We start from the raw sequence: 144,179 nt of genomic DNA, 5'->3' as shown, positions 1-144,179 counted from the left end.
GGGGTAAGGTTGGGACATGGTATAGAGCCTCTCCACGGACCTCTATTTGGAGGTGCATTTTCGGCCCTCACATGGAATCAGTATTTTCTCTTACAACAAGGACCCAGTCATGAAGGCTGCTCCTGACACGGGCTACAATGGACTCTCTGTACTGCTCACCTAGAGTCTCCATCTGCCACATAGGCATGAACGATAATGACTGACATTTACTCGGAGGTTGCTGTAATGCACTGTAAAACACTATTCTTTAGCACAGGTGAACCCCCTGAGAAAGGGGATCTAGCCCTCTCCAAATGCGACACGATAAGCAAACTGCTGTAGTTGTATCATGATGCTAGTCTACCTGTGATTTAGTTGTTATATGATACAGGGTTTTTCCCAAGAAAAGAGGCCATCGTTGTTAAGCGTCATTGAGATTGTACTTGGGGAAGCCCTGAATTGTATGTCTAGGAGCCAATTGCCAGAACAGGATTTTCATGTATAGTAGCCTATATGCCTAATGTATAGCAATAATCCTTTTTTACAAAGGCTATCAGAAGTAGGCTGATCTCAACACAAATAAATGTCTCCGTTATTTGGAGAAGTTGTTTTCAGTATCAGAGAAGCAGATGAAGATTAAGAAGAAGAGAACCCATCTCCAGCATCGTACTGAGTGCAGAGGAGAACGGCAGCAGTCTCAGTGGGCTTGTTGAACCAATCTGCTCGGGCCATTTAGTCTCTCCCCTTGAGGAAGAAAAGCATTAACACTGCTCTGTCTTCCTGCATGCTGCTCTGCTATGGGATTATGCCACCCAACCCTATTTTACAAAGGGGATCAATTCACTCCATCCTTCATACTGGCAAGTGTACTGGCATACTGGCAAGTCTTCTATCCAAACACCTGAAACAGAAATAAACAGTGAAAGGACTGCTGCTAGTCAATTGTTTTATTTGACTTGCAGTGTTACTAAGGTGAGTGGAATAGTGGTGAGAGTGGCTGTCCTGGCTGAGTCATACCAAAGACTGTACAAATGGGACCTGATGGGTCTCTAAGGAGCTAGATTGGAGGTATAGCGCTGTGATCGACTAGCGTCCTGTCCAGGTGGTGTACTTCAAGCTGCCTCATGTTACAGTAGATAGACTCATATTAGCCATTCTGGTTGGCACAAGCTAAGGCTCTTGCGAGGCTACTGACTTACATACCTGGTACCTAAGCTTCAAAGGAGGTTGTTTTTGGCCTTGAGCTGCTAAATCTTACCTCATAGTGCATTGTCAAATTGAGTGATGTAGCCTATACACCTCTCTCTCTCTCTCAGCATGTCAAGGCAATGGCTAGGCACAGTTCAGACACAAACCAACATGCCCAAGTTGTCTTAGTTGAGTAAAATCTGAGTTTTACTCACATTGTGAGTGAAACGAATCAAAGTATTGATGGTGTCTGGCAAACACTGAAAATGTAGAGAATAGGAGTAGCTTAAATATAAACAGTGTCACTGGGAGATTGTTTAAGTCCTTGTTTGGAATGCCTGGAAGAAAGACACAGCTCTTTAACAGCAGTAATAGGGAGGTACTCTCTCTGTGCAGCAATCACATCGTTGCCCTCCAAACGCTCCCAAAATTTAACCAAATCTCACACGTTGATAGCCGGGTGCAATCATGGTTTTCAGAAATCACAATCTTGTCTAAACATGGTCACTGTAATTGCATAGTCACCAGGATTGTTTTAATGATTGTGCATAGTCACCAGGAGTCACCAGGATTGTTCTTTCACTCTTAAAGGGGTTGTTAGAACTACCTCTATGCTGCAGGGACTACATTATTTCAACCAGCGTAGTGTTATCATGGTGCTGCAGCGTCTCTGTTGGTGTGCAGCTGTCTCTAGGGCCTTTGACCTCTCAGCCTGTAGGTGAAAGATGTTGGGGTCAAGGATCAAGGCTTCCACTTCGTGTTGGTTGGTTCACTACCTCCAGCGTCAGACTGCTGCCTGTCTCTGTATTGCCCAGACCTGCTCTGCCATGTCTGGGCTGTGTCATCCCAGCAATGCCCCCCTCGTTGCCTCCAGCACCAGCGCCAGGGCTCACTTCCACCTTCCACCACAAGCCCCGTGTTGTGATTGAGTGTGCTGCCAAAAAGCAAATGGACAGAAAAATTATTATTTACAAAAAAAAGAGACCTTCACTTCTGCAGGTGTATGGTTAGATAAGACACGTTTCAGCTTGCCCTGTGTGTTTTTTCCTCTTCACTTCCAGGTGACTATTTGCCCCTAGTCTTCCCTGTTTTTAATCGGCATCAAATTCTACCTCCCGCTGCAGTGAACAATTGTCATTACATAAATGTCAGCGTGAGATTTAAAAAGTGTTAGAATACCCCGCAGGAATAAGGTTTATTGTGTCATCATTACCCAACATGTCTTTAATGTAACACAGTATGCTGTATACAATGAAGTGTATGACAGTGTATCACCTGCCTTCCATGTGGAGCCACAAGCCTACCTGGCTTGGTCAGGCATTCTGCCAGTCAGATAATGGCTGGTTGCACTCTGAGGCACCCTCATATTACCCCTAGATCTGTAATCAACAATTAGTGGCAAAGAGAAACTTTTGATCAGAACCGAGTTTTAATAAAGAAAGAGAAGTAGGTGCTTGTTTATTCCGCTTTTTCCCTCCAACTGTTTTCTGCCTGAGGCGGATCCAATAACATTGGTGCTCATTTTGATAACCTGTAGATACAGTCAATCAATCGGTCAATTGTTATTTTAATTTTTGTACCTCAACAGTTGTCATAATGTGCTTTACATTAACCTGGCCTAGACCGCAAACAGCAAGCAGGAGCACAGTGTCTCTCTGAAATGTATTCAACTGTCTGCGTAATTATAGTACTTCCATACATGTTTCTCTCATTCCCTTCAGTATATCCCTCCTAAAATGAAGCTCCTGTTGGCTCTGACTGACTGACTCTTGTACAGTGAAGGGAGATTTAAAAATATGTGACCGATCGTTATTTTAAAGTTCAGGCTTCTTGTTCTGCTGTTACCTCAAGAAAGACAAGCTTATGCTGAAAGAGAACACATGAAGGTTCCAATACAGTAACGACGCAAAAATCTGTTCATTTGTATTTTTTTATTTTATCTATACTGATTGCTGTAACAGAGAATAGTCAATAGGAAAGTAACTATTTCGTCAAGATGGATCGGTCATCCCATTCCTCAGCTCCTCACTCCAGGAAAGAGAAACTTCACTGAAATCTACATCAACTGTGATGTCATCTGTTTTCAGCCCTGTAGCAGGAGAAAAGTGGAATTGTAGGTTACTCTACTCTCAAAGTTCATGAAATATGTGAGCGTCAAGCCTCTGCATGTCCAACTCCTGTCCACATTAGATATCATTTACAAAGAGGTCCAGCTTCAAACTGTCAAATACAGTGTCTGGAAGTTAACTTTTCACCCAAGATGATGGCAATATTTATTTTGACAGTACAGAGAAATATGTTTAAGTTAACATGTTCTCCACTTCTAACCAATCTGTAACGGCTTTCTATAGGTGAAGGAGAGTCGGACCAAAATGCGGCGTGGCTATTGAGATTCATGTTTAACGAAAAAAACACACTAAACACAAACACTACAAAAACAATAAACGTAACGAAAACCGAAACAGCCTAGTACTGGTGCAAACTAGTACACGACAGACATAAGGACAGGAAAAGGAACAAAAGGACAATCACCCACGAAACACTCAAAGAATATGGCTGCCTAAATATGGTTCCCAATCAGAGACAACGATAAACACCTGCCTCTGATTGAGAACCACTTCAGACAGCCACAGACTAATCTAGAACACCCCACTAAGCTACAATCCCGATACCTATGAAAAAACCCCAAGACAAAACACACCACATACAAAAACCCATGCCACACCCTGGCCTGACCAAATAGATAAAGAAAACACAAAATACTAAGTCCAGGGCGTGACACAATCCTTTTAAAACAAAACAGTTCTGCTTTTGGGACATGATGTGGCCTATAGGTAATAGATGTCAGAAAAGCCCTGTCACCGATACTTAAATATTCCAGAATATGTTCTAGATAAGCATGGTTATGGGAAGTTGTGTAAAGCTGGGAACTGGTGTAAAGAATAATTTAGTGAGTTGAATGGTCTGCTTATGTGGAGTCCTTTTTTACTGATACCATCTCATGGTATGGTGATGCATTTAGTATGCATGACGTTGGAGGGTTTTGGTTGTTTTAACAGCAGATATTTTTCTCTTTTTGAACTTGTTGAGTTCCCTGCCGAGCGTCTGTAAATGTTAGCAGATTGACGGCAGAGCTGACTAGACAAGGTTTACCATAGAGATCTAATATATCTGCTCAGAAAAGGAGGGGTGAAAAGGGAATCCAATGAGGGTCCAGTCCGTGTATAATCTAATGGGAAAGGGTAGAGAGGGGTTACATTAACATTTCATTTGAAGAAAACAGTCCATGTCACCCAACACAACCCAGGAGTCATATGCCTTGACCCCTGTCAAGTGTTGGAGGAGACCCCTGTTGTGGTCCAGATGTATGGTTCCAGGGCCTAGCATTTTGTGGACCTGCTGCACCTCTCAGGAGGCCCGTATTCTACCTATCAACAGTAAATTGAGACCCCATGGTGTATGAATTGATACACAAAACAACTGCATATTCAAACTTTACGTTTTTCAATTTAAATTATTATAAAAAATATATTGCATCCAATAGAATGTTATATATATGGGGGATACAACCATCCCAGCTTTGCAGATTGTTCTGCAAAGAGACAGAATCTTTCAATCATATGTTTTGGTACTGGTTCAGAAATGGCTGATGAATTGCAACATTTAAATCAAATCAAATTTATTTGTCACATACACATGGTTAGCAGATGTTAATGCGAGTGTAGCGAAATGCTTGTGCTTCTAGTTCCGACAATGCAGTAATAACCAACAAGTAATCTAACTAACAATTCCTAAACTACTGTCTTATACACAGTGTAAGGGGATAAAGAATATGTACATAAGGATATATGAATGAGTGATGGTACAGAGCAGCATAGGCTTCCAGTTGAAGCTCGCATCCGCTACAAGACCATGGTGCTTGCCTACGGAGCTGTGAGGGGAACGGCACCGCAGTACCTCCAGGCTCTGATCAGGCCCTACACCCAAACAAGGGCACTGCGTTCATCCACCTCTGGCCTGCTCGCCTCCCTACCACTGAGGAAGTACAGTTCCCGCTCAGCCCAGTCAAAACTGTTCGCTGCTCTGGCCCCCCAATGGTGGAACAAACTCCCTCACGACGCCAGGACAGCGGAGTCAATCACCACCTTCCGGAGACACCTGAAACCCCACCTCTTCAAGGAATACCTAGGATAGGATAAGTAATCCTTCTCACCCCCCCCCTCCCCCTTAATGATTTAGATGCACTATTGTAAAGTGGCTGTTCCACTGGATGTCAGAAGGTGAATTCACCAATTTGTAAGTCGCTCTGGATAAGAGCGTCTGCTAAATGACTTAAATGTTAAATGTAGGCAAGATACAGTAGATGGTATCGAGTACTGTATATACATATGAGATGAGTATGTAAACAAAGTGGCATAGTTAAAGTGGCTAGTGATACATGTATTACATAAGGATGCAGTCGATGATATAGAGTACAGTATATACGTATGCATATGAGAAGAATAATGTAGGGTAAGTAACATTATATAAGGTAGCATTGTTTAAAGTGGCTAGTAATATATTTACATCATTTCCCATCAATTCCCATTATTAAAGTGGCTGGAGTTGAGTCAGTGTCAGTGTGTTGGCAGCAGCCACTCAATGTTAGTGGTGGCTGTTTAACAGTCTGATGGCCTTGAGATAGAAGCTGTTTTTCAGTCTCTCGGTCCCAGCTTTGATGCACCTGTACTGACCTCGCCTTCTGGATGATAGCGGGGTGAACAGGCAGTGGCTCGGGTGGTTGATGTCCTTGATGATCTTTATGGCCTTCCTGTAACATCGGGTGGTGTAGGTGTCCTGGAGGGCAGGTAGTTTGCCCCCGGTGATGCGTTGTGCAGACCTCACTACCCTCTGGAGAGCCTTACGGTTGAGGGCGGAGCAGTTGCCGTACCAGGCGGTGATACAGCCCGCCAGGATGCTCTCGATTGTGCATCTGTAGAAGTTTGTGAGTGCTTTTGGTGACAAGCCGAATTTCTTCAGCCTCCTGAGGTTGAAGAGGCGCTGCTGCGCCTTCTTCACGATGCTGTCTGTGTGAGTGGACCAATTCAGTTTGTCTGTGATGTGTATGCCAAGGAACTTAAAACTTGCTACTCTCTCCACTACTGTTCCATCGATGTGGATAGGAGGGTGTTCCCTCTGCTGTTTCCTGAAGTCCACAATCATCTCCTTAGTTTTGTTGACGTTGAGTGTGAGGTTATTTTCCTGACACCACACTCCGAGGGCCCTCACCTCCTCCCTGTAGGCCGTCTCGTCGTTGTTGGTAATCAAGCCTATCACTGTTGTGTCGTCCGCAAACTTGATGATTGAGTTGGAGGCGTGCGTGGCCATGCGGTCGTGGGTGAACAGGGAGTACAGGAGAGGGCTCAGAACGCACCCTTGTGGGACCCCAGTGTTGAGGATCAGCGGGGAGGAGATGTTGTTACCTACCCTCACCACCTGGGGGCGGCCCGTCAGGAAGTCCAGTACCCAGTTGCACAGGGCGGGGTCGAGACCCAGGGTCTCGAGCTTGATGACGAGCTTGGAGGGTACTATGGTGTTGAATGCCGAGCTGTAGTCGATGAACAGCATTCTCACATAGGTATTCCTCTTGTCCAGATGGGTTAGGGCAGTGTGCAGTGTGGTTGAGATTGCATCGTCTGTGGACCTATTTGGGCGGTAAGCAAATTGGAGTGAGTCTAGGGTGTCAGGTAGGGTGGAGGTGATATGGTCCTTGACTAGTCTCTCAAAGCACTTCATGATGACGGAAGTGAGTGCTACGGGGCAGTAGTCGTTTAGCTCAGTTACCTTAGCTTTCTTGGGAACAGGAACAATGGTGGCCCTCTTGAAGCATGTGGGAACAGCAGACTGGGATAGGGATTGATTGAATATGTCCGTAAACACACCAGCCAGCTGGTCTGCGCATGCTCTGAGGGCGCGGCTGGGGATGCCGTCTGGGCCTGCAGCCTTGCGAGGGTTAACACGTTTAAATGTTTTACTCACCTCGGCTGCAGTGAAGGAGAGACCGCATGTTTCCGTTGCAGGCCGTGTCAGTGGCACTGTATTGTCCTCAAAGAGGGCAAAAAAGTTATTTAGTCTGACTGGGAGCAAGACATCCTGGTCCGTGACTGGGCTGGATTTCTTCCTGTAGTCCGTGATTGACTGTAGACCCTGCCACATGCCTCTTGTGTCTGAGCCGTTGAATTGAGATTCTACTTTGTCTCTGTACTGACGCTTAGCTTGTTTGATAGCCTTACGGAGGGAATAGCTGCACTGTTTGTATTCAGTCATGTTACCAGACACCTTGCCCTGATTGAAAGCAGTGGTTCGCGCTTTCAGTTTCACGCGAATGCTGCCATCAGTCCACGGTTTCTGGTTAGGGAATGTTTTAATTGTTGCTATGGGAACGACATCTTCAACGCACGTTTTAATGAACTCGCACACCGAATCAGCGTATTCGTCAATGTTGTTATCTGACGCAATACGAAACATGTCCCAGTCCACGTGATGGAAGCAGTCTTGGAGTGTGGAGTCAGCTTGGTCGGACCAGCGTTGGACAGACCTCAGCGTGGGAGCTTCTTTTTTAAATTTTTGTTTGTAGGCAGGTATCAGCAAAATGGAGTCGGGGTCAGCTTTTCCGAAAGGGGGGCGGGGCAGGGCCTTATATGCGTTGCGGAAGTTAGAGTAACAGTGATCCAAGGTTTTTCCACCCCTGGTTGCGCAATCGATATGCTGATAAAATTTAGGGAGTCTTGTTTTCAGATTAGCCTTGTTAAAATCCCCAGTAACAATGAATGCAGCCTCCGGATAAATGGTTTCCAGTTTGCAAAGAGTTAAATAAAGTTCGTTCAGAGCCATCGATGTATCTGCTTGGGGGGGGATATATACGGCTGTGATTATAATCGAAGAGAATTCTCTTGGTAGATAATGCGGTCTACATTTGATTGTGAGGAATTCTAAATCAGGTGAACAGAAGGATTTGAGTTCCTGTATGTTTCTTTCATCGCACCATGCCTCGTTAGCCATAAGGCATACACCCCCACCCCTCTTCTTAACAGAAAGGTGTTTGTTTCTGTCGGCGCGATGCGTGGAGAAACCCGTTGGCTGCACCGCTTCGGATAGCGTCTCTCCAGTGAGCCATGTTTCCGTGAAGCACAGAACGTTACAGTCTCTGATGTCCCTCTGGAATGCTACCCTTGCTCGGATTTCATCAACCTTGTTGTCAAGAGACTGGACATTGGCAAGAAGAATGCTAGGAAGTGGGGCACGATGTGCCCGTCTCCGTAGTCTGACCAGAAGACCGCCTCGTTTCCCTCTTTTTCGGAGTCGTTTTTGGGTCGCTGCATGCGATCCATTCCGTTGTCCTGTTTGTAAGGCAGAACACAGGATCCGCGTCGCGAAAAACATGTTCTTGGTCGTACTGATGGTGAGTTGACGCTGATCTTATATACAGGAGTTCTTCTCGACTGTATGTAATGAAACCTAAGATGACCTAGGGTACTAATGTAAGAAATAACACGTAAAAAAACAAAAAACTGCATAGTTTCCTAGGAACTCGAAGCGAGGCGGCCATCTCTGTCGGCGCCAGAAGTAACAAGTGCCCTGCCGGAAGTAACATTTACCTGGAATTAAATCTGCAAATAGCACAGCTGGGTGATCTGAAAAGTCATAGTCAATTGATCAATATTATATAATAATACTCTTAGCAAAATTGTTCATCTTAAATTTACAATCTGTTGAAACAATCTGGTCAACCGTAAGTGCTGTTATTGTAAAGTGGAAACATCTAGGAGCAACAACGGTTCAGCTGTGAAGTGGTAGGCCACACAAGCTCACAGAATGTGCTGAAGTGCATAGTGTGTCAAAATCATCTGTCCTCGGTTGCACCACTCACTACCGAGTTCCAAACTGCCTCTGGAAGCAATGTCAGAACAAGAACTGTTCTGTTTCAGCATGGCAATGCCCCTATGCACATTGCGAGGTCCATACAGAAATGGTTTGTCGAGATCGGTGTGGAAGAACTTTACTGGCCTGCACAGAGCCCTGACCTCAATCCCATCGAGCACCTTTGGGATGAATTGGAATGCCGACTGTGAGTCAGGCCTAATCGCCCAACATCAGTGCCCTTCCTCACTAATGCTCTTGTGGCTGAATGGAAGTCCCTGCAGCAATGTTCCAACATCTAGTGGAAAGCCTTCCCAGAAGAGTGGAGGATGATGTAGCAGCAAAGGGGGACCAACTCCATATTAATGCCCATGATTTTGGAATGAGATGTTTGATGAGCAGGTTTCCACATACTTTTGGTCATGTACTGTATATAAATAGATATGTGTTATTGGTCGGGGACCCCCTAGAGGCCTAGGGCCCTAGGCAACCGCCTATGTCACTTATGACTGTGGCCGGCTCTGTATGGCTCCATGGTTCCATATGATCACCACATATCTCTGGGAGGGGCCCAGTATTAGACAGAGATAATTGGTACTTGAGAAAGGGCAGCATGGCTTTAACCAGTGGATTGGGCGAGGTGGAAAAAATAAACATCAAAAGCGTCTGCAAGCGAGAAGACAGGGCAGAGAGTACTGCAGCCAAAGCAGGATTACCAGTACTTTAGCTGAAATAGAAATGTGTGTGGAAGCATATACATTATGGTTTCTCTGAAGAAATGAGAGCGCTTACTTGCTAAAGGGGGTTTGGACAGGGCTGAAAGCAATGGGTGTTCCCATATGCACTTAAACGAAACAACACAAAAATACTAGCGATACAGAGGTGACCAAAAAACAATTACATCATTCTTCTGTGTGTAAATTCCTTCCCAATCAAGTGATTCTTCGTTTGAAACGTCATTAAAATTAATGGGGTCTTGTGGTCTACCACAAACAAGACATATGACTAAGTCGACCCTTACATATTTCAAAAGTGTGAAAAAAGGGAGAAGGGGCACCTCCCAGCCCCCAGGATGTGTTTTAATTTACAAAGGGGTTTGGTACGCTAGCTAGCTGCAAGAAGGGAAGGCCGACCTAAGCTGGGGGGAATGTCAGCATTCCTATTCACAGTTGTTTAATCCCCACTCTAGGAGAAGAACCAAGAGAGAAGAACCAAGAGCTAGGTCCAGTGCAGTGATACTGCTGAGACAACCAATTCATGAATCTAGATCATCCAGATCATCCTCTTTTGTAGGCCCGCAGATCATACAGTAGTTATAGGGTTGTCAAAGTCATTTCTATAAGGGAATCAGCTTTTGTCAAATTAATGTCAAAAACAGATTTTTGTTGTTGTTGTTGTTACATTTTCGTTAACCCTAACCCTTTTAATAACCTTAACCTAATTATCATAATCTGCTACTTTAATTATCCTAACCTGCTTTGTAAGTTCTCCTAACCTGCTACAGAAAGTAAAATCTGACAAAAGCTTTATCCCATCTAGTCAAAACCGGTTGTCGGGGGAGCCCCTTAAGAAACATGCATAAAAAAAAATCCAGTGTGCATACCTCTCACTCACACCCTATCATTTTGATTCAATGTCTTAACAGACACCCCTACCGTGTCCAGAAACCCAGCGTTATAGACTGACATCCATATACAAAATCTAATCAAATCAAATTGTATTGGTCGCAAACACATTTTTAGCAGATGTTTAGCAGATAGAATATGTAATATATCAGAAGAATACGTGGGGTAGAATAGTATATGTACAGCAATAGTTGAATAGGATGGCCTTGACTAGATTAAAGTATATACTGTACATATGAAGTGGGTAAAACAGTATGTAAACATTATTAATGTGACCGGTGTTCCATGACTACATAGATAGGGCAGCACCCTCTACAGTGTATGGTAGAGTAAGCGGGTGGTAGCCGGCTAGTGATAGTGAATAAAGTTCAGGGCACAGTACTGGGTGGAGTCTGGCCTAGTGGTAACTATTTAACAGTTTGATGGCCTTGAGATAGAAGCTGTCTCTCAGTCCCAGCTTTGATGCACCTGTACTGACCTCGTCATTGATGATCTTCTTGGCCTTCCTGTGACACCGGGTGCTGTAGATGTCTTGGAGGGCAGGCAGTGTGCCCCAGGTGATACGTTGGGCAGAACGCACCACCCTATGGAGAGCCCTGCAGACTTTGCAGTTCTCCACTGCGGCCCGACCCTGCTGCTGGTATTCTAGTGCAGCTCCATAGACATGCAGCACTGCGTGCTGGTACAGGATGTACAGGAGGGGTTCATTAGGAGGAGGGAGGTATGAAAGAAGCCTCTGTTGGTAGAGGAGAGGGCCGGGGTGGTAGAGGAAGAACGATGGGGTGGGAGAGGGTCAGAGTGGGAGAGGTGTGGGAGAAGAAGAATGATGAGAAGGACAGTAAAAGGAGAGGCACAGTAAGAGGAGAGGGACGGGAGAGGAAGAGCAATGGGATAGGAAAGGGACAGGGAGGGAGAGGAGGAACAATGGGATAGGAAAGGGACAGGGAGGGAGAGGAGGAACAATGGGGTAGGAGAGGGACAGGGAGGGAGAGGAAGAACAATGGGGTAGGAGAGGGACAGGGAGGGAGAGGAGGAACAATGGCCTAAATAAGTGGTCTGATTCCAGTGAGAAATGCCCATCTCTTCCCTGGTCACTGTAAAAAATGAAGTGCTTTCAACGTTGTTAAAAAGATTAGTTACCCCGCTAAAATAAGTTTAGTTGTTTGACTTGTGTGTTTTCAAGCAAAAGACTGCAACTGTTAATCTATGAAATCTTCACCATTATTGGTTGTGTAATGTCTGGCCCGTCATCCACAGAACACATTCATTAGAACGTGCTGTATGCATGCGTGAGGTTGAACCATCCAGGACATTTATATCAGGTGCTGTTAGAGGAAGGCCCGGAAAATTGCCAAAGACTTCAGCATCCCAAGCAGTGGAATGTTCTCCGGCAAGCGGTACCGAAGCATAGGGTCTCGGACCAACAGGCTCCAAGAGAGCTTCTATCCCCGACCCATAAGACTGATGAATAGTTCATCAAATTTCTACCCGGACTATTTGCACACTCACAGGACTCTACCCACACACTCACACACACTTACACTGACACACACACACACACACATTATGCACACACACAGACACGTGTACTGACATCACACATGTACCCTCACACACCCACAAATGTACACATACACTCATCCTATTATATCTATCCTGATGTCTAGTCACTCTACTCTAACCCTGCACATTGATATTGTACTGGTACTCCCTATAGAGTGCCTTGCGAAAGTATTCGGCCCCCTTGAACTTTGCGACCTTTTGCCACATTTCAGGCTTCAAACATAAAGATATAAAACTGTATTTTTTTGTGAAGAATCAACAACAAGTGGGACACAATCATGAAGTGGAATGTCATTTATTGGATATTTCAAACTTTTTTAACAAATCAAAAACTGAAAAATTGGGCGTGCAAAATTATTCAGCCCCCTTAAGTTAATGCTTTGTAGAGCCACCTTTTGCTGCTATTACAGCTGTAAGTCGCTTGGGGTATGTCTCTGTCAGTTTTGCACATCGAGAGACTGAAATTTTTTCCCATTCCTCCCTGCAAAACAGCTTGAGCTCAGTGAGGTTGGATGGAGAGCATTTGTGAACAGCAGTTTTCAGTTCTTTCCACAGATTCTCGATTGGATTCAGGTCTGGACTTTGACTTGGCCATTCTAACACCTGGATATGTTTATTTTTGAACCATTCCATTGTAGATTTTGCTTTATGTTTTGGATCATTGTCTTGTTGGAAGATAAATCTCCGTCCCAGTCTCAGGTCTTTTGCAGACTCCATCAGGTTTTCTTCCAGAATGGTCCTGTATTTGGCTCCATCCATCTTCCCATCAATTTTAACCATCTTCCCTGTCCCTGCTGAAGAAAAGCAGGCCCAAACCATGATGCTGCCACCACCATGTTTGACAGTGGGGATGGTGTGTTCAGGGTGATGAGCTGTGTTCAGGGTGATGAGCTGTGTTGCTTTTACGCCAAACATAACGTTTTGCATTGTTGACAAAAAGTTCCATTTTGGTTTCATATGACCAGAGCACCTTCTTCCACATGTTTGGTGTGTCTCCCAGGTGGCTTGTGGCAAACTTTAAATGACACTTTTTATGGATATCTTTAAGAAATGGCTTTATTCTTGCCACTCGTCTATAAAGGCCAGATTTGTGCAATATACGACTGATTGTTGTCCTATGGACAGAGTCTCCCACCTCAGCTGTAGATCTCTGCAGTTCATCCAGAGTGATCATGGGCCTCTTGGCTGATCAGTCTTCTCCTTGTATGAGCTGAAAGTTTAGAGGGACGGCCAGGTCTTGGTAGATTTGCAGTGGTCTGATACTCCTTCCATTTCAATATTATCGCTTGCACAGTGCTCCTTGGGATGTTTAAAGCTTGGGAAATCTTTTTGTATCCAAATCCGGCTTTAAACTTCTTCACAACAGTATCTCGGACCTGCCTGGTGTGTTCCTTGTTCTTCATGATGCTCTCTGCGCTTTTAACGTACCTCTGAGACTATCACAGTGCAGGTGCATTTATACGGAGACTTGATTACACACAGGTGGATTGTATTTATCATCATTAGTCATTTAGGTCAACATTGGATCATTCAGAGATCCTCACTGAACTTCTGGAGAGAGTTTGCTACACTGAAAGTAAAGGGGCTGAATAATTTTGCACGCCCAATTTTTCAGTTTTTGATTTGTTAAAAAAGTTTGAAATATCCAATAAATGTCGTTCCACTTCATGATTGTGTCCCACTTGTTGTTGATTCTTCACAAAAAAATACAGTTTAAATCTTTATGTTTGAAGCCTGAAATGTGGCAAAAGGTCGCAAAGTTCAAGGGGGCCGAATACTTTCGCAAGGCACTGTATATAGCTTCATTCTTATTTTAACTGTATTGTTGGGAAAGAGCTTGTAAGTAAGCATTTCACTGTATGATTTACTGGACCTGTTGTATTCGGAGTATTTAACAAATATTTAATTTGATTTGGTATACTTATTTCCAATACTTCAGAAATAGTTTATTGGGAGTCTCTCAATAAATTATGGCAATCTCTACAAATATCATCTAAATTATAGGTGAAATAAATCTGGTTCTGTTTATTTTTGTGTTTCTTTAAGTTACTCTTAAAAAGCTGTGTGTTTCTGGTAAGACATAAATATAGAAGCACAAGCGTTGTCCAGATGGGAATACAATGGGTGGTCCACGTCTGTTTACTGAGGAAGTGATTCAAATAAACAGTGAGAGACAAGCAGACTTCAGCCGACTCTCATCAGCTGGGATGTGTAAAACGGTACATTAGGTTTTGTTTTAAAGGGTTTGTTCACCTCTCCTTCTAAGTGCTTAATGTTTCAACCATTACACATTCATCACAAGCCAAGGGGATCAAAAAAAAAGTAAAGTCAAAATAAACAAACAAAAGTATGTTTGAATGACACTGAGGGGCAACTGTTTACGTCTGTATGCACGCATTCAAACGCACACACGTGCACACACACCAACGCACACACACATACACATATGTAAATAGTGCCACACATGCAGTCAAATATATCCTGTTGGCCTTGCTGTTTAGAGTTTTGTTGTCTGTTGTTTTTGATTTGTTCTTTTCTGTTTTATTTCATTTTTCTCATCAGAGGGTGTCAGATGGTTGAGGGGCAGCTCTCGGGGAACTGTGGGGGGGATCCTGGATGGTTGGTGGCCTGGTGGTTGGGAGCTTGGGGTGGTGGCCGATAGGTCACTGGTTCGGGTCCCCGTTTTCACTTGGTGGGAGATCTGTCGACATGCCCTTGGACGGGGCGCTTGACCCTGGTTGCTTCTGTGGGTCGCTCTGAATGGGAGTCTGCTAGATGACTGCAGGTAGATTGTATGTTTTAACACTCAATAATAATAAAAATGTAAAAAGTGATTATGTAAAACAATATGAAATAATACAGTGTGTATGTGTGTGTGTGTGTGTGTGCGTGCATGTGTGCGTGTGTGCGTGCTTCTATGGTAACTTAAGCTAGCTATAACCTTCCTCAATTAAAAGCTCAATCGCTTGAGTTTTCAATACATAAAAGTGCTGATTCACCAGCGACTGCCCATTGCAGTTCCAATCATTTGTAGATCTTCCCATTGCTGTTCCATTTCCACTGCAGGGTGATACCAATGGGTCTATTGAAGTAAGACCACACCCATGCTGTGGTTGCTTGGCATACCTTCCAGTGACGGTATCATATATCAACTACTATGGGGTCTTGACAGATGGAGCCTCCACTGCTCTGTCAGCTAGTTTGGGAGTGTATTAGTTCCACCTACCCCACCCCTCCAATGTCCACCCTCTGCCCAGACCAGACCACCCACCTACAACTCACAGTGGGTCATCTATCCAGCCACCCTCCCGGGGTGCTCCCTGTTTTCCTCACCGTCAAACCCTGTGGTCAGTAGTAGCCCATCTGGGATCATTTTGCAGTGACCTCTGTATGCCCAACGACCAACTCACCACCCCTTTTTGGCTCCCTGGTGGTCCCATGAGCTCTATGACGACAACTGGACCAGGTTGAGTTGAGGAAATTATGGCAACCAACCTCAGTCCAGCCACGTATACACACACACACACACACACACACACACACACACACACACACACACACACACACACACACACACACACACACACCTTCTGTGCTGCTGACAAACAACCTTTACCATGGAAACTCAGGGCTGTATTTAGTAATGCAGTATATATGTAGCTGTATGGCTTCTTCATCTGGTTTTAGTAGGTAGGGACCAGCCTGCATACCAAATCTCCTGCAAACCCCAGCTTCACTTTTTTTCTTGTTGGTTATTGCAGTTCCGCCCTAACCGGGTGGTGCGACCTGACAGCTCTACCTCAAGCTCCACTTCTATTGGCTGAGGGCTTATGAAACCTTTAGGTTTTAGAGTGTTTTAACTGTTTCGTGGAGTGAGGGAAATTGGTGAGGCAGTATGGTTATCACCCACCCTCCACAGTAATAGTTCTGATAGACTGTTTAAACACCCATTGACTCTACATGAACCTGAATGAATGATATTTGACCATATCATTTACTTTGAGAACTGGTATTCCCCCTGCTTGGCCATTTGATGTTTATGAGGACTTGAAATTGGGCACCCCGTCTCTTTACAAGGCAGAGGCCAACTAAGCCTGGAACCAAAGAGCGTCATTTTAAGACCAAGGTGAAACAGCCAGAGGAATCCCCTTTTTCTCCAAGATGGACTGGCTCATCAAATATGCCTTATAACTGGAAGAAAAAGTAAACTGAATATGAAATTCACCCCAACTTCACATATTGTTACGAAACTGACATTATTCCCTCAGAATGCACGTCATATCACCTTTGAATTCAAATATATACATCACTTTTATACAGGACTGTCACAGACAGAGACAGTAGTATTTCAGAAGCGAGAGTCTCTCATTGTAGATCTTATAAAGTCCAGGATGGTATTTGTGTCTAGTGTGGCCATCCCATCCCATCGCAGTAGATGCCCCCGGCATTGATGTGCTCAGACAGAATGACATTCCTGTCTAAGGCATTGCGGCATGTGCTGCATGCCTGACACTAGATGCTCTTCCCAGTTTCAAACATCTGCTCCCCTCCCCTCTCTCCTCACACACAGACCCTGTCTTCATCCATTTTCCATATTTAGTGCACCAGAGGCTTCTGGTTAACAGTAGTGGACTATATAATGAATAGAGTGTGAGTTGGGACACAGTCTCTGGCTTCCATACGAGTCTGCTTCAGATTAGAACACACATGCTGAACAGCACAGTGGGCGCCCATCTTTGAAGTAGAGAGGTTGACATTGTGGAAGTGCTGTATGTAGCTACAGTACTGTTTTAAGATCAAAATGACTTTCGTATTATATTTATTATATAGAGGGAGAGAGCCCACAAGTGTTCAGGAATGATGAAAGAGTTTGAACCACATTGTTATTTAGGCTACCAATTAGTACCCAATTCCTAAAAGAACAATTAAGGGTGGAGCTCAATCTATGATGCACTTGCATGTTTCGATAAAAGGATTGAAAAGAAAAAATAATCTTAAAGGAAATATGAACTTTGGTCAGCCAAACCCAAGACCGATGTGGTCGTGCCAAGCTTTCTTTCTCTCAGCTCCTAGTGTCTCTAATCCATGTCTTTATGTTGACTAACAGGAATTCAGTTTAGAGTGTCTGTATTGGCAAGACAATAAAACCAATGTGGCTGGAAGGCTTTTTACATGACAAACACCAGTTGTATGCATCCATCCCTCTGTTTTCCCAGTTCAAAATATTATACAGACGTGTGTCATAATTGTGTGTATTTACTTATATAAAGTTAGCAGCACTCCCTTCTCTGACTCAAATTTTAGACAATTGCATGTTATAAGCCTATATGTGCAGTCTCAAAATGGATGTAGGCTTTAACCAAATGCCCAGTCTGGTGTTTAGCATGGTAGACCACAATGAAACTACAAGGTAGTCAGTGGCAGATTAAACTCAGTGACATTTCACCTTGTAGAAATCTCCTGAAGAGTCATAGAACCCTTAAACACTTCTGAAACCTGCCGTTGAGAATATTAACACTGCTGTTTTCTTTTTAGTGAAATATAGATATTAAAACATATGTTTCAGCAGTGAATATGAAGGAAAATACAAGTAACAGACAGACAGACAGTGTAGCTGAAGTTGAACTGAATTCCCCTCCCTGTATTCAGGCCACTGTGTGTCTGTTAGAGAAAGAGCCCTTTATGCTCCTTGGAGCCTCAGCCCAGCCGTGTGTGTTTAAACACTGACGGACAGTGGCGGGTGGCTAGCTTGAGTGTGCCTGTGAAAAGCGCTTCTCTTACGATACCACACCAGGTCAAACATACACACGTTGAATAAAAAGAGCCATTCTCGGCTTAATGAGCTTTTTAACCGATGCTGTGCAACCAACCAACTTAGTCTCCAACTGGCAGAATTCACCATCAAACTATGTACTCTTCAAAAGGCTAGGTAGATACCAGTGTTATGGCCGCTGTTCGCTAATTTGTTGCCAGGAAATGTTTGGAACATGGTGCCACAGTTGAAGTCAATTATCTTTCAATTCAGAAAGTAAACTGAAATTCTGATTCCAATTCTAATTTTCCTCACTGTCAATTGGTGCTGTTGTCATTAGTCCTAGTAGGGTCCGTTTTAAGCAGTGACAGTGACTCTGCTCTTCCAGGTTATAAAAAACAAAAGTTTTGACTGAGTTCAAAGGTGAAAGTGTCAACAGCCCTAAAATATAGCTGTCCTCCCTACTATAAGGGGGAATATATTTGAACTCCCTTGTTTTCTCTCCCTGGTGATATTCATATCTAATGGAGCATTTGAGTAAAAGTTACATTCTATTTAGGTAAATAATTCTAGGGTTTGTATGCTTTATATGTGATTTGTAATTCACTTTCAGTCTTGGGTAGGTTACGTTCTAAATGTAATCTGCTACAGTTACTAGTTACCTGTCCAAAATTGTAATTAGTAACGTAATTGAAGGATTATCCAAACTCAGTAAAGTAATCTGATTGGTTTCAGTTACTTTTTGATTTATTTCCCTTTAAGAGGCATTAGAAGAAGACAAAAAGGATCCATCAAACACATTTGGTGTGTCAGCATTGAGGTCTCTAAAGTGTGGTTAGAATGCTCAGATGGAACAAACTGATTACAATATTTTTGCTGGTAACATAACTGATTACTGTTAGATTTTTGTAATCAGATTACATGTAATTTATACAGTCACTTCCGGTGTAACAGGAAACAAAGCATGTTCGGATCCACGATATATTGTTTATAAAGTTCTGCAGTGAGCCGCTTTATTTAAAGTGTGACCGTAATTTTTTTTTTATATATATATGTGCAGGAACATGTGTGTATATTAATAATACTTCAGAGTTAGGAGACAAAGTGAAATATTTGCTTAAGGGCATCGGTATACTCTATTTGTTTAAAGACTTGGATGAAGACCTGAGCAACCATATATCTTCTTGAAAATGTTCCAATGTCTACATTTTGAACATCATTTCGACTGAAACACTTAAAAACATACCAGGTGGATCCTAAAATTATGCTTTTTTCTCTCCTGATTTTCGCAGACAGACAGAGAGAGAGCGACACAGACTGACAGAGAGAGAGCGACACAGACCGACAGAGAGAGAGCGACACAGACCAACAGAGAGAGAGAGACACATACCGACAGAGAAAGAGAGACACAGAACGACAGAGAGAGAGAGAGACACAGAGAGAGAGACACAGAGAGAGAGACACAGAGAGAGAGAGCGACAGAGAGAGAGAGAGACACAGACCGACAGAGAGAGAGAGACACAGAGAGAGAGAGACACAGAGAGAGAGAGACACAGAGAGAGAGAGAGAGAGACACAGAGAGAGAGAGACACAGAGAGACACAGAGAGAGAGAGAGAGAGAGAGAGAGAGAGAGACACAGACCGACAGAGAGAGAGAGACACAGACCGACAGAGAGAGAGAGACACAGACAGACAGACAGACAGACAGACAGACAGACAGACAGACAGACAGACAGACAGACAGACAGACAGACTTCTTATGTATCGTTTCCGTATACTAATTTTAGCATAATTATACTGTAGTTGTGTCATAAATTGGCAGGCAGTTTGCATGCTAAATCACATGGCAGACATTATAAACCTGAATTACGTTTTTGTAGTATTGTTTTTATATACAGAGGACAACTTTTTTTCAAGTAGCGGTGCTTAAGATCTTACTGTGTGCATGTAAATACAACAAACTCAAAATAAGACAGTACCAAAATACAGCCACCATCAAAACTTCAGATCACAGGGATCATATAAAATCTATGCAGGGTTGGGGAGTAACGGATTACATGTCATCCGTCACATGTAAGGTATTACAAAAACAGTAACTGTAATCCATTACGTTACTTTACAAGCAAAAATACTGTAATCCGATTAGATACTTTTGAAAAACTAGATGATTACTTCAAGGATTACTTTTAAATTCAGAAAGCATGTTTGCGAAAAATCTTTGACACTTCTGTTTTCAATGACATTCAAATCAGCAATGAAAAAAGGCGCAAATTTAAATTTGTTCCTCCTGAGCGAGCCTGACCATAAATCAGAGACCACTATGATGACACACCAAATGTGTTTGATGGACCGAGGGAGAAGAGCCGAACTACAGTCCAAGCTATGTACTCCACTGGTGCAACTGCCGTCGGCATCAAAAGATTATTCAAATTGAATAAACGCTTGGCGGTAAGAATGACAGCAGTGGTGTACTCTTATTATTGATATATACGTAGCGCAATAATGTGAATCACACTGCTGCTCTCTCATTTAGTTATTTGCACCTTATAGTTGTTGTGGATGGCTGTTCACAAATCTAAATGTATATTTGAACTCAATAATGGTTGAATTCAAGAAGTTTAAGCTGCCTATCAATTATTGTTTTTGAAACCAGTGGACAGCCAGTGGTAATCCAAAAGTTACGTTACTGATTACAATTGTGGACAGGTAACTAGTAACTGTAACAGATTACATTTAGAAAGTACCCAACCAATAATCTGTGTTTATTTTAATGTGAAATACTGTATACTAATATAATAAAAAGCTGTGTGTCCTATAACCTTGTAATAACATCTGGCAAGGTACCAACAACCCCACTAAATGATACAATGTAAACCATTACTATACATACAGGAATTACATACGACCATAGAGACAATCACATTAATAGCCTTTTATTCTATGGTATTTTACCTGGTCTAGAGGTCCATAGGGAGATAGACAGGCCCACTACCACATGTTTGGTGTGACAGGGGCAGTAGGTCCCATAGTCGAAACACTTGAGTAAAATAAAAACAGGGAATCTGTTTAAATCCAAAACTCACATTCCTGTGGAAAAGCTGCTTTGTTTTCTGTGTCATTCATAATATTCAGCCATAAATAGACCATATGTGACCAACTAGGTCATGAACACCAAGTCAAATGGATTTGCTTTGTTGATAATCTCCAGTCCAACTGGACTTTTAAAATATGTGTCATTCACATCCAACATGGTGAATACCCAAATCATAACCCAATTTCACAACCTTTTATCCAATGTATCAGGTTATTTTCCATAGTTTTCCTTGTTTTGATAGGCCCAAGTAGAGAGGTTGTAAATGGTTTGTAGATGTTCAATAACATTTCAACTAACTATCTACTAGCCCTAGACTTAACCCTTTCCCTATAACCCTTATTCTAAACCTAACCATAACCTTAGCAAGCAGTTGCTTATCAACAGATATTTTGTTGATAGTATGACCATCTATACGGGATTATCCAGATAAAGTGTGACTCCATTATTTCCCTTGTTCTATCTTTAAGAAGGAAACAAGCAAGACAGTGCCACATGTGTCTAATATTGATCTATGGAAAAGTTGGTTATTCTAAAAGTGTCACGGTCATCATAAAGAGGAGAACAAGGCGCAGCGTGGTATGCGAACATAACTCTTTAATAAAGAGAGAACACTGAACAGAACTAAACTAAACGAACCATGAAGCAATATGGCTAGTGCAGAACAGGCAACTAAACATAGAATAACAACCCACCAACTATCCAAGGAATATGGCTACCTAAATATGGTCCCCAATCAGAGACAACGATAAACAGCTGCCTCTAATTGAGAACCATTCTAGGTAACCATAGACATAAAAACACCTAGACTAGGCAAACCCTATAAACATACAAAATCCCATAGACAATGCAAAAACCACCCTTGTCACACCCTGACCTAACCAAATAACAAAGAAAACACAGATAACTAAGGTCAGGGCGTGACAGTACTGGAGACCAGGAGCGCTGAGCCGACACCCTCCTTCCTGGCTGGAGGCCCGTTCTAGCACGGCCAATGCGAGGAGCTGGAATAGAGCACACCGGGCTAGAATAGCGCACTGGAGACACCACATAACACGGTGCTTGACCAGTTACACGCTCCCCACAGTAAGCACGAGTAGGCTCAGGTCTCCAACCTGACTCATGCAATCTCCTTGTGTGACCCCCAAAAAAAACATTGGGGCTGCCTCTCAGGCTTCCGTGCTAGCCGTGTACCTTCATATCGTCGCTGTTCCTCTTCCTTATTTCTCTTCGTAGTATCGCTGTTCCGCTTTCGCTGCCTCTAACTCCTCCTTAGGACGGCGAATACTCCCCCGGCTGTGTCCAGGGTCCTGCTCCATCTAATATCTCCTCCCAGGTCCATTTCCCCATTAAGCGCTGTTCCTCCTTTTCACGATGCTTGGTCCTCGTTTGGTGGGTTATTCTGTCACGTTCGGCATAATGAGGAGACCAAGGCGCAGCGTGAATAGATTCTTCTTTTATTTAACGAAGAACACTTAAACAAACGTGACACTATAAACAACTAGTGCTGACATGCAACTACACATTGACAATAACCCACAAAACCAAAATGGTAAAATGGCAACCTAAATAGGATCCCCAATCAGAGACACCGATAAACAGCTGCCTCTGATTGGGAACCAATTCAGGCCACCATAGACCTACATTTACCTAGACAAACCAAAACCCCATAGATATACAAAAACGCTAGACAAGACGAAACCCCACATACCACCCTCGTCACACCCTGACCTAACCAAAATAATAAAGAAAACAAAGATAACTAAGGTCAGGGCATGACAATAAGCCAATGGTAAAATGGTTGATAGCCTTGCATTATTCAATACACCAAACAATCACTTGCATGAATCCTCCAACTGTGCTACCCAGTTCCATGCTATTGGCTTCATCCAATAATGGCCCCCTATTCCCTACATAGACGCCCATTGGGCTCTGGGCAAAAGTCCACTAAATAGGGAATAGGGGGCCATTTGGGATGCATGCATTGTCTCAGGCCTGTGGTCTCTGAACTGTGGAGAAGCATGATGTTCTGGGCAGCTCTCCCTGTACTGGCTGGACACCAATCCATCACAAGACCATTACCCAGATCTGTGTCTGTCTGTCTGTGAAGAGGCCTGACAGTCCATCTGATACTACTTGGCTAGGATATTGGCTAGTCTCAGGATCAACCCAAAGACTATGTGTCTATGTTCTAATGGCACTGTATTCCTTACGGGCCCTGGTAGAAAGTAGTGCACTAAATCAAATCAAATCAAATTTTATTTGTCACATACACATGGTTAGCAGATGTTAATGCGAGTGTAGCGAAATGCTTGTGCTTCTAGTTCTGACAATGCAGTAATAACCAACAAGTAATCTAACTAACAATTCCAAAACTACTGTCTTATACACACAAGTGTAAGGGGATAAAGAATATGTACATAAATATATATGAATGAGTGATGGTACAGAGCAGCATAGGCAAGATACAGTAGATGGTATCGAGTACAGTATATACATATGAGATGAATGTGTAAACAAAGTGGCATAGTTAAAGTGGCTGGTGATAAATGTATTACATAAAGATGCAGTAGATGATATAGAGTACAGTATATACGTATACATATGAGATTAATAATGTAGGGTATGTAAACATTATATTAGGTAGCATTGTTTAAAGTGGCTAATGAAATATTTTACATCATTTCCCAAAGTGGCTGGATTTGAGTCAGTGTGTTGGCAGCAGCCACTCAATGTTAGTGGTGGCTGTTTAACAGTCTGATGGCCTTGAGATAGAAGCTGTTTTTCAGTCTCTCGGTCCCAGCTTTGATGCACCTGTACTGACCTCGCCTTCTGGATGATAGCAGGGTGAACAGGCAGTGGCTCGGGTGGTTGTTGTCCTTGATGATCTTTATGGCCTTCCTGTAACATCGGGTGGTGTAGGTGTCCTGGAGGGCAGGTAGTTTGCCCCCGATGATGCGTTGTGCAGACCTCACTACCCTCTGGAGAGCCTTACGGTTGTGGGCGGAGCAGTTGCCGTACCAGGCGCTGATACAGCCTGCCAGGATGCTCTCGATTGTGCATCTGTAGAAGTTTGTGAGTGCTTTTGGTGACAAGCCAAATTTCTTCAGCCCCCTGAGGTTGAAGAGGCGCTGCAGCGCCTTCTTTACAATGCTATCTGTGTGGGAGGACAAATTCAGTTTGTTTGTGATGTGTATGCCGAGGAACTTAAAACTTACTACCCTCTCCACTACTGTTCCATCGATGTGGATAGGGGGGTGTTCCCTCTGCTGTTTCCTGAAGTCCACAATCATCTCCTTAGTTTTGTTGACGTTGAGTGTGAGGTTATTTTCCTGACACCACACTCCGAGGGCCCTCACCTCCTCCCTGTAGGTCGTCTCGTCGTTGTTGGTAATCAAGCCTACCACTGTTGTGTCGTCCGCAAACTTGATGATTGAGTTAGAGGCGTGTGTGGCCACGCAGTCGTGGCTGAACAGGGAGTACAGGAGAGGGCTCAGAACGCACCCTTGTGGGGCCCCAGTGTTGAGGATCAGCGGGGTGGAGATGTTGTTGCCTACCCTCACCACCTGGGGGCGGCCCATCAGGAAGTCCAGTACCCAGTTGCACAGGGCGGGGTCGAGACCCAGGGTCTCGAGCTTGATGATGAGCTTGGAGGGTACTATGGTGTTAAATGCCGAGCTGTAGTCGATGAACAGCATTCTCACATAGGTATTCCTCTTGTCCAGATGGGTGAGGGCAGTGTGCAGTAAGCAAATTGAAGTGGGTCTAGGGTGTCAGGTAGAGTGGATGTGATTATGGTCCTTGACTAGTCTCTCAAAGCACTTCATGATGACGGAAGTGAGTGCTACAGGGCGGTAGTCGTTTAGCTCAGTTACCGTAGCTTTCTTGGGAACAGGAACAATGGTGGCCCTCTTGAAGCATGTGGGAACAGCAGACTGGGATAGGGATTGATTGAATATGTCCGTAAACACACCAGCCAGCTGGTCTGCGCATGCTCTGAGGGCGCGGCTGGGGATGCCGTCTGGGCCTGCAGCCTTGCGAGGGTTAACACGTTTAAATGTTTTACTCACCTCGGCTGCAGTGAAGGAGAGTCCGCATGTTTTCATTGCAGGCCGTGTCAGTGGCACTGTATTGTCCTCAAAGCGGGCAAAAAAGTTATTTAGTCTGCCTGGGAGCAAGACATCCTGGTCCACTATACAGGGGATATGGTGCCATTTAGGATGCAGCTGTGTATCTCAGGATAGACAACACAAGCATGTTGACAGATGTGATCTGGTCTGGGTCCTTGTCTTACTGTTTTGAGGCCAGCCAAAAAGGCATGTGTGTGGGTATACACACACCCTGCTTCCGACTGGCCAGACTTGTTAATAGGCACCTGTCCATGATAGAGTGTGCCTGGTTGCATCAGATCTTATGGAGTCAATGGAGAATAGACAATATTGACCAGACAAGACCTAAAAAGTAGCATTCTGTCAGAGGACATTTCCCTTGCTCATCCTGAGACTGTGGCTATGCATTTGTGAGGAGTGGGGCTGGAGGTAGGAGGTAGAGGCATATGGAGTTGGGCTGGAGTGAGGCTGGGGGTATAAGTTGGGCTGGAGTGAGGCCGGGTGTAGGGGGTATACGTTGGGCTGGAGTGAGGCTGGGGGTATAAGTTGGGCTGGAGTGAGGCCGGGTGTAGGGGGTATAAGTTGGGCTGGAGTGAGGCTGGGGGTATAAGTTGGGCTGGAGTGAGGCTGGGGGTATAAGTTGGGCTGGAGTGAGGCCGGGTGTAGGGGGTATAAGTTGGGCTGGAGTGAGGCTGGGGGTATAAGTTGGGCTGGAGTGAGGCTGGGGGTATAAGTTGGGCTGGAGTGAGGCTGGGGGTAGGGGATAGGTAACCTGCCTGTGCCCTTCCTGTGAGGTCATGTGAGCAGCTGGCCAACTGGATCAGATGAAAGGTCTCAGCGGGGGGTGTCAGGTGAGAAGCAACACTATCTGACAGCTCTCTCTCTCTCTTTCTCCCTCTCTGTCTCTCTCTCTCTCTTTCTCTGTCTCTCTCTTTCTTTCATTCACTCGCTCTCTCTCTTTCTCTTTCTAACTCACTAGCTCTCCCCCCCCTCTCTCTGTCTCTCTCCCTCTCTCTCTCCCTTGCTCTCTCGATGTCTCTGTCTCTCTCTTTCTACCTCTCCCTCAGTCAGCTATAATTGACCAGCCCAGTAGGATTTCTGGAACTCTCCTGAAAAGAGAAAAGTCTGATATTTCTGGAGGATATGATTCAGTCTGTCAAGGTTTTACATGGAGAACAAGAGTGAAAAGGAATCAATGACATGCATTGCTCATGCATGATGTGATGCTTTAATGACAAATCAACTGTAAATTTCGGTGTTCCTCAAGGTTCCGTTTTAGGACCGCTGTTGTTTTCACTATATATTTTACCTCTTGGGGATGTTATTCGAAAACATAATGTTAACTTTCACTGCTATGCGGATGATACACAGCTGTACATTTCAATGAAACATGGTGAAGCCCCAAAATTGCCCTCGCTAGAAGCATGTGTTTCAGACATAAGGAAGTGGATGGCAGCAAACTTTCTACTTTTAAACTCGGATAAAACAGAGATGCTTGTTCTAGGTCCCAAGAAACAAAGAGATCTTCTGTTGAATCTGACAATTAATCTTAATGGTTGTACAGTCATCTCAAATAAAACTGTGAAGGACCTCGGCGTTACTCTGGACCCTGATCTCTCTTTTGAAGAACATATCAAGACCATTTCAAGGACAGCTTTTTCCATCTACGTAACATTGCAAAAATCAGAAACTTTCTGTCCAAAAATGATGCAGAAAAATTAATCCATGCTTTTGTCACTTCTAGGTTAGACTACTGCAATGCTCTACTTTCCGGCTACCCGGATAAAGCACTAAATAAACTTCAGTTAGTGCTAAATACGGCTGCTAGAATCCTGACTAGAACCAAAAAATTTGATCATATTACTCCAGTGCTAGCCTCCCTACACTGGCTTCCTGTCAAAGCAAGGGCTGATTTCAAGGTTTTACTGCTAACCTACAAAGCATTGCATGGGCTTGCTCCTACCTATCTCTCTGATTTGGTCCTGCCGTACATACCTACACGTACGCTACGGTCACAAGACGCAGGCCTCCTAATTGTCCCTAGAATTTCTAAGCAAACAGCTGGAGGCAGGGCTTTCTCCTATAGAGCTCCATTTTTATGGAACGGTCTGCCTACCCATGTCAGAGACGCAAACTCGGTCTCAACCTTTAAGTCTTTACTGAAGACTCATCTCTTCAGTGGGTCATATGATTGAGTGTAGTCTGGCCCAGGAGTGGGAAGGTGAACGGAAAGGCTCTGGAGCAACGAACCACCCTTGCTGTCTCTGCCTGGCCGGTTCCCCTCTTTCCACTGGGATTCTCTGCCTCTAACCCTATTACAGGGGCTGAGTCACTGGCTTGCTGGGGCTCTCTCATGCCGTCCCTGAGGGGGTGCGTCACCTGAGTGGGTTGATTCACTGATGTGGTCATCCTGTCTGGGTTGGCGCCCCCCTTGGGTTGTGCCGTGGCGGAGATCTTTGCGGGCTATACTCAGCTTTGTCTCAGGATGGTAAGTTGGTGGTTGAAGATATCCCTCCAGTGGTGTGGGGGCTGTGCTTTGGCATAGTGGGTGGGGTTATATCCTTCCTGTTTGGCCCTGTCCGGGGTGTCCTCGGGTGGGGCCACAGTGTCTCCTGACCCCTCCTGTCTCAGCCTTCAGTATTTATGCTGCAGTAGTTTATGTGTCGGGGGCTGGGGTCAGTTTGTTATATCTGGAGTACTTCTCCTGTCCAATTCGGTGTCCTGTGTGAATCTAAGTGTGCGTTCTCTAATTCTCTCCTTCTCTCTCTCGGAGGACCTGAGCCCTAGGACCATGCCCCAGGACTACCTGACATGATGACTCCTTGCTGTCCCCAGTCCACCTGGCCGTGCTGCTGCTCCAGTTTCAACTGAACCGCGGCCCTAGGACCATGCCCCAGGACTACTTGACATGATGACTCCTTGCTGTCCCCAGTCCACCTGGCCGTGCTGCTGCTCCAGTTTCAACTGTTCTGCCTTATTATTATTCGACCATGCTGGTCATTTATGAACATTTGAACATCTTGGCCATGTTCTGTTATAATCTCTACCCGGCACAGCCAGAAGAGGACTGGCCACCCCACATAGCCTGGTTCCTCTCTAGGTTTCTTCCTAGGTTTTGGCTTTTCTAGGGAGTTTTTCCTAGCCACCGTGCTTCTACACCTGCATTGCTTGCTGTTTGGGGTTTTAGGCTGGGTTTCTGTACAGCACTTTGAGATATCAGCTGATGTACGAAGGGCTATATAAATAAATTTGATTTGATTTGATTTGATTAATCCACAGAAAATATGTAATAATATAATAAAGTGAGGTGGCAACCAGTGGGTTGCTTGTATCAAATCCTGTGGCAGCCCCCCACACCTCTCAACAAAACGGTATATGCAAGTGTATATACATGTGTCTTTCTGAGGGGTTGGGTTAATAAAGTGATCTCAATCTTAAAATATGAAATATGACTTTGTTTGCTCTAATAATCTAATATTTTCTCCTATGTGAACAAAACCAACACTAACGGCAGCAGGTGACCAGAGCAGAACAATATTCTATGTGGGACAGGGCAGACAGTCCACAAGACACTGTCCAACACTGAGAATTGCTCACATGCCTAATTCTCTCTCACTCCAATGGCATTCCGTTAATTCCCGGGACATTTCCAGAAAGTCGAAGCCGGTTTTTTTTTTTATCTTACTATTTATTTAAAAAATATATATACGTGGACGAGCGCTCAGGGAAGAATTCACATCAGCTTTGCAAAACTGATGGGTGGATCCCAATGAGAATTTCTAGCCCCGTGATTTGCTAATCGGGGGCTTTTCCCCTTGTCATTTCGCTGCAACCGGGGGTTTGGTTTGTGGTGCTTTGCCCAGCCCTCCTGTCGGTGTGGCTCCTAGGGTATCGAGTGCTCTCTGGGAGTTTTGATTAAAGCCCAAATACCTTCAGTCAGAAGGCTGGGCACTGGAAAAGAAGACCGTACAAGGGGCCTGAAGTGGCTGAAAGAAGAGGCTAAACACTTACTTATGGCTGTTTAGTGTAATTATCCATCACATTTGGGATTGTGGAAGGGAAGTCATTTAAAATCAGTTGAAGTCGCCCAAGTTTTGTTCACTTTTGTGGGCGCCGACCATGGAGATGCAAAGGTGGTCCACAAGGTGGAAAACGAAAAGGTGGATTATGGATTCCACTGTAACCGCATTCATCACTTTAACCCTGGTTCTGCAGGCTACACATGTCAGAGCAGGTAAGAATACTTTTAGGATCCAAAAAAAAGTGCGTGTAAAAGTACTGGAGAGTAGGGACTGTCATTCAACCGCGGCAGGAAACATGGGTCTGGTCAGAAAACATGATGGAGAGATCAGGGAAAACAAAAGGGTCGGGTTTTGGCAACTGTATTTTCAATGAGCAACGCAACTAGATGTGAGAGGAAAGGTAGGAAAGAGATTGACCCTATATGATTCAGTCAAACGATCTGTAGATGTATAGCTACCAATTAACTCAAGGCAAGTTACAATTGAACCAAAGTGCCCCTCCTCACAAAGTAAAGCGAATCACATATTTTATTGAACATTTAAGTTAAAAGATATTGACCCAAATATACGTTGCATACTATTGACATTGGTTCCAAATAGATGTAGTTATCACTATGTCAAGTGTTTCAAAGGGTTATGACGATTTTTGTTATTTTACATTTATTGAAATGCATTGTAGCTAATATACCCTCTACTTGTTTTTCCACGACAGTTTTATGCATGATTAAATAGCTTTTATATCCACCATAAAGTTGAAACCGTTATCTCATATCGCACAATTATTATGCACAATGTTTATTTGGTGCACATGCTTTTCTTTTCAGGTACTTCGCTTAGTTTCGTTGCGAAGGAGCCATTAAATAATTTGTCTAGCACCCCATTTAGAGACAGCTTTAGAGATTTATGCTGAAAAAAAAAATCGTTAGAATTAGTGGTCCGTTAGGTGTGTGTGGAATTCCGCACGGCTTGAGATTGCAGCCTCACAGTTTGTTAAATAATTATGCAGCCAGAGGAGAGGTGTCTGTCAATTTTATTCATGGCTCCGGGGCACGGGAAATTTCAAGACCTAAATCCGGAGTAGGCTATCCGAATCTCTCGAAAGCACCCGGTATCAATTAATATAGTCCTTATTAGTTATTGTCAATGGTCACATTACTGTTTTATAATACATTAAAACAGTAATGGTCCATGTAGATCCGTTATACTGCGCACATTATAGCCAAGGTGTTGAATTTTATTTCATCTGGACCCAGTTTTTCAATAATTATCTATGTGGATTTCGCCTATCATATAGGATTAAATGCATAGAAAGAATGAATAGAATGGATGAATCATTGACTTGAATGGGGACCCCCATTCTATTCATTATATTTCTATGCATTTAATCCTACCTGATAGGCGAAATCCAGATTCGTAACTTTTGAAAAACTGGGCCCTGATTTCCATACATTTTACCAGACACTCTTTGACTTACAGGAGCAATTAGGGTTAAGTGCCTTATTCAAGAGCACATCAACAGACTTTTCACCTTGTAGGCTTGGGGATTCAAACCAGCAATCTTTTGGTTACTGGCCCAACCGCTACTCTACCTGCCTCTCTTGTCCCCCTGTAGCCTAGACAATGCATCTATTTCTGAAAGTGTGGTCATTGCAAGCTGGAATCCATTTTTAACAATGAAATGATATTGAATATTGGCATGGATTAATCAGTGACATTGGGGAGTTGTGCAGTGTGGCAGACCCTTGAGACTCATCCACTGGGGAAGAGTGTGTCATGGCTATATTTTCATTAGTAATAAGGAGATTGTTCATTATTTAAGTAGACTTTATTCATTCGCATTTTTACCTGGCACTGCAAATTTACTGGCATTATTTCGGGTCATGGTGTATGGTGGCCCAGGAGCGGACTGGCCAAATGGTATTTCAAATACCAGATGGGCTGGTCTATTTGCAGCCCAGTGGGCCGGCCTGTCTAACTTCAGATTTTTGCGCAGAATTATCATTATCTGGCTAATAATGGGAGCCTTTCAGGAAAAAAATGGGCTGTTGTGTTAGAAATGCCTGAGACGATTTTTGGTCCCAGTCTGCCCCTGTGCTGTCCGTGCCCGTGGACTTTCTGATAGATTCAGAGTGGTCAAGCAGCACATCACTGACTTGCCAAAAGGAGGACCCTTTCTCCACACTGCCCTAGTCCGCACTGAAGACCAGCGAGAGACTGGAGGGGCTTGTGCAACTTCGTGGCCAACATTTCCCCCTGAATTTTGCACTTGCATGTTTGGTTTGGGGAGACAAGGCCGTGTTGTCTGAGCTCGGAGCGGTGCGCACTCCCTCCATGGTGGGAATGTTTCCAGTCTAAGTGCTGTGCAGTTATTTGATGATGGTTCTCGTTGCACTTCCCTATTATTTTAGAGGCTTCAAAGGGCCGGCCAATAGTATATAGGCCAGCAGCATACAGTCCAGTCTTACTCCCATAGTGGGGGGTGAGTGAGTCACTGACTCTAGGTCTTCAACATCATAGACCTCTTTATAATTAAACGACTTCTCTAGGATACATGCGTCTTTCTTTTACTTAGGCTACACACTTTATTATAGCCTTATGCTATTGTAGATATTTCATTAAGAGGGATTTATCAGACTGAATCTAAACCGTTGATGACATTGGTCTTTTTCATTCTTATGGCTCTTCTTACATGCATTCTGATGATTGTACTTCTGGGAACAGTCAATGTATTATATTTGTTCATGTATATGCGTCGCCCCCATTCAGTCTTTCAATATTTGCTAATGGCCGTCCAGAGCAGAACAAGGCCTACACAGAACTCGTCATTGTTGAAACCCATATAATTCGCTATTTACTATTCACTTCCATCAATTTTTCTGTCCTATAGCCTACTGTATATACAGTATGTGTTTTATGTCTTTGTGAGTTTCTCTGCTGGTGTTTATGGAGCATTAGGCTGTTTCTGAAGGGTGCCTTCTCTGAGCTAGCAGTGTACAGACACGTTTTCACAGCCCCTGGGGCATGGGCTCCTCTCTGGTGCATTCCTGCAGACAAACAGAACCCTCAAAACCCACTCTACTCTACTCTACCCTGATCTCTGCCCTCAGAAACACATCTCTCTCTTTCAATTCAATTCAAAAGGCTTTATTCTCTCTCTCTCTCTCTCTCTCTGAAGGGTAAGGAAACATGGACAATCAGGTCTAAAGTGAAGGGGACTTTTGTTCTATTTGTTGTAGGTAGTTTCAAGCCGACTGTCTCCTCCATGACTAGTTTAATTTACATTGGCCTGTTGGGGATATTGATGGGGATTATTTATGTCGTTCATCAAAATCACTCCCCCTTTACCTCAAGATGGTGATTTTGATTTTACATGATTACATGTTGTTTGGACTGTATAAGCCATGCCTTGTAATTAGGCAATATATTTAGACTTGTGGGGGTATTTTTGAAGTAGAAGTCCGCAAGGTGATATTCAGCTTTGATATTTATGCAGTGGAATTAAAAGAGTTAAAGAGAGCAGAACAAACACACACTTTGACACATGGATCGTTTTCAGTGAATTTTCCTTGGTATGACACACCAGCATAAAGCAGTGTTGTTTGAACCTGGAGTATGGAAGTCCAATAGGGGAGAGAGTAGGGGTAGAGGGAGAGAGGGAGAGCGAGAGAGGAGAGGGAGAGCGAGAGAGTAGGAGTAGAGGGAGAGATGTTCTGTCTGAATACATTATTTGAGTCTCAGGGAGCAGCAGGTGAAAAGGTATTCTCTTTTTACCAGCCAATTTCACCTCCCAATAACAACAAAGTCTTGAACATAATATATCCTTCTTACATGCTCCTCATATCTGACTGATGATCTGGCATGTTTTGTGATGAGAAAAGACCTGAAGAGCACATTTTTTGGCCTCTGTTCCCAGAACTATGTTTTAGTCTTTGTAGAACTGCCAGAAACACACTGTTGTCTTGTCTATACATCTGCATGAATATCCATGTGTTAACTTGACAAGTGAGGTAACATAAAAACCTGCAACCCATGTATATTTTATGCTAATGTTGCCTAGCTCTTTTCCCCCCCCAACCTCATCAATTTGCACACCGTAGGTCTCACAGGAGGTTGGTGGCACCTTAATTGGGGAGGACGGGTCGTGGTAATGGCTGGAGCGGAATAGGTGCAGTAGTATCAAATACATTCCGTTCCAGACATTATTATGGGCTGTCCTCTCCTCAGCAGCCTCCACTGGTAGATCTTTTTGAACAGCCAATAACTGAGCAACAGTGGAGGCCCCTGTTTGTGGATACTATGAGTTGGCCCTTTTCCCCTTCGGATTATGTAGGGCCCCTTTCCTTCCCGTGCCACCCAGGGATTTGGACTGGGAGATATGTGTCTTTATTTGCACAGCGGCCATGAGCAAACTCACACCAGCTCATCAGATGGGTGGTTTTAGAGACTTCACACACTCATTTGGTGTTTTAATGGATTCGGGTGTATTGACGTTTTTTTGGCACCTGGGTGAGGGGGTCGCCCACTGGCCAAATTACCACCCATCTGGAATAGATGAGGCATTGAGACAGTTAGAGCTGACTGAGAGAGAGAGAGAGGTGCTCTCTTGGAATAAAACTCACTCACAAAGAGCTCTTCAGTTCAGTTAGAAAAGCCTTGTAGCTTCCTTGGGTACCTTTCACAGTATACAAAATGACCACGTGGTCTTGGAGATGATATCCCTATCACCTTCTCTCTCAGAGTAACATTATATTCTTCTGAGATTCTTTTCAACTTCGTCTATAGTTTTTTGTTCCATTTTGAGTCCATTTTGAGTAGCTAAGTTTGTCTCTGTCTTTCCCCCTGGGTGAGTGATTCATTCAGTCATATATAGGGGCTATAGCCTTGGTGTGATGGAGGGGGAGTCGGGGTATGGTTGGTTCAATGGGCAGGCAGACTGGTCAACACAAAGAAGGTTTCCTTTGGGACACAGAATAATAGATGTGACAGACCTTTGCTTTTGAGAGATTTAAGGGGGTCATGAGTGTGTTCTCAGCCTGGGGAATGTGCTGCTGGTGTATATATGTGTGTGTGTGTGTGTGTGTGTGTGTGTGTGTGTGTGTGTGTGTGTGTGTGTGTGTGTGTGTGTGTGTGTGTGTGTGTGTGTGTGTGTGTGTGTGTGTGTGTGTGTGTGGTACTCTGCCTCTGCAGACTCTCTCAGACATCGTTTATTTTTCTTGTATTTTTCAACCCAGGCCTCAAAGCATAGATGAAGGAGAGTGGTTGCTGTTTAATTTAATGCTAGACTTTTTGGAGAAGTCGTTTTTTGGTGTATAAGAATAGCTGAGACACATGTTTTAATCACGGTAGCTATCTGTCCTATATGAGACAAGAGACCCAGATAGGAACCTCCTATGGGTGGGTGCACTAATCATTTAGCATGGGAATGGGAAAGATACAGGTATGACATATGGCAGCTTCTCCCTGACACCTGTCAGTCATTCATTAAGCACTGACACTCTCACACCCCGACTAAAAACAAACCGATTAGATTGTCACTAATGGTGATGTTGATGACCCAATGAGATAAATGCAGAAACAACATCTCATGCTGTGAAATATACAACACGATAACAGTCATAGTGAATATATTAAAGCAGGTCATGCGTTTAGTTTGAGGTGGGAAACCAATACATTGTGGATTTAGTTAGAACAGCTAGTTTTGGCTCAGTACTTATGTATATACTGTATGTACTGTATATATCATCTAGTTAGTACTGAAGACATCCTTTTATGCAATGGAAATTGCTTCACGTTGAAACAGGGACAGGATTCTCCATATGCTCCATTGAGCAGTATGAAGCATGTCATTATAGTTTGCTTGTCCCTTGTGGAGCTGGAATGTCTGCCTGAGTGTGTCCAGAGGAAAATATACATTTTTATAAGATCTCCTTGCATGAAGCAGCTAAAGAAACGTATGAATGATCTGATTGGCGCGTGCCAAAGCAAACAGTGGTTTTAGACCAGCCACAGAAGGCCTAGCTGATGCCTTTCGACAGCAAGGGCTGGTTCTGAACCGTGTAAAAACAGATGAAGGTTCAAGCCCCTTAACAATCCGGTAGTGTATTGCCTGTGTAATGTGTATATTATTCTATAGCACAGTCTGAAACAAGTCTCAGTTTCAATTCCTCACTCACGATTTTGAGTCTAGACCGATTTTTTTTGTTCTCTCTTAGCAGTCTACTGTTTTCTATGCTATACCAACACTCAATTTTGAACTCTTGGGAACAACGTGCTACCTCCCAGTCTCCCAGCCCTATCACGGAGCTGATGTTAACACTGAGAAGGTGTTTTGATAAACAGTATGATCACCACCCCAGCTTTCCCATGGGTCTGTCTCACTGGGGTGTCGGATCAAACACAGGTTCCTTTATGTAAAGAGCATCAGATTGGAGGGTATGGGAAACCCAGAGTGCAGGCTCTGACTGTGACCCTTATCAAAGTATACCTACATCCACAACGTTGTGTTATAAGATTGGCCGGCCGTGGGAGCATTGTTTATTATGCTGCTAGTGGTCATTCTGCTTTGGGATGGAGATACTTCCTGTCATATGGTCCCGTACAGTGTTAGCTGGGCATGCAGATCACACAGATGTGTCACAATGGGCTCCTGTTTTTTTTTTGGGGGGGGGGGTGTATAACCTGTGTGTTGCCCACTGGACACACACTGGTTGAATCAACGTTTTTTTCCACATAATGTCAGCAAAATTATGCTGAACCAACGTGGACTAAAGTTGAATTGACATCTGTGCCCAGTGGGTGATTTCTTCTATGGTTTATGCTGCATCTGACATATTGTCCAATGCTTCTGTCTATGTTCAATTATTTGATTTATTTCCTCATTAGTTTATCACCAGAAATGGATATTCAGTAGATAGATATGGTGTCTTGATTAAAGAGTGAGCTATTCTGTAGCACTTTATTTGATGAGTCAGCTTACACATGGTTCGTTGGATTGAAATGTGCTTTCTATAGAAGGCTATAAGACCAGGTTCATGAATGAAACAGTAGTTTGGTATGACGTGACACATGCATTTTATGTAAGTGCAATAGATGATGGTTGCTTGACATTCTTACTGTTGAAACGGAGTGCTGTGCCATCTAGATTCACGTGCCCTCTGAAGTTCTTCTCAGATTATGTACCATGTTGCATCTGCTCTCTCTTTCCAACAGCTGAACCGGTGGACGTGCTAAAAGTATTAGATTTTCACAATTCCCCCGAAGGAGTTCGGAAAACATCAGGATTTTGCACAAACCGAAGAGCGTCTAAGCCGGACACAGCCTACAGAGTTGGAAAACTGGCCCAAATCAGTGCTCCCACCAACCAGTTATTCCCAGGTAAGACGAACCCATTCCCTCTATCCCCCCTGTCTCTCTCTGTCCTGCCCCACATCCTGGCTGTGCAGAGCGGAGGGAGTGGTGTTTAAATGTGTCTTTTGCTGGTCCTGCCAAGGCTTTTGACAGGGGATGCCATCCCTGATCTGATTATACGACAGTGCTGTATTTCTCCCCCAGAGTGTTTGTAATACACCAACCCCAGAGAGAGAGAGAGAGAGAGAGAATCTGTCTGAGAGAACTAGCTCGGCTAACTACAGCACAATGCACGTTCTTTTGCAGTCTGAGGCACAGTAGAGTTGGTGTACTGTACTTTGCCTGCTTCTGTTTGGTTAATAAGATTTAGAGACCATTGATCACATTTCTATGGCTCGACAGGGCTGGAGTGAACCGTTTCAACAGTTGTGACTCATGTAAAGTTGTATGCATTAAGTCAGGTAGTGAAGCTCCTACAAACAGATCAGCAAAAACATACACCACTGAATGGATTAACATGACAAGGGAAGACACATGTCAAGCTTTCAGTCGTGCCTACAGGACAGGGTCGTGCGGAATGAAGAATATGGACTCAATGGAAGACGTGTAAAAAGTGATCAACTATTATTATGAGTCTTGATTATACTCCAGAGGTGTTTCAGCTGTTTTATGAGAGACAGTAAGATGTTTTCTATGACTCATTCATAGATCTGTTGAGTTGAAGTAACTTTATGTCCTCTTAAAGTTTTGTAGGATATTGATTGTTATGACGTTTTTTTTCCCTCTTTGGAAAAACGTATAAAATCGCTAATGGATCATTTTTGTCTAATAAACTATGGAAAAATGTGTCAATAAATCCATTTTAATGTGCAGGCATTGGTTGCCTTCCAATTTGGCTCTTCCCGAAAGGAAATGTTACGCTAAAGACCTGGGATCTTTCATATTCATTATCATTGTCCTCGGAAACTTATAGAATTGTCCACAAGCCTGGAAATGTACATGAATAAAGTAGTAGATAATTAGCTCATGTCTATTTGGATGCTTGAAGTATTGTAAACCTGGGATAGTCATATTAGAACAAATGAGACCTTACACTAAACAACATAAAAGCAATGTGTATTTATTAGAAACTGTATACATTTATGTGAGAATGTAGAGGGAAACTGAATCCAAAAGTCCTCACCTCTGATTTCCTTTTTGTCTAAATCAATAAAGATCTCACGACGGAGTCAGTCACATAGTGTGTTCCTGTGTATGTATATCCTGATCTAACCAGCGTTCTGTCCATTGTGTAGGGGGTGTCTTACTGTATCTCTGCATGTCTAACCCAAACCTGTGTGTTCTGTAGGGGGTGTGTTCCCTGAAGACTTCTCCATCCTGACCACCCTCAGGCCCAAGGCCGGCCTCCAGTCCTTCCTGCTGTCTGTTTACAGTGAGCAGGGCGTGCAGCAGCTGGGGGTGGAGGTGGGACGCTCACCTGTCTTCCTGTATGAGGACCAGAGTGGCAAGCCCGCCCCTGAGGACTACCCCCTGTTCCGCTCTCTCAACCTGGCCGACGGAAAGTAAGTAAAGCCTGATCTACCACTACTGCTGCTGGTTTGTCTCACAGAGACCAGGGAGAGGGAGGTAGGGGAGGGGTGGTAGGGAGGAAGAGAGACCATCGCTGCTCACAGAGACTAGAGGGAAGGGATGAAAACAGAGCTTAGTTAAGCTGGTGCATGTCTCTCCACTCTGACTCTGTCCATACTCAAACCTGGTGCATGTCTCTCCACTCTGACTCTGTCCATACTCAAACCTGGTGCATGTCTCTCCACTCTGACTCTGTCCATACTCAAACCTGGTGCACGTCTCTCCACTCTGACTCTGTCCATACTCAAACCTGGTGCATGTCTCTCCACTCTGACTCTGTCCATACTCAAACCTGGTGCATGTCTCTCCACTCTGACTCTGTCCATACTCAAACCTGGTGCATGTCTCTCCACTCTGACTCTGTCCATACTCAAACCTGGTGCACGTCTCTCCACTCTGACTCTGTCCATACTCAAACATTGGTGCATGTCTCTCCACTCTGACTCTGTACATACTCAAACCTGGTGCATGTCTCTCCACTCTGACTCTGTCCATACTCAAACCTGGTGCACGTCGCTCCACTCTGACTCTGTCCATACTCAAACATTGGTGCATGCTCAGAGTGCCTTGGCAATCTTTTTGGTGTATGTGATTTGTCTTACTAGTCATCATTGGTTCTCTGTTAACACTGCAAGACAAAATATTGTGGTCTTTGAATGCCTTTCAGTCATGCTCAACTTGACGTGGCTAGTACTGCTGGGATGTTTGTTAGGGGGCGTGTAATATATAAAGACAAGGTACAGCCACGGCCTGTATGATAATCCTAATCATACTTACTTGCTGCCATGTCCTCTGTATTCACTAAGAAGCAGAACACTTCTTCACCTCATCTCACCACAGGTACCCATCACAGGATTAGGTCTGAAATGGTCTGTCCCAGGGGTTGGGGTTAGATCCTGGGCTGCAGCACGGGGGATATGAAGGGTTAGGGGGGTCCTGGGTAGTAACAGAAGTACAAGGGGATACGAGGGTCAGAGACAGTGGATTAGTTGGGCGCGGAAGTGACTACCATGGGAACTCTGACCACAGCCATGAGAGGAAAATGGAGGAGAGGTTGGAGGAGGGATGTTATCCTTACATTATTAACCTCCTGGATTACCTCATCCAATCAGATTCCGTGCAGAGAGTCTCTTAGTTTCCGTCAGTGGATGCCTGATTATCCGCTCGGGGTTTGGAAATCCCGGAATTCTCCCTGAGAGCTGTAGCTTAGTGTACATGAGCCGGTGGCGAAACACGGGAGAACAAACAAACAGAGGAGACGCTGAGAAAACGCTCTGTTTTTTTATCTTAACAAATAGTTGTATTATGTCTCTCTGTGTTGTTTTCCTAAGCAGCCAAATGATTTTTTATTTTTTACAGACTAATTTGTTTTCCTGGGCTTCAAAGAAGCCGTAACCCGGTCAGTGGACATTTGTGGTCTAGATAGATATTAGAATGGGATCTTCCACTTAAAGTGTAATGTCATGTTTAGATACATCAAAGGTCCTTAGTTTCATGTGAGAAAATCTTTTTGTTGTTGTTAGATTTTTGTAAAATGTTACGTCTAACACCACAGTGTAAGAGTAGAGACCATGCTGCCATTCTAACACCACAGAGTAAGAGTAGAGACCATGCTGCCATTCTAACACCACAGAGTAAGAGTAGAGACCATGTTGCCATTCTAACACCACAGAGTAAGAGTAGAGACCATGCTGCCATTCTAACACCACAGAGTAAGAGTAGAGACCATGCTGCCATTCTAACACCACAGAGTAAGAATAGAGACCATGCTGCCATTCTAACACCACAGAGTAAGAGTAGAGACCATGCTGCCATTCTAACACCACAGAGTAAGAGTAGAGACCATGCTGCCATTCTAACACTACAGAGTAAGAGTAGAGCCCATGCTGCCATTCTAACAGAACAGAGTAAGAGTAGAGACCATGCTGCCATTCTAACAACACAGAGTAAGAATAGAGACCATGCTGCCATTCTAACAGAACAGAGTAAGAGTAGAGACTATGCTGCCATTCTAACCCCACAGAGTAAGAGTAGAGACCATGCTGCCATTCTATCACCACAGAGTAAGAGTAGAAACCATGCTGCCATTCTAACACCACAGAGTAAGAGTAGAGACCGTGCTGCCATTCTACCAGAACAGAGTAAGAGTAGAGACCATGCTGCCATTCTAACACCACAGAGTAAGAATAGAAACCATGCTGCCATTCTAACACTACAGAGTAAGAGTAGAGCCCATGCTGCCATTCTAACAGAACAGAGTAAGAGTAGAGACCATGCTGCCATTCTAACAGCACAGAGTAAGAATAGAGACCATGCTGCCATTCTAACAGAACAGAGTAAGAGTAGAGACTATGCTGCCATTCTAACCCCACAGAGTAAGAGTAGAGACCATGCTGCCATTCTATCACCACAGAGTAAGAGTAGAAACCATGCTGCCATTCTAACACCACAGAGTAAGAGTAGAGACCGTGCTGCCATTCTACCAGAACAGAGTAAGAGTAGAGACCATGCTGCCATTCTAACACCACAGAGTAAGAATAGAGACCATGCTGCAATTCTAACAGAACAGAGTAAAAGTAGAGACTGAAGAGCAATGGACTCTGTGCAGGATCTTAGCACTTAAGGACTTGGATGAAGTCCAACACAAGGCCTTTTCCAAATCACTGACTAGGCTGTAACTACTTCTGCCTATCTGCCCGGCCAGCCCCCTTCAGTTAATGTATCGTTATAGACATATACTGTAAATGTGTACTTAAACAGTGGCAAAATGATAGTATTGCTGTAGTGTCATTCAAAGGAAAGACATTCTAACATTCCCAAGGTATCATCTGAAGCAACTGTCAGATGAGAAAGTGGATTTCCTTTATAATTGTTGCCAAAATCAAACATGTACATAATGGCTGATGAACTAAATGCTTGGGTTGCTATCATAACGAGAGGTATACAGTAAAATAGTTGTCATCCAAGGGCAGACATATTGATCAGTATTGCTGACTGACTGGTTCTTGAAGCGCCTTGGCTTGGCTTTTGGTCAGTGGGATCTGATCAGTTCCGGCCCTCCTCCTCATCTCCTCCTCCTCCTGCTATCTCCTCCTCTTCCTCCTTCGGACAATGTTTTGACTGTGCACCTTCTGCTCCCTCTTGCTCTTTCCTGACACACACTTTCCACAATGTTCAGCACGTCTGTCATGTTGAGTAACCCAGAAGGAGGATTAAGTTTGGAGTTTAATGAGTATAATCCCGTGTTAAACAGGGCCAGAGTGTGGGGGCAAAAATGTGCTCCGCTGCCTGGCCTGGCTGCATGGCCTGGCTGCCTGGCCTGGCTGCATGGCCTGGCTGCATGGCCTGGCTGCCTGGCCTGGCTGCCTGGCCTGGCTGCATGGCCTGGCTGCATGGCCTGGCTGCATGGCCTGGCTGCATGGCCTGGCTGCATGGCCTGGCTGCATGGCCTGAGCTGGAATGTAATAGCCCAAGTGCTGCCGGTGGCAAACTGTCCTGAAGGGGGCTTTGGGAGGTGTTGGGCTTACGCGTGACCACCCCAGTTAACCCTTTGTATGTGTCTCAAATGGCACCCTTTCCCCTATAAGGTGCACTACTTTAGACTATGGAACCTGGTAAATAGTAGTCCACTACAGCATATAGGGAATAGGGTTCCATTTGAGACACAACCCATGGTCTGTCTGTTTGTGGAGGTTTTTGCAAACAACTGGTTGACTTGGTGAGCTCAACGTTCAGGGTAGGTTTTTGCAGAGGTCTAATCTGAACATCTCTCACCACATATCTTGTTTCTGTTGTTCCCTCTAACAGGTGGCATCGTGTGGCCATCAGTGTGGAGAAGAAGACGGTCACCATCATCGTGGACTGTAAACAGAAGATCACCAAACCCCTCCTCAGGAGTGACCGTGCCTCTATTAACACCAACGGGATCACTGTGTTCGGAACCAGGATCCTTGACGAGGAAGTCTTTCAGGTAAACACATGATGTTGGATATAAGGCTGTACTGTACATTCTGATTGGTTGGTGTAACATGGGTCGTATTCATTACTGCACACCGTAGCATGCCACAACTAAATGTTTTGCAACACAAAATGTGAGTTTCTTATTAGACAAGTTCAGGTAGTCCCTCCCCATTTCAATCTGCTTTCTTCAATTTGATTTCTTGTGAATACGACCATGCGGATGTATGTTACAGTGTACACTGGGCCATGATATATTTGAGAGAGATCCAACTCTCTTTGTCCTTATTGACTCAAGCTTTGGAGACAAACAGAATCATTGGTGTCCATGTACCATATAATCAGTTAATTGTTGTTGATATTTCACCACATTGCAAAATCAGAGAGGAAGATACTCCGCATGTGTGTGTCTTGATTACTCTTTGAACGGGTCTTGAAGGAGAGACAAGCATGCAGGAGGTTGCGTGATATACATTCATTATTGCACCAAGGGTGTTCATGTTTTAACTTAAAATAAAAAAGCATGCATTGAAAGTTGAAGGTCTTTTAAATGATGCGGGGGCTTTAAAATCCAACCAACGTAACAACGACTAATGTTGGTAGCCCGTTGATTTAGAATGCAAGAAACATTTCAAACATCATGTTTGATTGTACAGTACATCAAACAACGACAACCATTAACAGATGCTTTAATCTAAAACGATTGACAGTACAAAACGTGTCCGTGATCAAACACGGTTGTTTCTTTATGACTTTGGAGGAACAGCGTCTGTATAGAATACATTGTGCTAATCAGCCACAGCTTTCCTCTGTCATGTGTAGTGAGCTCCCCGCTCTTGCTGCTCTGCTGTGTGAGAAAAGGAGCGTGGAGTGCTCGCCTCCTTGACCATGTGTGTGCGTGTGTCCCAAATGGCACCCTATTCCCTATGTAGTGCACTACTTTTCACCTGGGCCCTGGTCAAAAGAAGTGCACGATATAGGGAATAGGGTGGCATTTTGGTACACTTTGTATTGTTACTCTCCTTTGATGTAACCTGGAGGAACCTGGAGGAATGTGGTGGTAATTAGACCAGTCTGCTCAATGTCTGTCTGCCTTATGTGGGCTCAGGAATACTGTACATTCAACACTGTTAGACACCTTACAAAGGACCAAGACAGATATTTCTACTAGCAGAAGGAGACATTGGATGTCATTTAGCTTCATGATGATCATAACACAAAGGCCAGTTCCAGATGAACAGCAGTCTGTCTATGGCTTCAGTCATTAGACATACAACTAAATATACAAAGTACACCCCTTCAAATTATTGGATTTGTATACTTCAGCCAGACCCGTTGCTGACAGGTGTATAAAATCGAGTACACAGCCATGCAATCTCCTTAGATGAACATTGGCAGTAGACTGGCCTTACTGAAGAGCTCAGTTACTTTCAACATGGCACCATCATACGATGCCACCTTTTCAACAAGTCAGTTTGTCATATTTCTGCTCTGTTAGCGCTGCATCGTAAAAAATCGTCTGTCCTTGGTTGCAACACTCACTACAGAGTTACAAACTGCCTCTGAAATCAACTTCAGCACAAGAACTGTTCGTCACACAAGCCTAAGATCACCATGTGCAGTGCGAAGCGTCGGCTGGAGTGATGTAAAGCTCGCCACCTCTGGAGCAGTGGAAACACATCCTCCCGAGTGATGAATCACGCTTCACCATTTGGCATTCTGACTGATGAATCTGGGTTTGGTGGAAGCCAGGAGATCGCTACCTCCACCAATGCATAGTGCTAACTGTAAAGTTTGGTGGATGAGAAATAATGGTCTGGGGCTGTTTTCATGGTTTGAGCTAGGCGCCTTAGTTCCAGTGAAGGGAAGACCTAATCTCCCAATATCAGTGGCCGACCTCGCTAATGCTCTTGTGGCTGTCCCCGCAGCAATGTTCCATCATCTAGTGGAAAGCCTACCCAGAAGAGTGGAGGCTGTTATAGCATCAAAGGGGGAAACAACTCCATATTAATACCCTTGATTTTGGAATGAGATGTTCGACGAGCAGGTGTCCACATACTTTTGGTCATGTAGTGTAAGTAGCCTCATATTAAACCTCTGGTAGGCTACTAGGCTACATTCTCATCTACATTGAAGCGTCTTCTATAGCTTGCAATTAAATATCTAACCCTACTGTTTGACAGAGTGCAACTTCAGGGGTGATGGGTTCACTGAACACACAACACTGGACTGTAGGAATGTTTGGTTGTCTACTGCAGGTGCTTTTCATTTGGAGGGAACTTCAAATGGGCGCTGAAGCTGTGAGGGAAATGTTGTTGCTTAGTAAAGCGTAGTAAACTGTTTTTGGTGGTTAAAAGAGTGTTTTATGTTTTAGTTTGTTGTTTTTTTGGCTAGAAAAGAGAAATCTGAACACTATGTTGAGTTTACGTAACTTTATGTTTCCTGAAATAACTTCAATTGTGGAAGTTTTAGCGGTATGGCATGACATTGACTCACGCTAGTTAAGGTGATTATTGTTAGAATGTTTTAGTGTTTCTCTGACTTCATCACGTCTCCCTTTAGTGATGTGTGTGTCATCTCTGTCCGGGTCCCTACAGTTCAGGCAGAGTTGGACGGTATTGGATCAGAGTGAGTTAGGATGTAAATAATGCCTGACAATGGGCTGATTGTCACGTGAGATAAATTGAAACACTGTGGGGGGGGGGGGGGGGGGGTAAAGGTCACCCCTGTGGTGTGAATGCAGAAGACAGGGCTGTGTTTGCCTGTGAGAGAGTGTGTTTGTTTATGGGGGGCTGGGTGGTTGTGGATTGACTCCTCATCATTCTCTGGCCCTGCCTAACCCTGGCTGTGGGCTGATCGATTCTGCTGCTGGCTCTAACCATAACCCTAATAACGCTGGCTGTGGGCTGATCGATTCTGCTGCTGACTCTAACCATAACCCTAATAACCCTGGCTGTGGGCTGATCGATTCTGCTGCTGGCTCTAACCATAACCCTAATAACGCTGGCTGTGGGCTGATCGATTCTGCTGCTGACTCTAACCATAACCCTAATAACCCTGGCTGTGGGCTGATCGATTCTGCTGCTGGCTCTAACCATAACCCTAATAACCCTGGCTGTGGGCTGATCGACTCTGCTGCTGACTCTAACCATAACCCTAATAACCCTGGCTGTGGGCTGATCGATTCTGCTGCTGGCTCTAACCATAACCCTAATAACGCTGGCTGTGGGCTGATCGACTCTGCTGCTGACTCTAACCATAACCCTAATAACCCTGGCTGTGGGCTGATCGATTCTAGTGCTGGCTTTAACCATAACCCTGACTGCTGCTGGCTTTAACCATAACCCTGACTGCTGCTGGCTTTAACCATAACCCTAATAACCCTGGCTGTGGGCTGATCGACTCTTCTGCTGGCTCTAACCATAACCCTAATAACCCTGGCTGTGGGCTGATCGATTCTAGTGCTGGCTTTAACCATAACCCTGACTGCTGCTGGCTTTAACCATAACCCTGACTGCTGCTGGCTTTAACCATAACCCTGACTGCTGCTGGCTTTAACCATAACCCTGACTGCTGCTGGCTTTAACCATAACCCTAATAACCCTGGCTGTGGGCTGATCGACTCTGCTGCTGGCTCTAACCATAACCCTAATAACCCTGGCTGTGGGCTGATCGACTCTGCTGCTGGCTCTAACCATAACCCTAATAACCCTGACTGTGGGCTGATCGACTCTGCTGCTGGCTCTAACCCTAACCCTAATAACCCTGACTGTGGGCTGACTGCTGCTGGCTCTAACCCTAACCTAACCCTGACTGTGGGCTGACTGCTGCTGGCTCTAACCCTAACCTAACCCTGACTGTGGGCTGACTGCTGCTGGCTCTAACCCTAACCTAACCCTGACTGTGGGCTGATCGACTCTGCTGCTGGCTCTAACCCTAACCCTAATAACCCTGGCTGTGGGCTGATCGACTCTGCTGCTGGCTCTAACCCTAACCCTAATAACCCTGGCTGTGGGCTGATCGACTCTGCTGCTGACTCTAACCATAACCCTAATAACCCTGGCTGTGGGCTGATCGACTCTGCTGCTGGCTCTAACCATAACCCTGACTGCTGCTGGCTTTAACCATAACCCTAATAACCCTGGCTGTGGGCTGATCGACTCTGCTGCTGGCTCTAACCCTAACCCTAATAACCCTGACTGTGGGCTGACTGCTGCTGGCTCTAACCATAACCTAACCCTGACTGTGGGCTGACTCGGCTGCTGCTACTGGCTCTTGAAAGCCATTTCACATAGTGCCGTGTCATCACCCCGGTGATTTGGTGTGTGGTGCGGTGTGGAGGGAGCCTCAGTGGTCACGTTGTTGCATTGTGTGTTGAAATGTGGCTTGCTGTGTGATTATCGTAGTGTCGCCTAGTATATGAACTGTTTTTAGGGTGCTGATATTAACTTTGATAGAGTAATAGCAAAGTGTGGTCATAGCACATTTGCTGTTCATTTTACATGTGGTGTGAGTGTATCCCAGTTGCATTGCAGTTCACACTAAACTATTCCATTTGTTTCATGTTTTCAATAGACCATAACTACAGTATCAGCTTGAAATCTTTCATTCAGCCCAACATGAACAGCATTGAAAGTCCCTCTGCCTTTATTTTCCCTGTCAGTTTTGATGAGATGTATTAGCTGGCCCGGAAGCCGGCAGCTGTATGAAATATAGTGGTTCCGATGACAAGTTGCCCAGTGGAATGGCTCAGGATGAGACCCATAAGACCAAGGTAACAGAGTCTGGAACAGAACTTCTATCTGTAGTCTATGCGTAGTAATCACCTAGCTTCACAGTGTTGTATTCTGGGATACGTGCAGAGGAAATACCGGAGTATTCTGTGTGTGGAAGGAGGGAGAAAACTAAGAAACCAAAAGTCATAATATTTTAAACCGGACCATTTATAACCTATTACGCAAATGACACATTAAATGCACACACGTTGTTATGTCCCTAGCTCATACTTTGAACTTAGAATGTTCCTAGTAAAATCGGCTTAACTCTACAATATGCTGCTGTTAGCCTATGATACCTGCTTCACGGCGTCTGAAGGGTTCAGTTAGCCATACAGGACTGAGTGGATGAATGAGAGCCTTTCATTGCCCCTTCAGACCTTCCTCACCCCCCTGTTCCCTTCTTCTCCACCTCCTCCCCTCCTTCCCCCCTTCCCTCCTTCTCCGGCCCCCCTACTGAGCCACCGCCATGAGACCGTCTATTCATCCCGGGCTGACATTACCCGTCATCGGCACAGACTTTAGCCCTGTATACCCCCCCCACCTCATCCCTCTCCCCTTCCCCCCCTCCCCTCTCTCCTGTATCCTCTGTTCCTGACAGCCCAAAATTCCTCCCCGCTTAATGTGTCCCTGTAGGACGGTATGAAGGTGGCCCACTGACTGTTCTGTCCGCTGGTTGTTACTTTTCCTGGACTGTGAGAGAAACGTGGAGGTTGTAAGGGATGGGGAGGTTACGTGAGTTCACTGACAAGATTAGATGAAGGGGGCGTGGGTCTGAAAAACCGAAGTTTGGACGTGTTTCTGAGGTAAAGTCACGTCGAGGATAAGTGCTTTCGAAGTGAATTAGCTAACTGTCTGTTCGCTTCTCTGTCTTCACTTCACCTCATAAAATAAACCTCTCTCTCCTTTCCTCGTATCTCTAACAAGAGCTGTTTTTGATATCTAGCTGCCTTTATCTTCTGCTTCTGTTGACCTTATATAGCAATCTGAAACTGTTAGATCAATTCCTTTAAATAATTGGATAGTTTAATCAAAAGTTTCCGGTGTGCCCCCGTCTCTGGTCCGTTAAACGTATGTGTTTGGTGGGATTGTGTGGGTGGGTATGTAGTGGTTAACTGGGTCAGGTGTGTGTTTTGTTGCCCAGGGCAAGGGTACATCAAAGGTCACATGACAACTCCTTTTGTTTTGATCTGGGCAGTGTTGCTGCTCCCATCTTGCTTCACTCTGTAATTAAACATGTACACTATGCAAATATCAGAGAGAGAGAGAGAGAGAGAGAGAGAGAGAGAGAATCACAGAGCGAGAGAGAGAGAGAGGGACCGAGGGAGAGAGTATGTGAGAGAGAGAGAACGAGAGAGAGAGATTGAACAAGACAGTGAGAGAGAGACAGACAGAGAGACAGAGACAGACAGAGTGAGAGACAGTGTGAGACAGGGATATAGTGACAGAGAGAGAGAGAGAGAGAGAGAGAGAGAGAGAGAGAGAGAAATAGAGAGATTTGTCTGTGTTTTAAACAATGACAGAGAGCTACCTCACATAAACAGGGAGGGAGTACAAGGTGAGAGAGAGATGGAGAGCGAGAGAGCAGAGAGAGAGAGAGAGAGAGAGAGAGAGAGAGAGAGAGAGAGAGAGAGAGTGAAATAGAGAGAGAGATTTGTCTGTGTTTTAAACAATGACAGAGCTACCTCACATAAACAGGGAGGGAGTACAAGGTGAGAGAGAGATGGAGAGCGAGAGAGCAGAGAGAGAGAGAGAGAGAGAGAGAAAGAGAGAGAGAGCGAAACAGAGAGAGAGATTTGTCTGTGTTTTAAACAATGACAGAGCTACCTCACATAAACAGGGAGGGAGTACAAGGTGAGAAAGAGATGGAGAGCGAGAGAGCAGAGAGAGAGAGAGAAAGAGAGAGAGAGAGAGAGAGAGAGAGAGAGAGAGAGAGAGAGAGAGAGAGAGAGAGAGAAAGAGAGAGCATTTGTGTTTTTAACAACAATGGCATAGAGCTAAACACTTAGTAACCAGGGAGCCTTACTTATCATATGTCATGTTGGCTTTTAACTTCCAGAACCCAACAGGCAATGAAATGTTATCCACTATTTAGCCTACTGTTTGAAACATGATTGGTTTCAGACTGGATGTTAGACATTCTTTACTAGCGACACGCCCTTCGACTCAGTGATATTATGGTGGGTGTCTTTAGAAGTACTGCCCTGCTTTTACCTTTGACCTCTTGACACACAATGTATTTATATCTTATGGTTCCCTGCGGTCACGACGAGGTCAAGTTGTAACTTGGATGGCTGTCTCTATTTAAGAATGGTGAACCACGTCATTGGTTTAGGGAAGCAGGTTCTTTAGACTAAGACAAAGTGAGACACCGTAGGTCTGGTTGTCATTCATAAATTCACGGTAGTTTTCAGTGTCTCGTTTATGTACGCTTCTTTGCTGTCTCTTTAGCATCCTGATCTCTGCCCTTGAAAAAGATATCTCTCTCTTTCAGTTCAATTCAATTCGAAGAGCTTTATTCTCTCTCTCTCTCTCTCTCTCTCTCTCTCTCTCTCTCTCTCTCTCTCGCTCACTCACTCACTCACTCACTCACTCACTCACTCACTCACTCACTCACTCACTCACTCACTCACTCACTCACTCACTCACTCATTCTCTCTCTTCTCTATTCTCCCCCCCCTCTCTCTCTCTCTATATATATATATATACACATGTATATATATTCAACTCCCACTCTGTCCCTTAATCCCTTAACCTCTTATTAATTCTTCCCTTGTTCACGTTACGAACACTTGTCTTTGTCTCATTGTCTAAAAATGATAAATGTTTCTTACCCACTTTCCAAACATATATAATTTGTAGTCTTTAATTACTTCAATTGTATGAAGACAGTGCCAAATACAACAAAGTTGAATTCATGTCACTGCAAGTTCTCTGATCTCTTGTACTGTACCTGTGAGAAACAGAAGTCATACAGTCCTTTCTTGATCCCGTGTCTCTGGCCTAGTCTGGGCCTTGGCTGTCTCTGTCTCTGCTCCTGTGTCTGTCTGTCCCCAGTCTGGCCCAGGACTTGGTGTCTCAGCGTCTCTGGTCCCTGTTTGTGTACAGACAACCATCTCTCAGGCATATCCTAATGAAAGCTGACTATAGGCAGGGTTCAGCCACTCTCTTTTCGTGTGTGGGTGACAAAGGAGGTAATGCATGTCAATTTAACTCAGACCACAGCTTGATCTCAGCTTGGTCTCTCCTGTGTTCTCCTCACCCCTTCCTCACCCCTCCACCCCTTCACCCCTTCACACTTCCACCCCTCCCTCACCCCTTCACCTATCCACCCCTCCCTCACCCCTGCACCCCTGCACCCCTTCACCTATCCACCCCTTCCTTCCTCCCTCACCACTCCACCCCTCCCTCACCCCTTCACCTATCCACCCCTCCCTCATCCCTCCACCCCTCCCTCACCCCTCCACCCCTTCACCTATCCACCCCTCCCTCACCACTCCACCCCTTCCTCACCCCTTCACCTATCCAACCCTCCCTCACCTATCCACCCCTCCCTCATCCCTCCATCCCGCCACCCCTCCACCCCTTCACCTATCCACCCCTCCCTCATCCCTCCGTCCCTCCCTCCCTCACCCATCCACCCCTCCACCCCTTCACCTATACACCCCTCCCTCCCTCACCCCTCCACCCCTTCACCTATACACCCCTCCATCCCTCACCCCTCCACCCCTTCACCTATACACCCCTCCCTCATCCCTCCGTCCGTCCCTCCCTCCCTCACCCATCCACCCCTCCCTCCCTCACCCCTCCACCGCTACACTTATCCACCCTTCCCTCATCTCTCCATCCCTCCACCCCTCCACCCCTTCACCTATCCACCCTTCCCTCATCTCTCCATCCCTCCACTCCTCCTTCAGTCCTCCAGACTCCTTGGCACAAGGATTGTGTGAAATAGGTGGCCTGTGATCACAGGTGATCAACTTAAACGTGGCTTATAAAAATATATGCTTTGGCTCTGGCATGCTATTTTCATTGGTTTAGGCAGTAGGTGCTTTGGAGATATGTGGTCCATTAGGTGGTCTGTTTTGGTTTTGATTTACAGTATGTACTGGCCAGAGAAAGGGATTTTGATTAAATTCCAACCTGGTCTACAGTGAGATTTTTTTTGATGTTCTGTAGTGTGGAACTGCAGTTGTACAAAGAGCTGTTGATGGATTGTACCCTGGGATTGTCACACACAGGGAGAGAGAGAGAGAGAGAGAGAGAGAGAGGGGGGGGAGACAGAGAGAGATAGAGGGGGAGGGGGACACAGAGAGAGATATTGTGGGAGACAGAGAGAGAAAGATATAGAGAGATAGAGGGGAGAGAGAGAGAGGGAGATAGAGAGAGAAAGATATAGAGAGATAGAGGGGGAGATGGCATATTGATATTTATACAATACCTGTCATGGATTCAGAAATCTGTTTTGTTAACATGGTTGACACGCATGCATGCATACCCGCATGCGCGCCCACATAACACACACACACACTTTCTATACACAGTCCACAGTCCACTTAGCTTTCGACAAGTTATAGCCTGCTGCCTCTGTCTCTCTGCCAAACCTCTGCGGCTATTCCATGTATAGTGTGTGGCAGAAACACTGTCTGACATGCACGTAACAGGATCAGTCAGCTACTTTTCCTCTAGGCACGGTACTCGTCTGCCAGGCATGAGAGTTTATACTCCTGCAAGTTCTCTTCCAGCTGTCCCTCAAAGGTGTGAATAAGTGCAGGAAACTTTGTTAGCAATTATCGATTGAGAAGAATTCAGATGATGCAGCCAAGATGTACTGCAGCCAAGATGCAGACTAGAGTCAGATATGATCTGTATGTGCTTTGGCTGTATCGGCCCTGTTGGAGATCAGTGATACAGCGTAGATGTACCGTAGAGAATTCTGGAACAAATAGAATCTATCAATATTTCTGGAATGAATAGAACCTAGAAACAGTTCTGGAGCGAATAGATCCTAGAGACAGTTCTGGAACGAATAGAACCTAGAGACAGTTCTGGAACGAATAGAACCCCCAAAACAGTTCTGGAATTAATAGATCCTAGAGACAGTTCTGGAACGAATAGAACCCCTAAAACAGTTCTGGAATTAATAGATCCTAGAGACAGTTCTGGAACGAATAGAACCCCTAAAACAGTTCTGGAATTAATAGATCCTAGAGACAGTTCTGGAACGAATATAACCTAGAAACAGTTCTGGAATGAATAGAACCTTGAAACAGTTCTGGAATGAATAGAACCTTGAAACAGTTCTGGAATGAATAGAACCTTGAAACAGTTCTGGAATGAATATAACCTAGAAACAGTTCTGGAATGAATATAACCTAGAAACAGTTCTGGAATGAATAGAACCTTGAAACAGTTCTGGAATGAATAGAACCTTGAAACAGTTCTGGAATGAATAGAACCTTGTAACAGTTCTGGAATGAATAGAACCTAGAAACAGTTTTGGAATGATGTCAGTCATTGTGGCAGCCAGAAAACATGCTAGTGATTTGAGTGAACTTGCCAATCATGGAGGCTTTTCAGTATTTTTTATCACTCTGTGCAGTGAGATGATTCTATGCTATTATGCTTTCTATTCTTACAGCCTCCATTATTCTGTTTAAGATGCGTGTGTTTTCACCACCTAGACATCCTCCCAACATTCTCAACCTTCCCTGAGGACATTTTGAGGGATGACGGGTTCTGTTACAACCACACAGGTTGCATCCCAAATGGCACCCTATTCCCTATTGAGTGCACTACTTTTGATCAGGGCCCTGTACTATAAAATGAATAGAGTGCCATTTGAGACGCTACTGTGCTGTGACTCTCCCAAGGTGTAAAGTGCAGCAACCACTCTGGTTATACTTGTGGCCTTGTGGCTATAGCTATGGCTATAGTTAACTCTCCAGCCTGGGCTTGTGGTATGGGGGTGAAAACTACCTGGTTTAGATCCTACAGAGATGAGGCTACCAGGTTGGGCCATGAACATTTAGCCCTGGCCCCTGGCACTGGTGTAGTTTAAAAGGTTCATCTGGTTTCACTCACGTTGAGTACCCTCAAGTACCCAGGGGTATACTACCCCCTCTAACCCACCTCAACCCTTATTAGCTCTACCAATAAACGTTGGATTGGTGTTTAGCAGCAGATTCATGAGCTCTGCAATTCTCTTTGTTCTTTTTTCTGTCACAACAGTACAGTGCCTTGCAGTCTCTGCTGACATTTTGTTTATCACAGTCTGACACAAGATTGTAAATACTGCACTTCCATCCGTGACTTTCTGTCTGTTGTCTGTCTGTTGTCTGTCTTTGCACCATCTTAAATCACACCTTTGCTCTTCCCGCTGCTCAGACAGCACACATGGATTCCAGGTGTTTCGTCCTTTTGTCTTCCTGATGGTACATGCTTGTTTGATTTCCCTGCCTGGCTGGGTAAACCCGGGTGGTAAGAATAATAATTGACTTACCCAGCCAGTGTCTAAACTCGATTTCCTGTGCCCTGTGGATGAGTGTCTTGTGGTATGTGTCAAGCTGTTTAACCAGTTGGCTAGAATCACATTCCATTTCCCTTACTACCCTTTGCTAGCCTGAGAACTTTGAGACTGCACTGCCACAGACGATAGGGGGGTGATGGGATGAAATGTTATCTGACGTTATGGTTATGACGTTCTGTCTGTCCTCTGTACTTCCTGCTATGACCTTGTTTTATCTGATGTGAACGTGTTTTTTTCCCGACAGTACAGGGCTCAATATTCATCAAATCAACGACTAAAGATAGACATGTTTTGGATTGTTATTCTGGTACATACTATACAATACTGTGTTGGTCTGCTCTTCTAACTCTCACCAACTGGAAGGGTTAGAGGTAAACAGGATTTTCCCACACCTCACCCTTCTTCATTTCCTCCTTGTCTTTCTGCAGGGTGACATCCAGCAGCTGCTGATTGTGGCCGATCCTAAAGCAGCTTATGACTACTGTGAACACTACAGCCCCGACTGTGAAACTCCCCACGGGCACTCCCTGCAGGCCCAGCAGCCCGAGGACGAGGTCAGTATGCTGAGGGCCACAGGATGGGATGGGGGGGGGCACTATGGGGGTCCCAGTTTCAGGTCCCCAGTGTGAATAAGTGCACCTGGACCTGCCAGCTCTTGAGATCCTTATGGGACCCTATGCAGCAAATCATAGATCCTAGATCCTAGACACACAGGACATACAAAGACTCACTAGTCCGTCTTAGAGCATCATTAGATGTGTCAATGAATTGCCGTATTTCTATAGTATTCACTTCCTTTACCTTTAACGTCAATAGAGGAAGGAGCGAGGGGATTGCAGTCTCCTCCAGCCATGAGGGTCTTATCTCAGTACAACACCTAATGATCTTTTCAGAACACTCTTGAGGTACTTGCTCTTGAATTTCCTTACAGGTATTTTTTCTTTGAATTGTACCACAGTGGAAATGATTTAAATGCCACGATGTCTGTGTCCACTTTGGCGAGGAGAGTTCTATGGCTCGTTCGTCTAATGCATTTCACAGATCCACCGTAGCACCAGAGCCAAACCGCAGGGACAGAACACAGAACACAGCCATCCACGTGCCTTAACACTGTCCTGTGAAGCGATACATGACATCTGTGTTATCCACAGATAAATACAGTCATTAATACACCTATTAAAAACACTTAGAAACCCACAGTAGAACAATAGGGGAGACCACAGGAGAGGGAGGGACTCATCTCTAACAGTCTGCTGACAGTACATATTAATGACCCCCCCCAGTCTCCTTGAGGGTCCAGTATTTACTCAGAGTGCCTTGCTCTTGGTGTCTTGTCTGAGCGGTGCCAGGATGTAAATCTGCCGACTCGCCTGGACGGGATTCTCCATGTGGCCTCTCTCTCTCTCTCTCTCTCTCTCTCTCTCTCTCTCTCTTTCTCTTTCTCTCTCTCTCTCTCTCTCTCTTTCTCTCTTTCTCTCTCTCTCTCTCTCTCTCTCTCTCTCTCTCTTTCTTTGTCTCCCCCTCTCTCTCTCTCTCTCTCTCTCTCTCTCTCTCTCTCTCTCTCTCTCTCTCTTCTCTTTCTCTCTCTCTCTCTCTCTCTCTTTCTCTTTCTCTCTCTCTCTCTCTCTCTCTCTCTCTCTCTCTCTCTCTCTCTCTCTCTCTCTCTCTCTCTCTCTTCTTTGTCTCCCCCTCTCTCTCTCTCTCTCTCTCTCTCTCTCTCTTTCTTTGTCTCCCCCTCTCTCTCTCTCTGTCTCCCTCTCTCTCTCTCTCTCTCTCTCTCTCTCTCTGTCCCCCCCTCTCTCTCTTTCTCTCTCTCTCTCTCTGCCCCCTCCTCTCTCTCTCTCTTGCTCTCTCTCTCTCTCTCTCTCTCTCTCTCTCTCTCTCTCTCTCTCTCTCTTCTCTCTCTCTCTCTCTCTCTCTCTCTCTCTTTCTCTGTCCCCCCCCTCTCTCTCTTTCTTTGTCTCCCCTCTCTCTCTCTGTCTCCCCCCTCTCTCTCTCTCTCTGTCTCTCTCTCTCTCTCTCTCTGTCTTTCTCTCTATTTTCTCTCTCTTCTATGAGCCCATGGAAGACATCTCATCAGTCCCATTGTCAGCTATGCAGCTGGATGGGGACTAACCCTGATTCATCTGTGAAGGATGCAATTATTTTAACCCCATGTCAAACAGTCAAGTTAAACCTCTGACTGTTTGATATACAATGTTATCAAAACAATGAGTTTCATCAGATAATGTAAAATGTAATGTATATTCAGTACACAATTTACTCCAAATGTATATGTCAGTATACGTAGCTCGTCATTGATTACGCACATGAACATGTTCAGTCTTCCCACCTATAACTACCAGGATGAGGAGTTTTACTGCCTCTGTTCATTCAATAAATCCCTTCTCCACTTTCCACTTCCTCTGAGTCATATGATAGTGTTTTATTATGTTCACTGGGGATGCTGTTAACGAGAGCATGCCAGACACACGTGCAGCTCCTCATTGTAACCACATATAACCACAGGGAAAGAAAGGGAAATCAAAACTATCAAGAAGTTACACGTTCAGTAAATCCCACTCTTTAATCTACTCTGCTTCAGATGTAGGTGCTATAGGATGGAATTGAAACCGCTGCTATGACGGCAAAGCTCCATTAACCGAGCCCTGCCATATTACATGCAGCTGGTGTTGTTCTCATGGCTTTCCCTGATGTACCCCTCTGCTTTTTAATAGCTTTTGCACACCTCACCTGTTTATACATCTGTAGCTCTCACGTGGTTTCCATCATGTGCTGTTCTTAGTGGTTATTTCCATGTTTGGAGCGTTAGCCATGCTTTAAAGATCAATGGCCAACTGATGCTTAACCCTAACCTCGCCGTGCAGATTTATTGTTTAAGAGCTAGCTATCGCTCCTAAATGATATTACTATAATAGCAAAGTATTGTCTCGTGCTGTGCAGCTACACATCAGCTTTGTAAACAAGCGTTAGCCATGGATTTTCATTGGCAGAAAAGCTACACAGCATATCGTTGGAGACAATATTTTGATGACTTACAATATGCCACGCTAATTATTACATTGTACAATATTATTCATATTTTTTCTGTGAATAATGCAATCTAATGAATGTAACTTGTGACAGTTTTAATTCATAATATGTCCACGACGGACATGTTATATGTATATCATATTTTTTCGGACAAAAAGGAGTTCTATGTTATGCTAATGCTAATGCTAACATGCTAATCCTAACATCTCTCCCTCTCCCCCTTCAGTACACCACTGCTGATGACTTAGATTACACTCAGTTCTATGATTACTCTGAAGTAGAAGGAGAGACAGAGAATGTTCCAACAGACGAGTATGAGGCGGGTAGTGACCCTCAGGTAAATGAAATACTGAAAAGACAGAAAAATACATTTATTTGTCCTGTGGTGTCTTAATGTCAGTTATTGTGGTACCTCTTATGCCCTCCCTCCCTTTCCAAACTTTCTGATTGACTGTTCTGATCTATGCCTTGATGTGTCAATCAAACTTGTATTCATAGCTCCAAGACCCGCCCTCTGCTCTCACACGGCGAATGCCAGCTTTGAATGTTTGTCTTATGTTCAGTTTGTAGCTCAGGTTGAAAACATATCCCACAATTTCTGGTGTCGTTGTTTATTTTCAACCCCAGCTCTTCAACTTCTCAATGTTGTTATGTGTTGTCTTGTTCTTCTATCACCATAACCTTCTTCCAGAGAAAGAAACGTAGTGTCTACATGAAAAAGAAGAGGACCCGAAAGTCCCTTAAGTCTAAGCCCCTAAAGTTCCAGGCCTCTAAACAATCTGCAGCTAAAAAGTTAGCGGTCGCTAAGAAGAAGAGACAGATGAATGGCTATCATGGCTATCAAGCTACCGCGCCGGAACTACACCGATACAGAGTATTAGGGGTAACAGTACCAGTAAAGAAACATCAGATCACATCCAGATCTTTCCTCTGACGTTTTCTGGGGAAAATCTGTGATGCTAGACTGAAAGCTATACCCCCCCCCCCTCTCCTACACTGCCTCTCTAGACCCAGCAGAGTTGTATCCAGCTGGAAAGGCCCAAGCGAATAGCACCTTGTGTTGTGCTCATTCTGTTTTAACCCGCTTCTATGTTCTTCTTCTTCTTCTTCTTCTTCTTTCCTTTTCGATGTGACACAACTTCAGCTAAACAATGTAGACGGAGAATACACTGAGTATACTGACAGTGAGCTTGACTACGGAACTGTAGAGGGTACTCAAACTCAGTCTCCCATTGCCACCAGTGGACCAAATGAGGTAACTTTTTACATTTCATATTTAGTTTTTTATTTACTTATTACTATAAGAAAGAAGGAGCAGTTTTGGGGGAGTAAAAGAAACCAGGAAGACGTATTACCAAAGGAAGTATCTGGTATGAAATGACAAAGACAAAACAATTCAAATGTAATTGTTCTGTTTTGAACATTGTGTTTTTTTTGTCGGATAGAGGATATTATTAAGCATTAGAAAGCTACAACAATATGTCATTCATGGCTTTATTCAATCCACTTAGTACTATCCACTGACCTGTAAGTATATTTTGCATCCTATAATGTAGCCTCAGTGGATTGCCATGTAAATAATGTGTAGCTTTCTGTTGTTTAATTCAATTCTGGCTAAGGCTGCAGTTTCATGCGTATCTAATATGTATGTATGTATGTATGTATGTATGTATGTATGTATGTATGTATGTATGTATGTATGTATGTATGTATGTATGTATGTATGTATGTATGTATGTATGTATGTATGTGCATTGCAGTTCATCAACAGTCATCTTACAGGATACTGATTAATTGCTGGATAATGTTTGTACAGTGAAATAATAATCAGTTATCTGCCTCCCTCAGTATAGATTGATCTATTAGACGGTAATGGTATTATAATGGTATTATAATGGTATTCCAAATACAGTATTTTGGCCATTTATATTATTCTGGTATAGTCACACTGCCAGTTATATGACAAGCAATAAGAACTATTTGTGAAATTAACTGGGTCACAGCTGAAAGGAGAAACAAGATAGGAATATATTTCATGATCGTTTTTGATTAGAAGAAAATAAATGTTTTCTTTAGTCTGTGTGGCTCTAAGACTTTGCTAGAGGCCTTTTGTGAAATAGAATCCCCCCAGGGTGTAAGTGAAGCAATATGTCGTCAGTTTAGAGGCCCAACAAAGGGATTCTCCATATACACAGTCTGCGTTCAGAGGCATCACAAACCAAAAGAATCTTAAATCCAATCATCAAAGTCACATTTGATGTTTACTTCATGGACAAAATGTACCTTTTACTTTTAGGAGTGGTGTACTTTTCTGTATGAGATTGATGGTACAGTAGGTAGGTGAAACGATTTGATTTGCAGCCTTACCCATGATTGACAGTATGCAATGGCCAATCATAAAAGGGCAAATTTCTCTCTGTGGAGAACCAAGCCCCTCCTTCTAGCCATTAAGTTTCTGCTGAGTTAAACATGGGGTTTGTGTTCTGTCTCCAGTGAGATATGGGTGTCACAGCAATCACCCCTGCTCAGCCGTAGATGGCCATCCCACTGCGCAGCTTTGGATGAATAGTTCTCCCAATTGCACCAATAGAACTATGATCAACCAAGCAGAGGAATCTTCACAGCTGATTATGATACTTGTTGCACTGTGTTACGGCAGTAGCAATATGTTCCACATGGATGTGATTTCACTGGGTTATCTTGCCCTTGATTGCATATAATTTAAATTGACCATAGTGTAAAATGGAGTAAGCTGGGCCCTCTGGATCACCTTCCCCCCCCATTCTCCCCTACATGCCAAAATCTGGTTCTCCATCACTAAATTTATTCTGATATTATCAGCTCAGATACCTGTGTCATGACATCCATTTGGTTGGCTTCCTTCGCGAAATCCACAACGATCACTCGTTATGACAGTGCTGTTGAGTGGTTGTTGAGCTTTGCCAAATGCAGAGTATGTCATAAATAATACAGTCACATGATAAACATTTGGTATCTATCCACATCATCTAGTAAATGTAGTATCAAATCCCTGGTACTCTTATGTACTCTGCATTGAACATCAAATCCCTGGTACTCTTATGTACTCTGCATTGATAATCAAATCCCTGGTACTCTTATGTACTCTGCATTGAACATCAAATCCCTGGTACTCTTATGTACTCTGCATTGAACATCAAATCCCTGGTACTCTTATGTACTCTGCATTGAACATCAAATCCCTGGTACTCTTATGTACTCTGCATTGAACATCAAATCCCTGGTACTCTTATGTACTCTGCATTGAACATCAAATCCCTGGTACTCTTATGTACTCTGCATTGAACATCAAATCCCTGGTACTCTTATGTACTCTGCATTGAACATCAAATCCCTGGTACTCTTATGTACTCTGCAATGAACATCAGATCCCTGGTACACTTATGTACTCTGCATTGAACATCAAATCCCTGGTACACTTATGTACTCCGCATTGACCATCAAATCCCTGGTACACATATGTACTCTGCATTTTTGCACATTGCTATATTGTAGATTGACCATTTATGAAATATGCTTGTAGTGTCATTTCAGATTTACTTAATCTATTTCAGTCTTTTTTCACCATTGTACATATATAGATATGCTGATGGTATGTATTATGTTTGTGCAAAAAATACTGAAATAACCTAAAGACTGAAATGACCTAAAGACTGAAATAACCTAAAGACTGAAATAACCTAAAGACTGAAAGAACCTAAATTCTGTCTTAGACCTGACTGATTGATGTAAATTCGATCATCTAAATTGATAATGTTTTTGTTTTTTTAAGTCATCAAGGTAACACTTTATTTGTCCCTTCTTGTTTTAGGCCTTTAGTCAATACTGGACGATGATAATATCTGTTGCATGACACACGTACAGTGCATCAACATTACGGAGTAACAGACACCAGTTTGTTTCACTGTGAGAGACTAGTCCTCAACGTAATGACTTCCAGAGTAACCATATATGGTTAGACAATAATTGCACACTATCATAAAGTTAAATCAATATCTCACCAACAAAACATATAGATTTCCACAAGGGTAAATGGGACTTAAATAAGGTGTTACCACATTACCATAGCCTTCTCCATGGATCACCCTGCGTTTCATTTTGACCTGCTAAGGCTTTACATAGACAGTAGTCTCCTCTACCTACCTATGACTGCTTGACTAACAACCCTGTTCCCTCCATTGCTCACCCCTCCACCTCCCTCCTCCCCTCAACGCTCCGCTGCTTGGGTAACATAAGGCTGTCGAGGAGGAGATTGTTGCTGGTGACTATGTTGTCACTGGAGCCGCCCCACTGAGTCAGGAGCCCACCGGTGCCCCCGAGGCTGGCCTGGACAGTGTGGACCCCGGAGTGGACGAGTATGACTTTAAGGAGTATGACCTAGGGGGCGTGTTGGACAATAAGCAGTATGAGTATGGGGTGTATGATGAGTATGGAAATGTGGCCGCTGAGCTACCCAACCACATGGATACTGTTGAAGAAGAGGTGGGGCTGGGGGTTCCCGCGGAAACGGAGGAATTCACCCAGACTGCAGTAAGTATGGCACCCCTTGCCCCCCGACTGAGGGGTGTGTGCATGAACCAGGGGTGTGGTTATGGAAATCACAACTCTCTCCCTTCAGAAGCATTGTGGCTCTAGTTTGTCTTGGCATGGGGAGTTTGTCTGTCATTGTCATGCAGTTTGTGTGTGTGGAGGCTGTGTTAGCTTGAATCATACACCTCACCTTCCTTCCCAGTCTGTGAATGCGTTTGTCTGCCTGCGCTGTCCCACTGTCTGGATGGGCTAGACATTTTAGGGGTTGGTCCGATTGGGAGAAGGAAAGTGCATGACACTTTTAGGTAGCAGCTTGCCTTCGACTTAACTTCAACACAGCCTAGGTCTGAGGGAACGGCAATTACCCCCTACCACAGAGCCAACTGTATGTCTTTACACACACACACACACACACACACACACACACACACACACACACACACACACACACACACACACACACACACACACACACACACACACACACACACACACACACACACACACACACACACACAACCTCTTCTACTCACTCTCAGCTCACACACACCCTGCTTAGACCCTGCCGAGTTCACCAACTAAGCAGACACCAAGTACAGAAACGGGCTTCTTAATGAGCAGTATGTGTGACTAGCTCAGTGGAGAACACAAAATTGTAGAATCCACCGCCCAAACTACCTACCACAGAAGTAAATAACCATAAGACAGTGAATTCTACCACTTCCTCTCCACATTTCCATTTTGAGTTATGTCTGCTTTAATGTCTTTGAGACAGGAAATCATAGAGCCCATGGCCGTTAGTGTTTTGAGACCATCAGGCCGAAGCTCTCATGGCAGGAGACTTCTACTCAGTATACTTGCCTTGTCACTCATGTTATATATTAAAACCAAGTCATTGGTGTTGATTCCCTGTATGTTTCATCCAGTCATCCTAACACACGGTCCCATGTGATCCATATGAATGCAATGACACTGCTTTCCATTCCACGCATGTTGATCCATCCTCCTTCATTGAGACTAACATGTTCTACCTGCTTCTGTCTTTCTCTATCTCTGCTCTTCATTCCTTCATTACTGTAGTTGTTGACTAGCTCATCACACGTCACTCTATTCAATCTGGTGTGTCCATATAAGAATATGATACTGGATTGACACGATTGTTACACTTTTGTCCTTAGCATTATACTCTAGTAACAAACCTCATATTCCTATATGCCGCGCGTCGATAAGATCATGTTCTTTGCTCGTGGAATTGCCTCTTTCATTCTTCTCACCCCATCATTCCGCCCATCCCCGCTTGTCATTGATCCAGTGACTGTAGCTCCATATGAAGAAGCTCATACAGGTGTCCTCCCTATCTTCACAGGTGGCTGGTGGTGGGGAGAAAGGAGAGAAGGGCGAACCCGCTGTGATCGAACCTGTAAGACCCTAAACACAACACTGCCGGTGTTGAGGGAATACGTGTACCCAAACAAATTGTGTCATACAGGAAGTTGAAATAACTGTTTGGTTATTAATGAATGTACTCCTCCATGCTGTGTAGTGCTGTGTAGTGCTGTGTAAGTGCTGTGGTAATTGCTGCCCCATGTTTGTGTTTCTCCTTGCTGTCCCGTTTATTCATTCATGTTGTCTGTCCATCACTTTTAGGGCATGCTGATTGAAGGACCTCCTGGACCTGCAGGCCCAGCTGTGAGTAACACATATCTATTCATCCTAAGGCTATGGGAACGTCCATAATGACCCCCTGTTCCCTTTATAGTGTACTACTTTTGACCAGGGCCATAGGGCTCTGGTTTAATGTAGTGAACTATGGTGTCATTTAGGATGTCAAAAGAATGGGACAGATCTTTACTCAAACCTCAATGAAAATGTTCTATTAAGTAGCATACTGTACATGATTTGTGAGTCAGCCTCAATGTATAGGGATCTATCTTAATTCAGGATTCGGGCTTATGTAACAACATTGCCGTGCCTTGTTTTGACTGGGTTGTGTTTCTGTAGGGTCTACCAGGCCCCTCAGGTCTGCATGGACCCCCTGGTGTTGCTGGAGATCCTGGTGACAGGGTGAGTCTCTGTTCCTGTATACTCCTCGTTCTATCTTAATTTCTCTCTCTCTCTCTCTCTCTCTCTCTCTCTCTCTCTCTCTCTCTCTCTCTCTCTCTCTCTCTCTCTCTCTCCCCCCCTCTCTCTCTGTCCCTCTCTCTCTCTATCTCTCTCTCTCTCTCTCTCTCTTTCTCTCTCTCTATCGTTCTATCTCACACTCTCTGGCTCTTATTTCTTTCTTTCTATCCCTCCCTCTCTCTCGCTCTCTTTTTAATTCTCACTCTCGCGCTCTCTCTCTGTGTAAGCATGTGTGAATGTGTGTGTTTATGCTACCTCTGGGAGAAAGAAAGTGCAGAGGGAGAGATGGAGAGGAAGAAAGATGAAGGAGTGAAATGGAGAATTCCCATGTCAGGTCTGTCGTCAACTGTGTTGCTTCCTGGGGCTCAGTCAGGAAGCAACACAGTAGTTTTACAAGGGAGGTTTGTTTCCCTTGTCTTGTCATGGTCAATCTGTGTGGTCCCGTCACATAGGACGGTCTCTGTCTGAGGGCAGTTTAAGTCATCTAGTGGTTGTAGTTTTTATGTTTGACAATGACTACAAACGATCTACAGTGAAATTACTGTAGAATATATACACACATTAACAGAGACTGAAGAGACAGTTGAAAAACATTAAATTAGAGAGAGGGAGAGAGAGTGGGGGATGAAATAGCAAGGGAGAAGAGAGAAGGCATGTGCAGCTGGATGGAGAACTAGGGAGACAGAGAGAGATGAAAGGATGACTGTAGGGTGGAGAGGAGGTGAAACCCACAGATGGTTAAAGTCTTGTTTTCATTAGCTCCAACAGTACAGCTGAATCCATGTATAAAGTCATCATATTGTGTTTTCAGGGCCTTATTAAATGATCTCAGAGTAGGATTGCTGATCTAGAATCAGCTTTGCCTTTTAGATCCCAATGAATATGATTACATGGACAAGGGGGACCTGGACATAGATCAGCACTTCTACTCTGAGATGCTTTAATGAGTGTTATAGCCTGTTGTAGACAGACACTCGTAATCAGCATTAAGCTGTGGCAGAATACTTAGAAATGGCTTCCTTTCTTAACACACCACAGACTGACGGTTAAGGCACTTGGTTAAGGTCACAACCCTTTGATTTCCTCAATTCCTACAGAACCAGATCATTTGGAATAGTAAGATAAAGTTACGTGCTCAGACCAGCTATTACTGAACATTGTAATCGGCCGTGGAACAGTGTAATACATGTGCTGTAACTCACTAGGTGGCAGTATGTCAGTTTGCTCTATGAATGGAAGAATGAACGAATGAACAAATTCATGAATTAGAGAATTAGAGAATATATTTCAGTAATTACAAAATATGTTTCAATAGAATAATTTGTGTTTCATTTAATATTATTGAATATATTATACTATTATACTAATATTATTAGTACTGGCAATAGTATAAAATTAACATAAAATCATTAACATTTTTTGTTCTGTTTTTCTTGGAATGGCTACAATCGATCACACACACACACACGCACACGCACACACACACACACACACACACACACACACACACACACACACACACACACACACACACACACACACACACACACACACACACACACACACACACACACACACACACACACACACACACACACACACAGAGCCAGGCACGCAAGTGGCTATTGGTTTTGGAGAGAGAACAGAGCCATTGCTCACAGAGAGGCCAGGTTATTCTGGTTGTGTGAGGAGGGAATGGAGAGGCATGCTAATGATGCCAACTGTCCCTGGGCAAACACACCTCTGCCATTTACTGTGTGTGTTTGTGTTGGCGTATCCCTATGTGTGTGTATAGTTATATTTACAGCTCAACATGATCGTTTCATATTGATGCGTACTCATTTTGCCTAATAATCACAATTCCTGAACCAAAGAGGATTCGTATTCAGATGATGTTCTTCTCTGCCCCTGAGCAGGGCGTAATACCATACACCTCTAACCAACCTCCCTATAACACCTCACATAACTAGACTAAGTACACACTTGCCATGTGTACCATAAATTAGTACTTCTTTGTCCAGCTGCAAATGTCCTTCCACCCAACGTGACACCACTCTGTGGTCAGTGTAAGTGAAGGAAATGGGTCAGGCCGAAAGGACAGGATAATCACCTGGGCTGCTGTGGAGTCCTCTGCTCTGATACTTTACTCAAGTACACATGGTAAAGTAGTTATTACAGTAGATTCCTAGATATTCCAGCTGAGTACAGTCACTTCCAGCCACCTGGTAGTGAGGCTATTCTCCTCTCCTCTCCTTATCTTTCTGTTGTTATAATGATGGATGGATGAGAATGATGAGGATGTTCTTATTTTCCCTTTGAGTGGTGAACATAGGGTGTATGTTTCTCTGCCCCTCCCTCCCTCCCTCCCTCCTCCCTCCCTCCCTCCCTCCCTCCCTCCCTCCCTCCCTCCCTCCCTCCCTCCCTCCCTCCCTCCCTCCCTCCCTCCCTCCCTCCCTCCCTCTCTCTCTCCCCCTCTCTCTCTGGGCATGTTCTAACATGGCATCTTTCCATCCTGATGGTTGTTCATTCAGATTTATCACCTCCTCTCTGTGATTCCTTTTCCAAGGGTCCCGCAGGGCGGGCTGGTCTGGCAGGAGCCGACGGTTTACCAGGTCCTCCTGGTACCATGCTGATGCTGCCAGTAAGTACCAGACCTGACATACAATCCAATAAACACTAATATCTACCAGTATTTAAATGTATTGGCAACTGTAAAGCACTTTACGACAACTGCTGATGTAAAAAGGTCAAAAATAAATGAATTGATTGATTGTCTTGCTTGATCATGATCCATATGTTGTCTTTCTTGGTCCATATCCTTGATTGATATTTAGATGTTCGTTGTTCACACGCAGCACGATTGTGATTTGTCTTTTGTAAGGCCTGTGTTTCTCTGTGTGACAGTTCCGTTTTGGAGGGGACGGAGAGAAGGGACCCGTGGTGTCTGCTCAGGAGGCCCAAGCCCAGGCCATCCTCTCCCAGGCTAGAGTGAGTACACCAGGGCCGTAATTGGCCAAAGAGGGCCGAATGCCATGGCTGCAGCAGGGCGAAGGGGGCCAAAGAGGGCCAAATGCCATGGCTGCAGCAGGGCGAAGGGGGCCAAAGAAGGCCGAATGCCATGGCTGCAGCAGGGCGAAGGGGGCCAAAGAGGGCCGAATGCCATGGCTGCAGCAGGGCAAAGGGGGCCAAAGCAGGCCAAGCGGCTCCAGTGTAGAGCCTTTGGGGGGTAAAACTGGCACAGCTGTGTCTCTCTTGAAATTAAAACTTTTTTTTTATTAAAAAGAGAACCTCATTGGCATTTCAGCTATCTTGCTCGTTATAAGTGTGGGTCTTCTCACAGCTGTGGTTCATGGTAAGGGGGGAGTGGAGTGATGGGGGGCCCTGAGAGAGGTGCTGAGCAGGCTACAGGCAGGACCACAGCCTGTTTGGACAGATACAGGAGGCATTTAAAAATACTACAGGAGTTCATGACCCACGGGTGGGCCATCCCAACAGACCAACAGGTGACTGAGGAAAGAGAGAGAGAGAAGGAAAGGATTGGGTCTTGTACAAGTGTAGGCCATTGCGTCATCATGTTTCACCTACGGTAAACCCCTGACACCACAGAGGAAGAGTAGTAGTGGGCTATAAGAGAGTGTTTGAGTTAGGATGTTAGGATGTCTGTGGGGCGCTGTGGCATATGTAGGGTGTCTCGTTCTGACTGGTGATTTTGTCATCCCTTCCCTTCTCCACCCCCCTCCACCCTCCCGCCATCTACCCCACAGCTCGCCATGAGAGGTCCCTCAGGTCCAATGGGTCTCACAGGAAGATCCGGTCCAGTGGTAATTTTCAGTTCTTCCACCCGTCATAACACACACGGCCAAACACGTCCCTCTTGCTAAGTCTTTCCACCTCATGTAAGGAATGGTGACCACAGGTCATCGACTGCCCTGTCAGAAACCTACCAAGTATTATGTTACAATTCACCGCTATTTTTCATCCTTGCTATGAGCTATTAACCAGCTATATAGGTCCCTGAGTTGAGATGAAACATGAACCAGATTAGAGGGTTGAAGCTTCTTTTTATAATTCTAGTGCATTTCCCTTTGTGTTCATTTGATAGGTCTACCTTAGGTTTTCCCCTTTAAAACCACAAAGTTCATGATAGTTCTTAAAACTTGGCTGTAATTATTAAATCACTAGTTGGGAATGTTTCAGTCGTGAAGACCGGTAAGGTGCTTCAAAAGTTCTACCGAGCCCAGCAATAGAACCCCACCATTTTAGACTTAAGTATAGCTGACACATGGAGATGTTCAAGATGAAACCTGATTAAAGATACTCACACATTTAGTCATCCTATCTAAATCCTTTTAAAAACAGTTGAAGATGAAGAGTTATTACTTTGCCTGGAATATAATTCTATACAATGGTTTTGTAACATTGTTTTGATAAACTTTTCCTTTTTTCTTCAATTCATGTCAATGAATCTGTTCAAACAACACAAGAGGCAGCAACTAACAGCTAAATGTCGCCATCTGCTGTTTCCTTGTGTGAAACACATACTCACCTCACTGGCTGTGTGGAGTTGTGATCAAGCCATAAGACTGACTTAAGGTTTGTGTCCGTGTTTCTCACTGGTCCATCTCTATCTCAGGGTGTTCCTGGTTCTGCTGGACTTAAAGGTGATAGTGGAGATCCTGGTCCTCAGGTGAGAGGTTGAACATATACCTGTAGACTACCCATACCTCACTACAGTTACTCATACCTCACTACAGTTACTCATACCTCACTTCAGTTACCCATACCTCACTACAGTTACTCATACCTCACTACAGTTACCCATACCTCACTACAGTTACTCATACCTCACTACAGTTACCCATACCTCACTTCAGTTACCTATACCTCACTACAGTTACTCATACCTCACTACAGTTACCTATACCTCACTACAGTTACTCATACCTCACTACAGTTACCTATACCTCACTTCAGTTACCTATACCTCACTACAGTTACCTATACCTCACTACAGTTTCCCATACCTCACTACAGTTACCCATACCTCACTTCAGTTACTCATACCTCACTACAGTTACCTATACCTCACTTCAGTTACCTATACCTCACTACAGTTACCTATACCTCACTACAGTTACCCATACCTCACTACAGTTACTCATACCTCACTACAGTTACTCATACCTCACTACAGTTACCCATACCTCACTTCAGTTACTCATACCTCACTACAGTTACCTATACCTCACTACAGTTACCCATACCTCACTACAGTTACTCATACCTCACTACAGTTACTCATACCTCACTACAGTTACTCATACCTCACTACAGTTACTCATACCTCACTACAGTTACTCATACCTCACTACAGTTACCCATACCTCACTACAGTTACTCATACCTCACTACAGTTACTCATACCTCACTACAGTTACCCATACCTCACTTCAGTTACCTATACCTCACTACAGTTACTCATACCTCACTACAGTTACCTATACCTCACTACAGTTACCCATACCTCACTACAGTTACCCATACCTCACTTCAGTTACCTATACCTCACTACAGTTACCCATACCTCACTACAGTTACCTATACCTCACTACAGTTACTCATACCTCACTACAGTTACCCATACCTCACTACAGTTACCCATACCTCACTTCAGTTACCTATACCTCACTACAGTTACCCATACCTCACTACAGTTACCTATACCTCACTACAGTTACTCATACCTCACTACAGTTACCCATACCTCACTACAGTTACCCATACCTCACTACAGTTACCCATACCTCACTACAGTTACCTATACCTCACTACAGTTACCCATACCTCACTACAGTTACCCATACCTCACTACAGTTACCCATACCTCACTACAGTTACCCATACCTCACTACAGTTACCCATACCTCACTACAGTTACCCATACCTCACTACAGTTACCCATACCTCACTACAGTTACCCATACCTCACTACAGTTACCTATACCTCACTACAGTTACCAATACCTCACTACAGTTACCCATACCTCTCTACATTTACCAATACCTCACTACAGTTACCAGTACCTCACTACAGTTACCAGTACATCACTACAGTTACCAGTACCTCACTACAGTTACCCATACCTCATTACAGTTACTCATACCTTACCACAATTACCCATAGCTCACTACAGTTACCTATACCTCACTACAGTTACCAGTACCTCACGGCAGTTACCAGTACATCACTGCAGTTACCAGTACATCACTACAGTTACCAGTACATCACTACAGTTACCAATACCTCACTACAGTTACCCATACCTCACTACAGTTACCCATACCTCACTACAGTTACCCATACCTCACTACAGTTACCCATACCTCACTACAGTTACCCATACCTCACTACAGTTACCCATACCTCACTACAGTTACCTATACCTCACTACAGTTACCCAAACCTCACTACAGTTACCCATACCTCACTATAGTTACCCAAACCTCACTATAGTTACCTATACCTCACATCAGTTACCAATACCTCACATCAGTTACCAATACCTCAATACAGTTACCCATACCTCACATCAGTTACCCATACCTCACATCAGTTACCAATACCTCAATACAGTTACCCTTACCTCACATCAGTTACCCATACCTCACATCAGTTACCAATACCTCAATACAGTTACCCATACCTCACATCAGTTACTCATACCTCACTACAGTTACCCATACCTCACTACAGTTACCCATACCTCACTACAGTTACCCATACCTCACTACAGTTACCCATACCTCACTATAGTTACCCAAACCTCACTATAGTTACCAATACCACACATCAGTTACCAATACCTCAATACAGTTACCTATACCTCACTACAGTTACCAATACCTCTCTACAGTTACCAGTACCTCACTACAGTCACCAGTACCTCAATACAGTTACCAGTACCTCACTACAGTTACCAGTACCTCACTACAGTTACCAATACCTCACTACAGTAAACCAGTACCTCACTACAGTTACCAGTACCTCTCTACAGTTACCAGTACCTCTCTACATTTACCAATACCTCTCTACATTTACCAATAGCTCACTACAGTTACCATTACCTCACTACAGTTACCAGTACCTCTCTACATTTACCAATACCTCTCTACATTTACCATTACCTCACTACAGTTACCAATACTTCACTACAGTTACCAGTACCTCACTACCGTTACCAGTACCTCTCTACATTAGCCAATACCTCACTACAGTTACCATTACCTCACTACAGTTACCAATACCTCACTACAGTTACCAATACCTCACTATAGTTACCAGTACCTCACTACATTTACCATTACCTCACTACATCACTTGTTATTCACAGGGCCCCAGGGGAGTCCAAGGGTCTGCAGGACAAATAGGCAAATCTGGCAAGAGGGTAAGTGAACTGAGTGACCCTCATCTAGCGCTTGTGTGTGTGTGTGTGTGTGTGTGCCGTGTGAGATCTGAGTGGTTTATCCTAATGAATCAAAAACAGATGTCTGATATGTGCTAAAATCCAGTTAAAATGACCAAAAAAGACAACCTGGCAGTGGACACATAATTTTCTGTAGCTGTATTTCCAGGTAGATGTCATGGCCTGTTTGTTCTTGATGCTACCATGTTCAGCCTATCTCTTTTTCTCTCCCTCTCTCTTGTAGGGTCGTGGCGGAGCCGATGGGGCCCGAGGAATGCCTGGAGAGTCAGGCTCTAAGGTACACGAGGACCTCTGTCTCCTAGTCACTTTTCCCTAGTCACTTGTCTCTGTCAAGTGTGACTGCTCTGTTTTGATCACAATACTGTGTTGTAAACCTATGCAGGATGATGTCTGTGTCGTCTTGGGACTCGGTGGTCATTGTCACATTGTTTCTCCACAGGGTGACAGAGGCTTTGATGGCCTTCCCGGTCTGCCTGGTGAGAAGGGTCACAGGGTGAGTATAGTAACGTCACCACAAAGTCACAAGCTCCTGCATGTTCACCTCTTCCTTAATGGGAATACAGATGTAGGATCTTGATTTGATCACCCTGGTATAGGACAACTAAAACTGTATTTGAGGTTTAAAAAGGCTTTTGAAGTTTGACATTTTCCTTACAACAAAATGTATCACCCCCTACAAAAATGTCCATTAATTATAATCCACATAACAATGAAAAAGTATTTTTGCTGCAGGATTATTCATTTCCCTGAGATTTACCTGCATACTATCTCAGGGAAATGACTCATGAAGAAGACATCAAATGATCAGGATCTCCCTATTCTCTCCCTCTACAAAACATGACTTTCAGTACCTATACTGGTTCACTTCGATTGAGGGTCTGATTTGAAGTCCCCTTCCCTCTTCAACCCGTCCACCCGCTCGAACAAATAGTGAAAGAGAGAGAACATGGGTCGTGGTATGGCCAACGACACAGTATGTTCCAAAAACACGGGACTTTTACGTCTAGTATTATCACTCATTCCAGGGGATCTGAGGTAAATTACAGTGAGATTTAGTACAGCAGGTGATCAAGGGGATACATATTGGTTGACTATCATTGAACAATAGACTAGTGTTGGTCTGAGAAACAAATGGCCTTGGACGTTTATAGGCTTATGGGTAAAAACACTGTTGCCCTATTTGATAAAACCAAATTGGCTTAAAACAAAATGCCAACGCTATTAGACTCTGAACAGGGGATTTTGGAAATACCAGGGTTTTTTGGAAGTTATAAAACGTCTTTGCCATTTTTGGCGACGTTAGTTTGTGGGTGTTACGACTGAATAATCTGTCTTGAGTTTTTGTGTGTGTGATATTGTACAATCAGCTAAGTCCTTCATTCAGGAAATGAAATGCTGAATGATATATATTTATTGTATTATTGTAGAGCTAATCTGAATGGCTTTGAAGTGGTCATTTAAAAATCACTAAATAAAAGTTTGCATTATTTAGACTTAGAGTCGGACCAATAGCTTGGACACATTGATCCTCTTATATCGATCTCTTCCATAGAGTTACTCACCAGACACATAGCCAGGCAGCATGTTGAAGATCTCGGTCATGCTACAATGATACACCTGCATATACCAAACTCCCAGTGCCAGTCCTGTTCTGTACTGTCTGCTTGAAGGGCACTTAGAAGAGGCAAGCCACACAATTCCCCCACCAGGCTAAATAGGAGCTTGGGCTGCAGAGAGGTAGAGAAACAGAGAGAAGGGACAGAGACGAAGACAGATATTAGGAGGCCTCAGATATTCCCAGCCTGGGCGTGCGGTTCCTAATCCTGGCCTGGGTAACATCAAGGTAACAACAGAGTCAGTCAGCCAGTCAGCCAGCCAGCCAGCCAGCACAGCCAGCCAGTCTGAAGTAAATAAGAGGTTGTGAGCGGCTTCAAGTCTACAGCTGGCCTGGGCCAATCCTCTTTTATAATAATAATAGCACACATCTCTCTCTCTCTCTCTCTCTCTCTCTTTCTCCCCCTCTATACCCCCCTCTCTCCCATAGGGGGAGACAGGACCACTGGGACCACCTGGAGCCCCTGGAGAGGATGGACAGAGAGTGAGTATCCTCTCCCCCTTCATCATCCTCCCACTCCTCTTCTTCATTTACATCCCTCCGTCTTTACTATGTAAACTAACTGTTTTTCCTCTCTGTGCAGGGCGAGGATGGAGAGATCGGGCCAAGGGGATTGGCTGGAGAGAGTGTAAGAAAGCGTCCACTGAATTGCTATTAGGTTTGAAAAATATGACCCTACAGTGTAACAACAGTATTGGAGTAATACAAGTATTCAACCACCCTGTTATGACCTACTATCTCCTCTGGTTGACAGCTCGACTACTTCTGTATCAGTTATTTCATGTATGAATCATATTAGTCCGTTAGGGTGCAATGTTTCTTAATGGGGCATTTGTTCCACAGATGACTTAAACATTGTTTTCTGTGACCCAGAGACAGTAGAGAAAGCGAGACATCCCACCCCCTCATTTTTTCTGATGGGGTGGGGGGGGGGGGGGGGGGGGGGCACTCTGGTCTACTTATTGGGTGCCCCAGACTGAGACGTCTCAAACGCAAATGTTATCTGGTCTAAGCGGGGTGGAACTAGTGAGGCAAGTGGAGAAGGGACAATAGGTAGACCATAGGCAGCGGTTCTCTATCTCACTGGAGCATTCCAGATACAGTATCATGAAGGAACTGTGAGCTCACGGGGGAAAGCAGGCTCGGGTGAAAGAGGGAATGCCCCCAGACAGGAACATTGAACATTTTTTACAAGGGTAAATGGCTTGAGTGAACTATTTTCATTTATTCACCATCTTTGTGTGATCCTGAAACTCTTTTCTCTCTCTCTCCCCCCTCTCTCTCTCTCTCTCTCTCTCTCTCTCTCTCTCTCTCTCTCTCTCTCTCTCTCTCTCTCTCTCTCTCTCTCTCTCTCTCTCTCTCTCTCTCTGTCTCTCTCTCTCTCTCTCTCTCTCTCTGTCTCTCTGTCTCTCTCTGTCTCTCTGTCTCTCTCTCTCTGTCTCTCTCTCTCTCTCTCTCTCTCTCTCTCTCTCTCTCTCTCTGTCTCTAGGGTCCTAGAGGTCTGCTTGGGCCCCGCGGTCCACCCGGTCCCACTGGACAGCCTGTAAGTAGTACTTAACACATACTTTCCTATGATAGAGTTATCACTGTGGTACCTCCAATATATCACAACACTGAATAAGAAGTTCCTACTCATCTGAATGTTTGTGTTCCCACAGGGTGTAGCTGGAGTGGACGGGCCACACGGTCCCAAAGGAAACATGGTATGAACACTCATAACGTTATCTCACACAAACGCTAAACTAAAACACCCACTCTGATGGAACCAGAAGTGGTTTATATAGTGTTTGTATAAGCCTGACCAATACGTTATTTGTCACCAGAGAGGAGTGTAGTCTACTACAGTGTGTCAGTGTTTAGGATAGGTTGTTTGGGCTAGGTTCTAATGCTATTTTAACCTTCCAAATGACTGCCCGCTGGGGCCTCTCCCTGTAGCACATTGGAATAGGGTGATATTGCCCCTAAGCACTGATCTAGGTCAGTTTTGCAAGCTAACCTTCTAATGGCTAATGATATTATTTGGGAAAGGTAATCTGGTCCTAAATCAGAGTTTAGGACGAACCTCAAAAACAGCAATTCTACAGTTCAGAGTAGCAATCGACTGCACATTACAGTTGTTTGTTTGGTCCAGAAATATCAATTTCTTCAGTGTATACAACAGTGAAACTATGTCTCTACTATTTAAACCAGATGCACTTTGTGGCTTCGGCTGATGTAAACCGGGCTTTATAAATCAATTTGATTGATTGATTGATTTTTCTTCGGTCCCAAACGTATTGAGAGTAGACCCTGAAATATCTCCTCAAACGTCTCCATCTTCTTAGTAAAATATACAAATATAATTCAAATCAAATTGTTTTTTGTCACACGCGCCAAATACAACACCTTAAGTGTTAAATAAAAAATGTAGAAGTAAGAAATAAAAATAAAAGTAACAAATAATTAAAGAGCAGCAGTAAAATAACAGTAGCGAGGCCATATATAGGGTGTACAGATACAGAGTCAATGTGCGTGGGCACCGGTTACTTCACATAAGGACTGCTGTGCCCTGCTCTGCTCATAGCTCATTGTCATGTTAGATTGATCGTATCTGTCTGTCTTTGTTTAGGGACCTCAAGGAGAGCCAGGACCTCCGGGTCAGCAAGGAATCCCAGGGACACAAGTGAGTATCTCAGATATTACAGGCATGATAGTATCTCAGATATTACAGACATTACAGACATGATAGTTTCTCAGATATTACAGACATTACAGACATGATAGTATCCCAGATATTGCAGACATGATAGTATCTCAGATATTACAGACATTACAGACATGATAGTATCCCAGACCTTACAGACATTAAAGACATGATAGTATCTCAGATATTACAGACATGATAGTATCTCAGATATTACAGACATTACAGACATGATAGTATCCCAGACATTACAGACATTACAGACATTACAGACATGATAGTATCTCAGATATTACAGACATTACAGACATTACAGACATTACAGACATGATAGTATCTCAGATATTACAGACATTACAGACATGATAGTATCCCAGACATTACAGACATTAAAGACATGATAGTATCTCAGATATTACAGACATGATAGTATCTCAGATATTACAGACATTACAGACATGATAGTATCCCAGACATTACAGACATTACAGACATTACAGACATTACAGACATTACAGACATTACAGACATGATAGTATCCCAGATATTACAGACATGATAGTATCCCAGACATTAAAGACATGATAGTATCCCAGACATTACAGACATGATAGTATCCCAGACATTACAGGCATGATAGTATCCCAGACATTACAGACATGATAGTATCCCAGACATTACAGACATGATAGTATCTCAGATATTACAGACATGATAGTATCTCAGATATTACAGACGTTACAGACATGATAGTATCCCAGACATTACAGACATTACAGACATTACAGACATTACAGACATGATAGTATCTCAGATATTACAGACATGATAGTATCTCAGATATTACAGACATTACAGACATGATAGTATCCCAGACATTACAGACATTACAGACATTACAGACATTACAGACATGATAGTATCTCAGATATTACAGACATGATAGTATCCCAGATATTACAGACATTACAGACATGATAGTATCACAGACATTACAGACATGATAGTATCCCAGATATTACAGACATTACAGACATGATACTATCCCAGACCTTACAAACGTTACAGACATGATAGTATCCCAGATATTACAGACATTACAGACATGACAGTATCCCAGATATTACAGACATTACAGACATGATAGTATCGCAGATATTACAGACATTACAGACATGATAGTATCCCAGACATTACAGACATTACAGACATTACAGACATGACAGTATCTCAGATATTACAGACATTACAGACATGATAGTATCCCAGACATTACAGACATTACAGACATTACAGACATTACAGACATTACAGACATGATAGTATCTCAGATATTACAGACATGATAGTATCCCAGATATTACAGACATTACAGACATGATAGTATCTCAGATATTACAGACATTACAGACATGATAGTATCCCAGATATTACAGACATTACAGACATGAAACTATCCCAGACCTTACAAACGTTACAGACATGATAGTATCCCAGATATTACAGACATTACAGACATGATAGTATCTCAGATATTACAGACATTACAGACATGACAGTATCTCAGATATTACAGACATTACAGACATGATAGTATCTCAGATATTACAGACATTACAGACATGATAGTATCCCAGATATTACAGACATTACAGACATGATAGTATCTCAGATATTACAGACATTACAGACATGATAGTATCCCAGACCTTACAGACATTACAGACATGATAGTATCTCAGATATTACAGACATTACGGACATGATAGTATCCCAGATATTACAGACATTACAGACATGATAGTATCCCAGACCTTACAGACATTAAAACATGATAGTATCTCAGATATTACAGACATTACAGACATGATAGTATCCCAGACATTACAGACATGATAGTATCCCAGACATTACAGACATGATAGTATCCCAGATATTACAGACCTGATAGTATCCCAGACATTAAAGACATGATAGTATCCCAGACATTACAGACATTACAGACATGATAGTATCCCAGATATTAGAGACATGATAGTATCCCAGATATTACAGACATGATAGTATCCCAGATATTACAGACATTACAGACATGATAGTATCCCAGACATTACAGACATTACAGACATTACAGACATTACAGACATTACAGACATTACAGACATGATAGTATCCCAGATATTACAGACATGATAGTATCCCAGACATTAAAGACATGATAGTATCCCAGACATTACAGACATGATAGTATCCCAGACATTACAGGCATGATAGTATCCCAGACATTACAGACATGATAGTATCCCAGACATTACAGACATGATAGTATCTCAGATATTACAGACATGATAGTATCTCAGATATTACAGACGTTACAGACATGATAGTATCCCAGACATTACAGACATTACAGACATTACAGACATTACAGACATGATAGTATCTCAGATATTACAGACATGATAGTATCTCAGATATTACAGACATTACAGACATGATAGTATCCCAGACATTACAGACATTACAGACATTACAGACATTACAGACATGATAGTATCTCAGATATTACAGACATGATAGTATCCCAGATATTACAGACATTACAGACATGATAGTATCACAGACATTACAGACATGATAGTATCCCAGATATTACAGACATTACAGACATGATACTATCCCAGACCTTACAAACGTTACAGACATGATAGTATCCCAGATATTACAGACATTACAGACATGACAGTATCCCAGATATTACAGACATTACAGACATGATAGTATCTCAGATATTACAGACATTACAGACATGATAGTATCCCAGACATTACAGACATTACAGACATTACAGACATGACAGTATCTCAGATATTACAGACATTACAGACATGATAGTATCCCAGACATTACAGACATTACAGACATTACAGACATTACAGACATTACAGACATGATAGTATCTCAGATATTACAGACATGATAGTATCCCAGATATTACAGACATTACAGACATGATAGTATCTCAGATATTACAGACATTACAGACATGATAGTATCCCAGATATTACAGACATTACAGACATGAAACTATCCCAGACCTTACAAACGTTACAGACATGATAGTATCCCAGATATTACAGACATTACAGACATGATAGTATCTCAGATATTACAGACATTACAGACATGACAGTATCTCAGATATTACAGACATTACAGACATGATAGTATCTCAGATATTACAGACATTACAGACATGATAGTATCCCAGATATTACAGACATTACAGACATGATAGTATCTCAGATATTACAGACATTACAGACATGATAGTATCCCAGACCTTACAGACATTACAGACATGATAGTATCTCAGATATTACAGACATTACGGACATGATAGTATCCCAGATATTACAGACGTTACAGACATGATAGTATCTCAGATATTACAGACATTACAGACATGATAGTATCCCAGACATTACAGACATGATAGTATCCCAGACATTACAGACATGATAGTATCCCAGATATTACAGACCTGATAGTATCCCAGACATTAAAGACATGATAGTATCCCAGACATTACAGACATTACAGACATGATAGTATCCCAGATATTAGAGACATGATAGTATCCCAGATATTACAGACATGATAGTATCCCAGACATTAAAGACATGATAGTATCCCAGACATTAAAGACATGATAGTATCCCAGACATTAAAGACATGATAGTATCCCAGACATTACATATGTGATAGTATCCCAGACATTACATACGTGATAGTATCCCAGACATTACATACGTGATAGTATCCCAGACATTACAGTCATTACAGACATGATAGTATCCCAGACATTACAGACGTGATAGTATCCCAGACATTAAAGACATGATAGTATCCCAGATATTACAGACATGATAGTATCCCAGACATTAAAGACATGATAGTATCCCAGACATTAAAGACATGATAGTATCCCAGATATTAACGACGTGATAGTATCCCAGGCATTAAAGACATGATAGTATCCCAGACATTACATACGTTATAGTATCCCAGACATTACAGACGTGATAGTATCCCAGACATTAAAGGCATGATAGTATCCCAGACATTACAGACGTGATAGTATCCCAGACATTACAGACATGATAGTATCCCAGACATTACAGACATTACAGACATGATAGTATCCCAGACATTAAAGACATGATAGTATCCCAGACATTACAGACATGATAGTATCCCAGACATTACAGGCATGATAGTATCCCAGACATTACCGACATGATAGTATCCCAGACATTACAGACATGATAGTATCCCAGACATTACAGACATGATAGTATCTCAGATATTACAGACATGATAGTATCTCAGATATTACAGACGTTACAGACATGATAGTATCCCAGACATTACAGACATTACAGACATTACAGACATTAAAGACATGATAGTATCTCAGATATTACAGACATGATAGTATCTCAGATATTACAGACATTACAGACATGATAGTATCCCAGACATTACAGACATTACAGACATTACAGACATTACAGACATGATAGTATCTCAGATATTACAGACATGATAGTATCCCAGATATTACAGACATTACAGACATGATAGTATCACAGACATTACAGACATGATAGTATCCCAGATATTACAGACATTACAGACATGATACTATCCCAGACCTTACAAACGTTACAGACATGATAGTATCCCAGATATTACAGACATTACAGACATGACAGTATCCCAGATATTGCAGACATTACAGACATGATAGTATCTCAGATATTACAGACATTACAGACATGATAGTATCCCAGACATTACAGACATTACAGACATTACAGACATGACAGTATCTCAGATATTACAGACATTACAGACATGATAGTATCCCAGACATTACAGACATTACAGACATTACAGACATTACAGACATTACAGACATGATAGTATCTCAGATATTACAGACATGATAGTATCCCAGATATTACAGACATTACAGACATGATAGTATCTCAGATATTACAGACATTACAGACATGATAGTATCCCAGATATTACAGACATTACAGACATGAAACTATCCCAGACCTTACAAACGTTACAGACATGATAGTATCCCAGATATTACAGACATTACAGACATGATAGTATCTCAGATATTACAGACATTACAGACATGACAGTATCTCAGATATTACAGACATTACAGACATGATAGTATCTCAGATATTACAGACATTACAGACATGATAGTATCCCAGATATTACAGACATTACAGACATGATAGTATCTCAGATATTACAGACATTACAGACATGATAGTATCCCAGACCTTACAGACATTACAGACATGATAGTATCTCAGATATTACAGACATTACGGACATGATAGTATCCCAGATATTACAGACGTTACAGACATGATAGTATCTCAGATATTACAGACATTACAGACATGATAGTATCCCAGACATTACAGACATGATAGGATCCCAGACATTACAGACATGATAGTATCCCAGATATTACAGACCTGATAGTATTCCAGACATTAAAGACATGATAGTATCCCAGACATTACAGACATTACAGACATGATAGTATCCCAGATATTAGAGACATGATAGTATCCCAGATATTACAGACATGATAGTATCCCAGACATTAAAGACATGATAGTATCCCAGACATTAAAGACATGATAGTATCCCAGACATTAAAGACATGATAGTATCCCAGACATTACATATGTGATAGTATCCCAGACATTACATACGTGATAGTATCCCAGACATTACATACGTGATAGTATCCCAGACATTACAGTCATTACAGACATGATAGTATCCCAGACATTACAGACGTGATAGTATCCCAGACATTAAAGACATGATAGTATCCCAGATATTACAGACATGATAGTATCCCAGACATTAAAGACATGATAGTATCCCAGACATTAAAGACATGATAGTATCCCAGATATTAACGACGTGATAGTATCCCAGGCATTAAAGACATGATAGTATCCCAGACATTACATACGTGATAGTATCCCAGACATTACAGACGTGATAGTATCCCAGACATTAAAGGCATGATAGTATCCCAGACATTACAGACGTGATAGTATCCCAGACATTACAGACATGATAGTATCCCAGACATTACAGACATTACAGACATGATAGTATCCCAGATATTACAGACATGATTGTATCCCAGACATTACAGTCATTACAGACATGATAGTATCCCAGACATTACAGACATTACAGACATGATAGTATCCCAGATATTACAGACATGATAGTATCCCAGACATTAAAGACATGATAGTATCCCAGACATTAAAGACATGATAGTATCCCAGCCATTACATACGTGATAGTATCCCAGACATTACAGACGTGATAGTATCCCAGACATTACATACGTGATAGTATCCCAGACATTACAGACGTGATAGTATCCCAGACATTAAAGACTTGATAGTATCCCAGACATTACAGACGTGATAGTATCCCAGACATTACATACGTGATAGTATCACAGACATTAAAGACATGATAGTTTCCCAGACATTACAGACGTGATAGTATCCCAGAAATTACAGTCATTACAGACGTGATAGTATCCCAGACATTACAGACGTGATAGTATCCCAGACATTAAAGACATGATAGTATCCCAGACATTAAAGACATGATAGTATCCCAGACATTAAAGACATGATAGTATCCCAGACATTAAAGACATGATAGTATCCCAGACATTACAGTCATTACAGACGTGATAGTATCCCAGACATTACAGACGTGATAGTATCCCAGACATTAAAGACATGATAGTATCCCAGACATTAAAGACATGATAGTATCCCAGACATTAAAGACATGATAGTATCCCAGACATTAAAGACATGATAGTATCCCAGACATTAAAGACATGATAGTATCCCAGACATTACAGTCATTACAGCCGTGATAGTATCCCAGACATTAAAGACATGATAGTATCCCAGACATTACAGTCATTACAGCCGTGATAGTATCCCAGACATTACAGACGTGATAGTATCCCAGACATTAAAGACATGATAGTATCCCATACAATAAAGACATGATAGTATCCCAGACATTACAGACGTGATAGTATCCCAGACATTAAAGACATGATAGTATCCCAGACATTACAGTCATTACAGACATGATAGTATCCCATATATTACAGACGTGATAGTATCCCAGATATTACAGACATGATAGTATCCCAGACATTAAAGACATGATAGTATCCCAGCTATTGCAGTCATTACAGACATGATAGTATCCCAGATATTACAGACGTGATAGTATCCCAGACATTAAAGACATGAAAATATCCCAGATATTACAGACATTAAAGACATGATAGTATCCCAGTCATTACAGACATGATAGTATCCCAGATATTACAGACATTAAAGACATGATAGTATCCCAGTCATTACAGACGTGATAGTATCCCAGACATTAAAGACATGATAGTATCCCAGACAATAAAGACATGATAGTATCCCAGACATTACAGACGTGATAGTATCCCAGACATTAAAGACATGATAGTATCCCAGACATTACAGTCATTACAGACATGATAGTATCCCAGATATTACAGACGTGATAGTATCCCAGATATTACAGACATGATAGTATCCCAGACATTAAAGACATGATAGTATCCCAGCTATTACAGTCATTACAGACGTGATAGTATCCCAGACATTAAAGACATGATAGTATCCCAGATATTAAAGACATGATAGTATCCCAGACATTAAAGACATGATAGTATCCCAGTCATTACAAACATGATAGTATCCCAGATATTAAAGACATGATAGTGTCCCAGACATAAAGACATGATAGTATCCCAGATATTACAGACGTGATAGTATCCCAGATATTACAGACGTGATAGTATCCCAGACATTAAAGACATGATAGTATCCCAGACATTACATACGTGATAGTATCCCAGACATTATAGTCATTAGAGACGTGATAGTATCCCAGACATTACATACGTGATAATATCCCAGACATTACAGTCATTACAGACATGATAGTATCCCAGATATTACAGACGTGATAGTATCCCAGTCATTACAGACATGATAGTATCCCAGACATTAAAGACATGATAGTATCCCAGATATTACAGACGTGATAGTATCCCAGACATTAAAGACATGATAGTATCCCAGACATTAAAGATATGATAGTATCCCAGATATTACAGACGTGATAGTATCCCAGATATTACAGACGTGATAGTATCCCAGACATTAAAGACATGATAGTATCCCAGATATTACAGACGTGATAGTATCCCAGATATTACAGACGTGATAGTATCCCTGACATTACAGACATGATAGTATCCCAGACATTACATACGTGATAGTTTCCCAGACATTACATACGTGATAGTATCCCAGACATTACAGACGTGATAGTATCCCAGACATTAAAGACATGATAGTATCCCAGACATTACAGACGTGATAGTATCCCAGACATTACAGACGTGATAGTATCCCAGACATTAAAGACATGATAGTATCCCAGATATTACAGACGTGATAGTATCCCAGATATTACAGACGTGATAGTATCCCAGACATTAAAGACATGATAGTATCCCAGATATTATAGTCATTACAGACGTGATAGTATCCCAGACATTACAGACGTGATAGTATCCCAGACATTAAAGACATGATAGTATCCCAGACATTACAGACGTGATAGTATCCCAGACATTACAGACATGATAGTATCCCAGACATTAAAGACATGATAGTATCCCAGATATTACAGACGTGATAGTATCCCAGACATTAAAGACATGATAGTATCCCAGACATTACAGACGTGATAGTATCCCAGATATTACAGACATGATAGTATCCCAGATATTACAGACGTGATAGTATCCCAGACATTAAAGACATGATAGTATCCCAGATATTACAGACGTGATAGACATATCCCAGTACAGTCATTACAGACATGATGATAGTATCCCAGTCATTACAGACGATAGTATCCCAGACATACCCAGACATTACAGACGTGATCGTATCCCAGATATTACAGACATGATAGTATCCCAGATATTACAGACGTGATAGTATCCCAGACATTAAAGACATGATAGTATCCCAGATATTACAGACATGATAGTATCCCAGACATTAAAGACATGATAGTATCCCAGTCATTACAGACATGATAGTATCCCAGCTATTACAGTCATTACAGACATGATAGTATCCCAGACATTACAGACATGATAGTATCCCAGATATTACAGACATGATAGTATCCCAGACATTACAGACATGATAGTATCCCAGACATTACAGACATGATAGTATCCCAGACATTACAGACATTACAGACATGATAGTATCCCAGATATTACAAACATTACAGACATGATAGTATCCCAGACATTAAAGACATTACAGACCTGATAGTATCCCAGATATTACAGACATTACAGACATGATAGTATCCCAGATATTACAGACATTACAGACATGATAGTATCCCAGACATTACAGACATGATAGTATCCCAGATATTACAGACATGACAGTATCCCAGATATTACAGACATGATAGTATCCCAGATATTACAGACATGATAGTATCCCAGACATTTTAGACGTGATAGTATCCCAGACATTAAAGACATGATAGTATCCCAGATAATACAGACATGATAGTATCCCAGACATTATAGACAGGATAGCATCCCAGACATTACAGACATGACAGTATCCTAGATATTACAGACATAGTATCCCAGACATGATGATAGTATCCCAGATATTACAGACGTTATAGTATCCCAGACATTAAAGACGTGATAGTATCCCAGATATTACAGACATGATAGTATCCCAGACATTAAAGACATGATAGTATCCCAGATATTACAGACATGATAGTATCCCAGACATTACAGATGTGATAGTATCCCAGACATTAAAGACATGATAGTATCCCAGACATTACAGTCATTACAGATGCGATTGTATCCCAGATATTACAGACATGATAGTATCCCAGACATTAAAGACATTACAGACCTGATAGTATCCCAGATATTACAGACATTACAGACATGATAGTATCCCAGATATTACAGACATTACAGACATGATAGTATCCCAGACATTACAGACATGATAGTATCCCAGATATTACAGACATGATAGTATCCCAGATATTACAGACATGATAGTATCCCAGACATTAAAGACATGATAGTATCCCAGCTATTAGAGTCATTACAGACATGATAGTATCCCAGATATTACAGACATGATAGTATCCCAGATATTACAGACATGATAGTATCCCAGATATTACAGACGTGATAGTATCCCAGACATTAACAACATGATAGTATCCCAGATATTACAGACATGATAGTATCCCAGACATTATAGACGTGATAGTATCCCAGACATTACAGACATGACAGTATCCTAGATATTACAGACATGATAGTATCCCAGACATTAAAGACATGATAGTATCCCAGATATTACAGACATGATAGTATCCCAGACATTATAGACAGGATAGTATCCCAGACATTACAGACATGACAGTATCCCAGATATTACAGACATGATAGTATCCCAGATATTACAGACATGATAGTATCCCAGACATTACAGATGTGATAGTATCCCAGACATTAAAGACATGATAGTATCCCAGACATTACAGTCATTACAGATGCGATAGTATCCCAGATATTACAGACATGATAGTATCCCAGACATTAAAGACATGATAGTATCCCAGCTATTACAGTCATTACAGACATGATAGTATCCCAGACATTAAAGACATGATAGTATCTCAGACATTACAGACATGATAGTATCCCAGACATTAAAGACATGATAGTATCCCAGCTATTACAGTCATTACAGACGTGATAGTATCCCAGACAATTAAGACATGATAGTATCCCAGACATTACAGACGTGATAGTATCCCAGACATTACAGACGTGATAGTATCCCAGACATTACAGACATGATAGTATCCCAGATATTACAGACATGATAGTATCCCAGACATTACAGACATGATAGTATCCCAGACATTACAGACATGATAGTATCCCAGACATTACAGACATGATAGTATCCCAGACCTTACAGACTTGATAGTATCCCAGACATTACAGACATGATAGTATCCCAGACATTACAGACATGATAGTATCCCAGACATTACAGACATGATAGTATCCCAGACATTACAGATAGTATCCCAGACATTACAGATGATAGTATCCCAGACATTAAAGACATGATAGTATCCCAGACATTACAGACATGATAGTATCCCAGACATTACAGACATGACATTAGTATCCCAGACCTTACAGACATGATAGTATCCCAGACATTACAGACATGATAGTATCCCAGACATTACAGACATGATAGTATCCCAGACATTACAGACATGATAGTATCCCAGACATTACAGACATGATAGTATCCCAGACATTACAGACGTGATAGTATCCCAGACATTACAGACGTGATAGTATCCCAGACATTAAAGACATGATAGTATCCCAGACATTACAGACATGATAGTATCCCAGACATTACAGACATGATAGTATCCCAGACATTACAGACATGATAGTATCCCAGACATTACAGACATGATAGTATCCCAGACATTAAAGACATGATAGTATCCCAGACATTACAGACATGATAGTATCCCAGATATTACAGACATGATAGTATCCCAGACATTAAAGACATGATAGTATCCCAGACATTACAGACATGATAGTATCCCAGATATTACAGACATGATAGTATCCCAGACATTAAAGACATGATAGTATCCCAGACATTAGACATTACAGACATATAGTATCCCAGACATGATAGTATCCCAGACATTACAGACGTGATAGTATCCCAGACATTAAAGACATGATAGTATCCCAGACATTACAGACATGATAGTATCCCAGATATTACAGACATGATAGTATCCCAGACATTAAAGACATGATAGTATCCCAGACATTACAGTCATTACAGACGCGATAGTATCCCAGATATTACAGACATGATAGTATCCCAGACATTAAAGACATGATAGTATCCCAGCTATTACAGTCATTACAGACATGATAGTATCCCAGACATTAAAGACGTGATAGTATCTCAGATATTACAGACATGATAGTATCCCAGATATTACAGACATGATAGTATCCCAGACCTTACAGACATGATAGTATCCCAGACATTACAGACATGATAGTATCCCAGACCTTACAGACATGATAGTATCCCAGACATTACAGACATGATAGTATCCCAGACATTACAGACGTGATAGTATCCCAGACATTACAGACATGATAGTATCCCAGACATTACAGACGTGATAGTATCCCAGACATTAAAGACATGATAGTATCCCAGACAGACATTACAGACATGATAGTATCCCAGACATTACAGACATGATAGTATCCCAGACATTACAGACATGATATAGTATCCATTACAGACATGATAGTATCCCAGACATCAGACATTACAGACATGATAGTATCCCAGACCTTACAGACATGATAGTATCCCAGACCTTACAGACATGATAGTATCCCAGTCATTACAGACATGATAGTATCCCAGACATTACAGACATGATAGTATCCCAGACATTACAGACATGATAGTATCCCAGACATTACAGACATGATAGTATCCCAGACATTACAGACGTGATAGTATCCCAGACATTACAGACATGATAGTATCCCAGACATTACAGACGTGATAGTATCCCAGACATTACAGACGTTATAGTATCCCAGACATTAAAGACATGATAGTATCTCAGACATTACAGACATGATAGTATCCCAGACATTACAGACGTGATAGTATCCCAGACATTACAGACGTGATAGTATCCCAGACATTAAAGACATGATAGTATCCCAGACATTACAGACATGATAGTATCCCAGATATTACAGACATGATAGTATCCCAGACATTAAAGACATGATAGTATCCCAGACATGATAGTATCCCTGTAATTACAGTCATTACAGACGCGATAGTATCCCAGATATTACAGACATGATAGTATCCCAGACATTAAAGACATGATAGTATCTCAGATATTACAGACATGATAGTATCCCAGACATTAAAGACATGATAGTATCCCAGACATTAAAGACAGATATTACAGACATGATAGTATCCCAGACATTAAAGACATGATAGTATCCCAGCTATTACAGTCATTACAGACGTGATAGTATCCCTGACATTACAGACATGATAGTATCCCAGACATTACAGACATGATAGTATCCCAGACATTACAGACATGATAGTATCCCAGACATTACAGACATGATAGTATCCCAGACATTAAAGACATGATAGTATCCCAGACATTAAAGACATGATAGTATCCCAGACATTAAAGACATGATAGTATCCCAGATATTACAGACATGATAGTATCCCAGACATTACAGACATGATAGTATCCCAGACATTAAAGATAGTATCCCATTACAGATGATAGTATCCCAGACATTAAAGACATGATAGTATCCCAGACATTAAAGACATGATAGTATCCCAGATAATACAGACATGATAGTATCCCAGACATTACAGACATGATAGTATCCCAGACATTAAAGACTTGATAGTATCCCAGACATTACAGAAATGATAGTATCCCAGATATTACAGACATGATAGTATCCCAGACATTAAAGACATGATAGTATCCCAGACATTAAAGACATGATAGTGTCCCAGACATTACAGACATGATAGTATCCCAGACATTACAGACATGATAGTATCCCAGACATTACAGACGTGATAGTATCCCAGCTATTACAGACATGATTGTATCCCAGACATTAAAGACATGATAGTATCCCAGACATTACAGACATGATAGTATCCCAGACATTAAAGACATGATAGTATCCCAGACATTACAGACATGATAGTATCCCAGACATTAAAGACATGATAGTATCCCAGACATTAAAGACATGATAGTATCTCAGATATTACAGACATGATAGTATCCCAGACATTAAAGACATGATAGTATCCCAGATATTACAGTCATTACAGACATGATAGTATCCCAGACATTAAAGACATGATAGTATCCCAGACATTACAGACATGATAGTATCCCAGACATTACAGACATGATAGTATCTCAGATATTACAGACATGATAGTATCCCAGATATTACAGACATGATAGTATCCCAGACATTAAGACATGATAGTATCCCAGACATTACAGACGTGATAGTATCCCAGACATTACAGACATGATAGTATCCCAGACCTTACAGACGTGATAGTATCCCAGACATTACAGACGTGATAGTATCCCAGTCATTACAGACATGATAGTATCCCAGACATTACAGACGTGATAGTATCCCAGATATTACAGACATGATAGTATCCCAGACATTACAGGCGTGAAAGTATCTCAGATATTAAAGACATGATAGTATCCCAGATATTACAGACATGATAGTATCCCAGACATTACAGGCGTGATAGTATCTCAGATATTACAGACATGATAGTATCCCAGATATTACAGACATGATAGTATCCCAGACAAGTAAGACATGATAGTATCCCAGACATTACAGACGTGATAGTATCCCAGACATTACAGACATGATAGTATCCCAGACCTTACAGACGTGATAGTATCCCAGACATTACAGACGTGATAGTATCCCAGTCATTACAGACATGATAGTATCCCAGACATTACAGACGTGATAGTATCCCAGACATTACAGACATGATAGTATCCCAGACCTTACAGACATGATAGTATCCCAGACATTACAGACATGATAGTATCCCAGACATTAAAGACGTGATAGTATCCCAGATATTACAGTCATTACAGACGTGATAGTATCCCAGACATTAAAGACATGATAGTATCCCAGATATTACAGACATGATAGTATCCCAGACATTACAGACGTGATAGTATCTCAGACATTACAGACATGATAGTATCCCAGATATTACAGACATGATAGTATCCCAGATATTACAGACATGATAGTATCCCAGACAAGTAAGACATGATAATATCCCATACATTACAGACGTGATAGTATCCCAGACATTACAAACGTGATAGTATCCCAGACATTACAGACATGATAGTATCCCAGACCTTACAGACGTGATAGTATCCCAGACATTACAGACGTGATAGTATCCCAGACATTACAGACATGATAGTATCCCAGACATTACAGACATGATAGTATCCCAGACATTACAGACATGATAGTATCCCAGACATTACAGACGTGATAGTATCCCAGACATTACAGACGTGATAGTATCCCAGACATTAAAGACATGATAGTATCCCAGACATTAAAGACATGATAGTATCCCAGACATTACAGACGTGATAGTATCCCAGACATTAAAAACATGATAGTATCCCAGACCTTACAGACATGATAGTATCCCAGACATTACAGACATGATAGTATCCCAGACATTACAGACATGATAGTATCCCAGACATTACAGACATGATAGTATCCCAGACATTACAGACATGATAGTATCCCAGACCTTACAGACATGATAGTATCCCAGTCATTACAGACATGATAGTATCCCAGTCATTACAGACATGATAGTATCCCAGACCTTACAGACATGATAGTATCCCAGTCATTACAGACATGATAGTATCCCAGACATTACAGACATGATAGTATCCCAGACCTTACAGACATGATAGTATCCCAGACATTACAGACATGATAGTATCCCAGACCTTACAGACATGATAGTATCCCAGACATTACAGACGTGATAGTATCCCAGACATTACAGACATGATAGTATCCCAGACATTACAGACATGATAGTATTCCTGACATTACAGACATGATAGTATCCCAGACATTACAGACATGATAGTATCCCAGACATTAAAGACATGATAGTATCCCAGACATTAAAGACATGATAGTATCCCAGACATTACAGACATGATAGTATCCCAGACATTAAAGACATGATATAGTATCCCAGACATTAAAGACATGATAGTATCCCAGCTATTACAGATAAAGACATGATAGTATCCCAGATATTACAGACATGATAGTATCCCAGACATTAAAGACATGATAGTATCCCAGACATTAAAGACATGATAGTATCCCAGATATTACAGACATGATAGTATCCCAGACATTACAGACATGATAGTATCCCAGACATTAAAGACATGATAGTATCCCAGACATTAAAGACATGATAGTATCCCAGACATTAAAGACATGATAGTTTCCCAGACATTAAAGACATGATAGTATCCCAGATATTAAAGACATGATAGTATCCCAGACATTAAAGACATGATAGTATCCCAGTTATTACAGACATGATAGTATCCCAGACATTACAGACATGATAGTATCCCAGACATTAAAGACGTGATAGTATCCCAGACATTACAGACGTGATAGTATCCCAGACATTAAAGACATGATAGTATCCCAGACATTAAAGACGTGATAGTATCCCAGACATTACATACATGATAGTATCCCAGACATTAAAGACGTGATAGTATCCCAGACATTAAAGACATCCTAGACAGTAACACAGACATCATCACATTCAATATCACAGATATCACAGACCATACATACAATAGTGTCACAGACATTACAGACAATAGTGTCACAGACATTAAAAGACAATATCACGGTCTTCACAGACCAAATATATACATATAAACAAACCTACATGTACAACTGTAAAAAAAAAAGAAAAAAAAGGGTTGATGTTGCTATTGACTCACAGTACCCACATTAATCATTCGTTTTTATATGTGTGTAATGTCGAAAAAATTGATTGATTTTTTTGTTAGATAATATTCTCACTGTAATGGGTTATTATATCAGGAGATATTCTGCTTTCTGATGATTCTTTACATCACATTTTGGGATTAGTTGAATTCTGCCTCTATCCTCTTCTGCTTCCCCCCTCCCCTCCTCCCTTCCTCTACCCATCCCCACTTCCTCTCCCTTTCTCTCTCCCTGGAGGTAAAGAGGGCACACACAGAGAGATTTTCTTGGAATATTTTCCTGGGTTTTCTGGGGGGGGTTGAGGGAGCTGTGAAAGCATCTCATTCATGTCTGTGGAATGCCTGAAGAGAGAGACACACCTGTAGGAGCAAGCTCCCCGAGCTGCAGCACAGACTCAGATTACTCTCTCTGCCACACACAAACACACACACACACGTTCACACTCACGTGGGCACAAATACACACACACATGCGCACGCACACGCTCAAGAATGAATACAGTCTGTGTGTGTGTGTGTGTGTGTGTGTGTGTGTGTGTGTGTGTGTGTGTGTGTGTGTGTGTGTGTGTGTGTGTGTGTGTGTGTGTGTGTGTGTGTGTGTGTGTGTGTGTGTGTGTGTGTGTGTGTGTGTGTGTGTGTGTGAGTGTCGCTGCTACGGCAACAAATTTTGAAACTGTCGGTCTGCTTCTGTCCTGCAGGGTCTTCCTGGTCCTCAAGGTCCCATCGGACCGCCTGGTGAAAAAGTAAGTTGAAGCGCTGCTCTTCACTCCTCTGTCAACAGAATTGACCTGAAAGGGCCGTGTTTGTGAGTCAGGGTCATACAGCGTCACACAAAGTCTAAAAGTGTGTGATCTGTTGGATGTAAACGTTGTGTGCTTATTTACCATAGTCCTGCACTGAAGGGTTTTCAATGCACTGAATGTCCCCTTTATACAAGTGTCTACACAAAACGTCAAAGATTGCACCTAGTAGCTGATCTGTCACAAATCCAAATTATTTTCAGATGCGTGTTGTGTTTCTCAGAGGTGAACTGACTATGTCCCGGAGGTCGTTAAAGTGTTGTTTTGACCTCTGACCCATGCTGTGTTTTTCTCTCCTTCTGTCTCTGTTTACAGGGACCTCAGGGCAGGTCGGGGTTGGCTGGTTTACCCGGGTCAGATGGACCTCCTGTACGTGCTATTCTGTCATTCTGTTTACACCTCTCGCTGAGTCTCACACTCCTTCCCTCCTGTCAGACTATTCGCTCATCCATTGCCCTCAGACAAGCCACAAGTACCTGTGACAGGCAACACACTGTTGAGAAGCAGTATGACTTGTCGAGATTTATATTGTGATGGTGGAATGAAATGTTGACTGCCATTGTTTGCTTTAACATAGCAGCCCACAGCCCACAAGTACCACTACATATCCGTATACAGTAGAGGAAGATATACATACCACACACTGTAGTATATACAGTAGGATTAGCTTGCCCCAGGGACTTTGTACATTTACATTGACATTTGAGTTATTCAGCAGATGCTCTTATCCAGAGCGACTTACACTTCGTCATTAAAGGGAGATTTATGATGACCGCGATAATTAGTTTGCTAGCAAACTAAATTGGTTGAACGATCTCATGTGCTGTCACACAAAATGAGGAAGTGAAGCAAAATGTAACGTGCCCCAAACATCTCTCCCTTCCACGGCAACTACCATCCGTTAAGCCACAACACTGACCAATTATCCTGTCTGTTGCTCTCTCCCAACTTCATGTGATATGATATATTCCATTGACTTGAACATTAGAGAGGGTCTGCAGCTTCCACATAAATACATAAAAACATAGAATAAATGGAGAATAACACCAGATTATACAGCTGGCTCGCCCCTCACACAAAAAAAATTCCTGAGTTAATATCAGGCAAGTCAGAATGCATTTGGTTTTACGGCCTGTACTAGTATCTCCCTCTCCCTCAGTGGTCTGTTAGCCTGGCTCTATCTGCTGCAGTGTGTATCAGGGAGAGGCTGGGAAGCTGAGAGGGAGGCAGCCTGAAGCCAAACTATTTACAGCCTCCTGCACTCCGACGTGTTTAATTAGTGCCAGGTGTGCAAGTAAAAAGGTCTGACTGGCGTAAAGTAAACAGTCAGTCAGTCAGACAGTAAGACTGAGCCTAGACCTAATCTCTGTTAAAGCTTACACAACCGCCACGACCAGACAGGCAGGCCGCTGTCGTACACTAACACTGAGGCCTTCTAGAACTTTCTGATGCACCGAGCTATTCCATAGAATCAAACTAGAACTTTTTTTGATGTGTGTGTTGCATAAAATCAAACTCTGGTGTTCATTGCTTGAGTGAGAGCTACCAACTTAGAGGGCGCCTCCATACGAGATTGAAGTGCTGTATCTAAGTCATTTGTGTTCGTTCCTCTCTTACAGGGTCATCCTGGTAAAGAGGGCCCACCTGGTGAGAAGGGAGCTTTAGTAAGTACAATTAACATTGACATTTTAGTAGCATATGGTTGATTGACTGATTGATCGGTCGTTCGATTAGCTGATTGATTGATATGTTATTTTTTGAATATGAAACAAAAAAAGAGTAGTTTAAATAGTTTATGCCATGTCTCGTGTTGAGAGACTAATGGATCAATTGTTCTCTCTGTCTTTGTCCTCCTCCAGGGCCAGTCAGGTCCCCAGGGTCCTATTGGTTATCCTGGTCCTCGTGGTGTCAAGGTACAGTGGTGGAGCTCACCAAGGTGACGTTCAGAAACTTCCTCATGGTGGTACAGTTTGTGTTGGGTTGATAACTGTGGTCTGTTTCCTGTCTGTCTACTAGGGTGCTGATGGTGTTCGTGGACTGAAGGGTGGAAAGGGAGAGAAGGTAAAGCTTCTCCTAATCATCGTTTGATGCTTCATATCGTGCTGCTATTGTGTGTAATTATTTTTGTTGACCTTTATTTAACTAGGCAAGAACAAATTCATATTTTCGATGACAGCCTAGGAACAGTGGGTTAACTGCCTTGTTCAGGGGCAGAACAACAGATGTTTACCTTGTCAGCTCGGGATTCGATCTTGCCCCTTTGCTGATACTAGTCCAACGCTCTAACCACTAGGCTACCTGCCGCCCCAAAGAAGTCCATGTTGTGATAACTAGGACTTTCCATCCGTCCAATGAGTTAAACTCAAAGTTCTGTAACAATGTTCAGTCACAAAGTCCTTATGCGGTCCAAAATGTCCACACTACCCCAATCTATATTATACTAATTCAAGACCAAGAGCATGACACAGATCTAATATTAATGTTGTTTTTACATCAGTAACACCATGGATGTCAGTGTTATTACTGAATAATTTATGTTTAAGTTTTATGTTAATTTATGTTAAAGTTAGGGTTTAATGTAATCCCAAAACCTTGAGGAGGGAAGGTATTGTTTGTTCTGAATAGAAAATGAATGCCCCCCCCCATCCAAGAGGTGAGGGCTTGTCGTGAAACGTGCATGGCTTCACAGCTCTGGGTGCAGGGTAGACACACACACACACACACACACACACACACACACACACACACACACACACACACACACACACACACACACACACACACACACACACACACACACACAGAGACACACACACACACACACACACAGACACACACACACACACACACACACACACACACACACACACACACACACACACACACACACACACACACACACACACACACACACACTGCATTATGTATTAGGATGAGAAAAGACACAGACAAGTGACAGACTGCACACAGGGTCTCAGGGAGCTACAGAGAAAAATAGACAGTGAGAGACAAAGAACACAGAGTGAAAGATGAGAGAGACTGAGAAAGCTTTTTCTTATTCTCTTGTTAACTATTTCATGGCTGCCATGAATTGATACAATAAGAATTTGATCCGGGGCGAAACTTTTACAGCGTGTGCAGGGAGTTAACAAGTGTACATTGTACAGCAGCAAGACATTGCCTGAAGTAGCCTACACTATACTTCAACACGTATTTTGCAGCATCATATATTCTCCACTTACATATGTGAGTGAGTGATTTCTACTGTGTGTTTGCTCATCCACAATGTTTTTGTAATGCATTAGCTCCCTATAGGACCATTATAATAAAAGAGAACTATTCCTTGCGCTCCAATTACCCTGACCCTGTAGTATGCCTACTTACTTGATTGTGTTCTTCGTATTTCTTATTTTTGTCTTTGTTCTACCCTGTTATTTTCTTTTGTATTACATTGTTATTGATGACTACATTGTTGGGGTTAGAGCTATGCTTGTGCATTTGACATTAAAACCTGAATCTGAAACTTGAAACAATGCACATGCAGTAAGATTCTCCTCTTTGGCCACCAGATGGCAGTAGTCTGCTCTGCATACAGAGAGGCTGCACATGAGGATGAGGTTCTCTATTTTATAGCCTATGGAAAGATATAGGCCGTATCCATTTAGATTGGCTATTTTCAATTAAAACAACAAGTGTTTCAAAAGAAATATGTGTCCACAGATACTCTACCATTGAAATAATTTGAATTGAATAATGCAGATACAAGCTCAAGGCATACTGAATCCCACTGATCTCTTACACACGGTGAAAAACAACAGCAACATTCAGTTTCCTACAAATCAACTTAACCCAAGTAACCCTGTTCATATGTGTCTCTCTTATTTTAGGGTGAGGACGGTTTCCCTGGGTTCAAGGGAGACATGGGTCTCAAAGGTGACAGGGTGAGTTGACGACTCATATGCGTAGATACTGATTCACCCATAATTGTATGTTTATGGTACACTATACACCATAGACCACAGTGATGGTACAATAACTTACCTGTTGGGTTTGTTTAGGGTGAGCTCGGTGTGCTTGGGCCCCGCGGGGAGGACGGACCTGAGGGCCCCAAGGGCCGAGCAGGGCCCAACGGAGAGTCTGGCCCCATGGGTGCTGCTGGAGAAAAGGTAACATCTTCATTCACACCTTCTCTTTGTCTTGTAAGGTCAAGCTGTTGTTAACAGCATATCCCTCTTTAGACTGTAAGGTGAATCTGTTGTTAGTAGCATATCCCTGAAGCCTGTGGAAATACTTGAATTCATTTTTGAGCTAGTACAACTGTGTACCAATACATTGTGCTCCTTCAGCGAGACTTTTCTGTTGTCTTCAGGGAAAACTGGGTGTTCCAGGATTACCCGGCTACCCAGGAAGACAAGGTCCAAAGGTACGTAAACAATCACCACGGTGATTCCTGTGAGGACTTCTCTGTGTGGGGACAACTTAAATGAACAACATCCACCAGTATCCGGCACATGACCCACCACACGGTTACCAAGGAGTAACCTGATGTTAAGCAGACATGGCTGTTTACTAAACAACATCCAGGGACATTTTTACCAGAGTTCAGGCTCATTGACAGATCTGTCTTTCAATAGGTAATGCTGATCCAAGATGGAGGTACTGTAGATACTGCTTTCACACAGGATTCATATTAGAAACAGACACTAAGAAGCCATGTTGTGTCCTCAGAGACCTAGAAGATGGGCAATGTCCCTCTTGTAACCCTGCGACTTCCAGTTATGTACAACAGGGAATACATGTCCTTCTTCTAATTCCTTACCTATCACATCCAGCAATCTGCTGTTCAGTAATCCACCGTAATATGGATTAAAAGATTACTAACATTATGCTGGAAGATTATGTGGCTTTCTGTGAGATGGTATCTAATAGACTGTAGGGATAATTTATGCCTGAGAGCTGCCAAAAGTAGTATTTTTATAAAGTGAACTGTTGAAGCGATGCCAAGGGCGTCTGAAAGCACGGCCACTGAGTTTAGAGACATGGCAGTTATATGGTGAGAGGTTGGTCGTCCGTCAAACTCTGAACGTTTGGCCCCTTTCTATTTCCATTGCATTATGTTGAGCTTCAGATCGCATCATGACTCTGTGAAACGGGGCCTCGAAAACAGTATAGCTACAGCTTTGAAATGGGAGAGTAAACCATTGTGTTGATGTCATGTTTGAATACTTCTACGAATACCAGGACTGAAGTACAAGGGTAAGATGATGTTGAGTCCCACATAGACAACAAAACGCCATGATTAGAAACCAGGCTGTCTTCACATTAAGTGATTGTCTGTTTTTTAACTTGTTGTCTACTCAAGTCATTGGTTTTCTTTTGTTGTTGTTTGGTGTCTTCTCCATGTTCCCCCTCCTCTGATCTGTTAAATTAGATCTTTTCACAAAGGATCTTTACAAAGCCATCATGATTTTTGAAGTCTTCGCAGACAAAGGAAGTGTGTGTGTGTGTGTGTGTGTGTGTGTGTGTGTGCATGCATGCGTGTGTCTTGTCACAGTGTCGTGTAATATTTCCCGTTCTCCATATGCGCCGTGTTTTTAGCATATAATTCTGAGAGTGATGAGCTTGTGATTGTTGAGCTGAGGAGTAGTCTCTCCTCTGTGTCGTCTGTTTCCCCACGGTACAGAGTCAGTGTCTGATGCAGCTCTCTGTCTCTCACAAAATAATAGAGGTTGACAGTCAACAACAACAAGCGAAAGCAAAACCTTCTCAAACCATTACTTATTAACATGGATATCCTGATTCCTCTCCTTCCTGCCTTGTTGTTCTGCAGGGTTCCAGTGGCTTCCCGGGCTTCCCAGGGGCCAACGGAGAGAAAGGAGCCAGGGTAAGATAAATAGTCCCGTCCCTGTTTCTGTATGGAACGCACACACACTGCATCATAACACTACACAAAGGACATTGATTCCCATTACAAAAGCATTTGTGTGATGAGTTTGCATGAAATGCAACCTCCAAGAATCAATGTGGAAGAGAACAAAAAGATGCTGAAACTATTGTTTGTTCTCAGTGATTCTCATTCCCTTCGCAGCCTTGAATAGAACGTTATGTTCACCTAGAGTTTTTTTTACACGGACCTGCAGAGTAACTTTGAAAACAACTGACTGAGGAAGTTTAGGAAGGATTGACCTTGAGTTGGTTTCTGTTGAAATAAATGTCTTCTTCTCTGTTCTTCAAAAGGGCGTGGCGGGCAAACCCGGTCCAAGGGGGCAAAGAGGTCCAACGGTATGTTCTCCTCCATTTTACCACGTTAAGAACGAATCAATGATTTATTTAGTTGATGAATGAATACATTTGTATTTGTGTGTCTTAATTGTTGCCACACGTATGAGACTGCGGTACTGTACTGGACTGGACTGTGTAGTCTTACCTGATCTTGGATCAGTCTGTGTTCTGAGGTATGAGACTGCAGTACTGTACTGGACTGGACTGTGTAGTCTTACCTGATCTTGGATCAGTCTGTGTTCTGAGCTGTGTGTCTGTCATCTCCGGTCTCCTAGGGTCCACGAGGGGGTCGGGGTGCTAGAGGTCCTACAGGCAAGCCAGGCCCTAAGGTAACTACCTTCTCCATCTTTTCTTATTTCACCTTTTATTTCACCTTTTATTTCACCTTAGCAGGGAGTCCCATTGAGACCAATGTCCCTTTCCCTGCAAATACACACATTACAAATACCACATAATGTAAATATGCAAGATTACAAAACAACACACTCAAGAAAAAAAATCACATTCCTCAGCAAAGAGGTCTCAAAGACATGTCCCACTTGACAACTCATAGAAAGACCTTACACCATAGGGATAATGACATTGGTCATCCACGTGTAGCTGTGTAACTGCTAATACCTCTATGCATGATGTGTGATCACTGTGTTATCTTATAGCAGTAGAACATCTGATGCTGATTTTCTGTCTGTTGTGTTTTTCAGGGCACGGCGGGCAATGATGGTCCACCTGGCCCGCCTGGCGAAAGAGTAAGTCCCATCAGCCACTGCTTCCGAGGGGGAGGGTTATGAGTCTGACCCATGGATAATGAAATGGGAAATGGCTTGAGTAAGAAGCAGTTAAGCAGTTAACAACGACTGCCTGTCTGACATAGTGGTGGGGTTGGAGTAAAGAGTGGGAGCCCTGACCCGGACTGGTGGTGATTACCATAGGAAGAAAGGAAGCATTTATTGATTAATGATTGCTAGGTGGTCACTGTTGGAGACAAATGCCAATCTGGGTACCCTTTTTTTCGTGGTTTTGCTATAGTTGTTCCATATCTCTATCCCTCTCTCTCTCTATTTATCTACATATCTGTCCCTCTCTCGCCACTCACGGCCAGCCACACAGCCACACCCAACCAGCCACACCCAACCACACCAAGCCATGCCCAGCCACTCCCGACTACACCAAAGCACACCAAGCCATGCCCAGCCACTCCCGACCACACCCAACCACACCAAGCCATGCCCAGCCACTCCCGACCACACCAAAGCACACCAAGCCATGCCCAGCCACTCCCGACCACACCAAAGCACACCAAGCCATGCCCAGCCACTCCCGACCACACCAAAGCACACCAAGCCATGCCCAGCCACTCCCGACCACACCAAAGCACACCAAGCCATGCCCAGCCACTCCCGACCACACCAAAGCACACCAAGCCATGCCCAGCCACTCCCGACCACACCAAAGCACACCAAGCCATGCCCAGCCACTCCCGACCACACCAAAGCACACCAAGCCATGCCCAGCCACTCCCGACCACACCCAACCACACCAAGCCATGCCCAGCCACTCCCGACCACACCAAAGCACACCAAGCCATGCCCAGCCACTCCCGACCACACCCAACCACACCAAGCCATGCCCAGCCACTCCCGACTACACCAAAGCACACCAAGCCATGCCCACTCAGCCACATCAGGCAGCGTGTATCGTCTCTGAGGCTAACAGAACTTATGGTTGTCGGGCAGAATTTCTGCCCCACTACAATGGGAGTGTCTCATTTCGGAGACTCAAAGACTGTCTTCACTCTTCCATTGTCTGATTACGGCTCTGTTTATTCCAGGGACCTCAAGGACCCCAGGGCCCCGTCGGGTTCTCAGGACCAAAGGGCCCCCCTGTAAGTATCCTCTCACCAGTACCATAGTCATATTTCTGAGGTAACCCTCTCCTGCAGTCAAGCTGCCTCATACGTGGAATGTTTTTTGTCGATTTTTTAAAAATAATTTCATAATAAATAAACATAAAAAAAAATAAACGTAGACAATCCAGTGTTTGTACAGTATGCCAAACAGGTTTGTTATATTTCAGTCTTCTGTGATGTATATGAAGTGTAATATTGGGATGCAAACTCAACATTTAATATATTTCAACTCTGACATGGTACATGTCTTGTCTTTTTTAAGCCCATAACCATGTGTGTGAGGTCTATACTTTTGCTATAAAGTAGATTTGTTTAAGACTACCAATAATCACTCTGTATGACCCTGATTTAGCCCACTGCAGTAATTAAAGGAAAGCAATTTGGAATGCAATAGTGTGGGCTATGTATTTGGCTGTATGACTGATTGGGTGTAGTAATCATTACTGTTATTGAAGCAGAACCCTGTTTTTCAACATCCTATTGCCAAAAGACAAGTGTTCATTTCCTCCTATTGATTAGAGTTTGATTTAACCTTTGCCGATAGTTCTGCTTCTTCTTTGCAGGCCATTACTTTGTAGGGCGGCTAGTGTCTTATTATAGTTTAAAAAGACTTCCACTCTGATATATTCCCATGTATTTGTCATTGAACAATAAAACAGGTTACTTTTGGTCGTTCATGTAGTTGTCATTGATAGAGTCCACGTTCTCTGTGTCATTCCCAGGGACCACCTGGAAAGGATGGGCTGCCCGGCCACCCTGGTCAGCGAGGAGAGACGGTGAGTGTTCCTGACCACGCCCCTCGTTAGAGCTGTCACACACCTGGGCACACCGGGCCAGTCGGCTTGGACAGACAATTCCTTCCAGGTGTGGAAACATAGGACTTCCCCTGCTCTCTCGGGTGGGAAACACTCCGACTAGTCTAATTTTTCACACCTGGACGGATTTGTCTCCTCAAGTCTGCATGCTTTTATAGCACCAAGAGGCCCGGGTGTTGGACAGCTCACTCTTGTCTTAGACACACAGACAGGCCTTCTTCTCTGGTTTACCTGATATATTTAGTGAGAGAGAGATTGTGAGAGTCTCTCTGTCTCTCTGTGTCTCTGCCTGTCTCTCTCTCTCTCTCTCTCTCTCTCTCTCTCTCTCTCTCTCTCTCTCTCTTTCTCTCTCCCTCTCTTTGTCTCTGCCTCTCTCTCTGTCTTTCTTTGTCTCTGTCTCTCTCTTTCTCTCTGTACCTCTCCCTGTCTCTCTCTGGGCCAGCGCCTTCAGTAGGATGTCTTTATGTAATGTTGACGAGAGAGACAGACATATTGTATCTGATGGAGCGAAACACATCCTGAGCTCAGAGACTAGACTACCCCTGAGTCTCAGACACAAGGCTGTCTAAATGCAGCCAGAGGGTCTAGTCTGTCTATCTTCCCAGGTCGTTGGGGGGAAATGGTAAATACCGCCAGACAGCCAGTCTATCTGATCACTCATCTGTGTTCCAGGCCTTAAATGGACTAAGTTACAGTTGAATAGACTGAATCTGTATTTTAACAAACATTAGATCATATCAGCATGGAACACAGGAAGGAATTATCCTAACATGATAAACCCAGCAGGAATAATGCATTAAGCCTCACCTCTCTGCATATCCCACCATTTTTAGTGAGTTTATTCAGCAAGCTTTGCATTCATCCCTCCTCAATCCGATTATCCTCACAGGGCACTAAAAGATGCTAAAAGCTCCATGGAGCAGGGAGCATCCCTGATCGTTCAAGTTTTCTTCTCCATTTGTTCCCCCCTAAGTGACACATTAGCTGGGGGACTGCCCCCCCCTCCCCCTCTGGCTCCTCTTGAAATGACATCGATAAGCATCTTCATTAAGATGTTTACACCACAGGCTGGGGGAGCGGCCAATAGCAGAATTGATCATAGTAATAAAATGTTCTAGGCCCTAGGCAGTGGGCACGGATCCATCCACACAGCATAGCAGAGTCTGACGAAGCGTTCAATGCATATAAAGATCTCTTATTCAGGCCAGGTTGTAAAAAAGCTGTCTGAATCTTTTCCAAACAATACCCAATCATGAATCACTGTGCCACAAGATAATGAGTCCATGAGAAGTCATCAAACATTTGACTTTTGAATGAGCTACAGCTGAAAAGGTTTGGCACGAAAAAAGTATCCTAACAATAGCATACCACTGGCTAGACTACAGCACGTTTCCATTCCCAGAACAAGTGTAGCTACTCCAATATACATTAAAAGTGACATGACTGGCTTCAGATATCTGTGATTCTTTGTTGCATTTTTGTGTGGCGTAATCAATGTATCTCCCTTGAGTCCCTTCCTCCCTTTTATGTTTGATGTCTGTATGTTGTTTCATGTAGCTCTATGGTCATTGCATCTGCTTTTACAGTGTCCACTCAGTCAGCCTGTGATGTCTGGAGTTGGCATCATAGGCATGAATGCAACAACAGATGCATTCATGTAGAACTTGCTTCATTCGAGGGAAATCAATGAAGTTTTTTGCACCGTCTATCATCTGATCGGAATGAAAAAGACCGCTGATGGATTTCACACCTGACTCCATTACTGTGCTTGATGTCTGACCAATTAGCATCAAGTCCACTTCAGTTATTGAGATCATAGTTTAAGATCTATCTCCTTTTTGGATAGATGAAATCCTTACTGTGACAGGGAGTTGGTGATCTCATTGGTATTGTCCTGTATCTTGAGAATAATACTATCTTAGCCGGTTTCCTAGACACAGATTCAGCCTAGTTCTGGACTAATAAACATGCTCGATGGAGAATCTCTATTGAAATAGCTTTCTAGTCCAGGATTAGGTTTATTATGTGTAGCTGCTTCTTGGTGTCTGTGCTTTTCTTCTCTTCTGCCACCTAACCTTGTTATTGCAGCAATGATCCCTGGGTGAAAGGTCATCACCTTTGACCTTTGACCTTGTGGTCATGTGATACTTTATCTTGCCACTTGGTGGCGAGGTGGTAAGTAAGTGGAATACATCTCTATGATAAATATCTACTACTTCATGTAGCATTTATTTACATGGCCATCTAAAGTTACATCCTAAACATGAGAACATGGAAATAAACAAATACAAAACAATAAACAAATGGAGCACAACATAAACTATATCATTGTATATTTCCATAATCCATGTGTTCTCATTTACCATGCACACAGTAATGAACCAGTCGAATGCAACCATAGAGTGCCTCTGTCGATTGGGATACAGACAACACTGTCTCCACTATGTCCAAATCATGATTTGTGGAAGGATGACATCAATAGGAAGATTGGAGGACGTGATTACATTGATTGAGATCCAGTTGGTTTGGAAGACTTTTCAATGTGATTTATATGTTGTTTCGTGTCCACAGGGATTCCAAGGAAAGACAGGTCCACCCGGCCCAGGGGGTGTCGTTGGTCCTCAGGTAAGGAACTATCATAGAAGTAAATGTACGAAGAACATTTGGAGATCCTATGGTTCAAACATCCTTAGACATTAAACATCTCATCTCATCCACACCCAAATGTGATATAGTATCTAAGTAGTCTGTGACATAATTTAAAAAAAATATTCTTCTATTCCTAACAGGGTCCCACAGGAGAGACCGGTCCCATCGGTGAGAGAGGCCACCCTGGACCCCCAGGTCCACCCGGAGAGCAGGGTCTTCCCGGCTCTGCTGGCAAAGAGGGAGCCAAGGTAAGCGACCCTAAAGATCCACCTCACTGGAGTAAACTCATAACTCGACAGCCCAACAGTTATTAACTCTAGTGCTCTGACCAGCACATATTTAACATGTTTTCCTGGACCCAGATTATGCCTAGCCCTGGACTAAAACATGCTCAATGAAGAATCTCCACTGAACAATTTTGTTTGGTCCAGGATGTATATGGGAAAGTACTGTTTTGTCAAGCACCTGGCGAAGTCAGCAGAGGGTTGTGGAGGGGTTGAATTCCCATGCATCCCAATGTGTCCACTAAGGATCTAAACAGGAGGGAGAGGGATGGGCTTATTCAAAAGAGAGTCTAAACTCCCAGGGTACATCCCAAATGGCACACTTTTCCCTATGTACTGTGAACTACTTTTGATCAGGGCTTCAGAAAAGAGTAGTGCACTAGAAAGGGAATAGGAATGTACCCCAAGACAGTCCCAAGGCCACCCAGCCAGCCCCTCTGTCTCCTTCTTTCATTTAACCTCCTCCCCCGAAGGAGACAGTTTAATCAACTCCATCGGCTAACTCCAACCCTCCTGCCACTCAGGCTCTATAGCTTCCCAGCACCACCAAGTCCGACGCGTCAGTAATACTGCTGGGACACTCCAGAGGGAGGGAGGGCTTGGGAGGCAGAGGGCTTGGCAGAGGAGGTCAAATCCTCTTAAACCTTAGTGAGCCACCTCTCTCTCTCTCTCTCTCTCTCTCTCTCTCTCTCTCTCTCTCTCTCTCTCTCTCCTCTCTCTCTCTCTACCCCAGCTAGCTTCAGCCCAACAATACAAAAACAGTCAAAAAACGAGACCACTGCCCATCATGCTACTACCCATTTATGGTCTGTCATGGGGATAGCAGAGGGGACTTATAATTGTTACCCGTGGACACAGCCCAGCAGCCTGATACGACTGCTGCTGCTGTTGGCTGCGTTTGTTTTTGTTTATGTTTACTGTCCCTCAGCTTGTTGTCCTCTAGGGCTGCGTTATTATAGCTCTCGGCTGATTGTTTCGAATCAGTAGTGCATTTGAAGGGATGCAGAATGGGGCGACCATTATTCAGGAGACCTGAGCTTTTTGATCTGCATAGCGTAGTTCATTATCAGAACAAGAGGAAGGTGCTGCGCCAACTAATGCATCAGCTCAAAATACAGACTGAAAACAGCGTTTGAAGTATGGTAATGACGGCATTCCAGAAAAGTCCTTCTGTCATCCTGATGTCAAAGGGAAACTTCAGAATACAACGTTTAGTTTGAGCCTGACTCTTCTTTCGGCGGATAACATTAGCTATAGCATGGGAGTGAAATGAACAGGGTAGAAATGAGATGACAAAGAGGGAAGTTGAGGGTAGCCTATAACATGGTGTAGCTGGATACTTCTCACTCTGTCCTCTGCTGTGTGTCTGTAGGGAGACCCCGGGCCCCAAGGAGCCTCAGGTAAAGACGGTCCCGCTGGTCTACGAGGATTCCCAGGAGAGAGAGGTCTTCCCGGCGCGTCGGTAAGAAACACGCCTCTATCCGTTACAGGTTCCCTCGATATTCACTGACAGAGAATGACGGACCACGCCCCTCTCCACCCACCACCCCTGACAAATGAACCAGCGCCTATACACTACAGGGGGGCGTCACCCGGGCACCACTGCAGGGAAACTCAAAGAGACGTGTTACAAATGAACTGATCCACATCCCCCTGAATAGGCCTCACACCAACCGAGCACTCAGTTTTAACCTCTGCTAAAGTAGCAGAGGAGAGATGAAGTTTACTTGAGCTCTGGGTCACTTTACAAAACTCCTGATTCAACCCAAATGTACCGATGCACCCAGCTACTGGGAGCGTTTTCTTCCGCAACCACATTTGGTGGGAGAGTTATTTGTTTTGTTGTATGCATTATTTACTAAATGAATTACTAAAGCGGGAGCGTTAGCGATTAGGCTGAGGGAATGAAAGGCGACATAGGGCCGTTGTTCCAGACTAAGTCAAGGTCAGTCTCAGCAGGCAAGCAGCTACCCCTGATTGTTTTCTAGTGGTGTAATTTACTCTCTCACAGCAACACCCCAAGACTCATTACTAATACCACCATGTGTGCTGCAGGGCTGTTAGGGAGCCAGTCACACATACACACACACACACACACACACACACACACACACACACACACACACACACACACACACACACACACACACACACACACACACACACACATACATACATACACACACACACACACACACACACACACACACACACACACACACACACACACACACTGGAGTGTACACACACACACTGGAGTGTACACACACATACACACACACACACACACACACACACACACACACACACACACACACACACACACACACACACACACACACACACACACACACACACACACACACACACACAGATGTTTATTTCAGCAGTTATGTTTTACTGCGCTTTTGATGGGAAAGTGCCTGAGGGGGAAATATGGCTTAATAAATACCCACCTTTTCTCCCATTCAGATCAATGGTGACTGACTCAATGGTGACTGACTCCCCAAGGTGTCACTTCACAGTATCCCTCCAATCTCTGTCTGGGACAGGAGTAATACCATTCAATACTGACAGACTGACAGACTGACTGACTGGCAGACTGACGGACTTATGGGGACCTCAAACACTATCTTTCAGGCTGTGTGTTTCTTTTGGCACATTTCTCTAACCATCCATCTCTCTTCTTCACCTTCCTTCCAGGGTCCAGCTGGTTTGAAGGGAGGAGAAGGACCTCAGGGTCCCTCTGGCCCCGTGGTAAGTATCTCCCTGTCACCTACCATCACCTACCTGCCTGTCTGTTGTTATTGTGAAGGGGATGTTGTTAAAATTTCAGGGGGTCTTCAGATAACAGGGTTATTGAGGGGGATGTTCCCCCTACCACGTCAATGATAGAACTGCAACACAGTGCGTTAGCTTAGCTGTTCTTATCACTCTTATATCAGAGGTAGAGATCAGTCTAGAATCAATATTCAGCTTGTCGCACAACAGGATGCATTGTAGATCCTTGATCCTATCTAGGCTTTTCTATAATGCAGCGTTCTATATGATCCTGCAATAATGACTCTCAACACTAGATGGCAGTTTGATTCCTTTGAAGAACAGACGACAGGATCCCACACATTTCCAATGATAACTTTGAGATTCTGGTTTTGTAATTGCTTTCTCTTGACATCTTGACATAGGTGCTTGGTTGGCTTAAGGTGACAGGCTCAAAGTTGGAGTGTCTTCAAAACTTTTTAGGACTAAAATGTCAATATTCAGATTTCTCCCTCTGGAGCACGAGATGAGTATTGTCCAAGTGTAATTGCTATTTAAATGGCTTGACAAAGGGCTGAAAGTTTAGACAGGACATGTGAGGTGTCTGAATTTGGCATTGTGAGAAAAATGTGATTTGCATACCAATATGAACTTATTTCAATATTGCATATTGCTATATTGCGATGATTCCATTGCGTAGCCGTCTTCTGGAAGCAAGTGTTTGTGTGACTTTGCAATCTCTTAGCGCCACACACCAGCTAGAAATTCATCATGTGAGTGGTCATGCGGGAAGTAGAATTGAGATTGTGGTGGTTTGCTGCCAGCCCGTCTGCAATCCAATCCAATCCGCTCGACTCGGCTCCCGGCCTGTGAGGTGAATGGGAGCGTGTTGCGGGTAGCCTACCGTGTCCATTCCATACTGACTCATCACGTTGTCTGACCGCACAGACATTCTCACCGCATGCCATGTGTCACGATTCAGAGGAGACCTCACAACCTGCCACTGCCAGACACACATGGGGTGTGTCCTAACACTCTACAACATCTCCCGGCCTGCCATGTACTGCCACTGCTGAGCTAGACAGCCAGTCAGATAGGATGTGTCCCAATTATCTGAAATACCTTCATCTCCGTGCCAACCTGCCACTGCCGCCACTGAGCTACACACAGCCAGTCAGACAGGATGTGTCCCAACACTCTACAACACATCCCTCACCTTCCCAACCTGCCACCGTAGTGCCACCGCTGAGCTACACAGGATGTGTCCCAACTCTCTACAGCAGTCTACAACTCTCTCCTTGTTTCCTTTCCTTCATAACCTGATTTGAGAGAACATTGAAGGTATCAACAATCTAATAGATGCACAGGCTATCCATACTTCTCCCCTTTTAATTATAAACTAAGGAATGGAGACAAGAAATACAAGGCATTTAAGGGTATAGGGACACACCCCAAGTCATGAATGTTGTCGGGACACAACCCTATCCATTAACACTAGCTGAGCTCCAGACGACACCAACAGCCAACCTCCCTGTAGAAACATTAGGTTTCTATGTGCCAGGCAGAGGCAGCATGTGAAGAGAAGAGCCCTGAAGACCTCTGGAGTCAGTCCCGCACTCAGTAGTCAGATCACTCCTCTGGGCTAGATTAAGACTGCCTGCAAGCCTGCCCACTTCCTCCCTCCCTCCCTTCCTTTCTCATCTCTGATAATGTCTCCTGTCTGAGCCCTGCTGCTCTGTTCTGCTCCGAGAGGAGAGGCTAGCTAATGGTAATGGTTCCAAAACAAGAAGAGCAATGGCTGTAAGTGGCTAATAGCAACCCCCCCCCCTCCTGAAATAACCTGGGTTATGTTGTTGTTTTTGCTTTCGAGGAGTATCTCTTGTATTTTATACTGAATGGATAATAGAGTACTTGTGAGAAAAAAACATTATATTTTCCAAGTAGAACCCATTAACGGTGGACCACAGTGTAGTTCTTAGACACATATTCCTAATGGAGAATCCTGTGATTCATTAATGCTTTGTAATGTAGATGGAATGATTTAATTAATCGTATGATTTCATCCCCACATGAACTCTGAACTCTGAATGAGCTTCTTCCCTCGATCTCTCTCTTTAAAGTGTGTTCAACCCCTTTCTCTCGCAGGGCTCCCCTGGTGAGAGAGGTGCTGCTGGGCCTGCCGGCCCTATCGGTTTATCTGGTAGAACTGGCCCTCAGGGGCCCCCAGGACCTGCTGGAGAGAAGGGAGGGCCTGGTGAGAAAGGTCCCCAAGGACCAGCTGGTCGGGACGGAGTCCAAGGTCCAGTGGGTCTGCCTGGTCCCGCCGGACCTCAGGGTCCACCCGGAGAGGACGGTGATAAGGTTAGTACCCTACCCTCCCCATCTGGTTTGGCCCAGTCCAGACCAGACCAGACCCAGGACCTCTCCAAGGACCGCTGTCTCTCTCTCTACTTTTTCTATCAACTCTCTCTCTCTCTCTCTCTTTCTCTCTACTTTTTCTATCGACTCTCTCTCTCTCTCTCTTTCGCCCTCCCTCCCAAATCTGGGCCAAATGTTTTGAGTGAAACAGATCGCTTATCAATCTTCATCAGCGGTTTCACATGAATCATGCACAGGCCATCTGCACTGTAAATACATCTCTACTCTCACTGTCTTTTTCTCTCTCTCTCTGTACTCTTTTTCTCTCTCTCTCTGTACTCTCTCTCTCTCTCTCTCTCTCTCTCTCTCTCTCTCTCTCTCTCTCTCTCTCTCTCTCTGTCTCTCTGTCTCTCTGTCTCTGGCTGCATATCCATCATCATAACCAATCATCAAACTAAATGTAATTAGAAGAGATATAAAAGGGAAAAACTGTCTCTGTTTTATCTGCAGCTATAATTTCTTCCCAGAAGGTTACGATCCAGCCCATCTATTGAGCTGCCAAACATATGTCACAGTAGAGCTTTAAATGGACTTGTCCACTAATCTCCAACACCATCTATCACTTGTATTTAAAATCGCATGTATCCTTCCCACACACAAATTGAATCCAAATTTCGACTGATTTCTGCATCTTTGCTCTAGTGATTTTGACTGTAGGTAATTAACTCATTTGCCAATTCTCTGACAGTTTGTAAGTGTTTAGATTTTCTGTACAAGGTTGGCATTTTAAAGTATATGTTATTGTAGAAATGTCAGATACAAGTGACGTGTGTCCTCCTGTGTGATGCGTGTGTCCTATGTGTGTGTATCCTGTGTGTCCTGTGTGTCCCAGGGAGAGGTTGGAGAGCCAGGTCAGAAGGGAAGCAAAGCAGACAAGGGTGAACAGGGTCCTCCTGGCCCAGCTGGTCTCCAGGGTCCCATCGGTAACCCAGGACCTGCAGTGAGTATCTCTGCCCCTGTCCAGCCTTGGACCCACCTTAGCCCCCATTGGGGAGATACACAGCTACAGTAGACATGTTATCTTCATTCAAATTTCTTTGCAGTCAGTTTTGCTGTGCTGTTAGCTACATACATCCAGTGTATTGCTTTGCTCCGTCTGTGTGTTAACATGGTTACTGTGTCCTCAGGGAGGTGATGGAGAGCCCGGTCCCAGGGGTCAGCAGGGGATGTTCGGACAGAAGGGAGACGAAGGATCCAGAGGTTTCCCCGGGCCCCCTGGTCCCATTGGTCTGCAGGTGGGTCCCCAAACACACCCTGAAACACTAGCATCACCTGTACTCCAGGGACAAGCATTCACACACAAATACATATAGTATAGGCTTTGCACAAAGTAACCCCCCTGAAACACACACACCCTCAACCCCCCCCCCAAACCTCCACCCACACACACACACAAACATACTTAACCATGGATCCCACAGGTATTGATGCAAACTATTTGATGCATCCATTCTCTCTCTGAGTCTTAGGGTGCGTTCGTAAATTCAGTCTGGAGAGTCAGAGTGCACTCTGGGTCGTTCGTAAATTCAGAGCGTTTTGCTCTCAGAGCATTCAGAGCGCACAATGGACACTCTGGCTAATGAGTAGGGTTGATCCGAGTGCTCTGACCTCACAAAGCATTTCAATACAAAAGGATTTCTATTTGGTCTTGAATGGTGGTATTTTAATATAGGTGGATTAAAGGGCCATTTGCCAACAAATGGGACTCTGGGTCAGCACAGATGTCAGAAGACAATGCACTGTCTTCTGACCGACAGTCCATTTGTAAAGAAATGCCAGAGGTAAATTATCAGTTTTGTATAGTTTGGTTTAGTTTCCCCACACTAGATGTTTCAGTAACTAAAGAGCATAGAGGTGATTCCTATTGTTTTATATTATGTAAAATGTGAAAAATATATACTATGTTAGTTTGTGTTAAATATAAAGGTAATGTGGTTGGTGTGGGAATCAGGGAATCATCAGCGTAAGGGAATCACCAGCGTAAGGGAATCATCAACGTAAGGGAATCATCAGCGTAAGGGAATCATCAACGTAAGGGAATCATCAACGTAAGGGAATCATCAATGTAAGGGAATCATCAGCGTAAGGGAATCATCAGCGTAAGGGAATCATCAGCGTAAGGGAATCATCAGCGTAAGGGAATCATCAACGTAAGGGAATCATCAGCGTAAGGGAATCATTAACGTAAGGGAATCATCAACGTAAGGGAATCATCAGCGTAAGGGAATCATCAACGTAAGGGAATCATCAACGTAAGGGAATCATCAACGTAAGGGAATCATCAATGTAAGGGAATCATCAATGTAAGGGAATCATCAATGTAAGGGAATCATCAACATAAGGGAATCATCAACGAAAGGGAATCATCAACATAAGGGAGTCCGTGGTACAGTACAGTGACTGTCTTTATGAGCAAAATGAATTAGCTGTTCATTAAACTCAGGTCATTGTCTTGATGGAATTATACAGACTATACCCGCTAGTCTCAAGTTTCAATCTTCCTGGCTATTCAATTCAATTAACTTTTAATTGAGCGTAATTCACTTCCATGGCTATTTCATTAATTGCGTGGACTGACCTCTTCCAATAGGCAGTAGGCCATTGAACACACTCTCCTCTTTCCACTCTGTGGTGCATAATCAGTGTTCCTGTTAACGATCTCTGACTCAGGAGACCACCATTCTGATGAGATTTCCACTCCAGGGGGACAAATCAGCATGCAGAAACACACACACAATCACGGACTTGCACATGCACGGACACACACACACAGACACGCGCATGGACACAAACACACACACACAGTCTGTCTCAGCCTCAGCTTCCTCCCATAGGGCGTAGGTATTTGAGGAAGATAGGTTGTTGTAACGGAGAGTAAATAGCAGATAAAATGAGATCTTTGTCTTCGCTCCTCATGGTGACGACAGAGACACACTGCCTTTGAATAGTGGAGGAGACTGGATCGGGAATGACCAAAGCAATTAAAGTTGAAATGTCAGGGATCAAACGTACATCTGACGCCTCAACCACATAGTCCACTTAACATGCAAGGAAATGAACGATGGGGTCCATGCCTGGGGTTTTTGGTTAGGAACAAATTACCTCCATTTTGCCATAGAGAAATACTTGACATTCTGTCTTGTTTAATCTTGTCGCCTTATTTTGTTTCCCATCAACTCACTATTGGTCACATTGTCACACAGTGTGAAAAGAGTCATTTCTCCTTGATGGCAGTTTGTGTCTCTCATCATGGACAAATGTCTCCCTGGTGTCTCTTTGTGTCAGAGAGAGGGGCACAACTTTGTCTGTAGAATTAGAGAACTGAGATATTGGACATAATGTTTAATTGGTGATTAATTCATTAAGACACTGAATGGAGTCTGGTTTCTATCACTCCCTTGCTGTGGAAACTGACTGGCTCTGCTAACTCTTTGTTCACAGTATACCGTTTACCTCAGTGGTCAACTAAAAGCTACAATGCAGCCATCACCAATTCATTTCTGTCCAATTAATCATCATAACCCAAATTAAAGACATCTGGTACAATTTATAAAGTGCATCAATTGATAAAACTATTATTGAAGGTTTTGCTTAGTTTTTCAATTACATCTGCATGTTTCCTCAAGATAAACCAGAATAATGAAAAGTTTGCTTGTTTATTTCTGTCTGCCCTCAGGGTCTTCCTGGACCTCCAGGAGAGAAGGGTGAGAATGGCGATGTCGGTCCGATGGTGAGCAGATAATCATCATTAAAACAATTTGTATCACTATCGAAATGAGAAATACGTTTCACCCTAGAACTCACTTTCTGTTTTGACCCTATCACTTCCTGTTGTCTCTTTACAGGGTCCCCCCGGTCCACCTGGTCCCAGAGGTCCTCAGGGTCCTAGTGGAGCTGATGTACGTACCACACATCAATCTTTTATCTCACATTACCAAATGTCACCCAAACAGATATAACAGAGAAAATCTGTCTCTCCTGAGGTAATGAATGCTGACTCCTCTCTCCTCTTTTCTGTTCCTGTCAGGGTGCACAAGGTCCTCCTGGTGGTGTGGGTGCCATGGGAGGCGTGGGTGAGAAGGTGAGGGCGTGTGCCCGTTACAAGACAGTCCGGAGTGTGTGTCTGGGGTGGAAATCATGCCAACGTCCCTCCACCTACCCCTTCCCTCCCCTCTCCCCAGTCCACTGATGTTATCTCCAGGACTGCATTAATTGCCTATGGCAGCCTGTGTCTGAGTTAGTGCTATGACACTATTAATGCCTATTTTACAACAGTTCCAACACCACTCCTCCATTTTAGTGCCATCTGGCAGCCGGCCCCCAACATCAATACTTAATGCAACGGAATGATGACTCCAGAATATGAAACATATCCATGGAAGGTTATCATCACTTTGAGAGAGCACACCGACTAGCCTTAATGCTATCACACCTATGTTAAAGTTCAACAGGATGACACTCAGCATCAACCTCTACAAAGTATATTGTTATGCACAGTGTTTGAGAGCCCTATGTTTTGACACCCACTGTATTTTGAGAACATGATAATGTAATCATTGATGTCTATTAATGTATATCACGGGAGAGATTCTAAAACCTAATGACACTCAGCACCCACTATGACATGTATTGTTAGCCTACTCATAGGGATTTAGAGCCTATTTTGACAACAGTATCATGTCATCTAGATACAAGTGGATAATGTCATCTTGTAGATCATGCATTCATAAGGGTGTCTATCTTGGCAGAGATGCTAAAATGGTGTTTTCATTTACAGGGTGAAAACGGTGAAGCTGGCAACCCAGGAACCCCTGGAGAGCCCGGAACTGGAGTAAGTCTCTGTCTCAGTGTGTCTGTGTGTCTGTGTCTACATTCACATAATTATCTATCATCCAAGGCATCATGTGTTTGTGTATTTCCCTATTACCAGGACAATGATTATGATTATGCATTAGTTCATAACACCCCGCGTAAACACACGCCGTACTGTCCAACAACACGTAGACATGCAAAGTCCTTTTAGTGATGTGAGTAGTAGTAATTGCTGGTCCTGTGTTGCTGCTGATGGGCCAGCGTCACAGCGTCATTCTCAGTGTGTTTCTGGCCAACGCTCTATGGTAACACAGCCCTGCCAAGCTGAATCACTTCCCAGACTCTTAACAGATGATTACTGCAGCCATATGAACACATCAGTCTCAGCTCTGGAACAATGGCTACTAGAACTTAACACCGGGACTTCGCCGAGCTACTAAACAGTGAAATATCGCAAAAATAGAGTACCCAACGTCTGTCTACCTTTCAAGATCGCTGTTTCCCTGAGGTAGTTTAGTTCCAATGGAATCCTCTGTACATTCCAGAACCATGACCAAGATCATTCCGGAATGTTATCATAAAGGTGTTTTGGTTGACACCTACCTAACCCTGTGAGGTAGTTCTAAAGATTTGATTGGTAATTGCTACGGAGTTAGTCCATCATAGCGTATTGTTGGGTTGTCATCTCCATTCATCATTAGCAGGATTGTGAGCACAACAACAGGTCGAAAAGATGACTAGTCTGAAATAGCAGGGGAGAGGGGAACTCTAAGTAGCATGGATAATGACCTTGCTTAATAATCCAACTCAATATATCTCAAGTGTTCCCAGAACTAATGCAGAAAATGGCCCTCGATATAGGTTTTGCTGTAGAGCTTTTGAAATGTTTTCATGAAAAGAACATGTCATGCTTAAATAGTTCAGATGTCAGGAAGCATCACCTTGAACATTTTACTTTTTTTTTTTTTTACATTTTATTAACTAGGCAAGTCAGTTAAGAACAAATTCTTATTTACAATGACGGCCTAGCGGGGAACAATGGGTTAGCTGCCTTGTTCAAGGGCAGAACAACAGATTTCTGGGATTCAAACCGGCAACCTTTTGGTTACTGGCCCAACGCTCTCACCACTGGGCTACCTGCAGCATCAAGAGATACCTTACACAGTACATATAAACAACTACTACCTCTGCTCCACAAAGGGACCGCAATATGTGAAATATAAGTGAAATATAATGCCTAACTGTAGAGTAACCACTTACCTACCTCAATTCCTAACAATACGCACTAACTGCTGCTCATTATCCAAGCTTCAGCAAGGAACCTTCCTGCTCCAGCTCGGTCCTCCTGTGTGTTGATGGTATCTGTTGTTCTCTACAGGGGCCTAAAGGCGAGAGAGGAGACAAGGGAGAGGCAGGACCACCCGGAGCTGCCGGACCCGCTGGCGCCAAAGGACCCCCTGGAGATGATGGACCCAAAGGCAACCCTGTAAGCTTCAGTCTCTACCCCAACCTGTGCAGGGATAGAACCACAGACGCTTGTGAATGAAAAGAAATGTCCTTGATTGCTTCTGGGCGGTTTATTTAATTTTAAGCCAAGTTTTAAGAGCTAAAAAGCCTTTTTATTAGGACAGGTTGTCTTTTTTTTTTTTTTTTTGAACATGGTAATGAACTGTGGTGAGTGCTTTGCTGACATTACCATCTGCAGCATCAGGGAGCCAAGGTTTACACAAAGTGCCTTTGTCAGTTGATAAAGCTTCACCTCTCATCTTCAGATCAATGAGAACCATTAGAAACAAACCTGATGGTGTTGGCCTTGGTCACATACGTTGAAGATTCTAGTATTTTGTATATTATTGATAATATTATACTGGTGTTTTATTTGTTCTCCTGCCTTTCCTTCACCTTCCAGGGGCCGGTTGGTTTCCCTGGAGACCCTGGTCCACCCGGTGAGGCCGGTGTTGCTGTACGTATTACATCATTATATAACTAATTCAACTGTAAAGATCCCACTATTACCATTACCTAGATCATGGTGATCCATCTCACATGTTCATATCTCTTCTCCCTAGGGAACTGATGGCTCTGCGGGAGAGAAAGGAGAGGATGGTGAATCTGGTCAGCCTGTAAGTCCATATGTCATAAATATCATTAACACAACAATAAGGGGACTGAAAAATCTGCTTGATTATATAACTCTGGTTTACAGTTGGCAGCACGATAGCGGGCGACTGTACGTGCGCATTACCATCACCATTAACTATTAGTCTGTCATAATGGTCTATACAAATAGCCTATCCCATTTAGCATAACCGCTAAAGCCCCTCGTGTGCTTGGCCTGTAGTAAATTCCCATAAGCTTTTATTTATGAATAAGTACCTGCAATAGGGAACATTGAATCATATAATTTACTTCTTAATGTCCAGTACAGTATATGAGTCTGTTTATTCATTTTATAGATTTTAATTTGAAATATTAACAACAAATCAGATGATTTAAAACTTTGTGAGGGTGTGAATTATGATACTTATTAACATTGATGGATGTAAATGAGATTTGCAAGTGCTGGGAAAATAAAAGGACACTTTAAATGCAATAGGAATGAGGTCACGATTGTGTGTGTGTGTGTGTGTGTGTGTGTGTGTGTGTGTGTGTGTGTGTGTGTGTGTGTGTGTGTGTGTGTGTGTGTGTGTGTGTGTGTGTGTGTGTGTGTGTGTGTGTGTGTGTGTGTGTGTGTGTGTGTGTGTGTGTGTGTTGGTTCAGAGTAAGGTGTTATGTAAAGTGAAGTTAAAGTATCATAAAGTTTTGTCATGGCTCAGTGAAGTTTAACTTTGAAAGGGAGAGCATGTTTTTCCCATTCTCTGATTAACAGTGTTTCAATATGAACCACATCACACAGTTGAATAATTCTGTAAATTCCTATCCACTCTGAGTTGTATTCTCCACTTTCTAATTTTGTGTACGTCAAATATTTGGTTATGCTAACCGAAATGTGCTATGATTGCTTCCAATTAAATGAGATAATTGGGTGAAGCAGGTTCTGAAAACAGACGTGATATTTAAGACTACAGTGTGTGACTTCAAAAATAGATATCAGTTTGTCTAATGTCAATATGCAGTCACACATTTCTCTGTTTGTAAGGATAATGGTGGTTTTGTACCATCTATTTCAAAGAATATGACTATATACTGTATCATGTTAATATACCTTTATACACAGCACACTGTTAATGTGCATGAAGACCCCTAACTCTCTCACCTTCTCTATTCTATTCTTCTTATTTGTCTACATCTTCTTCTGTCCATCCCAGGGTCCTCCTGGTCCATCTGGTGAATCTGGTCCACCTGGTCCTCCCGGCAAGAGAGTAAGTCTCAACATCTTCATCATCATAGTCATCATCCCCACCAACACACCACAGACGTCAGCATCACTGTTGTTATATGAAATGGCATCATACTGCAGCTTTGACCCCGATCAGATAAAAGATTGAACAACGTCGTACGTTTATATTGTGCGTTTAATCGTAACTCTCTGATCAAGCTCCGTTTGGCCTAGATTTGATTGTGTGACTGAACCCAACTGTCCACTATTCAACACCTATTGAGATAGCTCGATGAAATATATACGTCTGATTATAAAACCAGACAATGGAATGCTCTCAGTCATAGTTGATTAAACCTATAGTCCTCAGGTGAGATTTTCTTACTCTGAACAATAACTCCAAACTCTACAACTCAGTTTCCCCCCAGAGAACCTGCATGATTCATTCTCATCAAAAAGTGGGAGAGAAAAACAATGTGTGATATTTGCAGGGTCAGGGCCACTGAGCCGTCTGTACATGGAAATGAACGATATCTCAAAGCCCACTGAGCCGTCTGTACATGGAAATGAAAGATATCTCAAAGCCCATAGAGAAATGAAGGGCTTGATGTCTGGAATAGTTTTTTTTTTCTCAGTGAGAAATTGAAAATAGGTTTTAGAAAGAAAAAAGAAAAGTGATAGAAAAAAAAGTGTCAAGGCCCAAAACTAATTTACCTGTGTCGAGCTGAGGGAAGAGAGATATCTCCCCTGGCACACTATTGATCTAGGCTAGTTTGACTGACAGCCACGGCCAAACAAAGGCATGACGCTAGTAACATTAGATTGAATGGCTGTAGTGTAGTGAGATGTCATTACACAGACAGGGCAGCCGTCGCTGACTCAGTTCACCCAGTAAAAATGGACGTTTTTGGACATATTGGTGGTCTCCAAGGCAAAGATAACGTTTTAGATTGAATTTGAAATGCTTTTTATGATCATGATGACCGAGGGCAATCATATCTGATGTTTATTGTATAAAGCTACTGCCATATAAATTCCCTCTCGACGTTCCCTGGAAGTAATCAAGTGAAACATCATTTGTGGTAGGCTATTGTTAGTTGAAGGGAGCCGACATTAGTGAATCCCAAATAATGCGTTAAGTTCTTTCTGTCGGGTGTTAAATTATTTCTTTAAATGAAAATTCGCAATTATTGTCCCACATTTCTCAAATTTGCCATCTCAAGCTATCTTCTGCAACAACGTTATGTCACAGGCCAATAGCATAAAATATGTGCATTTTTACAAATAACGGCAATTGCTTTTGCAATGTGCTTGATGGAATTCACATTCAGAGTATTTAACATCATATCAGCATATGCAGCGCCTAATGGCCAAGGGATTATGTTAGGAAAACGACTATTTCATCATCATAGGTATTTAATCGCCTTCCTCCAAAAAGTGTAACCTAGAATGACTTCTGCAACTCCCAGTTATTCTGCTCCTCTGAATCAGTCACTTGGGGCTAGAGTTGTTTTGCATTTAACTTTGCAGGGTGTTTTTGCTTTCTCTGCAGTTTGTCCATAGCAATTTAAAATGAAGCTGAAATCTCTCTCCAGCTCCTACAGGCCCTGTCCGCAGCCATTTAGCAGCAGAGCAGTTCTTTATTTATTTGTATCTTAATTTTTTTATCTTAAAGTGCAACTGAAGGCCATAAACGATTTATCTGAGAGAAAATGGACTATTAGTCAGAAACATTTATTGTATTGTCAAAATGGACTACAAAGTGTAAATAGGATCATTTCATTAATAAAGTCGGTCTCGTCCAAAACAGAGTTTTGTAGGTGAGTTAGTCATGACTTACTTGAGGGTAGAGTTTTGACTTCGACATGCTCACTTGACAACTAAAACAGGACACACAGCTGCGGTGATAGCTCTCTATCCAATCTTACAGCAAAACATAGACAGTGAGACAGATCTTGCAATCAGAGCAGCAGATCTGACTTTGTTTACATAAAACGACACGTCACACATCCTAGTCGAAGACGTCAAAATGAATAACAGTTTTTATAAAAGTTATCTTAGATTTATTCGGACTATTTTGAGGAAGTGATACTGGCTTTGTTCCTACGGTGTCTCATGTGGGACAAGCATCAGTACCTGCCATATCGAAACACACCTCCAAGACTCAAATCAAATGTTTCTTTAATGAGCAGATACGGAATCAGTGACGCCAGTCGCTCTAATGGTTTTCTCTCTGTAGATATTCATGGTGAAAACTATATAAACAGTGACATATCATTTACAGTTTAGAGTACTTCATTCGTTTCTAGACTGCTGCTGTATTTATACTTCCCCTGGACAAGACAACATACACATCAGTTACAGTAGGCATTTAGACATTTGGCAGCAGCATCCTATTCACAAACAGAAATAAACAGACCATTTTTGAACCATTGCTCACAACACATCTAGCGAGGATGAAGAGAACGAAACAAAGCAGATACTGCCCTGTTTGACCACATCTCTACATGGGCAATCAGTCAAAACACAAAACCCTGCTGACCTGCTGCCATCTCCTGCCTTCCCATACTGTCTGATCAGAGAAGAATGGGCCTCTCTGTGGACTGCATGTGGTTTTGATGTGAGGACCTCTTGTGTAGTTGAAAGAGACAGCTTTAGGCCTCGGAGAGATGGCCAGAGAGAGAGATGAACTGGAAAACCTTGAAGTGATTGGAGACTATTGAGGGAGAGGTGTGAGTGTCTGTGTGTGTGTGTGTGTGTGTGTGTGTGTGTGTGTGTGTGTGTGTGTGTGTGTGTGTAGGTGTGTGTGTGTGTGTGTGTGTGTGTGTGTGTGTGTGTGTGTGTGTGTGTGTGTGTGTGTGTGTGTGTGTGTGTGTGTGTGTGTGTGTGTGTGTGTGTGTGTGTATAAGGTCGTTCAGTAAGTAGTTCATTTCACAAAGCATGTCCAGTCCCGTTCAGTCAAACAGATCTTTATAAACTTGCTGGGAAATTGAGGTAGACTTTTCAAGGACATTTGATCACTAATACAGTTTTCATCAGTGTTGGATTGAATGATAATATTCTTGGGGGGAGAAACTGGAATTACTAGGTATGGACTGGCTGATGGATTTCTTCATGTGATTCTCAACCCCACATTCAGGAATGACTTGTTTTAGAGTTGATACTATGGCTAGTTCAAATATTCAACCTTAATCACATTATTTGCAGTGTTTGATTTCACTTTGTCTCTGGTTTATTTTTTATTAGTACAGCCCTGTAGCCAATAGTTTGTTCAAGCAGCTTCTCCTTTCCTCGTTACTCAGTTGAAGCCATTGAAATATTGCACTGCAAACACAACACTGGGTTTTTACTGGTGTGTTTGTGATTGATGTCAAATGGATGCATGTCACAGTAGCAAATTGTTACAATTCACCTGAAATACTGACCTCACAATGTTGTTGTTGACTCTGCACATGCACACACACATACTCTGACTAATAGACATGCACACACACACACACACACACACACACATATGCGCACACACACACAACACTCTGCTGTGGGATGCTAAAGCATGTCTTCTTGTCCTCCCCAGGGCCCCCCAGGAACTGCCGGTGCAGAGGGTAGACAAGGAGAGAAGGGCGCCAAGGTAACCTAGAAAATCAATTCAGCCTTTGCCCAGAGAGCAGTCTCAGCAACTCCAGGCTCCAGCTAGCCCCCAATGCTTCACCCCTCATCCCCTCCCCTCATCCTCCTCCCCTCATCTCCCTCCCCTCTCCTCTCATCTCCCTGCTCTCTCCCCTCATCTCCCTGCTCTCTCCCCTCATCTCCCTGCTCTCTTCCCCCGCATCTCCCTGCTCTCTCCCCTCATCTCCCGAATCCCTCCTCTCATCCCCGTCCCCTCATTTCCCTCCCCTCTTCTCCATCCCCTCATCTCTCTCCCCTCATCTCCCTGCTCCCTCCTCTCATCTCCATCCCCTCATCTCCCTCCCCTCTCATCTCCATCCCCTCATCTCTCTCCCCTCATCTCCCTGCTCCCTCCTCTCATCTCCATCCCCTCATCTCCCTCCCCTCTCATCTCCATCCCCTCATCTCTCTCCCCTCATCTCCCTGCTCCCTCCCCTCTCATCTCCATCCCCTCATCTCCATCCCCTTATCTCCCTCTCCCCTCATCTCCCTGTTCTCTCCCCTCCCCTCTCCCCTCATCTCACTGCTCTCTCCGCTCATCTCCCTCCCCTAATTTCCCTTCTCTCTCCCCTCATCTCTCTCCCCTCTCCCCCTCCCCTCTTCCATCATCTCATCTCCCTCCCCTCATCTCCCTCCCCTCATCTCCCTCCCCTCACCCCCCCATCTCCCCCTTATGCCCCCCCCTCTCCCCTCTCTCCTCATCCCCCTCCCCTCACCCCTGTTGTTATCTAACCCTTCAGATGTTAGCCATGCCACTTTGTGAGCAGGGGATTGCATCAACATAACAGTCAGCTATACTAGCATAGAATACATTCATCTGAAGCTCAAAACAGCAGAAGCTATGGCTCTTTGACAGTACACACAGCAAGGATGTCAGGATGACAAGCAGCCTGTTATTTTACCATCTGTTGTTAGGGTTTTTAAATGAACTGTAGATCAGAAATATGAACACAAAGAGATCATGTTACAACGGTATTGCTTGTGTTTCTTTTTATATTATTTTGATCAACCAAACCATATGGAAAGGACTTGTGGATGTCATGTAGAGTTATGTCATTGTGACAATCTTGTCCCTTCCTACAGGGTGAGTCTGGAGCCGAGGGACCCCCAGGTAAAACTGGCCCAGTCGGCCCACAGGGGCCCTCAGGAAAGCCCGGTCCAGAAGGTCTGCGTGGAATCCCTGGCCCTGTTGTAAGTCCAAGATCCAACGATCGATCATATTTCCCTATATTCACCAATGTTTACACACGTGCACACACACACGTGCACACACACACGCGCACACACACACACACACACACACACACACACACACACACACACACACACACACACACACACACACACACACACACACACACACACACACACACACACAGAGAGAGAGAGACCAAACAGCCCTTAAGCAGTATGACAACAGTGCTCATGGAATAATCGATAGTCCCATTTGGCTTGTACTTTATACATTTCTGTTGTTTATTCGAACACACTTTTTTGTGGTATTCCTACAATTAATCATAGAGCTGGGCACATGAAATCAATATGAGGCCATAAGAGTTACAGCAGGCTGTAATGATGGGCTATAATTGGATGGCTTTTCTCTTCTCAGGGTGAACAAGGACTTCCTGGTTCCTCTGGACAAGACGGCCCACCTGGACCTATGGTGAGCAGAGATAATGTGTCCCCTCTCTCTCTCTCTGTACTCTTTCTCTCTCTCTCTCTCTGTACTCTTTCTCTCTCTCTCTGTACTCTTTCTCTCTCTCTCTCTCTCTCTCTCTCTCTCTCTCTCTCTCTCTCTCTCTCTCTCTCTCTCTCTCTCTCGCTCTCTCTCTCTCTCTCTCGCTCTCTCTCTCTCTCTCTCTCTCTCTCTCTGTAGCTATTTCTTTCTATTATTACTTCTCTCCTCTTTCTCTCTCTCTCTACTGTGGTGTTGTAATTGATTTCTAACCCCCTTGTCTCTCTGTGATTATTAGGGACCCCCTGGTCTCCCAGGTCTGAAGGGTGACCCCGGGACCAAGGGTGAAAAGGTGAGCTCGCCTCAATTTCCCATCCCAAAGAGCTCGTTGATTTGATTTCTCTGATCCCAGAAGGGGTTGGGAGTTCAACCTGTAGTGGGATGGGACCATGACTATGAGCATGGCTGGGATGGGGACTAGAGTTCCCCTCACCTGAACTTTATAACCGGCTCTTCTAGAAAGATCAAACACACCATTTATTTTGGTACAGCAACAGCTTTATCACTATGCAAATACAACTGTTGTTTTTTATGTTACTCAGTAAATTAAAAGTGAAATTTGGAGAAAGCTGGTAGCCATTTTGAATTGAATAAGATCCTACTTCTTAGCCTTATCTATTTGACACACAGCATCAGCTCTGCCAGTGGACTAAGGGTTTGATAGTCAGTAATGCAGCACAAAGCATTGCAGTAATGTCCCAAAAAATGAAAGCAGGATTGACAGGGATTGGTTTAAAAGGACACCATGGGTAGCTTTTCATGTGGCTATTTGTCATGCTTTCAAATCAATGGGACTGGTTAAGGATAAAATATTTTCCAGCCATCGTTATTGTGAATATTGTCCTCAGTTGCACTCACAGAGAAATTCAGAGAAATTGTTTTGTAAGTCTCCCAAAAATGTTTAGGTTAAAATGCTTTCAGATTTGTTCAATAATGTTCATTATTTGCAGCTGATTTGTATTTCACTTGATTGAATGGTGACGTTTATAGCAGGGTTGTAGTGATGCATCGTCTTAAAATGTTTTGACTCAATATTTCCAGTCCTCATAACTCTTGTTTTGTGTGTGTGTCCTCCAGGGTCATTCAGGTCTGATTGGTCTGATCGGACCCCCTGGCGAGCAGGGAGAGAAGGGAGACCGAGGCTTGCCCGGACCCCAGGGTTCTCCTGGAGGCAAGGGCGACGGTGTAAGTGATTAATGACCTCATCTGTTTGCCATTCGTGAACCTATTTGCCCTCCACCAGGAAGTACAATGCTATTGGTCTGATTGCAGTCACCTACAGTTCACTGAGAAAGTTGTTTATAAAGACACATTATCTGCTTTATATTGTGCAGCAAGCACTCCAATGCACCATATATACTTTATGCATCGAGTACACGCTCTTCCGAAATGAATAGTGACTTGACCATTACTCATATACAGTACTGTAGAAATATACACGCTTTGCCTTCTTGTGGCAGGATTCATCTTTCAAGGTGAATTATATGTGTTAAAAACGAATGTAACGCCCATTACAGGGATTCTAATGCTCTGCTTTCTATGGCATTCTGTTAATATCCTATTTCTCTCCCAGCCTCATTGGATATCAATTTTCCTATATACCAAAGCATCTTTTTTTCCTGGAAGTTAGAAATGTCATGCGGTACTCGAACAGGGTCAGTCCTCTAGTCTGATGAAGCTCCACATTAAGGCGCTCATCCATTTTTAAATAAACATTGCAGATTGAGTGAATATGCAATTTGAGGCCCGCCACGACCCTTCAGCAGCCTTGCTCCGTGATTTAAAGAGATGGAATGGATTAAACATCTTCACATTGAGCCTAATGAAATTGTAATGTTCCCTTTCTCTGTCTTAGAAGAATGGTGGGTGGAAAAAAAAAACGTGTCTCCTTCTATCGGTCTCTATTTTAGGCTTGAGGAACAGGCGTCGCCGTTTGAGCTATATTTGTCACAATGAAATGGGAAATAAACATTTTAGGACTCATTAACACGCTGCTAGAGGTTTTTAATGTTTCCCCTTGTATTCTACCCTGCTTTATCCCACTGTCATCTCACTGATGTCTGGTCTCTTCTTCACAGGGTATTAGTGGCTCTTCAGGTCCTCTCGGTCCTCCTGGTCCTCCAGGCCTGCCTGTAAGACAGTCCCCTGCTTTCTCTGTTTTCTTAATAGTATACCTTCACAGTTCAAATATCACAATAATGTTTAAACACATTCCTCTGCTATTTATTCACTGTGCGTCTTGGCTGTCTCTTCCAGGGTCCTGGAGGTCCTAAGGGATCTAAGGGTTCATCGGTAAGATCTGTTCAACCACTCTTTGTTTCAACTGGTGAAAGTTGGTGACAGTCATTTGAAGGAGTGTTTGTTAGATCCAAAGTTAACAACATGCTTATATCTCCATGTTCTTTCCAGGGTCCTGCTGGTCAGAAGGGAGACACCGGTACGATCGGTCCACCTGGTCCTCCTGTGAGTATTAACCTTTGGCGAAACCTGGGCATTTACGTTATTAGGTGAAATTCAGAAGGGTTATTTCTAGAAAACGATCTGAAGCATACGCTGTCACACTATGGGATTCCGTACCAATATTTTCCTTCTTCCTTTCTGCTCTACAGGGTCCCCCTGGCGAGGTGATCCAGCCACTGCCCATCCAGTCTCCCAAGAAGAACCGCAGACATGCAGACATGCAGGCGGACGCGGCGGGCACCATGATGGACTACGGAGACGGCATGGAGGACATCTTTGGTTCGCTCAACAACCTCAAACAGGACATTGAGAGGATGAAGTACCCAATGGGCACACAGAACAACCCAGCCAGGACCTGCAAAGACCTGCAGCTCGCCCACCCAGAGTTCCCTGATGGTGAGTCACAGAGAGGGGGATCATGGGTAATATGCTAATGCCTTGGCTGTGATTGGCGGCCATTTTGTTCAGCTAGATAAGGACATCTTTGGTATTTGGTATTTTATTAGGATCCCATTTCGATGTTGCCAAGGCAGCAGCTACTCTTCCTGAGGTCCAAACAGGGATAAAACATTACATCAAAGAAAGCATTGTGCATTATACAAATGTACATTGCTCTTTTATATTACAGTACTACAATACTACCGTCTTTGACTGTGTTTGCTTATTTCATAGCAGTGATATTGGGGGTGTAGATTATATATTTGCAGGTAGAGTGTGTTGCTGTGGGGAATAGCACTGAAAACAAGGCCTCCTTTGGGTTATACTTAACATTCAACAGACTGTCCATAATTGATACAAGAGAAATGTCAGGTCCTTCTTTGACCTTTTCAAAGTTATTTCTAACTTTTTCTCTCCTTAAGATGATAATAAAATAGTGTAGTGGCTGCATAACATGTAGTGGCATGATGTCCAGCCGCATTTACGTCACCTTTCATCTCTCATGATTTAAACACATGGATGTCATAGCGCAGTTTAACCCAATCCGTACCGAGACCCTAGCAAAAATCGGCTTTTCATTTGTCTGACTTTCACTTACCTGAATGTCCTGCCCTTGCATTTAGCCTCAGAATGAAGTAAGTATTTGACCATTTTATTTTCAGGACAACCATGGCTACAAGTGGAACACAACGCTATTTGACACATGAGTTTTACTGACAAATGTCAATAAAAAAATAGCTCAAACCATTCAGACTCTACAGACAATTTTGTAAAAAAGTCCTGCCCTGGGACCCTTCAGGATCCGCCCTTGTCTCACAAACACAGGTCTAGCTCAGCCCCCATTAATCACACAGACGAATGATTGGTACCAACGGTTGCAGAAGTAATAGACAAATCCAATGACACAACCCAGTCTGTAGCGCAAACACATCATGTTTAAAAAGGGGTTAGAAGTCCAAATCACGCCGGCATCGTGGTGGGACGTGTTGGGTCTCAAGTTAAACGTGTTTGGCTTTGAAATGTTTCATTTTGAGTGCTTGGTGAAGTCGTGGGAACTAGAGAGAACTAAAGATGTATTTATTTAATTGATTCATTGGGTTTTTCCACAGGTGAGTACTGGATAGATCCTAACCAGGGATGTTCAGGGGACTCCATCTCTGTCTACTGTAACTTCACGGCTGGAGGAGAGACCTGCATCTACCCAGACAGGAAGTCCAGCGGAGTGAGTGGCGTTTTTATTTCCCCCAAGAGGCCTGCACATACTGTACTGTCAAGTAAAGCATAGAGTCAAGCCATAGTCTTGTTCAATTCTAGATACTGTTCTGATGTTTTCATTCATATGCCAGTCAGGGCTGTGAGACTGGGAGATGCATGCTTGGTGATGTTTCCTGGGTTCACTGCTTGGCCATTGACTTCTAGCTGTCAAATATACCCATTTGATCTTGTTTTGTGATGATCTTGTGAATTTGTCGTTTACATTCATACTGTATTCTCTGTGAATTGTACAAATGTAAAGACATTAAGAAAATAGATGCATTAAATTCAAAGGTTGCATACAGTATAGACATAAACTGTATACAAACAGAAACAAACTGATATACACATACTTAGGAATCAAATAATGACTATACTGTAGTGATTCTCCTGTACGTTAAGATCTGAGGGATGGGGTATCTAGCTGTATATTGTACTTAACATTTGATGCATCACAACAAAACGGAATTCCAGGAACCAGTTGTATTCCGTGATCTTGTCAAGACCTATGTGCTCCATTTGTTTGGCTCCACAGGTCAGAATATCTTCATGGCCCAAAGAAATACCAGGGTCGTGGTTCAGTGAATTTAAGCGGGGTAAACTAGTAAGTGCACCCTCGATTCCACGCTACCATCCTGCGCCACTCTCCTCACAAAATAATTGTCTCCTCTCCACAATACTAAACTGAGAGGATTTCTCAGGCTCCCACTCTGCAATGTCCCTGTCTTCTGTCCCTCAGTACAGAGGCACTTCAGAAGTGGCCGTTAAGGCCACAAATAGACAAGATGACAAGAGTGTCTCTGGAAGTGACCCCACGTTGCTAGCCACAAAGGGATCGAGACCTCTCATATAAGAACTCTCATCAGCCCCTTCAGACCCATCACAGTCACATTTCATACACTTTGCGAATGATGAAGGACGCTTAAGCATGAGGAGGAAAGCGCTCTATCACTTTAAGACTCAATTTGGCCGTGGTCTGAGAGAGAGAGATTGTATAACTGATGCTGACAAGATGTTTGATAAGAACTCTTGGGATGGAACACTTCTAATCAGTATATTGTATCCAATCCCATGCTTCAATTTCTGACCTCTAAATCTATTTTCTGTTTTCTCCCACCCCTTCCTCCAATAAACAGTTGTCATACGTTGACGCAGCCGGCAACACAATAAACGAGGTTCAGATGACCTTCCTGAAACTACTGACTGCCTCTGCCAGGCAGAACTTCACCTATAACTGCCACCAGTCTGTGGTGTGGCACGATGAGACCACCGACAGCTATGACAAGGCGCTGCGATTCCTAGGATCCAACGACGAGGAGATATCCTATGACAACAACCCCTACATCAGGGCCCTCGCAGACGGATGCGCGGTAAGGGCTGCCTCTCAATACTTCCTGTCTCTAATGGTGATAGTTCAAGCACTTTAGCGAAAGTCTCTGGAATTTTGCAACCCTAGAGTTGGCGCTTATGTAAATGCCCCATTGATTGTTTTGTTGGACTTGTTTACTAGCTCCAACGAGGTTGTAATTGACTGAAAGCACACTGTCTAATGTCCCCCCCCCCCCATTGTCTCTTTACAGGCGAGGAAGGGCTACGGAAAGACTGTGATAGAGATTAATACTCCCAAAATCGATCAGGTTCCCATCATAGATGTCATGTTGTATGACTTTGGAGATGCCAGCCAGAAGTTTGGATTTGAAGTGGGTCCAGTCTGCTTCCTTGGCTAACTAAAAAAAAACAAAAAAACTTGGTGGGGTCAGAAAGAAAGTCAAGACATTTTGGATACCACCCAGCCCCCCCACCCTTTTCCATGCCACATGCAAGTTTTGAATTTAAAAAAAATGGTGTAGCGAACATGTCTTGCCATGTATGTATGTATTACCTAGAAAAATACTTGTTGCCCTTGTAGGGCTAGAATCACATGACTTAAAACTGTTATGGGGCAAAGGTGAAGGACATTTGAAGGCGTGGCAGGGTAAGGGTGAACAGGAGAAGAACGAGGGAGGTCGAAAGGAGAGAGACACCTCTTTTCTGGTTTCTCCAGGTGCTGTACAAAAGAAATGACTACAATGGTGCTTGTTTAAACAACAAAATAAAGAGGTGCTAAGAAAGAAGGTGCATTTTGATGATAAAAAAAAACTGTAATTATTATTTTGTACAATCTGTTTTTTCTGAATCCACTTTCAAAACTTGCATGTGTATCAGAATCGCATCTGGCTCTTAATTTCAATGTTCGTAAACAAAATATATATATAAGTTAAAGAAATGAATAAAAACAGACAGAGAGAAAGAAATAATTATGATATTTTGTTGATGAATAAATACTGTGTACCTGTTATGAAGCAAATAAAATTAGTATTCAAACGATTCCCTATTTCTAATGATAATGCATCCCTTTTGTATATATTGACCATCCAAAGCTCTAGATTATTTGCAGTTTTGCCCTTCAAGACCATAGGTAAAACAACTGGAAACATCTCACCAGCACACATATAGCAACATATCCCACTAATGTTGTGATCCTGTGCTTGTATTAAGCAATCATGGAATTCATTCTTCTTTTTATTTAAGTAATTTTGTTGTTTTGATTTGTTTAAAAAAAAAATCTGTCCGTTTTTCTTTTTGGTCGTATACCTCAAACTTTCTTGATAACCATAAGATCCATGGATGTTATGCCCTGTATATATCTTGGTTAAACAATTAAGTTTATATATTTTGGGTGGGGAATTTTTTAAGAAAGAAATACTTATCGGTTAGACATCTTCTGTTCAGATCCTTCTGTGAATACAATGATAAGTCCTTTAGGTGACCCATTTTTGTAACTAAAATGAGAAAATGTTTTAATGTGCTTTTAATGGTTCATTTAAAATATTAAAACTGGATTCTAAACAACAGTGAATGGAATGTCTGCATTGTTTGTTTAACGTTTTATTTTGTAAAAGAGAGAGGACTTAGGATGTGGCATCAATGTATCATCAATTGTATTGTTGTAAAAAGCACGTCACGGTATTACAGTACATGCAGAAAGTATTCAGACCACTTTCCCACATTCTGGTACGTTACAGCCTTACTCTAAAATGGATTCAATTGTTTTCGTCCCTCACCAATCTACACACAATACCCCATAATGACAAAGTAAAAACAGGTTTTTAGACATTTTTGCAAATGTATTACAAAAATAATTGAAATATCACATTTACATAAGTATTCAGACCCTTCACTCAGTACTTTGCTGAAGCACCTTTGGCAGCGATTACAGCGTCGAGTCTTCTTGGGTATGACGCTACAAGCTTGACACACCTTTATTTGGGGAGTTTCTCCTATTCTTCTCTGCAGATCCTCTCAAGCTCAGTCAGGTTGAATGGGGAGTGTCGCTGTAAAGTTATTTTCAGGTCTCTCCAGAAATGTTTGATCGGTTTCAAATCCGACGTCTGGCTGGGCCACTCAAGGACATTCAGAGACTTGTCCCGAAGCCACTCCTGTGTTGTCTTGGCTGTGTGCTTAGGGTTGTTGTCCTGTCAGAAGGTTCACCTTCGCCCCAGTCTGAGGTCCTGAGCGCTCTGGAGCAGGTTTTCATCAATGATGTACTTTGCTCATTCATCTGTCCCTCGATCCTGATTAGTCTCCCAGTCCCAGTTGCTGAAAAAAATTTCCCACAGCGTGATGCTGCCACCACCATGCTTCACTGTAGCGATGGTGCCAGGTTCCTCCAGACGTGATGCTTGGCATTCAGGCCAAAGAGTTGAATCTTGTTTTCATCAGACCAGAGAATCTTGGTCTGAGTCCTTTAGGTCCCTTTTGGCAAACTCCAAGCGGGCTGTCATATGCCATTTACTGAGGAGTGGCTTCCCTCTGGCCACTCTACCATAAAGGCCTGATTGGTGGAGTGCTGCAGAGATGTTTGTCCTCCTGGCAGGTTTTCCCATCTCCACAGAGGAACCCTTCTCCCCCGATTGCTCAGTTTGGCTGGACGGCCACCTCTAGGAAGAATATTTGTGGTTCCAAACGTGTTCCATTTAGGAATAATGGATGCCACTGTGTTCTTGGTGACCTTCAATGCTGCGGACATTTTTTGGTACCCTTCCCGAGATCTGTACCTCAGAGGTCTATGGACAATTTATTTGACCTCGTGGCTTGGTTTTTGCTCTGACATGCACTGTCAACTATGGGAACTTTTATATACTTGGGTGTGCCTTTCCAAATCATGTCCAATCAATTGAATTTACATCAGGTGGACTCCAAACAAGTTGTAGAAACATCTGAAGGATGGTCAATGGCAACAGGATGCACCTGAGCTCAATTTCGAGTCTCATAGCAAAGGGTCTGAATACTTTTGTAAATAAGGTATTTCAGTTTATTTTTATACGTTGTCAAAAAAGGTCATTATGGTATATTGTGTTTAGATTGATGAGGATCCTTTTTTATTTCATCAATTTTAGAATAATGCTGTGACGTAACAAAATGTGGAGAAAGTCAACTGGCCTGAAAACTTTCCGAATGCACCGTATAGAGTATGGAGGTTATGTGAAGTCAATTGCCAACAGAAAGTTATTTCTATCCTACACCATTTGTCTCTCTTTGAGCAATACTGACAATACTTTTCAAGGCCATAGTCTTCCAGTAAAAAACATTGCCAAAGGAAATAAACGTTTGAGAACATCTACATGATGAGTTCAATAAGATGTTCTATTTTTTGTTGAGTTCAATAAGATTACCACAAGACGCGATCAAGACCTATGGGACGGACACCTTTATTGAAGAAACAAGAAACCGTCCGCAAAAGTTTGAATGCTATTGATTTCACAGTGAGATTAAGGAAGTCATTACGACTTTGCATGTTGATTTAAATTGTTATTGTAAATCCAGGATCTCATTAGCATTTTAATCTTATTTGATTATCTAAGGAAACCGACGCGCGCAAGGATTTGAATCAACTTTAATAGACATCAATGTCTATGCCTGACTTTTTGTTTACTTTCTGAGGGTGATTGTATGAGTTCAACAGAAATCTTACGTCACGCTCTTGCTTGGCTATGGATTTGGATGCCATCCAAAGAACAGATCACTTTGAAATAGTTTTGGACCCCCAAAAAAATGATATTGATTATATGATGAATCGAAACATTTTATAACTGTCGGAAAAGTAAATGGAAAAATGGCTTCTTCTAAATTGTTGATTTTCCCTGAGGAATTCCAAGTAGACAATATACTCTATTAGACTACATGCAATCAGTCTCTTCAGATAACAAGTTTAGGTTCAGCGCAACACAGTTGGTACTCCACTGTGTTTTCATTGCTAGTGGAGTCTGTGTTTGTATTTCTATCCAGATGACATTGTATCTTTCTGTAGTGATTTTTACATGCTTCTAATGCACCCTCCTCTGTATGAGTTATATTATCGAATGTAGCAGTGAGTTGTTCAGAAACCAACTTCATTGCGAAAGGGATATTGGGCAATTATACCAGGGGTGTTTTGTATCATCACTGCTTGTAAACATAAATGTACATTTAATTTAAAACGGATCTGATTTGAAAACCAATGAAAATGTTCTCTTAGACTGGTTTTCTTCCTTCAACAGTGGGGTTAGGAGGTCAAACCCCCGTGTGCCAATCGATGGAGGAAAAAACTCTGTAGTTTAGATTTGACTCGACAGGGTGGCATCTCAAAAACAAGAAAATACTCAATTAATCAAACAACTAATTCATCTTCATGATATCTGTCACCACTTGAGACCCCCCAAAAAATTCAATTTCACATGAAACGAGAAATATACACTTTTTTTCTACCACGAAGAAAGCAGAAAGAAACACATTAATTGACAAGTCCGTCCAGAAGTAACAAAGAATTTCTTCCTTCTCTTCTTCTTGGAGCTGGGTCTTTGTAGAGAGAACCAAAGGGAATATCCATTGGAGGGGGATACTAAAAACCAGGACACGCTCTCTCTCTCCGCGGCGTTCTGAAGAGAGAAACTCTGTTCCATACCACTTCTTTTATGAAAGATTGTGTTTGTCAGAAACACATGGGGCGTGCCAAGCACGCAAAGCCCTGTTCTGAACAACAGACAGTGAAACAGAAGCAATATATCTTTTTTTCAGAGATAAAACTGAGTCAGTTCTGGACAGACAGAACTAAGAAACAGACAGCTAGTTGTGAAGCTTTGAAAACCATAATATTAGGCTACCTCTTTTCTTCCTTCTCTGTGCTGACATAATATTTTTTACAGTACATTCTTTTGGCTAATAGATTAGTGGTTTTCCAATTCCTTCATTCCTTCTTTACTTCTTTCTAATCTTCTTTCCTCTATCCTGTCTGTTCGGTCTTCTAGTGATGAGTGACCTCTGATCTGACAAGACTAGATGGACGAGAGCAAAATGGTGCAAATTCCAGTGAAAGATCTTCACCATGGTACTTTCACACACCAAGTCCATCCCTGTTAACCTTGGAGAGGGGAAACAATGGCGCATTTTAACAGGGTGCAGACATGACTTAGGTCTAAATGAGTTCCAGAACATAAAGTATAACTACAGAGTCATTGTGGTGTTTTCGCAGAGCCTATGTATGAAATTACCTAGACTGCCCAGCGATACACATGAACAGTTTCTCCTACAGTAATACACCCAGTTGCCCTGAGATCGAAAAGAAGCCATAAAAAAAGCTAGTTTTGTGTACTTGCCAGACAGTATTTCACTTCACCTCCTGAGGGAGAATGGGAAAACATCAGGAGGCATATCAGGGATCACACTATCATCACAGTCACAGTGGGCCTGGTGTCTGACAAAGGTACTCAGCAGGGAGAGACTAAATGGGGACTCAAGACCAAGACATTTAGACTTATAATATTCTCAACCCCCGAGGCAGATACACCCCTGCTATGAATCACGTCTCCCCCCTGTAACCACCCTGTCCATTTTTGACAAGAAGGGCATAAGAGACACCAGAAACGTTCAGATTTTCTTTTGGAAAACTTGACAAATTGACACATTTTGACAAACTGACAAATTGCTCATCATGTCGGTGGAATCACAAGCTTCCTGCCTCTCCACTAGTGCCTCAGATAAGCCTTGTTCTACAGGTGCCATGGTAATGTCCATTGAAACCAGCATCTATCCTAGCACCCATCTTCCATTCATCTCTATGACTTTGGGAGACAAAGATTGAAACCATCTGTTCTATTTGGGGCAGAATGTAGAGGGAACAGATCCAAATAGCAGATGCCTAACTTAAATCACCAGATGTACACTTGATATTTACCTCTCTGGCCCATCTCCCTTCCCCCAGCCCAAAACACTATGTTACCCATGTAGAAAAGTAGCTTGGTCTGTACAAATATTGCTACAGGAGAAATTACTTTAGGTTTGATTATGGCTCTCCAGTGTATATATTAACTGACTGTACACTGCATGATTGTTGAGGGTTTACTAACGCGTTAGTTCTAGTAGTTATGCTGACTATGAAGTTAAGCTATGGTGACAACGAAGTAGGTTGTGTGTAGAGGTTTGGCTTGGAAAGTTTTTTTTTTGCCTGGTCACATACAACTGAAGTGTTGTGCATTGACGTCCACAAGCAAAGAGAAGAGGTGAGAGGAGGAGAGCCCATGGATGCGAGAAGGAATAGAACTTGGCTGTGTGTTTAGACTTGATCAGGGGTGTATTCCTTCTGCCCATTCTATTCAAAAATGTTTCTGAAATGGAAGCAAACGGAACAAAACGAGGATAAACACATTTGATTTGGTCCAATAGAAACTCTTGTTTGCAACTGTTGGACAGCTAGATATACCAGCTAGAATAATGCAGGCGAGAGTGTGCAAGGCAGTATTGAATGTCACTGTCTGTCCACATTTGTCTCTCGACCTGTGTTCACCTACAGTACGTTGTCAACTTCCATTCATAGGCTAGGTTGTAGCAACCTCCTGATGGGTATAGGGAACATTCAAGTGTCATGTAGAAGCCCAACCCTATTGCTGTTACATTGAACTGGGTGAACGGAATATGAATGACAGTCATCCAATATGTTGTAATAGAAATAAGGCCATGCTCATGAAAAAAAATCGTCCTCCGGCACTGACCACAACTGGAAGTAAGGTTGGTGTTAGCTATCATACTAACCTTGCAGCATATGTTGAAGTTGGATATTGATCATCGTCTTTTTCTGTTCCTCTGAAGTGTCACTGTACATTACCTCAGTGGTAAGAAAGGTGGACATGTCCTGGTCAATGTTTCTAATTACCTGGGTGTGTGTGTGTGTGTGTGTGTGTGTGTGTGTGTGTGTGTGTGTGTGTGTGTGTGTATGTGTGTGTGTGTGTGTGTGTGTGTGTGTGTGTGTGTGTGTGTGTGTGTGTGTGTGTGTGTGTGTGTGTGTGTGTGTGTGTGTGTAAGGGGGATAGATGGTGAAATATGGTCACATTTCCACAGATCAGGACATTCTTTTATCAACTATTTACACTTTTTATCCTCAAAGGTTGCTAGATTGTCTTCTTTCATGCTTCCTCTTTAAACTATTTCCTCTCTTCAGTTAAACTTTGAGGACGTTCTTTCTCTCACAGCAGGTTAGCTAAGGGAAAACACGTGGAGCTACTGAAGGGAAGGACTTCAGGAATCAAAGCTCAGTCAAGTTGTCAAGGTCTCAGAGACAGTAAAGTCCCTGTGATGAATTCAACTAAACATTCATGCCGGCTGATCAGAAGCATCACCTTCAGCTTTGTCGTGGCAGCACGATCAAACAGCAACACTAATAATATGCTACCCTGCTGTTTGTGAGTGCGGGTGTAACTCAGCTAAATGATCATCAGGGATGTGCCGTTTCACTTATGGTGACATTTTAAAGCTGATTAACATACTTTCACTATTTTCTCCATGTACAGTTGTTCACTACTCTTAGGAGACATGTAACTATGGCCTTTATAAATGATTTGATGAAGGTATTGACATTCTTCTCATTGGCATCCTCCTCCACATGAAGTACATAAGGTCCCATTCCATCCCAGTCTGTGGTTGTTTTCCTGACTCCTCGGGTTGGACTTCAAGGGTAACTTTAAACAAGACGGGAGAGTTGATCAGAGAGGCAGACGAAGCGATGCTGAACAAGCCCCGAGGCACACGCCAAGGTTTCCCACTTTTCCTGTCAGAAACATGAGAGACTGTCAACACGGCCGCTCCACCGGGACCACTAACAAAGGTCCCGACGCCGTCGCTTCAAAGACACACTCTCATTTAAATACGTTCAATCGGCCCTGTTGCTTCACCAACCCAGCCCCCACTCCCCACCACCACCCCAGTCGTTATGTGAGGTAAAGTGTGTATCCTGCACCGTATCTGAGCTGTATCTCGATGAATCACACTCAGAACAACAGGCTCCCTGACCTCCCTACTAATGACTCCAGAGAAAGTGAAAGAGAAGAAGGGAGAGAGAACGAATGGGGAAGCCAGTGTGTTCTTTAAAACTGCAGGTGAAAGAAAAGTGTGGTAATTGTGTTTACAGGCCAAGGACAGAGCTATTGCTGGGATGTCGTGAGCAGGAAAGAGGACAACAGAACAAATAGATAGTGTACCACACTACATGGAACCAATAACATGAAGATAAATAAAGAGGAGCATTCTGGAACCAAAACGGTATTCTGAAAAATGTGAAGAGACCTTAGAATCAAAGGACAAGAGAGGACTGAGTAATTAGTTTGAACTGGTTTTTAACTGAAGACGTAATTAGATAAAGTGATATTTAATTACAACTAGTCCTCAAACTAAAAACCCAGAATCTAAGTGTCTTTTTTCAAATTTATTTTCCTCGTTACATTATTCCAAGGCTTTTTGAAGGCTTGAAAGCCCTGACAACAAAACAATCTGCCAAGAAAAATTGCAACTATAATGATATAATATTTTCAATATACTGCTCTTTCTCAAAATAAGCATGCCTTTTAATACAGAGAGAAGTTTGTGATAATGGATTGTACTATTTCTATGGAGCCAAACCTACGACGCCCACTACTGTGTGTATGTTTGAGAAGTGCAGAGTGGTTTTACAAGGGTCCCCTGTTGCAAACCCTGGCTGTCTCGGAACGGCTTGTAATTGATTCTATCAATTATTAATTCCATGGAAATCGTGTGTTTAGATGGGAGGGCAATTACCTGCTTTTGTGTGTGTGTGTGTGTGTGTGTGTGTGTGTGTGTGTGTGTGTGTGTGTGTGTGTGTGTGTGTGTGTGTGTGTGTGTGTGTGTGTGTGTGTGTGTGTGTGTGTGTGTGTGTGTGTGTGTGTGTGTGTGTGAGAGAGAGAGAGAGAGAGAGCTAGAGACAAAAAATTAGGTTAACAGAAATTAGCATACCTAGTATTTTGAAGTTATCATAGTCCATAGCTCAGAAAATATAAAGTTGTCCTTACTTGAAAATACCATCATATATGACAGCCAGGACAGGTGTTAAAATGTCTGGTACCATCCACAAGGGGTATAGTACAGTAAAGCACAGTTATATTACAGCACTCACTCCTGCATTCATTGGAGTGTCTCCTGCTTAGCACATGATTGAGTCATACAGGATCTTGGAATCCCCAGGACACACATTAAAGGTGCATGTAGTAATATTGGCATCACCTTCCTTCTTTACTTCTATCTTCTCTTCCTCACCTCAGCGCGGTGCAGGGTAATACGATTAGTTTGTGATGGGCCCATATATCCTAGACGTAGTTATGTCAGAGCAGGCGAATAGGAGGAGTGAAAAATCAATTCTGTGTTTAGTAGACGCGATGTGACTGGAATGCAGCAGTGTTTTTATGTATATGACGTGATTGCAGACTCTGAATCTATCTCTCCCATTCACGTGTGCAGTGTGCAGTGACAGCTACAGTGCTTTCAGAAAGTATTCACACCCCTTGACTTTTTCCACATTTTGTTGTGTTACAAGGTGGGATGAAAATTGATTGCATTGTCATTTTGTCAATGATTTACACAAAATACTCTGTATTGTCAAATTGGAACAGAAATTCTAACATTTATTTTAAAATTATGGAAAAATAAACTTGATTAGATAAGTAATCAACCCCCTATGTCACTGATTACAGCTGTGAATATTTATGGGTAGAGCTTTGCACACCTGGATTCAACAACATTTGCCCAATATTCTTTTAAAAAATCTTCAAGCTCCGTCAAGTTGGTTGTTGATCATTGACAGCCATTTTCAAGTCTTGCCATAGATTTTCAAGCCGATTTCAGTCAAAACTGTAACTTGACCACTCAGGGAACATTCAATGTCACCTTGGTAAGCAACTCCAGTATATATTTGACCTTGTGTTTTAGGTAATTGTACTGCTGAATGGTGAATTTGTCTCCCAGTGTCTGTTGGAAAGCAGACTGAACACAGTTTGCCTGTGCTTAGCTCTATTCTGTTTATTTTTACCCAACAAAAAAAACTCCCTGGTCCTTGCCGATGACAAGCATACCCATAACACGATGCTGCCACCACCTTACTTGAAATTATGAAGAGTGGTACTCAACGATGCGTTGTGTTGGATTTGCCCCAAACATAACGGTATTACTTCGGTGCCTTGTTGCAAACTGTAACGATTGTTACGAGGAGGAGTTGTAGGAAGGATCGGAGGACCAATGCACAGCGTGGTAAGTGTCCATATAGTTTAATAAGAATAATGAACACTGAACAAAACAATAAACGACAACGTGAAAAAACAAAACCGAAACAGTTCCGTGTGGAACAAACACTGACATGGAAAATAATCACCCACCACTCAAAAGTGAAACCAGGCTACCTAAGTATGGTTCTCAATCAGGAACAACGATTGACAGCTGCCTGAACGTAGACAACCCACCCAACTCACGCCCTGACTATACTAAAACAAAGACATCACAAAAGAACTAAGGTCAGAATGTGACAGTACTCCCCCCCCAAAGGTGCGGACCCCGGCCGCAAAACCTGAACCTATAGGGGAGGGTTTGGGTGGGTGTCTGTCCGTGGTGGCGGCTCTGGCGCGGGACGTGGACCCCACTCCTGTAACGGCTTTCTTCTGTTGAAGGAGGAGCGGACCAAAATGCAGCGTGGTAGTTACTCATATTTATTAATGAAAGTAGACTAGACGTGAAATAACTGAACATGAACAAAAACAACAGACGGAAACGTGAACAACTATACAGCCTGTCTGGTGAAACTAAACACAGAGACAGGAACAATCACCCACGAATACACTCAAAGAATATGGCTACCTAAATATGGTTCCCAATCAGAGACAACGATAATCAGCTGACTCTGATTGAGAACCGCCTCAGGCAGCCATAGACTATGCTATACACCCCACACAACCCCAAGACAAAACAAACCACAAATAAACCCATGTCACACCCTGGCCTGACCCAATAATTGAAGATAAACATAATAAATATAGACCAGGGCGTGACAACTCCACCATAGTCTTTCTCCGCCTCTTTAACCGCCTCCGTGGCCTCTTTAGAGCGGCGACCCTCGCCGCCAACCTCGGACTGGGGACCCAAGCCACGGGTCCCGAATGGATGGGAGATTCCGGCAGCACCGGACGGACAGGAGATTCCGGCAGCACCGGACAGGCGGGAGACTCTGGCAGCTCCGGAGTGAAGGGAGATTCCGGCAGCGCCGGCGTGACAGGCGATTCCGGCAGCTCCTGGCTGACGGATGGCTGTGGCAGCTCCTGGCTGACGGGCTGGTCTGGCAGCTCCTGACTGACGGGCGGCTCTGGCAGCTCCTGACTGACGGGCGGCTCTGGCAGCTCAGGACAGACGGGCGGCTCTGGCAGCTCAGGACAGACGGGCGGCTCTGGCAGCTCAGGACAGACGGGCGGCTCTGGCAGCTCAGGACAGATGGGCGGCTCTGGCAGCTCAGGACAGATGGGAGACTCTGGCAGAGCTGGGCAGGAGGAAGACTCTGGCAGCGCTGGGCAGGAGGAAGACTCTGGCAGCGCTGGGCAAGAGGAAGACTCTGGCAGCACTGGACAGGCGGGAGCACCTGTAGGGAGGAGACGGAGAAACAGCCTGGTGCGAGGGGCTGCCATGGGAGGGCTGGTGCGTGGAGGTGGCACCGGATAGACCAGACCGTGAAGGCGCACTGGAGCTCTCGAGCACCGAGCCTGACCAGGGGGTGAGGTGGAATAGCCCGCACTGGGCTGTGCTGGCGAACCGGGGACACCATGCATAGGGCTGGTGCCATGTACCCCGGCCCGAGGAGACGCACTGGAGACCAGATGTGCTGAGCCGGCTTCATGGCACCTGGCTCGATGCCCACTCTAGCCCGGCCGATACGAGGCGCTGCTATGTACCGCACCGGGCTATGACTGCGCACAGGGGACACTGTGCGTCTCACGGCATATTACGGTGCCTGCCCGGTCCCCATCTCTCCACATTAAGCACGGGGAGTTGGCTCAGGTCTCTTACCTGACTTAGGCACACTCCCTGTGTGCCACCCTCCCAATACATTTTTGGGGCTGCCTCTCGTGCTTCCAACCGCGCTGCCTTGCTGCCTCCTCATATCGCCGCCTCTCTGCTTTCGCTGCCTCCAGCTCTGCCTTGGGGCGGCGATATTCCCCAGCCTGTGCCCAGGGTCCTTTGCCGTCCAAAATCTCCTCCCATGTCCAGGAGTCTGGAGATCGCTGCTGCTGCCTGTTACCACGCTGCTTGGTCCGGTTGTGGTGGGTGATTCTGTAACGAAGGATCGGAGGAAACCAGGCTACCTAAGTATGGTTCTCAATCAGGGACAACGATTGACAGCTGCCTCTGATTGAGAACCATACCAGGCCAAACACAGAAATCCCAAAACATAGAAAAAAGGAACATAGACAACCCACCCAACTCACGCGCTGACCATACTAAAACAAAGACATAACAAAAGAACTAAGGTCAGAACGTGACAGAAACAGGATGCATGTTTTGGAATATTTTATTCTGTTCAGGCTTCCTTCTTTTCACTCTGTCATTTAGTTTAGTATTGTGGAGTAACTACAATGTTGTTGATCCATCCTCAGTATTCTCCTATCACAGCCATTAAACTCTGTAACTGTTTCCAAATCACCATTGGCCTCATGGTGAAATATCTGCGGATTCCTTTGTCTCCGGCATCTGAGTTAGGAAGGATGCTTGTATCTTTGAAGTGACTGGGTGTATTGATACACCATCCAAAGTGTAGCTAATAACTGCACCATGCTTAAAGGGATATTCAATGTCTGCTTGTTTTGTTACCCATCAATAGGTACCATTCTTTGTGAACCACTGGAAAACCTCCCTGGTCTTTGTAATTATATCTGTTTTTAAAATTCACTGCTCGTTCGAAGGGACCTTGCAGTACATTGTGTGTGTGGAGTACAGAGATGGGGTGGTCACTTAAAATGAAACGCAACTTAGTATGTGACTTGTTAAGCACATTTCTACTCCTGAACTTATTTAGGCTTGACATCATAAAGGGGTTAAATACTTATTGACTTCAGTGACACAAAATCTGAATTTGATCCGTTTTAAATGATGTCTGTAACACAACAAAATGTGGAACAAGTCAATGGCCCTGAACACTTTCTGAAGGTCCTGTATATAACTATCTGAGATGGAGAATTAGAATGTCTTCACCGAGAGAACCCCTCCCTGGACAGAAGACGGAGCACATCTTGCTCACATTTCCATTTTAATATGGCGACAAATTTTCTTATGAAGGCCAGCGGTGAGTGGGGTCATGGCTACCTGATGCGCACAGTAAACATGTATTATACTTATTATTCTTATATCATTATTTCAATTGTACATTTACATTTTAGTCATTTAGCAGATGCTCTTATCCAGAGAGACTTAGAGTCAGTGGATTCATCTTAAGATAGCTAGGGGGTCAACCACATATCTTAGGCATAGCAAGTACGTTTTCCCTCAATAAAGTAGCTATTAGCAAACTCAGTGCTAGTAGGAATAAAATGTACACATGAAAGAACTGCGAGGCACTGGATGCCTCAGCAGTTAAGATGCACAGGAGGTGGAATCAGTGGAATGGTATCAAATACATCAAACGTATGATTTCCATTCGCTCCGTTTCAGCCAATATTATGAGCCGTCCTCCCTTCAATAGCCTCCACTGTAAAGATGAATTGGCCATTACAGAGTATGTGACCCTAAGACGGCAAAGTTGACATTTTCATGACATGTTTCAGGGATAATTTGAGACTTGTGTGGGTGGGTGACAGAAGTGGATGGTCACTCTCCTGCAGAAAGGGCTTTTTGTGAAGAGAACTGACTTGAGCTTCAACACACGCGCACACACACACATGCACACTAACACACACACATGCACACTAACGCACACACACCCACATGCACACTAACACACACCCGCATGCACACTAACACACACACACATGCACACTAACACACACACACACACACACACACACACACACACACACACACACACACACACACACACACACACACACACACATGCACACTAACACACACACACATACACACTAACACACAAACACATACACACTAACACACACATGTAACACACACATGCACACTAACACACACACAGACACACAGACAGACTCTCTCATGCACTCGCCAAATACACACGCACTCACGCACTGTGCGCACACACGCATACACACACGCACACACACAGACACACACACACCAGAACTTTGTACTAATGAAAAACACCACAGGTGCAGACTCTCTCATGCACTCGCCAAATGCACACGCACTTACTCACGCACTGCGCACACACATACCCACACATACACCAGAACTTTGTACTAATTAGAAACACCACCAGTGTACCTTATCACAGAGAGCTACTATGCATTGTGTTTAGGACATAGAGAGAAGAAGGGAAGGAGGGAGAGACAGTGAGAAAACAAAAGGAGGATGATGAGTCAGTGTCCCTTACTAAGTTGTGGTGAAGGCCAGTCTCAGTGGGGAAGGTACAGCAGTACTGTTTTACATTAGCCTAGATTGGGACTATAGTACTGTTCGGTATTCCGGTGTTGAGAGAGGGTTGGCAGGTGGACAATAGATGTATGCCATATGATAGGGGAGAGCAGGGGCATTTGTATCATGTTTAATCTGTACTCTTATTGCTCAGAGACCACTTGAACTAGGCAAGTCATTTTAATATATAAACTACCATTCAAAAGTTTGGGGTCACTAAGAAATTTCCTTGATTTTGAAAGAAAAGCACTTTTTTATTTGTTCATTAAAATAACATCAGATTGATCTGAAATGCAGTGTAGGCATTGTTAATGTTGTAAATGACTACTGTAGCTGGAAAAGGCTGATTTTTAATGGAATATCTACACAGGCGTACAGAGGCCCATTATCAGCAAACATCACTCCTGTGTTCCAATGGCACGTTGTGTTAGCTAATTAAAGTTTATCATTTTAATAGGCTAATTTATCATTAGAAAACAGTTTTGCAATTATGTTAGCACAGCTGAAAACTGTTGTCATGATTAAAGAAGCAATAAAACTGGCCTTCTTTAGACTAGTTGAGTATCTGGAGCGTCAGCATTTGTGGGTTCAATTACAGGCTCAAAATGGCCAGAAACAAATAACTTTCTTCT

The 144,179-nt window shown here is 43.2% G+C and overlaps 1 protein-coding gene across 2 annotated transcripts; it reads left to right on the top strand.

Moving 5' to 3' along the window:
* The first annotated feature begins 29,052 nt into the window (after positions 1–29,052).
* Positions 29,053–129,418, top strand: col11a1a (collagen, type XI, alpha 1a). 2 transcript variants are annotated; one of them, XM_064949203.1, is made up of 65 exons: positions 29,053–29,440; positions 36,438–36,602; positions 37,924–38,137; positions 42,012–42,174; positions 53,894–54,019; positions 56,725–56,835; positions 57,643–57,753; positions 60,774–61,067; positions 62,434–62,487; positions 62,715–62,756; positions 63,069–63,131; positions 65,755–65,829; positions 66,093–66,176; positions 66,953–67,009; positions 67,822–67,875; positions 70,580–70,633; positions 70,896–70,949; positions 71,112–71,165; positions 72,717–72,770; positions 72,871–72,915; positions 73,777–73,830; positions 73,946–73,990; positions 74,896–74,949; positions 92,712–92,756; positions 93,129–93,182; positions 94,433–94,477; positions 94,673–94,726; positions 94,830–94,874; positions 96,701–96,754; positions 96,872–96,979; positions 97,183–97,236; positions 98,644–98,697; positions 99,051–99,095; positions 99,371–99,424; positions 99,797–99,841; positions 100,924–100,977; positions 101,724–101,777; positions 104,388–104,441; positions 104,606–104,713; positions 106,122–106,211; positions 107,453–107,506; positions 109,655–109,870; positions 110,760–110,867; positions 111,055–111,162; positions 113,604–113,657; positions 113,773–113,826; positions 113,955–114,008; positions 114,705–114,758; positions 116,118–116,225; positions 116,649–116,702; positions 116,809–116,862; positions 118,048–118,101; positions 121,636–121,689; positions 122,811–122,918; positions 123,337–123,390; positions 123,701–123,754; positions 124,540–124,647; positions 125,541–125,594; positions 125,719–125,754; positions 125,872–125,925; positions 126,072–126,318; positions 127,470–127,582; positions 128,150–128,218; positions 128,751–128,984; positions 129,195–129,418. In XM_064949203.1, the coding sequence occupies exons 1-65, from the start codon at positions 29,326–29,328 to the stop codon at positions 129,339–129,341; spliced, it is 5,463 nt and encodes a 1,820-aa protein (XP_064805275.1). In that variant the 5' UTR covers positions 29,053–29,325; the 3' UTR covers positions 129,342–129,418. The 2 variants fall into 2 exon arrangements, with proteins under 2 accessions (XP_064805275.1, XP_064805276.1); XM_064949204.1 differs by lacking the exon at positions 60,774–61,067.
* The last annotated feature ends 14,761 nt before the right edge of the window (positions 129,419–144,179 follow it).

This window comes from Oncorhynchus masou, chromosome 30 (assembly GCF_036934945.1).
Source record: "Oncorhynchus masou masou isolate Uvic2021 chromosome 30, UVic_Omas_1.1, whole genome shotgun sequence".
NCBI classification, from domain to species: Eukaryota; Metazoa; Chordata; class Actinopteri; order Salmoniformes; family Salmonidae; genus Oncorhynchus; species Oncorhynchus masou.
This window is presented reverse-complemented; position numbering and strand designations above follow the sequence as displayed.

Bases quoted from the DNA above. Each gene is read 5' to 3' on its own strand.
- col11a1a (XM_064949203.1), top strand. From the start codon at position 29,326: ATGGAGATGCAAAGGTGGTCCACAAGGTGGAAAACGAAAAGGTGGATT. The intron at 99,842-100,923 runs GTAAGTCCCATC...TGTTTATTCCAG, and splicing joins CTGGCCCGCCTGGCGAAAGA to GGACCTCAAGGACCCCAGGG. The intron at 114,759-116,117 runs GTAAGTCTCTGT...TGTTCTCTACAG, and splicing joins CTGGAGAGCCCGGAACTGGA to GGGCCTAAAGGCGAGAGAGG.